The sequence below is a fragment of the Manihot esculenta genome, chromosome 11 (assembly GCF_001659605.2).
Source record: "Manihot esculenta cultivar AM560-2 chromosome 11, M.esculenta_v8, whole genome shotgun sequence".
In the NCBI taxonomy this organism is placed as follows: Eukaryota; Viridiplantae; Streptophyta; class Magnoliopsida; order Malpighiales; family Euphorbiaceae; genus Manihot; species Manihot esculenta.
In genome coordinates, this window is record NC_035171.2 from 28,589,235 (window position 1) to 28,733,413 (window position 144,179).

At 35.6% G+C, this 144,179-nt stretch overlaps 9 protein-coding genes, 1 long non-coding RNA gene and 5 other non-coding genes across 24 annotated transcripts; 2 read left to right on the top strand and 13 right to left on the bottom strand.

Moving 5' to 3' along the window:
• Nucleotides 1-4,831: 4,831 nt before the first annotated feature.
• LOC110625852 lies at nt 4,832-6,443 on the bottom strand. The gene has a single exon (XM_021771522.2). It carries the CDS (start codon nt 6,203-6,205, stop codon nt 4,991-4,993), a length of 1,215 nt encoding a protein of 404 aa, XP_021627214.1. The 5' UTR covers nt 6,206-6,443; the 3' UTR covers nt 4,832-4,990.
• An 8,996-nt stretch (nt 6,444-15,439) lies between these two features.
• LOC110627157 (transcription termination factor MTERF15, mitochondrial) lies at nt 15,440-19,534 on the bottom strand. 3 transcript variants are annotated; one of them, XM_043962044.1, is made up of 2 exons: nt 17,915-19,534; nt 15,440-17,309 (listed from the first exon to the last, which is right to left on the bottom strand). In XM_043962044.1, the coding sequence occupies exon 1, from the start codon at nt 19,222-19,224 to the stop codon at nt 18,019-18,021; it is 1,206 nt and encodes a 401-aa protein (XP_043817979.1). In that variant the 5' UTR covers nt 19,225-19,534; the 3' UTR covers nt 15,440-17,309; nt 17,915-18,018. The 3 variants fall into 3 exon arrangements, with proteins under 3 accessions (XP_043817979.1, XP_021629103.1, XP_021629105.1); XM_021773411.2 differs by having other exon boundaries at nt 15,440-17,496; XM_021773413.2 differs by having other exon boundaries at nt 15,440-15,799; nt 16,694-19,534.
• Nucleotides 19,535-22,523: 2,989 nt separating this feature from the next.
• Nucleotides 22,524-26,902, bottom strand: LOC110625899. 4 transcript variants are annotated; one of them, XM_043961550.1, is made up of 3 exons: nt 25,288-26,902; nt 24,135-24,680; nt 22,524-23,240 (listed from the first exon to the last, which is right to left on the bottom strand). In XM_043961550.1, exon 1 carries the CDS (start codon nt 26,589-26,591, stop codon nt 25,392-25,394), a length of 1,200 nt encoding a protein of 399 aa, XP_043817485.1. In that variant the 5' UTR covers nt 26,592-26,902; the 3' UTR covers nt 22,524-23,240; nt 24,135-24,680; nt 25,288-25,391. The 4 variants fall into 4 exon arrangements, with proteins under 4 accessions (XP_043817485.1, XP_043817484.1, XP_021627280.1 ...); XM_043961549.1 differs by lacking the exon at nt 22,524-23,240 and adding an exon at nt 24,769-24,865 and having other exon boundaries at nt 24,040-24,680; XM_021771588.2 differs by lacking the exon at nt 22,524-23,240 and having other exon boundaries at nt 24,040-24,680.
• A 21,828-nt stretch (nt 26,903-48,730) lies between these two features.
• On the bottom strand, nt 48,731-48,802 carry TRNAD-GUC. The gene has a single exon. It is a non-coding gene; the product is annotated as a tRNA-Asp (tRNA).
• A 3,734-nt stretch (nt 48,803-52,536) lies between these two features.
• LOC110626968 (hydroxyacylglutathione hydrolase 2, mitochondrial) lies at nt 52,537-62,925 on the bottom strand. 2 transcript variants are annotated; one of them, XM_021773174.2, is made up of 9 exons: nt 62,802-62,925; nt 62,510-62,598; nt 61,452-61,634; nt 61,138-61,341; nt 59,809-59,932; nt 59,224-59,324; nt 54,395-54,469; nt 54,203-54,301; nt 52,537-52,951 (listed from the first exon to the last, which is right to left on the bottom strand). In XM_021773174.2, the coding sequence occupies exons 2-9, from the start codon at nt 62,561-62,563 to the stop codon at nt 52,805-52,807; spliced, it is 987 nt and encodes a 328-aa protein (XP_021628866.1). In that variant the 5' UTR covers nt 62,564-62,598; nt 62,802-62,925; the 3' UTR covers nt 52,537-52,804. The 2 variants fall into 2 exon arrangements, with proteins under 2 accessions (XP_021628866.1, XP_043817936.1); XM_043962001.1 differs by lacking the exon at nt 62,802-62,925 and adding an exon at nt 62,716-62,734.
• Nucleotides 62,926-63,620: 695 nt separating this feature from the next.
• On the top strand, nt 63,621-64,645 carry LOC110627125. The gene is made up of 2 exons (XR_002489842.2): nt 63,621-63,925; nt 64,232-64,645. It is a non-coding gene; the product is annotated as an uncharacterized LOC110627125 (long non-coding RNA).
• A 358-nt stretch (nt 64,646-65,003) lies between these two features.
• On the bottom strand, nt 65,004-77,717 carry LOC110626833 (calreticulin-3). Of its 2 annotated transcripts, XM_043962027.1 has the most exons (14): nt 77,481-77,715; nt 77,063-77,170; nt 76,056-76,248; nt 75,223-75,481; nt 74,372-74,428; nt 74,246-74,293; nt 73,911-73,997; nt 73,760-73,817; nt 67,743-67,810; nt 67,154-67,249; nt 67,012-67,068; nt 66,849-66,923; nt 65,446-65,475; nt 65,004-65,329 (listed from the first exon to the last, which is right to left on the bottom strand). In XM_043962027.1, exons 1-14 carry the CDS (start codon nt 77,602-77,604, stop codon nt 65,318-65,320), a joined length of 1,272 nt encoding a protein of 423 aa, XP_043817962.1. In that variant the 5' UTR covers nt 77,605-77,715; the 3' UTR covers nt 65,004-65,317. The 2 variants fall into 2 exon arrangements, with proteins under 2 accessions (XP_043817962.1, XP_043817963.1); XM_043962028.1 differs by lacking the exons at nt 65,004-65,329; nt 65,446-65,475; nt 66,849-66,923; ... (1 more) ...; nt 67,154-67,249; nt 67,743-67,810 and adding an exon at nt 67,820-72,273 and having other exon boundaries at nt 77,481-77,717.
• A 913-nt stretch (nt 77,718-78,630) lies between these two features.
• LOC110626511 (uncharacterized protein DDB_G0284459) lies at nt 78,631-85,947 on the bottom strand. Of its 2 annotated transcripts, XM_021772443.2 has the most exons (4): nt 83,565-85,940; nt 82,908-83,213; nt 82,112-82,203; nt 78,631-79,781 (listed from the first exon to the last, which is right to left on the bottom strand). In XM_021772443.2, exons 1-4 carry the CDS (start codon nt 84,516-84,518, stop codon nt 78,929-78,931), a joined length of 2,205 nt encoding a protein of 734 aa, XP_021628135.1. In that variant the 5' UTR covers nt 84,519-85,940; the 3' UTR covers nt 78,631-78,928. The 2 variants fall into 2 exon arrangements, with proteins under 2 accessions (XP_021628135.1, XP_043817961.1); XM_043962026.1 differs by lacking the exon at nt 82,908-83,213 and having other exon boundaries at nt 83,565-85,947.
• An 8,093-nt stretch (nt 85,948-94,040) lies between these two features.
• On the bottom strand, nt 94,041-95,380 carry LOC110625836 (2-keto-3-deoxy-L-rhamnonate aldolase). Its single transcript, XM_021771498.2, has one exon. The coding sequence runs from the start codon at nt 95,295-95,297 to the stop codon at nt 94,203-94,205; it is 1,095 nt and encodes a 364-aa protein (XP_021627190.2). The 5' UTR covers nt 95,298-95,380; the 3' UTR covers nt 94,041-94,202.
• A 1,434-nt stretch (nt 95,381-96,814) lies between these two features.
• Nucleotides 96,815-99,983, bottom strand: LOC122725187 (60S ribosomal protein L38). Its single transcript, XM_043962187.1, has 3 exons — nt 99,826-99,983; nt 97,220-97,403; nt 96,815-97,005 (listed from the first exon to the last, which is right to left on the bottom strand). Exons 1-3 carry the CDS (start codon nt 99,826-99,828, stop codon nt 96,983-96,985), a joined length of 210 nt encoding a protein of 69 aa, XP_043818122.1. The 5' UTR covers nt 99,829-99,983; the 3' UTR covers nt 96,815-96,982.
• Nucleotides 97,688-97,833, bottom strand: LOC122725235. Its single transcript, XR_006352704.1, has one exon. It is a non-coding gene; the product is annotated as a small nucleolar RNA snoR136 (small nucleolar RNA).
• Nucleotides 97,896-97,980, bottom strand: LOC122725216. The gene has a single exon (XR_006352686.1). It is a non-coding gene; the product is annotated as a small nucleolar RNA SNORD25 (small nucleolar RNA).
• On the bottom strand, nt 98,236-98,376 carry LOC122725234. Its single transcript, XR_006352703.1, has one exon. It is a non-coding gene; the product is annotated as a small nucleolar RNA snoR136 (small nucleolar RNA).
• On the bottom strand, nt 98,442-98,524 carry LOC122725217. The gene has a single exon (XR_006352687.1). It is a non-coding gene; the product is annotated as a small nucleolar RNA SNORD25 (small nucleolar RNA).
• Nucleotides 99,984-115,276: 15,293 nt separating the features above from the next.
• Nucleotides 115,277-120,141, top strand: LOC110626020 (ent-kaurenoic acid oxidase 2). Of its 2 annotated transcripts, none has more exons than XM_021771747.2 (9): nt 115,277-115,483; nt 115,858-116,124; nt 117,592-118,069; nt 118,180-118,443; nt 118,564-118,653; nt 118,734-118,812; nt 119,016-119,122; nt 119,238-119,359; nt 119,678-120,141. In XM_021771747.2, the coding sequence occupies exons 2-9, from the start codon at nt 115,892-115,894 to the stop codon at nt 119,793-119,795; spliced, it is 1,491 nt and encodes a 496-aa protein (XP_021627439.1). In that variant the 5' UTR covers nt 115,277-115,483; nt 115,858-115,891; the 3' UTR covers nt 119,796-120,141. The 2 variants fall into 2 exon arrangements, with proteins under 2 accessions (XP_021627439.1, XP_021627437.1); XM_021771745.2 differs by having other exon boundaries at nt 115,278-115,483; nt 115,855-116,124.
• Nucleotides 120,142-144,179: the final 24,038 nt, after the last annotated feature.

Genomic DNA, 144,179 nt, shown 5'->3' on the forward strand with positions numbered 1-144,179 from the left:
AATTCAGGCACATGTTCCTGATACTTGGTCACAAACCTTTCCAAGAATAACTTTTCAGAAGGTATCAACACTGAAGATAAATGGACGTCTGCCTTAATCAAGCCCTTTAAAAGCAAAACTCTTACAACAGAACATCTTGGCGTAATCCTCCTCTCCGAATTAAAACCAAGCACAAGTGGAAATTTAGCAACAGCAGCAGGCTGCCAACCCATCTTGCACACAAGAAAATCCATTGTATCAATGACATTTTTCTCAGAAAGAGCCATAAATGTGGGATACTTTCTGAACATAGACCAAATCTCATCTTCAGACAAACCAAACCTCTTATAAACCTTCATTTTCTGGTCCCATGATTTGGATGATAACCCATGAAAAACACGGACTGCCTCAACAAAATTCAATTTTGAAGGATCAAAACCCAGTTTCATAACCTTCTCAACTCGTACAGCGAATTTGCTTACTTCGTCAGACATGGCTTCCGGAGACCGGGAGAGCAAGTAAGAGATGGAAGATTCAGAGACTCCAAACTCTCTTAAGAGTGAATAATTGTTAGAAAATCTCTTCGGCAAAAAGGAGATAAATCTGTTATTTAGAGTCTTAACTACTTTCTCATCAGAAACAAGTACACTTTTAAGGATCTCATAAGTTGGGATCAGCCACCGCTCTAAACTTCGAGCCAAGAAATCTGGATTCCGAGAAACCATTACAGAGAGGCCTGTTCTTGAAAACCCTATAGAACGCAGAAACTCCAATTTGGGCAAGAGGGTTTTTTCTGGATGCGCTAAAAGCAATTGGGGTCGAGTCTTAACAATTTTGGAGATTTGAGAAATGGTGAATCCATGTTCCCTGAGAAGCCTAAGTACTGAGTCTGGTCTTTCAGGAGTTTGAAAACGTAAAAGCTTATTCTTAGAGACAGATTGAGCAGATTTTAGAGTCAATCCACAAGAATTTATGAGATATGAGATTATAAATGAGTGCTCATTCAAATTAGACGAAAAGGATCTGATTACAAATAATGAGTGAAAAGGAACAATACCTGATTTGAAATTTGAGATCAACAACAGAGAAACATTCATTTTCAAAGCTAATCTTGAACCGGATAAACAAAACATTGCAGGATACTAACCGAAATTCTCGAGGTCGAAGTGAATCAGCTTAGCTTTAGGCTTTGAGGAATGAGCAGCAAACCATCAAGCGAATCAGGGTGGCTGACATGCTCTCGTTCCTACAGTTTCCCTGAAAATTGCGAAGAAGAAGGAAATTATGAGGGTTTTGCATTTGCTTGTCACTTGTTTCCGGTAAGGTCTGTATTTTGAAGAAAAAATTGACTACTTAGCCGTTGTTCAAAAAAAATTTATTAATTAATTTTTCAATTTTAAAAAAATATATTAAATTATTTTTATTATTTTTAAAAATTTACTAATTAATTTTATTATTAAATATTTTATTATTTAATTTTTATAATTTAAAAAATTTTTTAACTGATCCTCATAATTTTAAAGAGTTTATTACCTAATAAGAGTTAATTGTTGAAACTAAACAAATTCGATTCATTTAAATTAACTTTAAAATTTCAGTTTAATTTCAATTTGATTTAATTTTTATTTTTAAAAGTTTTAATTATTTTAATTTAATTTGATTTTAATTAAAAATAATAATAAAATAAAATAATAATAACATATTATTTTTAATAATATAAAAGATTAAATTATAATTAAAATTAAATTTTAAAATATTAAAAATATATATAAAAAATAAATATATTAAAAAATATATCAATTAAATAAAATCAAACCGATGAAATTAATTCAATTTAAATTAATTTTTATATAAAATTAATTTAATTTAATTTTTAAAAATATTAAATTTTAATTTTTAATTTTTTTGATTTAATTTTAAATTTAAATTAAGAATATTTTAATTTTTTTATAATACTAAGGATAAAAGTAATGAATAATCCAACTAGCATATTTTTAAAATATTAAAAATATTTTAATATATTTTTTAAAATTTAAAGGTAAACTAATAAATTTTTCTTTATAACAGGATTACATAGTAATTTTTTTGGGATAGCTGCCAAGCTGTTGGCGTTCGCAGAGCCCAAACGGCTCCGTTTTTATGACTTCTTAATTCTGCTCTAATGACGCAACCCATGAGGAAAATTAATATGTACAAATAAATTAAATTTAATTTTTTAATTAATCAAAAATTTATATATGTTAATTAAAAATTAAATAAATTTTAATATAATAAAATATTTTTTAATAGCAAAATATTATTTTATTTTAAAATATTTTTTATTGATAAAATTTTATTCTGTAATTTTTAAAATTATTTACTATTTTTTATTTTTATATTAATTAAAATATTAAATTTTTAATATTTAAATTATAAAAAATAATATTATATTAAATATGATTCAATTAACTCTTGAATGAAAGTATGAAAATTTAAATAGTTAAAAGAAATAAATTAAATTTATCTAACTCTTGAATAAAAATATATTAATTTAATTAAATTTATTTTTAAATTAATATTTTTAGATAAATTAATATCCTTTTTTAACTTCTTATTTTCATAAATTTTGCTGAAAATAGAGACAAATATTGTTCTTTTATGAAGCAGAGACAAAAATTGTAAATTATTTAACCAAATAATTTTATATGTTAATTTGATACTTTTTCCATCCAATTTTATTTTTCGTTTAAAATAATAATTAAATCACCTAATTTTTACAGAATACCCCTTAATTTTAACAAATTACCCTCTATCTCGCTAATTACTTTATTCTCAATAATTCTAGAAAAGTATAATAACTTTGGAGTAAAAAAAATAAAATAGATTTTAAAAAATCACATAAATAATTATTATTTTTGATAGAGAAAAATTAAATTAGAAAAGAACAAGTAAGATAATAATATCTAAAAAATAACCGATACTTTGGATAAAAAGCCTTCAAAAAATTAAAATTAAAATAAATAGAATAAGTAATAAATTTTTTATAACAATATTTTATTTTTTAATAATATTATTTTAATAAAGCTCTCTCCTAAATTTTTAAAATTTTTAAAAATACTCACGGTACAATCGAGATCTCTACTTAATGGAAATCTCTAGTTAAAGGAGAAGGAATCGAAATAATTACACCTCACTCCCAGAAATTCAATCCTCCTACCAAGTTTTATAACCTATTAAATAGGGACTTCAAAAATCTCTCACTCTTTTCTTAAACCTTTAAGATCTTGTCATCTGTATATTTCATAACTCAGATCTTCAAAGACTTCTATTGGCTTCAAGCAAGTTTATGAAAGCAATGCTCATGTGCTCAACAATGAAAACTAGGCATGATAGTGTCAATAAGTGATAGATTTAAACAATTTTAGCTATTCACCATCTTAAAGAATAGAGATGGACATAACCTTCTGAACCTTTCCAAGAAGAGCTTTTCAGTAGGCATCAACACTGAGGATAAGCTGATGTCTGCCTTAATCAAACCATTTAAAAGCAAAACTCTTACAACCGAACATCTTGGCATAATCCTCCTTTCCAAACTAAAACCAAGCACAGGTGGAACTCTAGCAACAACAGCAGACTGCCAACCCATCTTGTACACAAGAAAATCCATCATACCCTTGACCTTCTTCTCAGACAAAGCCATACATCGAGGATGATGCTTTCTGAAAATCGACCGTATCTCATCTCTAGACAAACCAAGAACTGTAGTTAAAACCCCCAATGACCAACACTAGATCTACCAAAAATCAAAGGCTAAAACTATTATTTATAAAATAATCCTCACCTAGAAAGGAAGAAGGGTAAACGCATTTCTGGCAAGAGACTAACGTTGAGCACTTCAAAAAAGCAAAGAAAAATTAGAAAAAACCTCTCTTAAAAAGATAAAGAGAGAGAAACCGCTCAAGATGAAGAGGGTAGAGGCTTATAGCTTATCTTTATGAATTTTTTTTTTCCTTTGGCAGAAGTAAAGATAAAATATTATCTCAAATCAAACTCTAATCAATAGTTTGCATGTTAATTTTATAACATATTTAAATAATAAAATATAGATAGCGTGAGAGTGAGAGATTTTAAGATGAGATAACTTAAATCAAATAAAAAGAAAAAATAAATCAACAACCAAATTTACTTATTCTTATAAATCAAATTTATATTCTCTCATCCAAATCACAGTCCAAATCTAGATTTTTTTATTGAAAATAACTTTATTCATTCAATTAGAATTCCAACATAACATAAAATGAGGTTATAAGATTCAAGTAAAAAAAAAAAATTCAATAAGTGTTGAGATGAATCATTCAATACTTTTCTCCGTTTAATCCTACACATTGTGAAAAGAGATTGTGCAGGTGCATTTCTGTTTCTTTCAGGTAATGCTATTTAGGGTCCAAATCGTCAACTATCATCGATAGCTGCCAGCTAACAACAACAATTATGAAAAAATTCAACGGTTAAACTAAACTAAGTCTTAATTTGCATCATCAATTGAAGCTACTTAAGTGGAACAACAATCCATCAAAAAATAAAACAAATAAAAAAATATTATCCTCTGCAGAACTAATTCTTTGACCTTTATAACACAAAATAACAGGAAGTTTCCCAATCTCAAGTCCTTTCATGTACAAATTCCAGTGACCAAGCACCTGGGAATTGATTCCCTTTGTCAAGGAACGATTGTTCATATAGCAAAAGTGCAGTGCATCTGCCATCTCAAATTGCCAAATTAATTCAGGTAATTGACTGCTATAAAGTGCATTTTTTTTTAAAGGGAAAAAAAAGGAATAAATAGAGCATTTCAAATCTTGACCAGTATGAACTTCAACTCAATTGGGAAAAAAAAGTCAAATAAGATGTAAAATCTAGTTATGAAAGTTGGTCATTAAAGCTTTACCAACGCACCAAAGAAATTAAACTAATCAATTAGAAAGCAATATTAAATGTTGTATTAATGGGTTTAATAATGACATGCCGAAGGCTATACATGCTTCAACCCAGAAATACTATATTTATCATCAAAGCCAAGTTCTGTAAGAACCATTTTTTTCTGAAAGATATGGAACAATTGGGGCACATGTTCTTGATACTTGATCACAAACCTTTCCAAGAAGCACTTTTCAGAAGGTATCAACACTGACGATAAATGAGTATCTGCCTTAATCAAACCCTTTAAAAGCAAAACTCTTACAACTGAACATCTTGGCATAATCCTCCTTTCCAAACTATAATTAAACACAACTGGAACTCTAGCAACAGCAGCAGGCTGCAAACCCATCTTGCACACAAGAAAATCCATTATACCCTTGACCTTCTTCTCAGAAAATGTCATACATTTGGGATTCTTTCTGAAAATCGACCGAATCTCATCTTCAGACAAACCCAATCTCCTATAAACCTCCACTTTGTGTTCCCATGTTTCAGCTGATAACATAAGAAAAACTCGGACTGCCTCAACAAATGTAAATTCTGATGGGTCAAATCCTAGTTTGATAACCTTCTCAACCCCTTCAGCAAACTTGCCCGCTTCCAGACACATGGCTGATGGAGATTGGGTGACGAAGTAAGTGATGCAAGACTCATAGATTCCGAGCCCTCTTAAGAGTGATAAATTGTTACAAAATGTTCTTGGAAAAAAGGACAAATGTCTGCCTTTCATGCGATGCAGGGTTGCAACCACTTTCTTATCAGAAACAAGTACACCTTTAAGCATCTCATAAGTTGGGATCAAACACCGTTTTATACTTCGACCCAACAAATCCGGATTCTTAGAAACAAATATAGAAAGGCCTGATCTTGAAACCCCTATAGAGCGTAGAAACTCAAGTTTGGGCAAGAGTGTCTTTTTAGGTTGCGCTAAAAGCAACTGGGGCCGCTGCTTAATAATTTTGGAGATGTGGGCGTTAGTGAATCCATGTTCCCTGAGAAGCCTAAGTACTGAGTCTGGTCTTTCAGTGGTTTGAAAACATATCCTCTTATTCTTAGAAACAGATTGAGCAGATTCTAGGGTTAATCCACATGAATCTATGAGGTATGAAACTATAAATGAATGCTTATCCAAATTAGAAGATATGACAGATGAAAATGATCTGATGATGAATAATGATTGAACAGGAAGCATATCCAGTTGGACATTTGAGACCAAATGAGAAACATTCTTGATCAAAGCTAATCTTGCACCGGAAAAACCAGACATTGCAGGATACTCACCGAATTTTTTGAGGTGAATCAGCTAAGCTTTAGGGTTTGAGGAAGAAGCAGTAAAGCATGAAGCGAATCGAGGAGGCTGACATGATCTCTTCCCATTTTCCCTGGAAAACTGAAAAGAACAAAGAATCTATTAGGGTTTTGAATTTGGTCGCCCATGTCTGGGTTAATGCTCTATTTCTATTTTGAATTGGCAGAATTGCCTTTCTGCTGCTGCGCGAGAGTCTAAACGCGCCGTTTTATGCCTTTTCCAAGTTTGCTCCATAAACAAAATGAATATCTTCCCTTTTAACTTTTTTTTTTATTTAATTTTTCTTTTTATATTTTGACGAAAGTAAACACAAATATTATTCATCTTAAATCAAATTCTTCACCAACAATTTGCCTTCGACGGAGGTAAAGACAAATATTATTCATTTCAATTTCTCTTTTCCCGCGATCTGATTTAGTTTAATTTATAACTAAAATCGATTTAATTTATTTTTATAAATAATAAATTTTTAATTTTTAATTTATTTAATTCGATTTAATTTTAAATTAAATCAATTAAATACTTATTTTAATTATAATTATAATATAAAAATTAAAAATATAAACATAAAATATTAATAATGTTATTTTTTTATATATATTTTTAGACACTATAAACTTTTATATATTCATTTTTTTTTACCAAATGCCTGATAAATAAATGAAGAATGATATGAGAGATTTTTATGAAATGATTCTAAATATGAGAGATTTTTATGTAACATTTTTATAGATAAGTGATTTTATAATAATAAATTAAAAATGAGTGATTAAAATATAACAAACTTCAAACTCAAGATATTATGAGTATAAATTATATATATATATATATATATATATATATATAATTTTAGAGAAATGTTATTGCTAGTCACTTTTTACGGGGTTACACGAATTCAACCAAATTAAATTTTAAAAAGTTTAAATTTAATTTATTAAAAAAATTTTAATTTTGAGGAGAATTTAAATTTTATTCATTTCAAATTCGAGTTGAATATTAATAAATTCGAGTAAATACGTTTAGACGAATCAAGTTTTTATTGAGTTTAGTCTCGAATAGTTCACGAACAGTTTAATTTATTTATATGTATAATGAGTTTTAATTTAAAATTAAATAATTTTAATTAAATAAATATATGTATAAAATTAGCTCATAAAGTTGTAGAGAATAAATTCTTAAATCTTAATAATATAAATATTTATAAGTTTTAAAAGTGTAATTAAATTACGTAAAATTAAATTTTAAAAAATTTAAATTTGACTCATAAAAGTATATGCAAAATTTAGCTTAGTTCTCTTATATTATTAATTTTGATCTGCTTAACAAAACTATTAATGAGTCTGCTTAAACATTTAGAAATGAATTGAATTCACGAATTTTAATAATGTCAATATTGTAGAGTTCAAACTTAATTTGTTTACTAAACAAATCTAAAAATTAAATTTGAACTTGACTCGTTTAGAAATTAAATCGAGTCTAATGGAGGTTTTACCAAGTTAAATTTTGAATAGGAAAAATTACTTTTTAGTCCCTGAGGTTTAACGTAATTAACACTTTTGTCCCTCTATTTTGGTGACCCAACACTTAAGTCCCTCACTTTCTCTTCCGTCCAAATTCGTAGTCCTTCCGTCCATTTAAACCGTTTGGTCAAAGAGTCAAAGGTGAGAGGTGATAATTTTTTCCAAAAATACCCTTCTCTTAATGTGAAATCCCTATTTTTTTCTCTTTCATGTTTTCTCCGGTTGCAGAAGAAGAAGAAGAAGAAGAAGAAGAAGAAGAAGTTGCGGAAAGGGTAGGAAGAAGAAGAAAAAGTTGCAAAAAGGGTAGGAAGAAGAAGAAGAAGAAGAAGAAGAAGTTGCAGAAAGGATAGGAAGAAGAAGAAGAAGAAGAAGAAGAAGAAGAAGAAGAAGAAGAAGAGGCATTTAGGTTTGAATTTTGTGATTTTGAAATAGCGGAATTTTTAGTGAGGGTTAATTTTGTCAATTCACGTGTCCCAAATGACTATTTTGGACGGAAAGATTACGAATTTGGACAGAAAAAAAGTGAGGACTTAAGTGTTAGGTCGCCAAAATAGAGTGACAGAAGTGTTAATTACGTTAAAACTCAGGAACTAAAAAATAATTTTCCCTTTTGAATAACTCATAAACGATTTAATATACTTATGGACACTTTTGAAGTGATTGTTGAACATTATTTAACTTATTAATAAAAAATATAATAATTAAATTAATTAAAGAGAAAAAAAAGCATGATAAATACTTTCCAACTAATAGGATACGAAGCGTTGAACAATCACTTAAAATTTAGCATTTCTCTGTTTTTATACCAAGAGCCGTATACATAATTTGAAAACGAATGGATAGAATCGATCCGCATAGAACGAGGGTAAAATTGGTATTATAATAATTATAATTTTCAAATTGTCATTAATATATTTAATGAATATTGGAATTACAAACATCCCCTTCATCCATTAAATGTAGAAGTAATACTAAAATTTCTCTCCTCTTTTCTAAAGTTCCATGCAAGTATTTATTACTTTTTTTTTTTTTTTTGGCAAAAAGCCACTTTAAATCCTTATGAAGTTTAAATCTTATGAAATAGTTAGATGTTGACTTAAATCCTAGTCAAATTTTTTATCCATTAACACTCTTTAAAACAAAAATAGTAAATGCACTCACAGATTTAGTCTGTTGATAAATATATCTAAGTAAATCTGAGAGATTTCAGGTTCTACTCCTCCAATCCCCAATGCCCAATTTCCATTTCAAAACAAAAAATAAAAATAGTAAATGTAAGTCAAAAAATTATTTATTTTAGATCAAATTAATCAATAAAAGACCACGTGAATATCATGTAATAGACAGACATTAAAAAAGTATTTGTTAGTGATATTTAAGTGAACCACATAGGTTGTAGTTGCAACAATAGTGGAGATTTTGCATTAGGATTTTCAACAAGTGAGGATTACTTGTGAAATTTTTGGATTCAACGAGATTTTTTATTTTAGAGAAAGTAATTCTTTATTACTTGTATAATACTTGAAGAATTCAGAAGATGTATTATACATCTCAGTATACTATATTTATAGACACAAGATACTAACTAGAACCTACTAGAACATAGTAAAATACAAGATACTAGCTAGAACCTACTAGAACATAGTAGAAATACATCACCCAAAATTACCTATATATTAATACGCTCCCCTCAAGTTGGAGCTGGGGTTAGAAAAACTAGATGCAACTTAGACAGGAAAGCACAATGGAGCGAAGGTGAGAGAGACTTAGTAAAAATATAGGCAAGTTGGTGTACAGAAGAAACATGAGCATGTAAGATAAAGCCTTTATGCAGCTGTTCACCACCAGGTGACAATTAATGTCGAGATATTTGGTACGTTCATGAAAAACAAGATTATTAGCAATGTATATAGCAGTCTGATTGTCACACTGTAAAGAAACAGGAAAATAAGAGTCAATACGAAAATATTTAAGGATATAAGATATCCAAAGAAGTTTGCAAACAGCAGCTCCCATGCTGTGATATTCTGCTTTAGCAGAAGATTTGGAAATGATTAGTTGTTTCTTTTTTTTTTCCAGCTAATGGGTGGATCACCAAAAAATATAGAAGCCAGTTACATATTTCCTAAAAAAGAAATAAGTGGCTCAATCTGCATCACAGTAAGCTTTTAAATGAGAAACAGACGAGTGAGCAAAAAAAAAAAACCTTGTGATGGGCAAGACTTAAGATATCTTAGCAAATAACCAATGAGGATGTCTTGGAGAAGACATAAATTGACTCAGATAATGAAAAGCAAAGCTAAAATCAGATCGAGTAATGTTTATATATAATAACCTGCAACCGATTTTCAGTATTTATTCAAATCAGATAGAAGATCACCAGAGAAAGGCTCAAGATGTAATCCTTGAGGCAAAGGGGTGGAAACCACCTTTGCATTTACCATTCTAGTATCCTGCAGAATATCTAAAACAACCTTCCTTTAGCTTATTATAATACCACAAGAAGACCTCGCAATTTCCAAACCAAGAAAATATTTCAAAGAACCAAGATCTTTAATAGTATATTTATTGTGCAAAACTGTTTTAATTTGCTACATAGTATGTATAGAAGTGTCTGTAATGATAATATCATCAACATATATCAAAAGAGAAAGAAACTCATTATCCACAAGGCTAGTAAAAATACAGTAATCATGAACAGATTGAACAAATCCCAAGGATTGAAGAAAATAAGCAAATTCTAGATTCCATCGCCTAAGGCCATAAAGAGATCTTTTTAAAAGACAAACTTGTCCCGAGGCAGCCTTATAGTAGTTTACAGGTGGCTGCATATAGACTTCCTCGTCTAGAAAACCATGTAAGAAAGTATTGTTAATATCAAGTTGAAAGATGGGCCAATTTTTAGAGGTAGCTAAAGATATAAAAATTCTAATAGTAACAATCTTGGTCACAGGATAAAATCTTCCTTTAAAGTCCAAACCTTCCACTTTATTATAACCCTTTGCTACTAATATTGCTTTATATCGATCAACCTCTCTATTAGATTTGACCTTAACCTTGTAAACCCATTTGGACCCAATGGCCTTCTTACCTTTACGTAAAGATGTAAGGATCCAAGTTCCATTTTGTTCAAGAGCCAAAAGCTCTTGGTTCATAGCCTCAATCTAGTTCAGATCAGTGCAAGCTTGAAGAAAAGTGTGGTTCATGAATTTATGAGTCAGAGTTGAAATAAGTGTGATAAGATGAGGTGAAATTGATGGAGCATTCATGTGGTGAGCTTGAAACAAGATTGTTAACAATAAAATCTTACATCCAAGAAGGTTTATTATGAGGCCTAGTACTTCTTCTAGGTGGTGAAAATGAAACACAAGTTTCACTAATAGGTGTGGTGGATAAATCACATTAGTATGAGATTATGAAAAAGAATCATTATCAGAACTAGATGTGACCAGATAAATACTAGTAGTATCATCATCATGAACCATATGAAGGACATGATTGATAGCAGGAGACTGACTCAAATGTTTTGAAGCAAAAGGGAAGGCTGATTCACGAAACATAACGTCTGTACAAATGATAATCCTTTTTAAAGATAATTCTTACAATCTATATCCTTTTTTAATGGCAGAATATCCCAAAAAAATACATTCTATAGCTCTAAAATCAAATTTATCCCTTCCAGAACCATGATTAATAGCAAAACAAAGACAACCTATAGTTCTTAAATGATCATATTTGGAGGTTTATGAAAAAGTACTTCAAAAGGAGTAGCCAACTAAGCTTTTTAATAGGTATTCTATTAAGAAGATATGTAGCAGCTAAAATGCATTCTAACCAATATGTTTTAGGGAAGTTAGCTTGAAATTGAATAGCATGTGCTATATTCAAAATGTGTTTGTGTTTAATCTCGACTACACCATTTTGTTAAGGAATATATGGACATGTGACGTGATAAATAATTCCTTTAGATGTGAATAGCTGGTGGCATTTGTCATTAACAAACTCTCCCCATTGTTACTTCTTATGACTTTAATTTTAATCCCAAATTGAGTTTCAACATATTGAATGAAAGAGCACAAGACAAAATATGCTTGATCTTTGAAATTAATCATGTAAATCCAAGTAACTTTAGTATTATCATCTACAATGATAACAAAAAATGTTACACCAATTATAGATGTGACAGCAAAAGGCCCCCATAAATCTACATGAATGAGTTCAAAAGGTTGTGATGTGGCACTAGTACTAGCATGAAAGGGCAATTTGACCGTTTTAGCTAAGGGACAAATAGAGCAATTAAGATTCTTGTCAACAGATTTTGCAAATTCAGAGATATGTGCCATTTTGTGATAAGATGCATGACATAATCTAGCATGTAAAATAAAGGAAGAAATATGAGTAACAAAATTAGCAAAAAATTTGGTCTATTTATTGTATTCAGTAGAGACATTAGTATTTACAATAGGCTCTATGGATAAAGTCAAATGCAATTGACTTTTGTATATTAGAAATGCAGAAGCTTGTGTGATCAAGAATATAGAGACCATTGACTAGCTTTCCAACAGCTATCACAGAGTTATTCCACTGGTCCTGAAAGAAACAATATCTTGAGTAAAATTATAATTTTAATATAATAACTTTAAGAAGTTTTGGCACAGATAATAAATTTAAAGTGAAGTTGGGGATTAATAAAACATTTAGCAACAACAATGTTTTATGCAAATCAATAGTACCAGTATTGAAAACATTTGTTTTGGAATCATTTGGTAATTGTACTGTGATATGTAGTTTGACAGATGAAATATATAACATCAAATGAGCATATGGTGTAATATGATCAGATGCACCAGTGTCCATAATCCACATCTCATTTTTTTGTGTCATAGAACAACAGATTTGATTAGCTAAACTAATACTATTATTAGCTATAGATTGAGGTTGAGAGGCATTACCAGAGTAATCAAAAGGACTGTATGTTGATAAATGACTCGAGTGTGAGCTCACCGTGTTCACAGTAGCAACTGCCTTACCTTTGATAAACTTGTTCATTTCTTGCTGCAGCAACTCAAGCTTTTGCTCAGCTCGATAATGAGAGAAGGAGTCTCATCTATCAACGGTGTTTCTTTGATGTATCCTTGCAATTTTAAGGCATAAACAGCAAATTTATGCTGAGATGGCCCGTAGTTTTGAGATGGTCCATGGTTCTTGTGTCTTGCTTTGAACCATTCCAGATACCCTATGAGCTTGAAGCAACCTGATTTAGTATGTCTATCTCTATTACAATAGTCGTAACAGTTTATTGTATCTCCAATTATTCTTTCGATCTCCTTGTGTCCTAATAGCTAACGCCATCACCTCTGTTTTTCAAAGAAATTAACCTGAACTTCCTTCTGTGACTCAACACGCAAGACAATTGAGAATCCCTTATTCACCATGAGCAGCAGGTCTTAAAGTAAGATTTAGCTTCGCACTTGATCGTAAGCTTCGTTGAGTCCCATAAGGAACTGCATCAATTGACTCGTATTGTGTATTTCAATTGCCAATTTCTTATAACTAAAGTTGCATGGTGGTATGGTCTTAATATTAGCCAACTCATCCTATAGTTGTTTTATCTTACTCTAATATGTGGTCACCGATAAGGTCTCTTGCAAAATCGACCCGAACTTGCCTTTGATTTGATAGATCATCAGACCATTACTCTCGTTGTATTGTTTAGCCAATTCATTCCAGAGTCCCCTAGCATTTGTGGCGTAGAGAAAACTGCCTACTAGATCCTCTGATATGGAGTTTAAGATCTAGGAAGTCACCATGTAATTGTACATTTTCCACTTTTCATAGTCATTAGATCCTTCTTGAAGAGTAGTTGTGTTTTCTTCTACAAAGCCAAGTTTATTCTTTGCTCCGAAAGTTATCTTCATCGCTTGGCTCCATCATTTGTAGTTGATTCCCATTAGTTGAACGGAAACAAGAAGGATCATCAGATTATCGGAGTTCTGCAAGAACAAAATATCGTCGAGAATACCTTTTACCGAGTCTTGTGTTGGAGTCGCCAGATCACATGATCTAGCCAAGCTAGTCTCCTCTATAGCCGAGTTTTTTGTTTTTTGCCAAATGGCTGAATCTTTCAATCTGATACCGAGACGAGAAACGCACTAATACAATCGAATACCAAGGGAGCAGTGTTCTCATTAGCCGAGTCTTTCAATCGGATACTGAGATGCGAAACTCAGTATTTCAATCGAATACCGAGCTGGTCTTCTCCATAGCTAAGTCTTTTAACCGGATACCGTGGGAGTAGTATTTTAAAAAACTTACTCTAATACCATCTTAATTTTAGAGAAAGTAATTATTTATTACTTGTATAATACATTGAAGAATTCAGAAGATGTATTATACATCTAAATATATTGTATTTATAGAAACAATATGTTAGTTAGAACATAGTAGAAATACATGATCCAAAATGACCTATATGCTAACATAGATCATATTTTCAAAGGTAGAGGGAGTGAAAAAAGAAGAGTAATGGAAAGGGAGACAACCAAAGTTTAATCAATTATGGAGATAAGAATGAAGAGAAAGAGAAATGACATGAAAGGATGAAAAAGATTGGATGTGTAGGTGAGATTTTTGGAGAGGATGCCATTGATGGAGCCCAAACTTTGTTAAAAAAATATAAGTATATGACAGTAAATAGGAGATGAGAATAGAAAAAAAAGATGGGTGTATTGGGTTGTGGTGGAAAGTTGTTTTAGAGATATTATGATGTAGTATTATCGAAGTGAAGGATTTAACTATTCTTACTACTTGGATTTCAAAATGAAATGAAATCAATTTCATTAAAAAATTCGAATAAAACTAAATTGAAACTTTAAAATCAGAAAAAAAAAAGTTTCAAAATCGATTCAATTATTCAATTTCATTTTCAAATCAAGCATGGTATTTAAAGATTCTTATTGTAATGGGTAACTAAAAATTTATTTTTTATTTAATTGAAAAAGTGTTTAAATGCTCTTAACACAAAAAAAAAATACAAGAAAATATTTTCTTTAGAAAATATTTTTTTGAAACAAACGGAATTTAAATTGATAATAATTTTATATTAAACGGTTGATGAAATATCTTTTAATATATCTCATAAATAATTATTAATAATAATTTTAATTAAATTTTAAATTATATAATGTCTTAAAAAATTAAAATTTTAATCGAAATAGATATCAAATCAGAGTTAATTAATTCAATTTATCAAACTGGTTTGTCCAAATTAATTTTGGATTTTAGTTAAAATTGATTTTTTATCAGACTCAAACCAATTATTGATTTATTTGTTATTAAATTAATCAAGTTGATAAATTTAAACTGATTTGGTTTGAGTATATAAATATTTTATGCATTAAAATATATATAAAATTTAAATTTATAATATAATATTTATTTATGCATACAAAAAAAATAAAACAAAACAAAACTAACTAATATAAAAAATTAAAAAAATCAAAATTTTAAAGCGGATTAATTTTTTCAGACTGATCTAAAGGAAGAGGGAATGATCGGTTCATGATCTGAATCAAACTAAGATCAAGACTATAAGCCCATTCTGAGTTGGAGTTTTACCATTATCTTGTGTTATAGCTGAGTTTTATAAAAAAATTTATTGCTCCATATTAAATGAAGCTCTGTAATCAATAAAGCCATTGATTAACATTAGAAGTTTACAAAATAAGAAACTATAGTATGTCTATAAAAATAAAAAGCCAACCATTCAAATCCTCTTAGAAAAAAGATCATCTTTCTACAGTTTCTAGCAAATGCGCAAAAGAGTTAGCAGATCCTCCACACGTCATTTTTCTTTTCCTCATTTGCCACAGAAGGTCTATTCTCTTTTTGCAGGATTCTTTTGTCTGTACAAATGATGACACTGTCGTGGGGAGTTTCCTCATGTCACCTCTTTAAATCCTATACTGCCCAGCAGAAACCTTTCCTATTCCATCAATGTCCGGTTCATATTGCTTGTAAATGAACACGGTCGCTGCATTAAGTTCCAACAAGGTCGAAACTAAACCACACAGATTGATTTCAATAAAATACCTCATGTATTTGAGATTGTAGAATTATTACAGCTAAAAGGTCAAATAACCATACAAGGATTAAATATACCAAATTTTAAATTTCAATCCAAATTTCCCCCTAAATTCTCATTAAAAGGCCAAATAAGTCCATATAAAATTAAATAAACTAAGTAGATTATAGCTTGGACTTTAAAACCATAACAAGTGATGACCTTATTTGGCTTTTTAATGATAGTTCAAAGAAAAAATTGGACTAAAAAATGAAATTTGATATCTTTGATCCCTATCGTATATGTTAAAATTGGGTCAGACTTAACTCATCTCAAAAGCCAGCTCAAGGGAAGGAGTGCTTGTGACCCTTATAAGGGACACATTACCTATTCCCTATTCCAAACCGATTTCAAACCGATGTGGGATTCAACAGTATAGTTCAGGGTCAAATTTGGTATTTTCACCAATTATTATTCCTTTCATACTCCTACCACCACATTAAATGACAACAGAATCAACTTGACAAAATAGAGAAAGAATGCTTCTGCATCAGTTATAAGAATGGTTTAAAAAGAAACTCCATGACAATACACCTATCTTATTCAAGATGGAAAGAGTTCACCTTATTCTACTCTCATATGCATCAAATGTATGGTATAATAAGAGATTTAAGCTTGTGTTGCATGATATTCGCATGCACTATTAAAAAATATCACAATGCACTTTGTACAAAAGATCATGTAAAGGCAATTATAATAGTATAATGTGCAAGAAACACTAAGCATTAGAATTTCACTAGCATAGGCAGTTAAGTTCCTCAACATGTTGGTTGGTTTAAAAATTTTTAGAAAGAATTATGTTACCTGTGAGAGAACCAGAGAATTATTACCCATAAAATTAGTAACATTAGCACAAGTCTCAGCAGTTGTTAACTTGGCAATCTCCATTGAATAGGGTTTCAACAAACTAGTAACACTGTGATTTTCTCGAAGTATTCCCACTTCCAGTGGGGTGTCAGCTAAAATTTGAGCTGCCATCCTCGGTTGATTCTTAGTCTTCTCCTTCAACCCTTCATATCAATTGGTATATCATGGAGTTTGAAACAAGCGTATTTCACATGCCATAAGCATTACGGGTTTCACAATCTGCCCCCTTCTCCATATTGTCTTTCTTCTTGTTATAGCTAGGGGTCCACTGAAACTACCATATCCAATTGCTTATTTGTTTCTATTGCACTGTGGTCCATATACTTACCGGATCCATCCATGGCTGGGTATAAGAAGTAGATTCTTCAATTGATAAAGTATTTTTACTATTCCTTACTTACTCCTTCAGCACAAACCAGTGACTAGAGTATCTGGGTATGATTACTCCTTCAGCACAAACCAGTGATTTGAGCACCGGGTGATGATTCCCTTTTAAAGGCTCGTGTATCTAGCAATAGGTGCAAGCAGTTCCACCACCGGAAGATCCAGATATCTTATGTTCACCAGCCAATTACAGTGCCAAAAGCAAAAAACAAATTTCAAGGTTAAGAGGATCAAATTCCACCTTCAATTCTTGCTTAGCAATATGAAACTTTTTATATCCATTCCCATAGGAAGAAACCAAGTTTCTTGTTTTCATATTCTATCAGTACGGAACTCAAAAATTTATTCAGTGTCGTCTGAAAACATAATACATTTAGCAAGTATCAACAATCTACACAATTTGGATAACTAACAATAAAATGCACTACTTATCAAAAGATATATTAATAATTATAATAACATTCACCATTATTCACCCTAAGTTATCTTGATGACTTGATCATGAGGAAAAGAAAGCCATCATCTTTGTCCCACCAAACACAAAATACACTATAAAGATTAATATTAAACATGACAGCGGAATCAAAGCATTAGTTAAGCCAAAACAAAAAAGAAAATTGCCATACAAGAGAAAAATGAAAAGTGAAATTTAGTTATCAGAATTATTCATTATATTACCAGTTCAGCAAAGTAACACCTTTAAATAAACATCTACTAAATTAAACAATCAAAGGCAGTCCACTAAGATATAAAAAAGTTAGCAAAGTTACTTACTCAAGCTTTGCCAGGTCACCAAGAAGTTAGAAGAACCAATTACAAAGCATCTATAAACAGAAATCCATGGGTTTAAGATTGACATGCTGCATACCGTATATTTCCTAACCCAGAATCCCGGATTTATCATCAAAACCAAAACCTGGTTCAGTAAGATCCACTTTTCTCTTAAAGAGATCCCACAATTGAGGCACCTGTTCTTGATACTTGATCACAAACATTTCTAAGAAGCGCTTTTCAGAAGGAATCAAAACTGATGATAAACGGATGTCTGCCTTAATCAAACCCTTTAAAAGCAAAACTCTTACAACCGAACATCTAGGCATGATCCTCCTCTCCAAACTAAAACAATACACAACTGGAACTCTAGCGACATCAGCAGGCTGCCAACCCATCTTGCACACAAGAAAATCCATTGTACGCATGAACTTCTCCTCAGAAATTGTCATACATATGGGATGCTTTCTGAAAATCAACCAAATCTCATCTTCAGAGAAACACCACCTCCTATACATCTTCATCTTATGTTCCCATGTTTTATTTGACAGCGTATAGAAAACACGAACTGCCTCAACAAATGCAGTTTTTGAAGGGTCAAATCCTAGATTTGTAACCTTTTTAACCCCTTCAGCAAACTTGCCCACTTCTTGGCACATGACTGACGGACACTGGGTGACCAAGTGAGATATTAAAGATTGAGGGACTCCAATGCCTCTTAAGTATGATAAATTGTTAGAAAAGCGGTTCACCGGAAAAGTTCTTCCCATGCGTTTCAGGACCAAAACTACTTTCTCATTAGAAACAAGAACACTTTTAATGATCTCATACCGTGGGATCAGAAATCGCTCTGTACTCCGAACCAACAAATATGGATTCCTACAAAAAATTAAGGAAATGTCCGACCTTGAAGCCCCTATACAACGCAGAAACTCGAACTTGGGCAAGAGCGTCTTTTCTGGGTGTGCTAAAAGCACCTGGGGCCGATCCCCAACAATTTTGGAGATTTGGGAATTGGTGAATCCATGTTCCTTGAGAAATCTAAGCACTGAGTCTAATCTTTCAGCAGATTGAAAAAAGAAACTTATATTCTTATTGTTAGTGGCAGACTGAGCAGATTTTAGGGTCAATCCACATGAATTAACGAGATATGAGACCACTAATGAGTGCTTATTCAAATTCGATGATATGGAAGACGAAAGGGATATGATTACGAATAATGACTGAAAACGAAACATACCCAATTGTGCATTTAAGGGCAACAGAGAAACACTCATATTCAAAGCTAATCTTGTACCGGAAAAACCAAACATTGCAGGCTACGTACCGTGAAACAGCTGAGCTTCATTGTCTACTCCGGTTAAATCAGACTATGGATGATCCGAGATATTCTCCGATCGGTAAATCATTTCTGCAATGAGCAGAAAGGAGGCTAATAACAGAGAACTTGTCGTCGTCTGGACTGAAAACGCTCCGGATTCAATGCCTTCTGCTTCATAAATAGCTCTGTATTCAGCGATTAACATCACAGATTAATTTCATCTTCCACCCGAAAGCCCACCTGATGCAATGTACTCAAAGATGCAGAGGAATTCTTATTCTTAATTTTGATTTTAAGGGAGAAATCGCTAACAAATCCTGTGTAGAAAATTTATTAATTTATCTTTATTTCAAAATGAATTAATTAAAATATTTTTATATTTTAAAAAAAATTAAATTTTTTAAATTTTTTTAAAAAATTCATTAATCAATTTATTTTAATTTTTATCAAGAGACAATAACATGTATAGTTAAAATAAAAATAAGTTTAATTAAAATTCTGTATTTTTAGTTAGGGGTGTAAATGAGCCAAGCCGTTCGTGAGCTATTCGAGGTTCGATTCGATAAAAGCTCGACCGAGCTCGACTCGATTTCTAAACGAGCCAAGCTCGAGCTTAATTTTTAGGCTCGTTTGATAAACGAGCCAAGCTTGAGCTCCATAGTATTCGGCTCGTTAAGGCTCGTGAGCTCGACTCGTTTCTGAGTTCATGAGCAGACTCGCGAATAGGCTCGTAAACAGTCTCGTTAAGTAAACTGAAATTACTATCATAACAGAAATAAACTAAACCCTTCATATACTTTCATGAGCCAAATCTGAATTTTTTAAAATTTATCTCTATATAGTTTAGTTACACTCTTAAACTTGCATATATTTAGATCATTAAGATTTAAAAACTCATTTTTATAAGTTTACATGCTAATTTGTAGATATACTTATTTATCTAAAATTATTTTAGTTTTAAACTTATTAGTTTTAAACTAAAACTCATTATACATTTAAATAAATTAAATTATTCGTGAATTATTTGAGACTCAGCTCGATAAAAGCTCGACTCAGCTCGATAAAAGCTCGACTCGTCTAAGCTCGTTTGCTAAACGAGCCAAGCTTGAGCTTCTTAATACTCGGCTCGAGTTCGATATGAGTAAAGCTCGAATTCGGCTCGAGCTCGAAAAAATTTTAACGAACCAAGCTTGAGCTCTTCAAAGCTCGGCTCGGCTCGGTTCGTTTACACCCCTATTTTTAGTCTATGTATCAAATAAGATTAATTTATTTTTTTAATTAATTAAGTCTAATAAAGTCAAATATATCATAATTTAATTTAATATTTTTTAATAATAAAATATTATTTTTATATTTTAAAATATCAAAAATTTAATATTTTAATTAACATAAAAATTTAAATAAAAATAATAAATAATAAATAATTTTTAAAATTCTAAACATGAAGTTTTATTATAAGAAATTTATTATTAAAAATAATATTTTATTATTAAAATATTATTATATTAAATCATAACTTATTTTATTTTTAAGTAAACATATGCCTGCATAGTTGGCTAAAAAAATAAATTTAATTTAATTAGTTTTTGAATAAAATATAAAAACTTAATTAGATTTATTTTTATTTAAAATTATAAGATTAAATAATTTAAATTATAAAGATAAAATAATATAAATTATTTATAATACTTAACTATTTTTTTAATAAAAGGAGTTAAATATTTAAAATATAAAGATATTTTAATTAAATAATTTTAAAATATGAACCAACTAGTCAATTTTATAAAATATTAATAACTTGATAATAATTTTTTTTATATAATCTAGAATTAAGTTAATTTATTTTTTAAAAATAAAAATATCTTAATAAAGAATAAGCTTATTTTAGGTGTGCATAAATTATTTTTATATTTAATTTATCATAATTATATTCCGATTACTAAATCTAAGTTTAAAAGGTTAATAATAAATTATCTAAAATTTTATTTGGCTAATAAAATAATTTTTAAAATTTTTATTTATATATCAATAATGTTCTTTTTTATTAATTTTATTATTTATTGTCTTTTAAATGGTGAAAAAAAACTCCATAAACTAAAACATATAACTCTTTTTTGAAATGATTAGTGATGTGGTCGAAAAAAAGTTAAATATGATATCTTAATTTGGAAAAAAAAATATGAAGTAATTGGCATTTATAAGTAGTCATTTCGATCTTCAAATTAGTAAATTTGTCAAAGAGAGCGAGTATAAGTAAATTATTTAAATTTAAAAAAAGTGAATAAAAATGCGTACTTTGAATTTTGTATATATTTTGCTGTTATACTGCAAATCGGACTAATACCAGCTAGTGGATAAGAGATAATGTGATTGTAGGTATAAAAGAGATTTATTGTATAATATTTTTTAACGATAACTAGATGCCATGAGAAGCTCGGCCAGATACATGGGGCGAGTCTCCTATCATTATGAGTATTGATCATCATAATGATCGGATCTTCTTTTTTATGAGTGAGACTTGAGAACTTTGTCACATGGCTCCATGACAATGCATGACATACTTTGGGCGAATATTGTGTCTTATCAGAAGTCCCCCATTAGTCTTTGACTATTTAGATTCGAAGTTTACAACTGTTTTCTAAGATTTTGGACACGTGGCTTGCCTGAATTAGTTTTCCATACCCACATCTCTTCGTTTGTACTGATGATAAATGTTTGCTTCGCTTCTCGAACCACATTTAAACCGGCCGTCAAAACAACAGTATAAAATCTCCCTTTCTCCTACAATTATTACTTTTGCTCTCAATTGCTTCCTTCATCTCTAAAAAAGCTCGAACACTTGGATCTCTGTTTCATGCATTTCTGAAGGTAACTCCTTTTATCATTTTTCCTACCTTAGAAATGAATAGATCGTCTTCGTCTTTTTTTTTTTTTGGTAGCTCAACCTCCAACTCTTCTTCCAGCGGCCACATCCATGCTCTACCTCCCATAGTTTCGTTGAGGGCGGTCCATGATAGTGATACCCTTCTAGTGCACAACATTCCATTTGTACTGACTGAGAGGGACATAGATCATCTTCATGACCATTACCAGATATCCCGAGAGATTTTTCATATTTATGCTCCTAATCCAAATGTTCGAATTGACGACCAAATCCATGTTGAAGATACAATCATGATGTATGAGGAGCAATTAAAGGCGTGTCATCTTTGATGGACCCATTCTTTGTTGAAGTCCTCAGGTTTCACAAACTATTAAGTGTCCAGCTTCAACCAAACAGCTGGAGAATTCTTATGGCCTTCCAATTCGTCTGCTTCAACAACAACATTAAGTCGAGTGTTGCTCTCTTTTCGTAGTTGGAACCTAGAGGAACGAGGATTTTTTGTTCTTCAATGTAAAAAAACATCAAACTCTCTTTCACCCAATTCTCTCTTCCTTGAATATTGGAAGAATAAGTTTTTCATTCTCCACCACCGAGTGTCCGGGGACTTCGGGCAACTCCGGACTGATTGAAACATTTATGTGGAGCCAAAATGGGATGGAATCCAACCGCGAAGAGACGAGAAAGAGGCTCTGGACTTTTTCTAGAAAATGACTTCGGCCTATAAAATAGACATTAACATGGCTGTGAGGAACACAACCTTCTCCTGGCAAAGCCATTTCCAAATGAAGTGGGCCCAATTGCCTCAGCCCACCGGTTATCAAAACCCAAGGATGATCTTACCCTCTTCCTCACAGCAGTGTATTTTACTTTTTAACCACTTATACCTTTATACTATTTTACTTTTTAACCACTATTTTACCCTCTTCCTCCACACGTCATTTTTCTTTTCCTCATTTGCCACAGAAGGTCTATTCTCTTTTTGCAGGATTCTTTTGTCTGTACAAATGATGACACTGTCGTGGGGAGTTTCCTCATGTCACCTCTTTAAATCCTATACTGCCCAGCAGAAACCTTTCCTATTCCATCAATGTCCGGTTCATATTGCTTGTAAATGAACACGGTCGCTGCATTAAGTTCCAACAAGGTCGAAACTAAACCACACAGATTGATTTCAATAAAATACCTCATGTATTTGAGATTGTAGAATTATTACAGCTAAAAGGTCAAATAACCATACAAGGATTAAATATACCAAATTTTAAATTTCAATCCAAATTTCCCCCTAAATTCTCATTAAAAGGCCAAATAAGTCCATATAAAATTAAATAAACTAAGTAGATTATAGCTTGGACTTTAAAACCATAACAAGTGATGACCTTATTTGGCTTTTTAATGATAGTTCAAAGAAAAAATTGGACTAAAAAATGAAATTTGATATCTTTGATCCCTATCGTATATGTTAAAATTGGGTCAGACTTAACTCATCTCAAAAGCCAGCTCAAGGGAAGGAGTGCTTGTGACCCTTATAAGGGACACATTACCTATTCCCTATTCCAAACCGATTTCAAACCGATGTGGGATTCAACAGTATAGTTCAGGGTCAAATTTGGTATTTTCACCAATTATTATTCCTTTCATACTCCTACCACCACATTAAATGACAACAGAATCAACTTGACAAAATAGAGAAAGAATGCTTCTGCATCAGTTATAAGAATGGTTTAAAAAGAAACTCCATGACAATACACCTATCTTATTCAAGATGGAAAGAGTTCACCTTATTCTACTCTCATATGCATCAAATGTATGGTATAATAAGAGATTTAAGCTTGTGTTGCATGATATTCGCATGCACTATTAAAAAATATCACAATGCACTTTGTACAAAAGATCATGTAAAGGCAACTATAATAGTACAATGTGCAAGAAACACTAAGCATTAGAATTTCACTAGCATAGGCAGTTAAGTTCCTCAACATGTTGGTTGGTTTAAAAATTTTTAGAAAGAATTATGTTACCTGTGAGAGAACCAGAGAATTATTACCCATAAAATTAGTAACATTAGCACAAGTCTCAGCAGTTGTTAACTTGGCAATCTCCATTGAATAGGGTTTCAACAAACTAGAAACACTGATTTTCTCGAAGTATTCCCACTTCCAGTGGGGTGTCAGCTAAAATTTGAGCTGCCATCCTCAGTTGATTCTTAGTCTTCTCCTTCAACCCTTCATACCAATTGGTATATCATGGAGTTTGAAACAAGTGTATTTCACATGCCATAAGCATTACAGGGGTCCATTGAAACTACCATATCCAATTGCTTATTTGTTTCTATTGCACTGTGGTCCAGATGCTTACTGGATCCATCCACGGCTGGGTATAAGAAGGAAATTCTTCAATTGATAAAGTATTTTTACTATTCCTTACTTACTCCTTCAGCACAAACCAGTGACTTGAGCATCTGGGTATGATTACTCCTTCAGCACAAACCAGTGATTTGAGCACCGGGTGATGATTCCCTTTTAAAGGCTCGTGTATCTAGCAATAGGTGCAAGCAATTCCACCACCTGAAGATCCAGACATCTTATGTTCACCAGCCAAATACAGTGCCAAAAGCAAAAAACAAATTTCATGGTTAAGAGGATCAAATTCCACCTTCAATTCTTGCTTAGCAATATGAAACTGTGAATAAACCAAGATTCTTGTTTTCATATTCTATCAGTGCGGCACTCAAAAAATTATTCAGTGTCGTCTGAAAACATAATACATTTCGCAAGTATCAACAATCTACACAATTTGGATAACTAACAATAAAATGCAACGACTTATCAAAAGATATATTAATAATTATAATAACATTCATCATTATTCACCCTAAGTTATCCTGATGACTTGATCATGAGGAAAAGGAAGCCATCATCTTTGTCCTACCAAACACAAAATATAAGCACTATAAAGATTAATATTAAATATGACAGCAGAATCAAGGCATTAGTTAAGCCAAAACAAAAAAGAAAATTGCCATACAAGAGAAAAATGAAAAGTGAAATTTAGTTATCAGAATTATTCATTATATTACCAGTTCAGCAAAGTAACACCTTTAAATAAACATCTACTAAATTAAACAATCAAAGGCAGTTCTCTAAGGTATAAAAAATTAGCAAAGTTACTTACTCAAGCTTTGCCAGGTCACCAAGAAGTTAGAAGAACCAATTACAAAGCATCTATAAACAGAAATCCATGGGTTTAAGATTGACATCCTGAATACCGTATATTTCCTAACCCAGAATTCCGGATTTATCATCAAAACCAAAACCTGGTTCAGTAAGATCCACTTTTCCCTTAAAGAGTTCCAACAATTGAGGCACCTGTTCTTGATACTTGATCACAAACATTTCCAAGAAGTGCTTTTCAGAAGGAATCAAAACTGATGATAAACGGATGTCTGCCTTAATCAAACCCTTTAAAAGCAAAACTCTTACAACCGAACATCTAGGCATGATCCTCCTCTCCAAACTCAAACAATACACAACTGGAACTCTAGCGACATCAGCAGGCTGCCAACCCATCTTGCACACAAGAAAATCCATTGTACGCATGAACTTCTCCTCAGAAATTGTCATACATATGGGATGCTTTCTGAAAATCAACCAAATCTCATCTTCAGAGAAACCCCACCTCCTATACATCTTCATCTTATGTTCCCATGTTTTATTTGACAGCTTATAGAAAACACGAACTGCGTCAACAAATGCAGTTTTTGAAGGGTCAAATCCAAGATTTGTAACCTTCTTAACCCCTTCAGCAAACTTGCCCACTTCTTGGCACATGACTGACGGACAATCGGTGACCAAATGAGATATTAAAGATTGAGGGACTCCAACGCCTCTTAAGTATGATAAATTGTTAGAAAAGCAGTTCACCGGAAAAGTTCTTCCCATGCGTTTCAGGACCAAAACTACTTTCTCATTAGAAACAAGAAAACTTTTAATGATCTCATACCGTGGGATCAGAAATCGCTCTGTACTCCGAACCAACAAAAATGGATTCCTACAAAAAATTAAGGAAATGTCTGACCTTGAAGCCCCTATACAACGCAGAAACTCGAACTTGGGCAAGAGCGTCTTTTCTGGGTGTGCTAAAAGCACCTGGGGCCGATTCCCAACAATTTTGGAGATTTGGGAATTGGTGAATCCATGTTCCTTGAGAAATCTAAGCACTGAGTCTAGTCTTTCAGGAGATTGAAAACTTATATTCTTATTATTAGTGGCAGACTGAGCAGATTTTAGGGTCAATCCACATGAATTAACGAGATATGAGACCACAAATGAGTGCTTATTCAAATTAGATGCTATAGAAGACGAAAGGGATCTGATTACGAATAATGACTGAAAACGAAACATACCCAATTGTTCATTTAAGGGCAACAGAGAAACACTCATATTCAAAGCTAATCTTGCACCGGAAAAACCAAACATTGCAGGCTACGTACCGTGAAACAGCTGAGCTTCATTGTCTACTCCGGTTAAATTAGACTATGGATGATCCGAGATATTCTCCGATCGGTAGATCATTTCGGCAATGAGCAGAAAGGAGGCTAATAACAGAGAACTTGTCGTCGTCTGAAGGACTGAAAACGCTCCGGATTCAATGCCTTCTGCTTCATAAATAGCTCTGTATTTAGCGATTAACATCACGGACTAATTTCATCTGCCACCCAAAAGCCCACCTGATGCAATGTACTCAAAGATGCAGAGGAATTCTTATTCTTAATTTTGATTTTAGGGGAGAAATCGCTACCAAATCCTGAGTAGAAAATTTATTAATTTATCTTTATTTCAAAATGAATTAATTAAAATATTTTATATTTTAAAAAAATTAAATTTATTAATTTTTTTAAAAAAATTTATTAATCAATTTATTTTAATTTTTATCAAGAGACAATAACATGTATAGTTGAAATAAAAATAAATTTAATTAAAATTCTGTATTTTTAGTCTATGTATCAAATAAGATTAATTTATTTATTTAATTAATTAAGTCTAATAAAGTCAAATATATCATAATTTAATATAATATTTTTTAATAATAAAATATTATTTTTATATTTTAAAATATCAAAAATTTAATATTTTAATTAACATAAAAATTTAAATAAAAATAAAAATAATAAATAATTTTTAAAATTCTAAACATGAAGTTTTATTATAAGAAATTTATTATTAAAAATAATATTTAATTATTAAAATATTATTATATTAAATCATAACTTATTTATTTTTAAGCAAACATATGCCTGCATAGTTGGCTAAAAAAATTAAATTTAATTTAATTAGTTTTTGAATAAAATATAAAAACTTAATTAGATTTTTTTATTTAAAATTATAAGATTAAATAATATAAATAATTTAAATTATAAAGATAAAATAATATAAATTATTTATGATACTTAACTGTTTTTTAATAAAAGGAATTAAATATTTAAAATATAAAGATATTTTAATTGAATAATTTTAAAATACGAACCAATTAATTAATTTTATAAAATATTAATAACTTGATAATACTTTATTTTTTTATATAAACTAGAATTAAGTTAATTTATTTTTTAATAATAAAAATATCTTAATAAAGAATAAGCTTATTTTAGGTGTGCATAAATTATTTTTATATTTAATTTATCATAATTATATCCCAATTACTAAATCTAATTTTAATAGGTTAATAATAAATTATAATATATTATCTAAAATTTTATTTAGCTAATAAAATAATTTTTAAAATTTTTATTTATATATGAGCAATATTTTTTTATTAATTTTATTATTTATTGTCATATATATATATATATATATTAATAAAAATTTAAATAGTAAAAAAAAAGCTCCATAAACTAAAACATATAGCTCTTTTTGAAATGACGATTGATATAGTCGAAAAGGAGTTGAATATGATATCTCAATCTGCAAAAAGAAATATGAAGTGATTGATGCTTATGGATAGTCATTCTGATGTTCAAATTAGTAAATTTATCAAAGAGAGCGAATATAAGTAGATTGTTTAAACTTAAGAAGAGTGTATAAAAATTTATACCTTGAATTTTGTATATGTTTTGCTTTTATACCGTAAGAATATTGGGTTAGTTAGTAACTTTTCTGAAAATTCGACTAGTACCAACTAATGGATAAGAGATCATATGATTGTAGGTATAATGGAGATCTATTGTATAATATTTTTTAACGATAACTAGATGGCATGAGAAGCTCGACCAGATACATGGGGCGAGTCTCCTATCGTTCCGAGTATTGATCATCATGATGACCAGATTTTTTTTTTATGAGTGAGACTTGAGTGACCAAGGGTCATGAGTTACTAGAACTTTGCGACATGGCTCTGTGACAATGCATGACATACTTTGGTCGAATATTGTGTCTTATCAGAAGTCCCTCCATTAGTTTTCGACTCTTCAGATTTGAAGTTTACGGCTGTTTTCCAAGATTTTGGACACGTAGCTTGCCTGAATTAGTTCTCCATACCCACATCTCTTCGCTTGTACTGATGATAAATGTTTGCTTTGCTTCTCGAATCGCATTTAAACCAGCCGTCAAAATAACAGTATAAAATCTCCCTTTCTCCTACAATTACTACTTTTGCTCTCAATTGCTTCATTTTTCTCTAAAAAAGCTCAAACACTTGGATCTCTGTTTCATGCATTTTCTGAAGGTAACTCCTTCTTCTATCATTTTTTCTACCTTAGAAATGAATAGATCTTCTTCGTCTTCTTCGTCTTATTTTTCTTGTGGTAGCTCAACCTCTAACTCTTCTTCCAGCGGCCACATCCGTGCTCTAGCTCCTATAGTTTCGTTGAGGGCGGTCCAGGATAATGATACCCTTCTGGTGCACGACATTCCATCCGTGTTGACTGAGAGGGACATAGATCATCTTCATGATCATTACCAGATATCCCGAGAGATTTTTCAGATTTATGCTCCTAATCCAAATGTTCGAATTCACGACCAAATCCATGTTGAAGATACAATCATGATGTATAAGGAGCAATTAAAGGCGGATCATCAGTTTTCGATGGACCCATTATTCGTTGAAGTCCTCAGCTTTTACAAACTATCAATCACCCAGCTTGATCCAAACAGCTGGAGAATTCTTGTGACCTTCTGTAATACCCGGCAAGACTCCGGTATCGGAATTCCTACCGTCCGGTGGGATCTCAGATGTCGGAGACCTCTAGAGGGGTAAAATCATGTTTTCATAAAATGTTTTAATGTGTTTTATGATTTTAAGTAAGAAAGAAATTGAAACTTGAATGAAAAAGACCATGGAGGCATTTTCAGGTTCGGCCGCCGAACATGGGATAGTTTGGGGGGGCAAGCTAGGCTTCCGAAAGTGGCTCAGGTTCGGCCGCCAAACCTCATTTTCGGCCGCCGAACCTCATGTTCGGCCGCCGAACTTGCATGAGTTTTGGAGGCACTTTAGGCTGCCGAAGGTGGTCTGGCCAGCCCCTATATAAGGGCTCCATGGCCGAGACGGGCGAGCTTTCTCCCCATTTTCGGCCAACGGTGAGTCAATGCTCTCCCATGGTTGATTTTTGATGTTTTTCCTCAAATCTTTCAAGTTTTAACAAGTGTTTTCTTGGCTTTTGAAGATTTGTGAACTTTGAGCAAGTTTTGGAGCTTAGAGACCCAAGGAGCTAGATCTCCCCCATCTCCAAGTTGGATCGCCTCTCCTCTCGATCTTCAAGAGGTAAGGGTAGATCCTTAACTCATTTTATGTTTTAAACAAATTTTATGAAAGTTTATGGGGTAGAAATGCATGTGTAAGTTAGTTGATTGCATGTTAGGGTTAATGTTGAGTTTATGAGTAATGTATGTTGTGGATGTTTGTTTGATGTGTTTTGGTTGGGGTTTAGGTTAGTTTGAGGCCCCTATGAGCTTATGGAAGTATGTATGCATGTTTTGGAAGTGTTAGTTTTGAGTTGGATGGTTTGGGAGACAAATGTGCATTGTAGAGGCTGAGTTCTGCCCTTTGGAAGAACTCAGGTTCGGCAGCAGAAGGGATTTTCGGCCGCCGAACCTGCCTGTGGAGGCAGGCCTTTGGCTGCCGAACCCTGCCCCCAAAAGTGGACTTTCGGCTCTAGAAGGGAGTTTCGGCCGCCGAAGGTGCCGCTGAACATGCATGAGTTTCGTCTCTGGAAGGAACCTTCAGCCGCCGAAAGTGCCGCCGAAGGTGCATGACTTTCGTCTCTGAAGGGACTTTCGGCTGCCGAACCTGCCGCCGAAAGTGCCCTGTTCAGCCTTCCTTTGCATGATTTCTATGATTGTTTTAAGGTGTTTTAGGGGGTTTTTGGGGAGTATTTTAGAGTCATGTTCATATATGTTTGGTCCCTCATTTGATTCCACCTTTGTAGGTTCGGACCCGAGGAACCGAGGACCCCAGTAGTGAGACAGCTGCTTCAGTGTCTTGTCAGAGCTAGCCTGAGGTGAGTGGAATAACTCTTTATGTTTCAAAGTAAATAAATCAGTTTTTGAGCATGTTCATGCATCACGAATGCCATGAGATAAATTAGGTTGTTTGCATTAAAATTCATGAATATATTGCATTGCATAATATGATGATGATGTGGATGAGTATTGGATGATCCTTTAGTCCTCGTATGATATGAGATGATGATGATATGATGTGATATGGTATGGTATGGAAGTCTAGGTCGAGACCCATTCTACGCCCCTGGCACTATGTTAAGAGAAAGACCAGGTCTGTAATACCCGGCTAGAATCCGGCACCGGAATTCCTGCCCTCCGGCGGAATCTAGGGTGTTGGATCTCTCTAGAAGGGTAAAATGTGTTTTCTAAATGTTTTCAAATGATTTTAATGGTTTTAATTGAAAGAGAATTGAGTTTTGAAGAGAAAAGGCCAAGGAGGAAGAACCCAGGTTCGGCCGCCGAAAGTGGAGTTCGGTCGCCGAACATTGGGCTGTTTCGGATGGACTTTTGGCTTCCGAAAGTTGAGGAGGGTAGAAGCCAGGTTCGGCCGCCGAACCTCAAGTTCGGCCGCCGAACCTCAAGTTCGGCCGCCGAACATGGGGGACTTTAGGGTGCTGGTTAGGCCGCCGAATGTGGCTCAGCCGGTCGCCTATAAAAGGCCTCAGACCGAAAATGGGCGAGTTTTCCTCCCCATTCTCGTGCCCAGGTAAGTTCATGTCCTCCCTTGGTCGATTTCACGTTTTCCTTCATCTTCTATGGTTTTTATGAGTTTCATTCTTGGTTTTGAAGAGTTTTAAGCTTGGATCAAGGATTTGGAGCTTGGAGACCCCGGAGCTAGTTTCCTCCACATCTCCAAGGTTCGGGTCACACCAACCCTCGATCTCCAAGAGGTTAGTGTAGATCCTTGCTTTTCCTTATGTTTAATGAAGTTTTAAGTAAGTTTTATAGGGTTTGATGGTTGAGTTTGGGTAGAAATGCATGTTTAAGGTTTATGTGAGTTTTATACCCAATGTATGTTATGTGATGTTTGTGTTGAGGAGTTTATGTTAGTTCATGCTCCTTTATGTTTGTGGGAGTGAGTATGCATGATTGGGAGAGAGTATGTGAGGATTTGGGTATATTTGAGTTTGGTTTTTGGCTTGGCAGAATCGGACCTGTCGTCCAGAGGGGACCAGGTTCGGCCGCCGAAAGGAGTTTCGGCCGCCGAACCTGCATGGGAGGCAGTCTTTAAGCTGCCGAACGTGCCCCCGAAGGAGGGACTTTCGTTTCTGTCCAGGGGTTTCGGCCGCCGAACCTGCCGCCGAACCTACCCGAGTTTCGTCTCTGGAAGGGACTTTCGGCCGCCGAAGGTGCCGCCGAAAGTGCCCTGTCCAGCCGTTTCTTGGGTGTTTCCTATGCATGTTTTAGTGATGTTTAGAGGGGTTTTTGGGGGTATGTTTATGAGTTGTTTAGAGTATGTTTGGCACCTCATTCGAGTCCACCTGTGTAGGATCGGACCCGAGGGACCGAGGAGGCCAGTAGTGCTAGCAGTTGCAGAGTCTGTCAGCGTCAGCCAGGAGGTGAGTAGAACTAAATTTAATCTTTTATGTTACGAAATCTAATGCCTAAAGCATGAGCATGCATCATGATTATATGTAATAGGTTGATTGCACTAGTTCACGAATATGTTGCATTGCATTATTTCATGTTGATGTTGAGGAAGGTTTGGACCAAGGCGACTCCATTAGCCCATATCTGTCATTGAGTAATGGGTAAGTCCTTTGAGAGCCGGACAAGTACACGTAGGAACGTCCTTGTGAGCTCTCTGTGGACTGGGTACCCGATCATGTATGTTTCAGGCCTATGTGAGCTCCTTTGGGGGAGCCGGGCACCGACAGAGGGTATTTTTGAGGTCATGTCCGATCCTTGAGAGTAAAAGGATGCATGCAAAAGTAAGGTACTCTCAGAAACACGTCCGTAGGGTATAGAGGTTTGCATGAACCCTGAGACGGACCAGTTATGTGATTTATTTGTGTTATGACGCATTTCATGAAAGCATGTAATTAATGAACTGTTTTTCCTGTTTCTACTCACTGGGCTTTTTTAGCTCACCCCTCTCCCCTAACCCCAGTGTTGCAGGTTGAGTCAGAGTTCAGAGGCAGCAGGGTAAAGTCAATGCTAAGTTAAGTTATGTATGTAATCGTTTATGTTTTGTAGCAGTTTAGTAGTTTTAGAAGTGGACATGTAATGTAAAGTATATTACTGTAATTTGAGATAATGTAATATTAAGTATAGTCATGTGTTATGGATTAGAGTGTGCTTGGCCCTATAGTCTGGATAATCCCTGTTGTTGCATGATTATGTAATGTCTTTAATGATAAGTTGAGATCCAGGCTTGATGTATGTAATGTTGACCCAGCTAGAGCATTTGATGAGGGCTCTAGCATGGGAAAGTTATGTTTTCAGTTATGATGTTTCATACAGGTCAAGCTTGGTGTATGTTCAGATTCCAGTTTTCATGTTTTTATGTTTAAGTTTTAATCATGTATGGGATTTGACCAGGTAATAGTATGTATGTTTGGCTTGCTACGGGTCCCGGCGGCCTTAAGCCGATCTGGATCCTAGCGCCGGTGGCGGTCCGGTTTCCGGGTCGTTACAAGGTCGAGGCCCATTCTACGCCCCTGGCATTATAGGAATGTTATGTTATGTATGTTATGTTAAGAGAAAGATCAGGATAAGGCCCATTCTACGCCCCTGGCACTATTGGATATGTAGAGGACTATTGGTGACAAAACCATCCTTGATTGTGATTTGTTTGTGATATGATGCATTCCATGAGATCATGTGTTTTAAATTAAATGTTTAATTATTCTGCTCACTGGGCTCTAGTAGCTCACCCCATTTCCCTAATCCCTCAGGTATGCAGGTACGGGATAGGTCAGGAGGTCAATAAGAGTAAAGTTATGTTTTATGTAATAGCTAGTTGTGGACATGAACATAATGTAATGTAATGATGTCTTTTGAGGTTTATAGTTGTGCTTGACCCTAGTATATTGGTTAATCCCTTTGTACATGGTATATAAAATGTTTTATCATTGTTTATGTAAACCAAGCTTATTATATGTTATGTTACCCCATTAGAGTATTGATGAGGACTCCAGTGTGGGGTTGATGGTTATACTTATGAGTTGTGCATGCACAGGATAAGTTTGGTAAATGAATGTGAAAGTTCAAAATTTTTATGTATATGTTGACCATGTATAGGATTAAACAGGTATACAGGTTGAATGTGAGGCTTGCTACGGGTCCCGACGGCCTTAAGCCGATCTGGATCCTAGCGCCGGTAGCGGTCCAATTTTTGGGTCGTTACATATTGGTATTAGAGCCCTAGGTTCTTATGGTCGGACCTAGAGTGTCGGGCTCATAGATGTTCTAAAAGGTCAAGCACACTAGGAAAATCATGTCCACTAGGATAGGATGTAGAGTCCTGTCTTGAATGATGATGTGAAATGCCATGATTTTATGCATGTGCATTGATGATATGCTATGTATGTGATGGATGTATGCGGGTTCATGTGTTTGCACATGAACCATTTGATGCTAATGTCTTATGTGATGTGTGCTGTTTTTCAGTAAGCAAGATGAGAGGAACTCATCGATTTGCAAGATTGACTGGAGTACCACCTCAGGATGAGGGCACAGATGCCCGTCCTCCTGCATTGCCTAGGGCAATGTCCTGCAGGTCTAGCAGGGAGAGAACATCAAGGGACCCTAAAAGGTCTTTTGATGTGAGCAGAAGAGGAACAGTGCAAGGTGGAATGTCGGAAGATGCGGGGAATGATATGGATGTGGACCAGAGGAGGGATGGCAGTCTTGGAGTGAGTATGTCTGAAGAGGGCATGGGAGAGTCTCAGGGAGGCACTCAGGCCTCGGGATTTGTTCAGCCACCCCAGTATCCACCCTTTTCACAGAATCCCGGGTATTCGATGGGAGGTATATCGGATTACCCCAGCTTTAACCCTTATCACTCTCACATGCCATACCCACCTTTCTACCCACCATACCCATAGTACCCTATGTACCCACCCCCATCTTTCTACCCAGGTACAGCAAACCCTAACCCAGGGGATGTTGCACCTCCTCCACCACCAGCAGAACCTACTGTCCCAGTAACCCAAGTACCTAAACCTAGCTCATCTAGAGGGAGCAAGGTCAAGATGACCGATTACATGAAGCTGGGTGCTCCCCAGTATGAAACAGGTGATGACCCATTCGAGTACCTTAGAAGGGTCAAAATGATTACAGATGAGATAGGAGCTGATGACAGTAGAGCCATTCAGATGGCTGGGTTCACACTGAAGTGCAAGAAGGCCCGAGAGTGGTTCAAAAACTATGTGAACCCGAGATTGGATAGCCTATCATGGGAAGAGTTTGCTAATGAGTTTGCAGGATGGGCTTTCCCTGACAGTTCAAGGGAGTTAAAGATGATCGAATTTGAGCAGTTGAGGCAGACAGAGGATATAAGTGTAGAGGAGTTCACAGACAGGTTCTTAGAGCTGTTGCCGTTTGCAGGGCAGACCCTTGATATAGATCAGAAGAAGGCTAGGAGGTATATCATGAAGCTTCATTCTATATATTCCTCCTTGATCCAATCAGCAGATAGGGAGAGCTTCCATGCCATAGTAGATATGGCCCGAAAAATGGAGGCTAGTGCCATCATTCAGGGAACAGTTAAGCAGTCAGTGGCACAACCCTCTGGTTCCAAGACCCCAGGTGGGGGAAGGTTAGACCCTTCTTCTCTGAGTGCAGCAGCTTCAGGCAGTAAAAATTGGGGTAAGGCCAAGTCTAAGAAGAACAAGTTCTGAAACAAGATCAAGTCAGGTCTGGGATTAAGAAGTGGCTCGAGCTCAGGTGTAGATAATATAGTATGTATGAAGTGTGGGAAGCCGCACAAAGGAGTATGTCGGTTTGGGACGACAGCCTGCTTCAGATGTGGGCAGGAGGGACACATGGCACGGGAGTGTCCTAGAGCAGCTTTTGTGGCACAGTCTCAGCAGACAGCTTCTGGTAGTGCGGCTCAGCCAGTAGCTCCAGCCGCGACTCAGGCCAGTGGCAGAGGCAGAGGCAGAGGGTCAGCCTCTTCTTCAGCAGGTTTCAGGGGTGAAGGTCCATCAGCTCCAGCGCGAATCTTCACTATGACTCAGCAGGAGGCAAATGCATCAAACACTGTGATGTCAGGTGACAGAGCGGTTGTCGAGACCGGTAAAAAATAATCAATTCAGCTACCAACAATATTAATACTGTAGATAGTGGTGAAAGGGTCGTATCCACAGGGAATTGATACTTACTTACTTTCCTTGTCAAGACCAAGAAAATAAACTGAAACAAAACATAAACTGAAAGAAAATAAACTGAAAGAGAAGTAAACTGAAACGAGATAAACGAGATAAGCGGAATAAACTAAAAACGAGATAAACTGAAACCAAATAACTGAAAGTAAAATGGGGGGGTTTTGAGATTGATTTAATTAATGTAATATTGAAAGCAATAAAAGAAGCGAATAATAAAATAAAGATAAAACAAATATGAGAAAAGCTCTAGTTGAAGAATTGGATCCACTTCAGTTGTTGGGATTGATCATTGACACTTAGTTTCTTTTGATTGATTCAATAAATTGGTCATAGTGATGGAAGAAGCTTCTCACCACTATTATCTCTCCTTATGATTAAATCAATTAGGGAAAGTCCTCCAATTAATTACTAATTAACAATTGCCAAAGAACGTCTTTGAGTCTTAGGCCTTTTACAATAGTCAATCGCATAAAGAAATAGAGAGAATCAATTCTAGTCACCCACATGCATGGAGACAACACTAGATCATGCAATTTCCTTGGTTGTGCACCAAGTGTTCTCGTGTTTGAACAATCCAAGCAATTACGGATTTTAAATTATCCAAACTAACAAATATCAATTACCTTGCAATCAAGAATCAATGTAGATCTAAACAACAAAGCAATATTGAAATCAAGCATGAAATTGCATAAATATTGAACAACCAAAAGATAAACAATGTTTGATCAAGTCTCTCAATCCACAATACAACTAAAGCTTCACCTCATCTTCAACTAGAATAAAAGATTTCAGCCTATCATGGCTGAAACAAAAATAAAAAAATAAAGAAAAGAAGAAAGGTAGAAGAAGAGATGTGAATTTCGCAGGTGTCTCCAAGGTGGTGTGTTCGGACTCTGTAGAGGCTTCTTATGTGCCTTTTTATAGTTGAAAAGTATTGTCCTAGGTCATACTTACTGCCCAAGAGGTATTTCCTACCCAAGATGTATCTGAAAAGGAAAGAATCGCGCTTTTCAGCTTCAGAAGGAAGGCTGCGCGAAAATGCACTGCGGAAGGAAGTTGGTGCGCACGGTTTGGTCTCAGAAAGGGAAGGAGGCGCAGATTGTGCTTCCTAAATAAGTTTAGATGCTGACCTTGCTTCCTAATTAGTGTAGAGGCTGCCCAAGGTACTGCCCATATGCAACTTGCTGCCCAAGTTGTTGCAAAAGAGGAAAGAATCGGACTGCAAGGCTTCAGAAGGAAGTTGGCGCGCAGATTGCCTTCAGAATAGGAAAGGAGCGTACCTTGTGCTTGAAAAGGAAGGAAGAGCGATCCAAGGCTGCCAATAGAGGAAGAAAAGTCATGGCTTGATGTTCATAAGGAAATATGCACGTACCAAGGCTTTCAGAAGAGGAAGGACGCGCGGATCATGCTTCCAGAAGAGGTGGCGCGCGCATGGATTGCAGTAGAGGCAGGAGAATGCAGTCATTAATGTGCAAAAGTGGAAAGATATCTGTCCAGTCTTTCCTTTTTAGGTGGAGCCTTCGTTTGAATTTTGAATGCTGAATGTAGAAGAGGCAAGTGTGCCTTCATGAGATCTTGCTGCCTAAATTGGAAGATTTGACTGCTGTAGTATGTGCACATCTTCGAACAAGGAAAGAAAGATCTGCGATTTGAATTTCGAATAATCTTCTGACTGAACTTTCCTTATTTGCTTTTGCCTCTGCACTTTCCTCATTTGAAGACTTTCCTTTTCTGAAAACTTGCCTTATTTGAAAACTTTCCTTATTTGGCACCTGTTCTAAATATGGCAAGAGAGATTCTGCAGTTCGAATTTCGGACAGTTTGCTGACTGTGCCTTCTGACACTTTCCTTATTTGGCACTTTCCATATATGAAAACTTTCCTTATTTGGAACTTTCCATATATGAAAACTTTCCTTTTCTAGAACTTTCCATATTTGGCACTTTTTTGCAGTTTTAAGAGCATTTTCTCCAGATTGCCTTTTCACACCTAGTTTCTGCAAAACATGATTAAAACCACAAAATTAGGCAGAAAAGATGCAAATAATCATCAAGAACATCATGATAAAATGGGCTAAAATGTGTTCTGTCATCAGGTAATCTCATCATTGGTTGTTCAGATGTTTATGCCTTAATGGACCCTGGTGCATCTCATTCTTTCATTGCTCCGAGAGCCGTCGAGAGGTTGGGTTTGATGGTCTCTGGGTTAGAGTGTCCCCTATGGGTCAGTGGACCCAAGTGCGACCCATCAGTGGCAGAGTCAGTCTGCCAGTGTAGTCCAGTTTTTGTTGAGGGGAGATGCCTTTCAGCCGACCTTGTGGTTCTAGATTTGACAGATTTTGACGTCATTCTAGGGATGGATTGGCTATCTACCCATGGTGCTACCTTGGACTGCAGAGACAAGGTAGTCAGGTTCAGAGGTCAGGATGGGTCAGAGGTTGTCTTCAGAGGAGACCGGAAGGGTACACCTAGAGGTTTGATATCAGCCCTACAGGCTCGTAGGCTGCTCAGGAGGGGTTGTCAGGGTTTTCTAGCTCATGTGAGAGAGCTGGACAGTCATGTCAGAGAGCCCGCCTCAGTGCCCGTGGTCAGAGAGTTCATATATTTCTTCCCAGACGAGCTGCCAGGTTTACCACCTACTAGGGAGATAGAGTTCGAAATAGAGTTGATGCCTGGAACTAGACCGATCTCTATCCCTCCCTACAGGATGGCACCAGCAGAATTGAAGGAGCTTAAAGAGCAGTTGCAAGAGCTGGTAGATAAGGGCTTCATCCGACCGAGTACCTCACCTTGGGGTGCTCCAGTGCTGTTTGTGAGAAAGAAGGATGGATCCCTCAGACTTTGTATCGACTACAGGCAGTTGAACAAAATCACTACCAAGAATAAGTACCCGTTGCCAAGGATCGACAATCTATTCGACCAGCTAGCAGGAGCAAGTTGTTTCTCCAAGATAGATCTGAGATCCGAGTACCATCAGCTGAGGATAAGAGAAGAGGATGTGCCGAAGACGGCGTTCAGAACCAGATATGGGCACTATGAGTTCATTGTGATGCCGTTCGGGTTAACCAATACCCCTGCAGCATTCATGGATCTCATGAACAGAGTTTTCAGTCAGTATCTGGATCACTTTGTTATTGTCTTCATAGATGATATCTTAGTGTACTCCAGGAATGCAGAGGAGCATGCCCATCATCCGAGGTTAGTTCTGTAGACCTTGAGGGAGCACAGCTTGTATGCCAAGTTCTCCAAGTGTGAGTTCTGGTTGAGGAGTATTTCATTCTTAGGGCATGTTGTGTCAGAAAATGGAATAGAGGTGGACCCCAAGAAGGTGGAAGCCGTAGCTAACTGGCCTAGACCCACTACAGTGACAGAGATCAAGAGCTTCTTGGGTTTGGCAGGTTACTACAGGAGGTTCGTTCAGGACTTCTCTAAGATTGCAACTCCTATGACTAGACTGACTAAGAAGAATCAGAGGTTTGTGTGGACTGACCAGTGTGAAGAAAGCTTTGAAGAGCTAAAGAAGAGGTTGACGTCGGCACCGGTGTTAGCTCTGCCAACTGGTAATGAAGACTTCACGGTTTTCTGTGATGCGTCCCGTGTGGGACTGGGTTGTGTGCTGATGCAGAATGAAAGGGTGATTGCTTATGCTTCTAGACAGCTGAAGAAGCACGGGTTGAATTACCCTACACATGACCTAGAGATGGCAGCGATGATCTTTGCACTCAAGATGTGAAGGCATTACCTTTGTGGGGTTAAATGTGAGATCTTTACAGATCATAAGAGCCTGCAGTACATCTTGAGTCAGAGAGAGTTGAATCTGAGGCAAAGGAGATGGGTAGAACTGCTTAGTGACTATGATTGCAAGATTCAGTACCATCCGGATAAGGCGAATGTGGTGGCAGACGCCTTAAGCCGGAAATCACTTGACAGTTTGTCCCATATTTCGACAGAGAGAAGACTAGTGGTGAGGCAGTTCTTTGAGCTCATTAATGAAGGTTTGCAGTTGGAGTTGTCTGGTACAGGTGCTTTGGTAGCCCAGATGAGAGTGACACCTGTGTTTCTGGAGCAGGTGGCTCAGAAACAGCACGAGGACCCAGAGTTAGTGAAGATTGCCAGGACTGTTCAGTCAGGCAAGAATAAAGAGTTCAGATTCGACAGCAAAGGGGTTCTCCGCTATGGGAATAGATTGTGTGTACCAGATGACGTGGGTCTGAAGGGAGACATTATGAGGGAAGCTCATAATGCCAGATACAGTGTTCACCCTGGAGCCACCAAAATGTATCAAGATCTGAAAAGAGTTTATTGGTGGCCAGCTATGAAAAGAGAAGTGGCACAGTTTGTGTCAGCCTGCGAAGTATGTCAGAGGGTGAAGCTGGAACATCAAAAGCCGGCTGGAATGCTCAACCCACTACCTATTCCAGAGTGGAAATGAGAGAATATAGCTATGGACTTCGTAGTGGGGTTACCGGCAACGTCCAACAGATTAGACTCCATATGGGTGATTGTGGACAGACTGACCAAATCTGCTCACTTCATCCCTATCAGGAGTGGCTATTCTGTGGACAAGTTGGCGCAGGTGTATATTGATGAGGTTATCAGGTTGCATGGGGTTCCTGTTTCAATAGTGTCTGACAGAGGACCCCAGTTCACCTCCAGGTTTTGGCGGAGTCTGCAGAATGCCATGGGTACCAGGTTGGATTTTAGCACAGCTTTCCATCCATAAACGGACAGACAGTCAGAGAGGACCATCCAGACAATAGAGGATATGCTCAGAATGTGTGTGCTAGATTTTGGCGATTCTTGGAGGCAGCATCTACCTTTGGTGGAGTTTGCTTACAATAACAGTCATCATGCTAGCATAGGGATGGCTCCATATGAAGCTTTGTATGAAAGGAAGTGCAGGTCGCCTGTTTGTTAGGAGGAAGTTGGAGAAAGGGCTTTGGCAGGGCCTGAGCTAGTAGAGATCACCAGCAGAGTGGTGCCCATAATCAGAGAAAGGACCAAGACTGCTGTGAGCAGGCAGAAGAGTTATGCAGATATCCGCAGAAGGCAAGTAGAATTTCAGGAGGGGGATTTGGTATTGCTCAAGGTGTCTCCTATGAAAGGGGTGATTCGATTCGGGAAGAAAGGTAAGCTAGCTCCACGGTGCATCGGACCATTGAAATCTTGCAAAAGATCGGGAATGTATCGTATAAGCTAGATTTACCTGCTTCAATGGAGAGAATCCATCCGGTTTTCCATGTTTCCATGTTAAGAAAGTTCGTGTCAGATCCGGGCAAGGTTCTTAGTGAGCCTGATGTGGAGATCCAAGAAGATCTCACCTATGTTGAGCAGCCAGTACGGATCCTAGACACCCAGATCAGAAAGTTAAGAAACAAGGAGATCCCGATTGTGAAAGTCCTTTGAAATCACCACAACATCGAAGAATGTACCTGGGAGACACGGGAGTCCATGCTCCAGCAATATCCTCATCTCTTCTAAGGTTAGTTTTATGTGTGTTTTATATGTATGATATATTGTATGCTATGCATGAGTTGTTTGGTGAACATTCGGGGACGAATGTTCTTAAGGGGGGGAGAATGTAATACCCGGCAAGACTCTGGTATCGGAATTCCTACCGTCCGGTGGGATCTCGGATGTCGGAGACCTCTAGAGGGGTAAAATCATGTTTTCATAAAATGTTTTAATGTGTTTTATAATTTTAAGTAAGAAAGAAATTGAAACTTGAATGAAAAAGACCATGGAAGCATTTCCAGGTTCGGCCGCCGAACCTCAAGTTCGGCCTCCGAACATGGGATAGTTTGGGGGGGCAAGTTAGTCTTCCGAAAGTGGCTCAGGTTCGGCCGCCGAACCTCATGTTCGGTCGCCGAACTTGCATGAGTTTTGGAGGCACTTTAGGCTGCCGAAGGTGGTCTGGCCAGCCCCTATATAAGGGCTCCATGGCCGAGACGGGCGAGCTTTCTCCCCATTTTCGGCCAACGGTGAGTCCATGCTCTCCCATGGTTGATTTTTGATGTTTTTCCTCAAATCTTTCAAGTTTTAACAAGTGTTTTCTTGGCTTTTGAAGATTTGTGAACTTTGAGCAAGTTTTGGAGCTTGGAGACCCAAGGAGCTAGATCTCCCCCATCTCCGAGTTGGATCGCCTCTCCTCTCGATCTTTAAGAGGTAAGGGTAGATCCTTAGCTCATTTTATGTTTTAAACAAATTTTATGAAAGTTTATGGGGTAGAAATGCATATGTAAGTTAGTTGATTGCATGTTAGGGTTAATGTTGAGTTTATGAGTAATGTATGTTGTGGATGTTTGTTTGATGTGTTTTGGTTGGGGTTTAAGTTAGTTTGAGACCCCTATGAGCTTATGGAAGTATGTATGCATGTTTTGGAAGTGTTGGTTTTGAGTTTGATGGTTTGGGAGACAAATGTGCATTGTGGAGGCTGAGTTCTGCCCTTTGGAAGAACTCAGGTTCGACAGCCGAAGGGATTTTCGGCCGCCGAACTTGCCTGTGGAGGCAGGCCTTTGGCTACCGAACCCTGCCCCTGAAAGTGGACTTTCGGCTCTGGAAGGGAGTTTCGACCGCCGAAGGTGCCGCCGAACATGCATGAGTTTCGTCTCTGGAAGGAACCTTCGGCCGCCGAAAGTGCCGCTGAAGGTGCATAACTTTCGTCTCTGAAAGGACTTTCGGCCGCCGAACCTGCCGCCGAAAGTGCCCTGTTCAGCCTTTCTTTGCATGATTTCTATGATTGTTTTAAGGTGTTTTAGGGGGTTTTTGAGGAGTATTTTAGAGTCATGTTCATATATGTTTGGTCCCTCATTTGAGTCCACCTGTGTAGGTTCGGACCCGAGGAACCGAGGACCCCAGCAGTGAGACAGCTGCTTCAGTGTCTTGTCAGAGCTAGCCTGAGGTGAGTGGAATAACTCTTTATGTTTCAAAGTAAATAAATCAGTTTTTGAGCATGTTCATGCATCACGAATACCATGAGATAAATTAGGTTGTTTGCATTAGAATTCACGAATATGTTGCATTGCATAATATGATGATGATGTGGATGAGTATTGGATGATCCTTTAGTCCTCGTATGATATGAGATGATGATAATATGATGTGATATGGTATGGTATGGAAGTCCAGGTCGAGGCCCATTCTACGCCCCTGGCACTATGTTAAGAGAAAGACCAGGTCGAGGCCCATTCTACGCCCCTGGCATTATAGGAATGTTATGTTATGTTAAGAGAAAGACCAGGACGAGGCCCATTCTACGCCCCTGGCACTATTGGATATGTAGAGGACTATTGGTGACAAAACTATCATTGATTGTGATTTGTTTGTGATGTGATGCATTCCATGAGATCATGTGTTTTAAATTAAATGTTTAATTATTTTGCTCACTGGGCTCTAGTAGCTCACCCCATTTCCCTAATCCCCCAGGTATGTAGATACGGGATAGGCCAGGAGGTCAAGAAGAGTAAAGTTATGTTTTATGTAATAGCTAGTTGTGGACATGAACATAATGTAATGTAATGATGTCTTTTGAGGTTTATAGTTGTGCTTGACCCTAGTATGTTGGTTAATCCCTTTGTACATGGTGTATAAAATGTTTTATCATTATTTATGTAAACCAAGCTTATTATATGTTATGTTACCCCATTGGAGTATTGATGAGGACTCCAGTGTGGGGTTGATGGTTATGCTTATGAGTTGTGCATGCACAGGATAAGTTTGGTAAATGAATGTGAAAGTTCAAAATTTTTATTTATATGTTGACCATGTATGGGATTAAACAGGTATACAGGTTGAATGTGAGGCTTGCTATAGGTCCCGGCGGCCTTAAGCCGATCTGGATCCTAGCGCCGGTAGCGGTCCGATTTTCGGGTCGTTACACCTTCCGCTTTGTCTGCTTCAACAACAACATTAAACTGAGTGTTGCTCTCTTTTCGTAGCTGGAACCCAGAGGAACGAGGATTTTTGTTTCTTCAGCGTAAAAAACATCAAACTCTATTTGACCTAGTTCTCTCTTTCTTGAATGTTGGAAGAATAATTTTTTCATTCTCCACCACCGAGTGTCCGGGGGCTTCGAGCAACTCTGGACCGATTGGAACATTTATATAGAGCTAAAATGGGATGGGATCCAACCGCGAAGAGACGAGAAAGAGGCTCTGGACTTCCTCTAGAAAATGGCTTCGGCCTATCAAATGGACATTAACATGGCCGTGAGGAACACCACCTTGTCCTGGCAAAGCCATTTCCAAATGAAGCGGGCCAGTTGCCTCGGCCCACCGGTTATCAGAACCCAAGGATGATCTTACCCTCTTCCTCAGAGCAGTGTATTTACTTTTTAACCACTTTTACCTTTACACTATTTTACTTACTCTCCACTTTATATAGATATGGCGAACAAAGGGAATAGCAAGTTTGCAGAGGCGGTTCGTGCTGCTCGAAAAGAAAATTCCACTGCTAGTACCTCGGTCCCTCCTTCAAAACGGGCACGACGGGCAGAAGAGATTATCGTTTTGCCTCTTCCTCCTCCTCTTCCTGTAGTGACCAGGCCTTCTGTAATACCCGGCTAGACTCTGGTATCGGAATTCCTACCGTTCGGTGGAATCTCGGATGTCGAAAACCTCTAGAAGGGTAAAATCATGTTTTCATAAAAATGTTTTAATGTATTTTATATTTTTAAGCAAGAAAGAAATTGAGTTTTGAATGAAAAAGACTATGGAGGCATTTCCAGGTTCGGCCGCCGAACATTGGATGGTTTGGGGGGGCAAGTTAGGCTTCCGAAAGAGGCACAAGTTCGGCTGCCGAACCTCATGTTCGGCCGCCGAACTTGCATGAGTTTTAGAGGCACCTTAGGCTGCCGAAGGGTGGTCTGGCCAGCCCTATTTAAGGGCTCCATGGCTGAAACGGGCGAGTTTTCTCCCCATTTTTGGCCAACGGTGAGTCCATGCTCTCCCATGGTCGTTTTTTATGTTTTCCCTCCAATCTTTCATGTTTTAACAAGTTTTATCTTGGTTTGAAGATATTTGAGCAAAAGAGCAAGTTTTGGAACTTGGAGACCCAAGGAGCGAGATCTCCCCCATCTCCGAGTTGGATCGTCTTCCCTCTCGATCTTTAAGAGGTAAGAGTAGATCCACACTTCTTTTCATGTTTAGTTGAGTTTTATGAAGTTTCTTGGGGTAGAAATGCATGTATAATTTTATGTTGAGTTTTTGGTTTATGTTGTGTTTATGAGCAATGTGAGTTGTATATGTATGTTTGATGTGTTGTAGTTGGGGTTTAGGATAGTTTGAAGCCCCTAGGAGCTTATGTATGTGTGTATGCTTATTGTGGAAGTGTTGGTTTTGAGTTGATTGAGTTGGGAGGTATTTGTGCATAAAAGAGGCTGAGTTCTGCCCTTTGGAAGAACTCAGGTTCAGCAGCCGAAGGGACTTTCGGCCGCCGAACCTGCCTGTGGAGGCAAGTCTTTGGCTGCCGAACCCTGCCCCTGAAAGAGGACTTTCGGCTCTGGAAGGGAGTTTCGGCCGCCGAAGGTGCCGCCGAACATGCATGAGTTTCGTCTCTGGAGAGAACCTTCGACCGCCGAAAGTGCCGCCGAAGGTGCATGACTTGCGGCTCTGGAGGGACTTTCGGCCGCCGAACCTGCAGCCGAAAGTGCCCTATTCAGCCCTCCTTTGCATGATTTATATGATTGTTTCAAGGTGTTTTAGGGAGTTTTTGGGGGGTATTTTAGAGTCATGTTCTTGTATGTTTGGTCCCTCATTTGAGTCCACCTGTGTAGGTTTGGACCCGAGGAACCGAGGACCCCAACAGTGAGTCAGCTGCTTCAGTGTCTTGTCAGAGCTAGCCTAAGGTGAGTAGAATGACTCTTTATGTTTCAAAGCAAATAATGAAAGTTTTAGCATGATTCACGCATCATGAATGCCATGAGTTATATTAGGGTGCTTGCATTAGAATTCACGAATATGTTGCATTGTATAATGTGTTGATGATGTGGATGAGTGTTGGATGATCCTTTAGCCCTCACTATGACATGATATGTTATGAGACAATAATAATACATTGTGAAAGACCAGTGAGGCCCATTCTACGCCCCTGGCACTATGTAAGAGAAAGACCAGTGAGGCCCATTCTACGCCCCTGGCACTATGTAAGAGAAAGACCAGTGAGGCCCATTCTACGCCCCTGACACTAATGGAATGTTATGTTATGTTATGCTATGGAAGAGAAAGACCAGTGAGGCCCATTCTACGCCCCTGGCACTGTTGGAATGTGTAGAGGGCTATTGGTGACAAATTCATCCTTGATGTGATATGTCTGTGGTGTGATGCATTTCATTATAGCATATGTTTTAAATGTTTTATTATTCTGATCACTGGGCTCTAGTAGCTCACCCCATTTCCCTAATCCCCCAGGTATGCAGGTACGGGATAGACTAGGAGGTCAGCTAGAGTAAAGTCATGGTTATGTAATAGCTAGTGGTGGACATGATAAATATTGAAATGTAATGAATAGTATTAACAGTTATGTAATGAAATGATGTTATTGAAGATTAGAGTTGTGCTTGACCCTAGTTTGTATGTTAATCCCTTTTTTTTACATTATCTTTCAAATGTAATGGTTTAATGATGTATTATGTAGACCAAACTCACTATATGCTATGTTACCCCATTGGAGTATTTGATGAGGACTCCAGTGTGGGGTTGATGTTTATGTTTATGAGTTGTGCATGCACAGGTTGAGTTTGGTGATTGAATGAGAAAGTTCAAAATTTTTATGTACTTGTTGATCATGTATGGGATTAAACAGGTTTACAGGAGGTATGTTAGGCTTGCTACGGATCCCGGCGGCCTTAAGCTGATCTGGAAGCGGTCCGAATTTCAGGTCGTTACACCTTCAAATATCTAACCCGAGTCATCAATTAGGAGCACTCCTCCTTTTGCCAACCATCCCCTTCCATAAAGTTATGAAGAGGCTGGTATAGGGGCTCCTAGGCCTCAGAGTATTCAACATCTCGCCATGGCACTAACCTGGGTCGACTCTCTCTTTGAGGAGCCTAGATTATCTCTCCTTATTGCGAAGAATGCTATGCGACCTGGAGATAGCTAGAGATTCAGAGCTGATGAGACGGATGACCTGTACGACAACATCATCCAATCAACCATGGAGTGTGCGCTATCCGCCTACCTGGCTAAGGAGCGCAACAAAGGCCTAAGGAGGGAGTTTAAGGCACAAGAGGCGGATAAGAATCTTCTTCAGGAAGAGTGTTCAAGACTGAAGACTCGTGTGTATGAGGTGGAGAATACTATGAAGGAAACCCCAGAGTCTGTAGACAAGCTTCAAGTTGATCTGGATGAGGCAAATGCTACAAAGTCCACCCTTGAAAATCGGGCTAAGACTGCCGAGGATCAAGTGGCTAACCTTCAACGACAAGTCCAGGAGCTGTAGTCTCAAGCTTAGGAAAGTTAGCCCATCACAGACAAGGTTGCTGAGCTGGAAGCTGAACTTTAAGAGACGGTAGCCCGAGATGGGGAGATATTCATTGAAGGCCAAGACTCGGTCAAGAAGTAGTTGATCAAACACTTTCCAATTGAGGAATTCTTCTAGATTGATGACATCTTCCCTGAAGAGGAGGAGAAAGATGAGCATGAGGAGGGGCAGATGGAAGATAGTCCCCTCAATCGGGTCTCTTCTGAAAATGTAATAAATATAGATGAAAATTTAATAGAGGCTCGAGAGGAACTGATTGAGATCCTCTTGCTATGTGATTTTTATATAATGAAAAATATTTCTTTTATCTCCCTGTCTTTATTTTTACCAAATATTTTGATCGGTACTTGTCCCAAAAATCATAACTCTCACTAAATAAATGACTTAAATATATTTCAATGGAACTTATAAACGTTAATTTCTAGTGATTGATTAGAATGCCATGAAAAGCACTATGATAACTCATAACTACATTTTAAAAATTAAAAAACGCTATTCTGGTAGCCGGATCATATTATTACTTTAATACTATTAAGATAATAATTAATTATAATTTAAAATTGATATAAAAATTTTTATTCTTTTATTATATATAATAATATATTTTAATAAAAAAATTATTTTATTTTTAATAAAATTATAATTTTAATACTATTTTTTATTTATTATTAAAAATTAATTAAATTATTTCTTTATATTTAAATAGCGAGTTAAATATAGTGTTTCTCAAACTATTATTATTGATTTATAACTATAATTAAAATATATAAAATAATAAATTTTAGCCGCTATTTTAACCGTTATTTTAAATTTTTTTAGTAATAATTTTATATTATAATAAATAATAATTAAATTTAATCGGTTATTAAAATTAATATTTTAAGTAAAATGAGATTTTAAAAAATAAGCTAATATTTTGAGTAATACTATGTTTTAATTTTAGTATTAAAATTAAAATTTATTTTTATATTGAAAATTAATGTGGAAAATTAAAACTAAATTGATATTAATAATTATAAATCACGTGAGTGCTTTTTTTTTTTTTTTAAAAGAAACTATATAGAGATAAATGGCTTGCGCTTTACTATAATTAATTAATATATAATATATAAGATGTGGTAATTAATTAATTATCATTCATTAATTTACAGTAAGTTCTTGAAAATCACGTAAAGAATAATAATTATTCTCATTTATATTGTAAGAAGAACTTTATTTTTCAGCTAAATATTTTAAAATACTGTAATTTAAAAAAACATGCGGTGACGTGAAATTGAGAAGCTTTAAAGAAAGCTTAAATAATAAAAACTCGCCGTTGCCGGGGATCGAACCCGGGTCACCCGCGTGACAGGCGGGAATACTTACCACTATACTACAACGACTTGTTGATCTTGGAGTCTCCAGAATCATTTACAAGAAAGAATAATTAAATTTTATAAATCATTTTGCAAGAAAGAATTCAAATGAATAGAAAGGTGAGATTTTTGAAAATAATTATTATAAAAGAAAATAATTAAATTAAATTATTGCGAAACAAAAGGTAAATGAAAAAAAAATTAAATTTTATAAATCATACAAACTCATTTTTTTAAGAATTGAATTAAAAAGTTTAAAAAATATTTAAAAGAATATAAACATTAGTTACTTTTATTAATTTTAATTTTTTACTATTTTATTTTCATAATTTAATATATCTTTTCTTTATTTATTATCTTAAAATTATTATTCACTTTTCTTTTTTAGACCGTAATGATATATAAATTAATTATTATAATTTTATTTAATTTTATTTTATTTTTAAATATTTTTTAAAATATCTTTTAATATTTAATAAAATTTCATATATTTAAAATAAATATAACTGAAAAGTTAATAAAAAAATTTATATTTTAAAAATCGAGAGCAAATAAAATTTAATTCTGAAATTAAATTATACAAAAATTATATAAAACTTAATTGAATTTTATATTTTAAGTTATATTAAACCAAATAATAAAATTTATATATAATTCTAGTCATACAATGAACTGAACATTATGTTAGAAAATTTATTAAATTATCCCTATTCCATAATTAATTAATTAAAATATTTTTATATTTTTAAAAATTAAGCTCTTTCTTTTTATAAAAAAATTAATCAAATTATTAATTTTATTCGAAAAAATTAAATAATATACATATTTAAAATAGAAATAATTTCAATTAAAATTACGTTGTTTTACTCAAAATGTTAAATAAAATCGATTCAATTTTTTTTATCAACTAAACTCTTATTTTTATTAAGAGTTATGATTTAATATAATATTTTTTAATAATAACACATTATTTTTAGTATTTTAAAATATCATAAAATTTATTATTTTAATTAAGTAAATTTTCATTTAGAAAATATAAATAATAAAAAATTTAAAAATTATGAAAATAAATTTTTATTATAAAAGTATTATTATTAAAAATTATATTTTATTATTAAAAATAATATTATATTATATTATATTAAAATTTATTTAACCTTTAAATAAAAGTATAAAAATTTAATCGGTCAAAAAATTAAATTAGACTTAGTTGACGTTAACAAATCATGTAAACTTAATTTATAAGATTAAATAATATAAATAATTAAAATTATAAAAACCAAATAATATAAATAATACAAAAACATCTAACGATTTTTTTAATAGGAGTTTAATATTTAAAATATAAACTTATTTTAATTAAATAATTTTAAAATAGGATAGAACTAATTAATTTCATAAATTTTAGACACTTTGATGGTAATTTTTTTATTTAATTTAGAAATAAATTAATTTTTAATAATAATTTTTTAAATAAAGAATAATCTTATTTTAGTTGTGCATAAATTATATTTAGTATTTAATTAAAGGTTATTGAAAAGAAATTTAAATATTAATTTATATTTATATCTAAAATTTTAAATCTTCATAAAGTTAAAATTTTAATTTAACTTGTTTCTGTCGATTTCATTATTTACTCTTCAGTATTATTTAAATTTTTTATTTAATGATTAAAAAATCGAAAATATTTTGTTCAAAAAATAACTAAAGGGATATTAATAATTTTTTATATAGAAAAAATACACAAATAAATATAGAAATTTATATAATTTTTTGTTAAAATAGTTTTGTATATTTTATTTATTATTTTAAATTCAAGTTACTAAATAGATTTAAATTGTAATTAATATTAATAATTTATGATAAAATTGATATAATTAAAAGAATAAGGTAAAACAAGATGGAAAGGTTAGGCCTTTTGTGTCATTAAGCCCTTATTTTTTTTATTTTCTTTTTATAATGTTTAAAAATAAAAACACTTAACGGTTTATTATATTCTATTTATTTTTATTTTTTATGGATATAGATCTAATTAATAAATTTAGATTATCAAAATTATAATTAGTAATAAATAAATTAATATTTAATTTTCAACTTAATAAAATTTTAATTGTTCCAATAATTAAATAAAGATATTTATTTGAAGGGAAAATTGAGAATTTTTTCTTTATTTTTTATTTATTTTTAATGAAAAAATAATTAAAAAAACTTATTTCATTAATAAAACAATAAAAACTTTTAATGAAATTTTAAAAATATCAAAATTGAGTTATTAATAATCGCAATAGTAGAAAATTAAATAACAAATTTCTCTATTGTTTTTTAAAAATTATGATCTTCTTTCCCTATCATTCAAAATTATAAAAATTGAAAACTAAAATCCGCCGTTGCCGGGGATCGAACCCGGGTCACCCGCGTGACAGGCTTGAATACTTACCACTATACTACAACGACTTGCTTGTTTATTACCCGTAAAATTAAAAAACTTAGCGGGTTTGATACCAAACTTGTCAAGCAAAATGGGGATTTAGTCTAGTGGGCTTGGGTTGCGACAAGACTCCACTTGAGTTGAAAGGCATTAGTTTGAAAAAATATATTTCATTATTTCAGTATTTTTATGACTAAATTACACTAAAATCATTTTAAATTAAATTTTAATATCATTTTTGTTAAAGGATAGAAAATATCCTGTGACTTTATTAAGTTTTCACTCCAAGATTTAATTTATATCATCCGTTAATAAATAATAATAATTTTTAAATGTGGATAAAAATATTAATATAAAATAATATTAATATAAATTAAATTATATAATATTTTTTATTAATCATTATATTTTATTTATCATATTTTAATCGTAAAATTAATATTTTTTTACAGTGTTTAAAAATTATTATGCAAATTTAAACTATAAATTCTAAAGTGAAATTAGTAAAATTATGATTACGGACGGTTTCGTTATAGAGGTATAACCTCTTATTAGTATAAATTATTATGAAAAAAAAATTATAAAATGACTCAATTTTTTAAATTAAAAAAAATTAAATTTATTAATTTTTTAAAAAATAAATAAAATAAAAAAAACTAATTAAATTAATTTCTTGCTAAATTTTAGATTCCAAATTGAAGAATCACAGAAAGTCAACACTTCTAATACTCAGCAACTTCGTTTGAATCCTAATGATCCTACCCAGATTTCCAAGCTACATTCTGGAATTGCAGCATTCCAAACAATTCCAAATCTGTCATCTCTTATATCCAATGCTTATATCTGCAACTGAGATTCAAAGAAGAAAATCCTTATATGGCATCTTTATAAATTCATCTCAAATCTCATGGAAAATCCAGACAAAAAGGAAACAGTCTTCTTTCTCACTACTGAAGCACTGAAAGCTACTCTACTCATACAATGGCAAAATTGTTTGCTTTTCCAAATTTCTTTTCACATTTTGTCAGCCATGACACTTTTTGTTTTGTTTTGTTTTTTTCTTTACTGCCATGCAAATAAATCAAATTACAAGACTGCAAAAAACAGTAAAAGAATGAGAAACTATAAGAAAACCACCCTAAGGGTAATAGATTATTACGTAAGGAAAGTTTTGCAGCTATATCAACGGAACAGTTGCCAAGTATGCAGAACTGCCTGTACTCCGGACTCATGAAAAAGTGAGACTCTGAAAATGAGACCAAAAATGGAGAATAACCGCAACTGTTTAGCTAACAACCAAAATTCATAGCTTACTCCTAAAACCAAGAGAATATTGGGGAAAAAAAAATGTCAATCATATAGATTCTGATCTCAAAGGTATACTACAATCATACACAAACCATTTGACATATGATGTTAAACGCTTTGTCATCATCAAATGGAATTGAGAACCGAATTCAAATTAAGAACCTATAAGAAATTGAAAATATGCGAAATATATGGACAAAACTCCAAAATTCCAAAATTATATGGACAGAAGGGGAGTTTACTAAGGGGGTTACTTATCATATAGACAGATGAGATACACCCTGTATTTGATCTTAAAAATTATCCTTTGCTCGACGGATGACACCTAAGGCTTCTGCATCATTTGCTGTCATTGGAATATTTAATGACCGGCGAATTTCTGCACTTGAACTGCGGAGGAAAGGATTACAAGCCTTCTCAACCTTTAGCGTAGTTGGAATCTACACACAAAAGAAAGCCAACTTCAATGTGGAAAATTTGGGAAGACAAAACTTATAACACTGACATGATAAGATTGGCAAAGATCAGCAGTTAAACGAAGCAAAGTGTAAAGTCACTGTGAAGTCCCTCTCTCTAGTAGCTACAACAGCCTAACTAATGTAACTGTTTCTCACTCCATTCCCTCATAACGGCCTAACTAACGTAACTGTTTCTCATCATTCCCTCTTTTTACTCAACTGAGTATAGTTATTAACAATGGTTCCCTCCATTTCCCGCTAATTCCAACCTTCCTCCTTCTATATGCGATAATAGGCCTGTAAGGTGGCCAAGCAACTTGAATTGCTTGTAGTATGAGTTCCTTTGAATTGAACTTGGTTTTAAGGTTAACAACCGGGAATAAGCTGCACAACAATATATAACTAACCTGATCGAGAGAGAGAGAGAGAGAGAGAGAGAGAGAGAGATTGCAACAAAGTTCCATTGCAATTCTTTGCACCCTACAACAATGAGTTCATTTAAATTGAACCTGACCTTAAGGTTTCATAACCATTGATTTCTGCATAACACAACCATTGAACCTGATCTTAAAGACTTAAATGTGAATTTTATTAAACTTTAGGGCGCCTATGGTAGTTACATTTAATTTTTGTTGGAAAAACTACAATACCCTAGGTTCCTGCCGCCCCCTTCAAAGACTCGGGGGGGGGGGGGGGGGGAATGCCACCTTGTCCCCTTAGCAGGTCAGTATCTGAACTCAAAAAAAGAGGAAACTTCAAAATGGATGAAAATTTTCACATTCAACTGCACATGAAGCATAAACCACTATTGCATAACAAGACACCTTATATTGAGCTCCATATTTTGGTTGTGCAAATAGCCAGTTCAATCACTCTGGGAATTTTGACATAGTGAACCAATCTATCACGGGGTTCTCAGAGTTCCAAAACCAATAGATGCACAAATATGAACTCAAGTTTGTTTCATATAAATATCAACAGGAGCTGTTCATCTCTTGGCAATCCTAGAAATCAATTAGAAGGGATAGAAAACCTAGTGGGCAACTAGCAGAGTCTCTGAGCTAGCAGTTCTGATTTGCAAGGGTTTAGCAGGGTGAAAGGCCAGGACTTCAAGGGCGATAGAGGGCTTCCCTTTTGCATACCAGTCATGGGAAAAATATAAATGAAAACCTCTGTGTAGGTGTGTGGGTGAGTGAATGAATATATATGCATAAAAAAGTCTAGAGGACTCACTGTTGGCAAATTCTTGCTGCGAAGATGGGCCACATGGGCTGAATAGGACTGGAGTGCCTCATTATTAGGTTCTATAGACAATGCAAACTTTGAATTACTCTGCCAATTGGATGCCTCAAAGTTAGGGCCCATGATTTCAATCTTGGATAGACTGAGCAAGCACAAAATACAGAAAAGATTATAGCAACTCACCAATGTATATTCATGGCCGCAATATATATTTGTATCATCCGGCAAAGACATGAGTTTTTTCAGGGATGAAAGCATCTGGAACAAACACAATTATCTGTTGAAATATTCATTCACCACAGATGCATATATATAACTTGCTAAAAGAACTTTCTTTTTTTTTTTCCCTTGAAGTTCCCAAAAGAACTTCATTGAAAAGAAAAGGTTAAATGACATAAATATATTTCAGCCCTCAGCATTTGCAGATACTTAACCATACAACTTTTTGTTGAAGATTTTAAGTACGATTAAAATATAATTACGCCTCCATATTAGTTGAGATTAACCCATTGAACAATTAAACTAAAATCGTGAAATATTGAAAACCTTAACTTATAAAAATCACAACAATTAACATAAATTAACCATATTATCAATCATTTATCAGAAAAAAAAAAAAAAAAATTTGATCACACATATTGTTGACTGCACTCTAAATGTTATATTGATTTCATTCTAAATTTTTATAAATTGACAAAATTAGACGAGTAATTATATCATTTTATTAAAATTTCAAGTGCAATCAGCGAAATTTAGAAACAGTTAGCAATTATACAAGGATGTAAATATGTACTCGGCCATTTATGTACCAAGTTTTCTAGAAAATGAAAGTTCCATTTGCCCAAATGATGATAAAACTAATTCCCTCAAAAACAAAGATATTCCCTCGTTTTTTTCAAAGGATTTTAAGCAAACACATCCTATAAGAAAATGTTGACCAACATAGAAGGTTCTTAATTAGGAGGATTCAAATCTTTGCCATCCCAATTAGATTTGATTTAAGGGATTTTATTTTTATTGTAAATATTTCTAATTTAAGTTGATTCTTTGTGTATAAATAATCAAACCTTGTAAAGATCAATTCAATTGGAATAAAATCAAATTTCATAGTATCAGAGTTTTTTTTTTCCTAATTTTAGAGTTTAAATTCAATTTTTCTCTTAAGGTTTCTAAAACCCTAGATCTACCTTTTTGGTACTATTCTATCTAGGAATCTTTTTTCATCTTTCCGACGCCACCAGCAAGTTCACCGGACCGCCGAAAAGCCGCGCGCATGAGGCTCAAGCACCCTCGCAAGATTCTGTCTTTCCCACGGGCCGGGGCGTGTGACGTTTTTCAGTGGTCTTTTTGACGGCGATCATTTCCGACAGACTCGCCTTCAACTCGCGCCTCTGATCTGTGTGGACCCGTGATTTGGTTCACCTTTTTTCGACGTGGGAGACATTTTTTGGCTTTGATCCTTTCCGGCATTCTCGCCTTTAAGTTGCGCTTCTAATCTGCTGGATCCGTGCCTTTTTCGCCAGTGAACAGTAATTCTTTCTTCAATAACAATAATTTTTCACTGTTTTTAACAGAAAAAGAGTGGTTTTTTTTTCTTGAAATGGCAGTGATTTGTGTGGATAATGTAAGAACTTCTGATAATACTTTTGTTTCCTCTCTTGATTCTACTCCATAGATTATTGATTCTGATGCAAATAGATATATGACGGGCTCCTTTTAAGACTTCCTTAATTATCTTCCATGTCTATAAAAAAAATACTGTCAAAATCGCAGACGGTTCTTACACTCCTATATCTGGAACCGGATCTATTGTTTGTACTCCAAATATTAAGTTATCATCTGTTCTTCATGTTCCTTATTTTCCCGTTAATCTTTTATCTGTTAGTGCTCTCACTAAAACACTTAACTATAAATTTTTTTCTGACCATTGTGTTATTCAGGACCTTCAAACTAGGAAGAGAATTGGCAATAGTAAACTGCATGATAGCTTATATATGTTGGAAGGGAATCTGAGTTTGAATTCACCTCGGGCTCTTTTTGGAAGAAATCAGGATGTCAACCAGAAAATCATACAGTGGCATCGACGGTTAGTTTGTGATGCATGTGAGTATGCTAAACATACAAGAACCTCTTATACTTCCAGTAACAATAAGAGTACGATCCCTTTTGTGACCATCTATTCTAACTTTGGGGACCTACTCAAACGGTCTCACTATCTGGTAATTGTTGGTTTATTACTTTTATTGATTGTTGCACTCGCATGACTTGGGTTTATTTAATAAAGATAAAGAATGAAGTGATTTCTTACTTTCAAACTTTTCACAAGATGATTTGTACTCAATTTGATGCTAAGATAAAAGTTTTGAAAACTGATTGTACAGAGTACATGGATGGCCATTTTTCGGCTTATCTGGAGTCTAATGAGATAATGCATCAAACTAGTTGTCCTTACACTAGTGCCAAAAATAGTGTTGCTGAAAGAAAAAATAAACACCTATTGAAAGTAGCTCGATCTCTCCTTTTCACCGTGAACCTTCCAAAAACCTATTGGAGAGATGCAGTCTTAGCCGCAGCTATCTCATTAATAGAATGTCTCTCAAAGCTCTTGCCTTTAAAAGCCCTTTAGAGGTGCTACAAGGAAAAATTACTTGTATTGTTTCACTAAAAGTGTTTGGATACACGTGTCTTGTTCATACTAAGACAGGTAGAAAGCTCGATCCGAAGGCTATTAAATGTGTGTTTGTTGGGTACTCTCTCACACAGAAGTGTTACAAGTGTTACTACCCTCCATCTAGAAAATACTTTGTTAGTATGGATGTTATCTTTAGAGAGACTAAACCTTACTTTAGTACTACCCCATCACCTCTTCAAGGGGAGGACAATGAGAAAGAAGTATAACTCTAGAACGTTTTATTCTAGAGGAGACTATATAGGGGGAGACTATTGGTGACTAAATTGGGCATTTGGATAAATTAGATTTAAGGAGATACTCAAGAAGAGACAAAACAGAAGCAGAAAAAGCCATTGTGTAGCCTACCAGTGTCATGAATCTTCCTCTTCGCCATCTGGTAAGTCATCCCTAAACCTTGAGCCATTTGATGATCTAAATAAACCAATTGCTCAAAGAGGAGTTAAATCTTGCACAAAACACTCTATTTCTAACTTTCTCTCTTATGATTCTTTGTCTCCATCCTATAGAGCCTTTGCCTTGCCTCTTTCCTCTGCGTCTATTCCACAGGATTGGAAAGAAGCTCTTGTAGATCATAAATGGAAGGGAGCAATAATTGATGAGATGAAAGCACTGGCCAAAAATGAGACCTGGGAGCTTGTCACTCTCCCAACTAAAAAGAAACTTGTTGGTTGCAAATGGGTATTCACTGTGAAATACAAAGCAGATGGATCAATTAAAAGATTCAAGGCTAGACTAGTGACCAAGAGATACACTCAAACTTATGGAGTGGATTACCATGAGACATTTGCCCCTATTGCCAAAATGAACTCAATCAGAGTATTGCTATCTTGCGTTGTTAACCTTGACTAGGAGCTCTAACAATTTGATATGAAAATGCATTCCTCCATGGAGACTTAGAGGAGAAAGTGTATATGGAAATCCTTCCTGGATGTGCCGATGAAAAAACACAAGGAAAGGTATACAAGCTAAAAAAGGCTTTGTATGGGTTGAAGCAGTCACCCAGAGCTTGATTTGATCAATTCAGTAGAGCTATGATTTCCTTTGACTATCAACAGACCAATGCTGACCATACCCTATTTATCAGACATCACAAAGGTAAAATCACTCTTCTTATAGTCTATGTTGATGACATAGTAAAGACAAGGGATGACAGTGAAGAGAAGATTCGACTGAAAAAGTTTTTGGTTCATGAGTTTGAAATTAAAGATCTAGGAAAACTACAATATTTCCTGTGAATCGAGGTTGCCAGGTCAAAGAAAGAGAACTTTATTTCTCAGAGAAAATACATTCTGAATCTTTTAGAAGAAACTGGTATATTAGGTTGCAAACCAGCACAAACTCCCATTGAGAGCAATCACAAGTTACAAGCAGGGATCAGTGAATCAGTAGATATGGGCAGATATCAAAGGTTGGTAGGTAGACTGATTTATCTTTCGCATACTCGACCGGACATAACATATGTAGTCAGCTTAGTCAGTCATTTTATGCATGATCTCGTGAGTCTCACATGCAAGCTGTATTTCACATTTTGCAATACTTGAAGTCTGCTCCTGGAAAAGGTCTCCTACTCTCTAATCACGATCATCTTCGCATAGATTCATTCATAGATGCATATTGGGCTGAATCTCTTGACGATAGAAGGTCGACTAGTGGTTGTTGTACACTTGTTGGAGGAAACCTTGTCACTTGGAGAAGCAAAAAGCAAAGTATTGTTGCTTGATCAAATGCTGAGGCAGCATATAGAGCGATGGGCACAAAGTGTTTGTGAACTCCTATGATTGCAGAGATTGTTGAAGGAATTGAAACTATTGGAGAGGGACAAACTCCTCTTATACTATGACAACAAAGCTGTCATCAGTACAGTTCACAATCCGGTTTAACATGACCCAATGAAGCATTAATTGATACTTCATTAAAGCGAAATTAATAAATGGTGTCTTCAGGTTAGATCATGTGACTTCCGATGAATAGTTAGCTGATGTGTTTACCAAAAGATTCAGCAACATACCTATCATACCTTGGTTTGCAAGCTGGGCATGTGTGATATCTACGCACCAACTTGAGGGGAGTGTTGATCAACATAGAATGTTTCTAATTAGGAGGATTCAAATCTTTGGGATCCTAATTAGGCTTGATTTAAGGGATTTTATTCTTATTGTAAGTATTCCTAATTTAGGTTGATTCTTTGTATATAAATACTCAAACCTTATAAAGATCAATTCAATTGGAATAGAATAAAAAATTTCTCCCATAATTCTTCGGAAAATAAATATAAAGAAGAAGAAGAAAAATTAATCCCTGGATTGGCAGCACCAACTACCTGCTCAGGTGTTCCTTCGAAAAGCCTGCCACACGATAAGCTAAACAGAGTGTCTCCTGTGAAAACTGCCCCTGATCCAGGAAAGTAGAAACTAATGTGGCCTACAATAAGGTCAAAGCAGAACATTAGAATTTAAAATGAAAAAATGAAAAATATGTTTGTAGTCTGCCCATACTTGCTTATATATACTAAATACAGTACTCCTTATAGACCACACCTATAGTCTACATAGATATAATTGTTATCTATTGACCACAGAATCACAGATGTACTAGTCTTCTTTTAGGACAAAAAAAAAAAAAAACCAAAAGCATATCATTGCAATTCAAGAAACTTGAATTGTCGTAAGCCACAATAACCAATAATAAGTAACTTTATGAAATGGTAATCAAAACTTAAAACTAAAGTACTTAACCATATGCCACTCCTTACAAAAACTACTCACATAGTACCAATGACAACACAAAGAAAACTAGTGACGTAACAATACAGAAGCCAGCTTCAGATATAAGGTATCTAATTCCATTAACTGATATTTTAAACCCATACGGTTTTCATATGTCATACAAAACAACAAAACACAACCTCGGGTGTGACCAGGAGTATCCATTACAACCACCTCATGTCCTGCAAATTTCCATTTATCTCCATCATTCAGAACTATATCAATGCCAGGAATTCTATCTCTGTCCGTTCCTGCACCAATTACCTACAAGCAGGATTTGGAAATGTAAATACTACAAAATATTGAATGCGCTTTCAAAGGTTCAACCATTTCACAGAAGCCATGAACTTTATTGAATCTGCATCTCGCTTTTGCATTTTAATTCAAATTCCTTGCTCCCAACACACGCACTTTTGAAACAAAAGAGTAAAGATAAAAAATAAGCTTGCATTTTAATCATTCGTGCACAATAAAAAACTAGAAGTATATAAATGGGAAGAACTTTGCAAAATGGCCACGAAAGTGATTGACGACTTGACATGACCAACATCACCAATATAAGGCATCTTCCGTTTCCCAAAATGTTAATAACCAAACCATTAAAATGATTAAAATAGTAGTTAACAAATTAAAAAGATAACCATTACAGCAATTCAGAAAAACCTATTTGCTGTCTTTCTATCAGGTTGAGTGCTTGGGTTTTGGAATGGAGAGGATTTATTAAACAAAATGGTAAGAGTTTTTTAGAGTTGCATTTTTTTTCCTCTCTATTATATTAAGTATTTGGAACTATGGATGGAGAGGAATGCAAAAATTTTCCAGGCCCTATTTTCATATTTTAAGAACTGCTTTGCAATAACGTGATCTCTTGGCTTCTTAATGGACTCGTGCTTCAAGGGCTTTAAGGGCTTTAAAAGGAGTTTCTTTAAACATTATTACAAATGGCAACAGAGAGCATAGACAATAGGATTTGGTTTTTCTTCAAATGCTCGTACTTCAGGTCTGGCATACTTACTACTGATAAACTAGTAAAAATTCAAGATAGTAAATTTCCTTAATCAAACTAAGTTTTATGTTAGGAAAGACTTTCACAAGAATGCCAAAAGAAGGGCAAGCAACAATTCTATACTCAGATTCCATAAGAGCCTAACTTAATCACATGATTACAGATTTGTTAGTAAATTTCTTGCATAAATCAAAAAATAAACTCTTTTATCTGTTTTAACTCTAAAAGATCTCCTTACTAAAATTGTCGATATAAGGAATAATTACTTTCTTAATTAGAAACAGTAGGAAGAAAAATGTTCCTTATTTTCAAATATAGTCTGCAAAACTGAAATTGCTAAGACAAGCTTTTATTTTTAAGGCTTATAACTTTTGTGTCCATGTTCACTTATAGGAATCCAACTACTTAAATATTTATGGAAAAAAAAAAAAAGAATCTGCACCAGTAGATACCATTGTCATACCTTGGCCCCATACCTTGCTTTCAACTCTTCATTCCCACCAGTGTGATCATGATGATGATGTGTATTTAGTATATAGGTCAAATTTCGGTTCTTCCTTCTTAAAGCATCTATAACAGGGACAGCTTCAGAGGGATCAACAACTCCAACTGTGCCAGTATCCACATCATGTAAAAGATATGCATAGTTATCCCTAAGACACGGCACCTGAAGATGCAAAAAAGCAGCAAAAGATTGGTAACCCAAATTAAATTTGCAAGACCAGAACCCAAGATATCAACCCTATATAACAATTAAAAGAAAGGACAGGTTTTTACCAATTCAATTTGTAATGAGGAAGACATATTGGAAACACTGCAAAATTGAGCAACTCTAAGTGTTCTACTAGCTCCACGCAAGGTCTTCAATGGCATAGACAGTAAGTGCATGAATCCATACAAGGGACCTTTTCTGAAGCAAAGCTCTCTCGTTCCTGGCCACACACAACGCCCACTCCCCGCCTAAATTATGAGAAGCAAAAGTAAGGTTCTAAACAAATTTCTTTGCAATGTCAACAGACACCTCTACTAAAACAAAGGTGATGGAAAATGATATTAGCCTATGATGGAAGAACAAAGACTAAATTACACACATAGCACCAAATGGCAAGTAAGGAATAAGCAAGCATGTTATTACATAGACCAACATTATATGCAAAAAGGTAAGGACAATAAGATAATGGGGAGGTAGCAAATTGCATGAGCCATTACTATGTATAGTAAACCTCATGACATGTCATGCCATTTAACTTGATGAGTAAATATAATCATTTGAAAATGAAACCAAGTTCCTCAAATCACAAAAAAAGACAGATTGTACTATTCTTAAATCCATTAGCCGTGATTATGATCCCCCCCCCCCCCCAACTCACATTCAAATCCTGAATTGGCCACTTCACTAGTAAGTATTAACAAGGAATTCTAACAATTGACAACAAACCCCCCAATCCATCACCATAAATTATGAAATCTCAAACATGTTTCCCTAAAACAATTTGTAAATTGCAACTATTCAGGATACAGTTTCAACACTACAAAATACATATGATTGATCATACCATTGGTTTTGAAGGACGAAACTATTAAAAAAAAGGGTTCATTCGCAATTCTTGATGCCAGCAAGCAAAACTGCTTCAAAGCCAGTCAAGTCGAACACTAAAAAAATAAATCAACAAATAATATCGAATTCATCACATGGGTTGAAATGCTACATACCCAGGAAAATTAACAAAAAGCACCACCACAACAGACTACCTAATCCGTGCAAGTATTACTTCAAAGCAATTTTAAAAAAGAAAAAAATAATAATAATAACAACAAAAAGAGCAGAAACAAACCCTTGAGCAATGAAGGGAGGCCATAGCACAAGATGCTTTGGATATCATTTGCATCCTTCTCTCAAACTCTTTATGGGTCCTAAGAATTTCTGAGAAATAAGAGATAAAAAGAAGTTTTTTATTATTATTATTATATTTTCAGAGAAAGCTGTTGAGAGAAAGAGAAAGCAATTATGGCATGGCAATGGGATGCTCTGAACAATCACCTGTTGATACTTCCGTAGAGAATAATATTAATAAATAAATAAAGAAGAAAAACAAGAAAATATTTATTATATGAGTTTTATCTCACCTTAATAATTCATGTGCAAAATCTCTGTGCAGAGTGAATCAAAGTGTAATGACAACTCGAAAAGTTTTCAAGTTTAATCTCCACCTCTCTCTCTCTCTGATAAAAAAAAGACGCAACCGCCATAGGTTTTTTTTTTAATTATTATTTAATTTTTATATTATAAAAAATTTATTAATTTTATTAAATGTAATTAATTAATAATTTTTTTAAAATTGTAGATTATATAGTAAAATATTTAATAATAAAAATTAATTAATAAATTTTTTAAATTTTAAGAATATATTTTTTAAAATTAAAAATTAAATAACAATTATTTTTTTTATGAATTAAGCTCCTTATAAAAAAAATATACATATTTATACTTTCTGAATCTAGTGACAGTTGGTGAGTTTTTTTTTTTTCCCCTCCAAAGGTGATAAAGTTACATGTCGGTGAGAAGGGTGAAAGGACAAATTTAAAGACAGTACATGTGGAGGTAGATGAGTGAGGTTTTGGATGCGGACTGCTCCGTCATTAATCTAGGGCCCACGTGGCAGATTACTTGTAAAGCTCGTTGTCCCTACCTTTTTAAAAGAATTCTTTTATAAATTTTACGAAAAAATAAATTATATTTAAAAAATGTGAAATATTTTTTAATAAAATAATTTATTTTTTATTATTTAATTTTAATTTAAAAATAAAATTTATTAATAAATTTATATACAAATATTTTAATAAAAATTTAAAAAATAATTTTTTCTTTTTAAAATAAAAAATTATTTTTCTATTGGAGTTGTGTAGTCTTATTTTTGCCCCTTCACAGAAAGACACGACCTTGTCCCCCAACCTTGGTCGTGGATTATCCTTTTTACCTCCAAGGCTGCGTGGTAGTCTTATTTTGCCCCTTCACAGAAAGGCCATCTACTTGGCTCCATTTTCCTAAAAACTAAATGAGCGTGAGACTGCATAGAGCTCTGCCTTCTCCTTCGATCTCATCGCGATTCTCTGAGTTCGATCCTCTGAACTGCTGCTCTCTTGAATCTTAGCTACTGACACCTAATTTGAACTGATGGTCTTTAAAAATGGAGGCTTCTTTGAGGTCATGTAAAGATTTGTCATTGGGTTGGCTTCAGCACATGCATGTGGTCAGCATCTGCATCTGCTGTTCTTGTTTTTTGATACTGATTGTTTGGAAGCTGATGGCAATGGGATGTATGGCACTGCATCTCATTGTTTCCTATGATGCCATTTTCTTGCATGATGAATTATTTTATCTTTGATAAAAAAAAAAAAATCTTTTTTCATATTTAATTGCTATTTTAAAAAATCTTTGCTATTAAACGCTCTTGTTTGTCAGAGAATATATACAATTTTCCTACAAACGTATTATTTTACAATATTTTATAATATATGTGCTCATTTCGTCTCCTGCTCCTTGGTTTCTTTAACAGAGAAACTAATTTGTTAGGTCACTGAGTTTCGATATCTGTTTGGACTCATCGCCGACATAGGGAGAGGCGCAATAATGTTTCCAGCCATTTCCCAATAAACAGTGATCGGAGCTACCGCTCACACGCCTGTATGTAGGAGCACATGCAACGCATGTTGGACCTCCGATCACCCCTTCGACGGTCGCTTCACTATTTCCAACCATCCCCTAGTGGTTCGATCGATTCATTCAAACCTGTGGCAGTGGGCTTCTCCTTTGGTTGGATATTGTTTCTTTCTCCAGGTTTTGTTTCTCATATTTGTTTTGTGCCTGTGAGCTATTTGGGTTTAGAACTCTTAGGTAGAACTTTTGTTTCGACTATTTTGTGTTGGCTTGTTGGTCGGATATTAATATGGCTTCTGATGGTAAATTTATAGTTACTGAAATTATTCCGACACCAACTAAAATTACTAATCATAAGTTGAAAGGGCTCTAAATACTCTAATTATTTAGAGTATCGAATATTATTAAATTGATAATTGAATTATTACATTTTCATAAAGTAAAAAAATAATATTACATTTAAATAAAAATAATATTTTTTACAAGTAAAAAATAAAACTTAAATTTAATTATTTAATAATTAAATTATATATATATTAATTTTAAGTAACATAATTTTATGAAATAATTTTAAATCAACCAAAAATGCATATTCAAGTTGGCTAATTCCGGTTTTAATTCAGAGAAGAGAGATCCGTTAACTAGCCCTTTTAATATGAGGATTCAAAAACTAAAACCAATTGACCAGTTCCAATTCACGGTCTGAATCAGACCGTTGGCAGGCCACCCAGAACCATAGAATTTACCATTCATGCTCAAAATTGTCCGTCCAGTTTACCGTTAGTGGAGTCCACATGAACTTTAATGGATCCATCAAGAAATCAACTTGGGGAAGTTATTTGGGGTCTGGCTTCAGTGTTACAACAACAATTATACAACAGGAGATACAAGACATACTTTCACATTGAAAAAAAAGCTGCATTTTGCAATTTGAAACTCTTCTCTTTTTCAAATTTGAGATGCAACTTAAGCAGCCATAGATGCTTTAAAGTTCATCCTGCAAAATCAAAAGAATCATCAAGCATTTAGGAAGCTTATCTACAACAAGAATTGAACACGAAAAAGAAAAAGAAAAGAGCGAGAGAAGGATCGGAGAGAGAAGGCTATGCTTACATGGTAATCGTCATCGTAGTGGGGATCATACTGCCGAACAATATATATATATGTTAAAATTTACACATTCCAGTAAGTAATAAACATGTCAGAATGATCATGATCATACAAATACATTATTGAAATGAATCAGTTCTTCCTTTAAATCCAAAACCTGCTAAGTTGATATTCATTCTATGTTCTCTATTGGTTTAAATGTTAGAAGAATTAGTGTACGGAGAGGTTCCAAGACCAAACCTCAGCCAAAACAAAATTAGCACTGAAAGAATACACAGCTACAACTACAAGAATCATTCAACACACTGCATTTACTCAATTACAACTCTTTTCGATGCAAGTGATCCTGTCTGCTGCTTCAGATGTTCTTTCGCATAAAACTATTTTGTGTTGTACTTCTTAATTTACTTGTCTGTCATTGCTCATTTTCAACCATTAGATGGTGCATAAAATCACTGCTAATATATCCATTCTCACTGCGATGCACCCATAAGGAAGAGGCTCATCCATAATGCATAACATTGCTGCTAATATATACATCCTCATGGTTATGCACCCAGAAGGAAGGGGCTCCACCCATTATGGGTGCTTACAGAAGTGTTCTAAGTTTACTAAATTAGATAAGTCCTCAACGTTGTGGCAGCTTTGAACGAGGGCTGTGACCCCATGCACTGAAAAACAGCCTTAACTTCCTAGAGGAGGTTACTGTCTCTGGATAAACGAGCATAGAAGTTGGCCGTGGCCAACTTAACAAGGAGGGCATGGAACTTAGGGTCCATGAATGCCCACCTGGAGACATATCTGGATTCAACTGTGCCAAAATTTGGGCACATACACAGCACAAGTGCCATCTGACAGTGTTGGCTTCTTTGACCAAGTGAGCCGTGCATGCAAAAGGTGCGTGTGGAGGAACAATATGGCTTGTGACCCGTAATAAAAAAGCTTTGCAAGCTATGAATGTCAATTCGGCCTAGAATGGGCACTAAAGCCATGGTTCCTAGAGCATACTTTATGCAAATGCACAAGCAGAAAGGAGGACAAAGGCGTTTTGTTGTTTGCTTCAAATTGGTGCTATTGATGTGCATTTCTCAAGCAAAGACAGCATCACAATGACATGACAATTGATTCCTGAAATGTCTTAACTATGACTCCCACTATTATAATGTTCAAATGTCTTAACTATGAAATAAGGAGACTGAATTGATTCCTGAAAAGACAGCATCACAATGACATGACAATTAAGCAAATAAACTTGTTAACGTTATATCTCACTGTGTTCAAATGGGTATAGATTATAGAACATAAACAATGTGCATTCATGTAAGGAATGTTCTTTAAAATTTCAAGCAGCAAACTGAAAAGATGCACAACTTTGTTTGATTAGAAGAAAGCACAAGCTATAATACCCTTTTGGGACGCCGCCTCCGATTCCCCCTTTCCTTCCTCCTCCTCTCACCTTCTTCTCTTGCTCTCTGAGCTTCCTATTTGTAAACATTCAGAAATAACTGCTAAGAAGAGCTGATAAATCAAATGGCAGATCCCAGGAAAAGCTAAGACATTGTTAATCACCTCTTCTTCTTTAGCTCTCCTCACTTTCTCTGCTTCCTCAAAGGCTTCTTTTTCAAGCTGAGATTTACATGAGAATTTGAAGTTGGCTGTTCTAGAGAACAAAACAACTAATAGAATTTCCAACTCCAAATAAATATCTCACCTCCCTATTCGCGGCCCAGATATCTTCTACAACTTTTCTTGCATATTGTGGGTCATCACAAATCAATATATTATCAAAAACCGAACCAGCCTTCACCTGCAATGCAACATTTCATCATATCAGATGAAGGTGGCTATAAGTGTGTTTCATACCTTGCATAAACAATATAAATCCAAAATCACTGAAAATATGAAAAATGAATGAATTTCAAAGGATAGAGAGAGCTTATTTCTAATGGAGATATCACGGGTTTTGGGTACAACTCCAAGAAAACTCTATGAGAACTATCAGCTCATGTAGCCTAGCCAAGCCAACCAGAAAATATAAAAATTGAAAAATTTTACATAACCAAAAGATAGCAAAATCAACATTCAATTTAATGAATTTTTTGTTCATATATAAACTCTTACAACAGTTATCCGACTACCCAAAAATATTTGTAGTTCAGAAACTTAAATTTATATCTCTAACATTGACCCAAAATTTTACTAGGTTCAGAAACTTAAATTTATATCTCTGACATTGCTAATCTCCCATTTCCCCAGAACTTACATTTGTATCATCAATTCCAATACAAGAGAAGTCATACCTGCCATACTTCAATACCAACATATTTTATAGGCCTCAGCACATACAGGTCAGGATCATCTTCAAACTCTGAAGAAAAAGAGGGAAAAATAAGACAATGAGTTCATGCACAACAAAATCTAATCTGATATGAACTGCAAGGTCAAAGATGATATACAGACAAATGCCAGTCACCTCAAATATTATATAACATCTCTTGTACAACCTAGAAGCTAAATTCATCTTAATAAGCTATTAGGACCAAATTGATAATAAAAAAATTTCCAGCATTAATAAGGAATTACAATTTGTCTTTTAATAGCACAGTGTTAGTGGTCCTTAGCTAATATACAAGAGATTCACAGACAGAGGAAAAAAGAAATGAAATGCAAGACAAAGTTAAAGTCACTAATGCCGACGAGAAAAACTAGTTCCATATGCTGCTACTACTCATGGTATCCTACTTGCTAGTAGTTTGTCTCCTATGTGTTAATGGTGATGTTAGTAGTATTGTTAATAGTTAATAGTGTTGTAACAAGAAAAGGAACAATTGGCAATTTCTGTGTATATTCTCTATTGAAGTAAATGTGTTTATATACAGATTACACGATTTTGTTAAGGCAACTCTTAAGAATCCTCTATCAATCAATTAGTATCAATTTGCCTATAATTATATAATCTCCTTTAATTATGTACAGATTATGTTCACACTCTAGCACTCTCTCTCAGATTGGAACATAGATGTTTATCATATCCAACTTATTAGAAAAAAAATTCTATTTAAGGGCCATTAATACTTTGGTGAGTAGATCACCCAGTTACTCTTCTATCTTCACATAACTAGTGGAAATTAAATTTTTTTACATCTTCACACGGATGAAATGGCAATCAACTTCAATATGCTTAGTCCGTTTGTGGTATACTAGGTTGGAAGCGATGTGAAGAGCATAGATGTTTACCATGTCCAACTTATTAAAAAGATATTATATTCAAGACTCATTTAATGTTTTGGTGAGTAGATCACCCAATTGCTCTTTCGTTTTCACATAAATGATGAAAATTAAATTTTATTGACTCTTCTCATGAATGAAATGGCAATCAACTTCAATATACTTAGTTCGTTCATGGTATACTGGGTTGAAAGCAACATGATTATCACACCAAAGTTTCGCGGGTGACGCAACATCCAAACCAACTTCTTTCAGCAGATAATTTATTCACAAAATCTCGCAAGTGGAATGAGCCATGGCCTTGTATTTTGACTTGGCACTGGATCTGGATACCATATTTTGCTTCTTACTTTTCTAAGACACTAGGTTTCCTCCAACAAACACACAGTAGTCTGTAGTCGACATTCTATCACTTTTGAATCTCGCCCAATCAGCATCTGAAAACACTCAACTACAGTGTGCCTATGATCACTGTAGAGTATACCGAGTCCAGAGATCCCTTTTAGATGACATAAAATTTGTTCTAGAGCGACCCAATATTTCACCATAGAGCAGACATGAACCGGCTTACAACGCTTACTGCAAAAGCAATATATGGCCGAGTCATCACTACAAGGTAGTTCAGCTTTCCAACCAATCTCCCGTACCTCTCTGGATCATCATAAGGATTTCCGTCATCTTTTATGAGACATATATTAGGAACCATTGGTGTGCTATAGGGTTTAGCTCCCAACTTTCCAATTTCTGTAAGTCAAAGACATACTTCCTTTAAGACAGAAAAATTCCCTTTTTACTCCTTAAGATTTCGACCCCTAAGAAATACTTAAGATGACCCAAGTCCTTGGTACGAAAACTCACATGCAAGAAGGATTTGAGAGAAGAGATCCCTGCACTATCATTCCCTGTAGTGACAATCTCATCAACATACATAATAAGGAGAGTAATACTAGCATCTGAATTTCTATAGAAGACTAAGTGGTCACACTTGCTTTTTTTCAACCCAAATTCTTAAACAACTTCATTGAACTTGTCAAACCATGCACGAGAACTCTGCTTCAAACCATATAAAGATTCCTTCAAACGGAAAACTTTCCTATACTCTCCCTATGTTACAAATCCAGGTGGTTGCTCCATATACAACTCCTCTTGGAGGTCACCATGTAAAAATCCATTCTTGATATCTAACTGGTGTAAAGGCCAATGCTAAGAAGCAGCTAGGGAGATGAACAAGCGAATCAAGATCATTTTGGCCACAGGAGAAAAGGTGTTAGAATAGTCAATGTGATAGGTTTGTGCATTACCTTTAGCGACAAAATAAGCCTTAAGTCTCACTACGGAACTATCTAAATTGACTTTAATGGCAAAAACCTATTCATAGCCCACAGCCTTCTTGCCAGAAAATCAACTAGTTCCCAAGTATGATTTTCATCTAGAACTTTGATCTCCTCAAACATTGAATCACGCCTTTCAGAATGGGTCAGGGCCTCTTTAACTGTCTTAGATAAAGAAATGGAATCAAAAGAGACAATTAAGGAGGTAAAAGAAGGAGACAGATGAAGACTAATGGGAAAGTAAAGGTCACTTGGTGGTGGATCCGATGGTGAAGAAGATTATGATACAGAACATGTATCATCATGTACTGGTTTCTGAGAGTAAACTTAAACAACTAACGATTTAACATGAGGCTAAGTACTAGGAGGAATGCCACCATCAGATGGTGCAGTAAAAGGCACATTTGAGGAGTTTTTATTATCAGATGTGATTCTATAGATGAGCCACTCATTGTCCTCCTCCTGACCAGTAGAGGTTTATGCAACAGGATAAAAAGAAATTTGTTCGGAAAAGCCTACATCTGTTGAGACCAGATATTTGTTGATCTCTGTAGAGTAACATTGATACCCCTTCTGAAGGCGAGAATATCCTAAAAAGACACTTCAAAGTTTTAGATTCAAGTTCAATCATATGAGGTCTAACATCCCGAACATAGCAAGTACTGCCAAAAAGTCGTGCTTTTAGAGGAAATAATGACTTTTTAGGAAAGAGAACATTATAGAGAGTATTATCGTGTGGAGGATATGCGATTAATGAGAAAGCATGTAGTAGAGACAGCATCAGCCCAAAATTGCTTAAGAACTTGTATTTGAAACAATAGAGCTCGAACAGTCTCAAGGAGATGTCGATTCTTTCTTTCCTACCCCATTTTGAGCGGGTATATCAACACTGATGATTGGTGAAGAATATCATGTTGAGTCATATAAGCCTAGAACGATTCTGACATATATTCATTAGCATTGTCGCTTCGCAAAATTTGCACAAAAATATTAAGAGAAATGAGAAAACACTTCAAATGATACTTTATAAAATAAATCCAAGTCATTCTCAGGAAATCATCCATAAAAGTGACAATATCTGAATCCAGTCATAAACCAATCGGACATGATCCCTAAATATCCGAATGAACTAATTCAAAAGCAGACTCAGCTTGTTTATTGACTCTAGGACTTAAAGAGCTTCGATGATGGCAAAATGACATGATGCACACTCATATCTCATGAAATTGAGATCATAGCTTCTTCAAAACAGGTAAAGAATGATGTCCTAACCGATAATGTGCTTTGAAAGGAGATACGACACTGGGGCAGACAACAGACCGAGGCACCCATGCATTCAAAATGTAGAGACTCCCAGATACATGTCCTTTATCAATAATCTGCTTTGTCACAAGATCCCGAATGACAATGATTAAAAAACAAAAAAAAACAAAAAATTAGGTCTTTGATAAGTTTACTCACAAAGATTAAATTAAAGGCAAGATTAGATAAACTTAGCATAGATGATAGAGTAATAGAAGAAGTAGGTTTAACAATCTTAGAATTTTCAACATTATAGGTTGACCCATTAGCTATGGTAACGGGAGAAGGTGCTTTATGAGATCGAAAGCTAGCAAAAATATGAGAATTATTAGTCATGTGATCCATAGCACTAGAAAATGACCTACTTATATGACGAGTAGATAAGGCAAGTTTTACCTAACTAAGTATTAGCCGTTACTGGAGTGAATCCTCTCAACAGATCCTAATACTGAGCATTTTTTTCAATTGAGGTGAGAACATTATTCTCAAAGGAAGAACCGATTGCAGCAACATTAGCAATCCTTCGATTCTTATTTTGTAATTTCTTACAATTTTCAACACAAGACTTATTATTATCGGACATCATTTCAATCAATACTAGTAAAAAAATAACCATTTTACAAAACTTTCTCCCAATGATTCAAGACACAAAATCAGGTCAAAAAAATTGCACCCAAAATTAAAAAGCCAAAAACAGACCTGAATACCCAAAATAGAACCTGATCTATGAATAGGAAAGGAGAGGTCCAACTGCAGCGGTGTCGGATGACAAACCCAATGTCGAAAAGCTACCAGAAACCACTGGACGACCTCAGAACAGGAATCAGAGGCTCACCGAAGGTGTCATGCTCCCTCGCGCACCGGCGCGTGAAAGTTGCCATAGAAATTTTGGACGGCGAGTGGAGCTCACTCGCATGTCGCCCGGCCACCGATCTTTGAGAATCGACCAGAAACTCACTTACGCTCCTCCCTACGTTGGTGGTGAGACAAAACAATCATCGGAAAAGGTGACCCACGCAAATAGTTTCCTCGGAGAGGAAACCTAGATTTTCAGGACAAGCCGAAAGGCTCTAATATCATGTAACAAGACAAGGAACAATTGGGCAATTTCTATGTATATTCTCTATTGAATAAGTATGTTTATATACAGATTACAAGACCTTATTAAGACAACTCCTAAAAATCCACTATCAATCAATTAGTATCAATTAGCCTATGATTATGTAATCTCCTGTAATTATATACAGATTATGTTCACACTCTAACAGGTGCGGTTAGAGGTTAATAGTAGTGTTAGTGTTTTGTTTTGTTTTCTTCCACTTTTCTCAATTGTAGGAGGGTGATCCTGCATGTTCTGATCATGCTAATAACTTCCCTTATTTATGGGAAATGGTCATCTCTTCTCTTTGTATTTAAGTTCAATTGAGATAATAAAGGAGACATGATTAATTTGCCAAAAGTAGTTGAGTATTTAACTCAAGAGATTTTCAAGTTCTCTCTTAACGAGCTTGTACAACCTTCAGGTAAAATAAAAAGAAACAACCACTTTCTTCTTCATCCATTGATCCATTAATTCTATCCCATTTCTAAAGACCCTAACACACAGCAGACTTGTCTCAAGTCTGTAACCATGTTGTAGCTGTTTGAACATCGTTTTCTCCATTCATCTTTAAAAGCTCTGATACTCTAACTCTTCATTTTGTCACGCCATACCCATGTCGAAATGATACTTTATGGGATATGACATGGAATACGTGTCCAATACATATTCGTCCACCCAGACACTTGAGTGACATATTCATGCATAATTAATAGACTTTTTTCTCTTAAAATGAATAGCGTGTATTTAGATGAAAAAAAAAAAGTTATTTGGTTGTATTTTGAATTATGTATTTGATAATTTATTTAGATTATAATTATTTCTATATAACTTTATATTTTTTTTTTGTAGTTTATTTTACTCTCCCCATTCCATAATTTTTGTCCATTTTTCTTTTTTAGACTATAGTAACATATAAATTAATTGTTATAACCTTATTTAATTTTATCTTATTTTCAAAAAACCTCCCAAAATATCTCTTAATATTTAATAAAACTTAATGTATTTAAGATGGATATAATTAAAAAGTTAATAAAAGAAATTATATTTTTTAATATGCGTAAAAAAGCAAAGTTGACAAAAATTATGGGACGGAGGAAGTATAACACAACGTGTCTAAGTACCAATGTCTAAACTTAGATCTATATCCCCGTATTTTCTATTTATAAAATTAACAAGTCAGATATAGGGGTATGCACGACACCCATATACGAGTCAAAGTAACATAGTTTAAAAGTATGTCAATAGCTTTTGTTCCATTCATCTTGTACATGTCATTCCAGTTCATTTTCTTATGAGAAAACAATCAAAAATAATTTATGCTCCAAATACAACATAGAGCTAGAGAATGTATTACCCGGGTTGTCAATCCATGGAGTCTTCCACTTTCCCTTATAGTTGGGGTTCCGAATTTTCTGCAGTGTACTAAGTTATATCAATCACAAGTAAAGTAGATTATATAACTTGATCTAAAATTTTCCATCAGTAATTCACCAACAAGGAAGTACCTTTCTTTTCCATGGTCCTTTGTAAGCTGGATTAGGTATCTTGGGTGGCTTCCATATCCCATCCTCCTCTTCATCCCAGTCATCAGGCTACTCAAACCAAAAACACGAAATGTGACATTATAATACATTCTCATGAAAATTACATCAGTTCATACAACTAAATTAACCTAATGCAATATTTCATTATTACTTTGATCATCCTATCACCAAAACCAATTATGCACACACACACAAATAAAGTTCTGGTTTGTCCAAAGAACAATATGTTTAATTCAATAAGAGAGAACAACAAAAACTAAATAGACATTCTGACATATGAAAGGCAGCAAACAAACCTCGTTAGCCTTGGGATCTGGAATCTCAGCTGGAATAGAATCATATCCCTGCAACATCAAGGTACTTAATTTATTGGAACAGACAGATTACCAATTCCAGTCTCAGATGCTCACAGATGACAATACCTCTGGTTTGATATCATTAGGATCATCAATGTGTTCTCTATCGTCCCAGTCTGCAGGCTGCCAAGTTAATGAAAGTTAGTGCACTTTATAGAATGAAAACACCACAATGCAAGCGGATGATAAATTCAATTGATATTCTGTAATCACTAGATTTTGGTGGCAGAGTGAAACTGTGACTTCTCTCACACACATTGCATAGGTGGTTCAGGGGTGAAAGAAGGAACAGGAAAACTTGTTGGGTGTTAAAGCACTACAAGCCTACAACAGATCCAAACATAAAATCTCATGACTTGTATTTGACCAAGTTAGGTGTTAATTTACCATTCAAGGAGAGCTAGAAATTTGATTTGAAAATTGTGTAGTCCATCTCAGAAATTGAGTGTTGTCATGTGAACTATAAATCTTATGCATTTAGTAGAATACTTGGTTGTTGAACCAGTACCAGATATAACATCAAGGGGTTTATTTTTCATGATCTACTTGGAAACCAATGATTACTATTACATTGGAAAATGCATAAGTGCTATGAGCTTTATCAAATTTCTATTCACCCAGCCAAAAGAATATATATATATATATGAAAACTGCAAGATATAGGAAGGGTGGGGAGAGAAAAACTTCTTGCTGTTACACAGGATTAGAAGATTCTAAATGCCTATGTGACTACCCCTTCTCCATTCTACCTCCTAAAATTAGTTACATGATTTTCAGAAGGTAGAAGAAAAGCATCTTTAATGTTTTTAACTCACTGCTCACAGCAGCAAATGGCACCAGAGTTGGCATAATATAAGTGATCACAATTTCAATTGAAAAAAAAAAATGCTTCCCAAGTTGAGATACCAAGAACAAACCTTCTTTGCTTTTGTGTCTTTGATTTTTCTTGGAGGAAGGATATCCCAGTCCGTATACATGCTTCCAGATTCTCTTTCTCGATTATCAATTAAGATGCTATAAGATGCATCAGGCCTAAGAATAAATGTGTAGAAATGAGTGAGCTTATCAGTCTCGCATTGTATATCTTTCTTTATGGGATAATTCTGCCCCTGGTAGGAAAGGATAACATGGAGCTTTTTTGTCTGTGAGCCACATATATCAGGTCCGAACATAAAACTGCAAAAAGGGGAAATAAGTGTTTTCAGATTATCTACAAATGACCAATTTCAGATCAACATAAAATTTGATTAAAAAAATGTGTTAATGTAGGTGTTATTGACAAGTGCTAAAACAGCCAAAGAATGGCAGAGACTGATGTTAACCATGGGGCTTCCTATTTATCCAAGATGCTCATGTAAATTGGCGAATATGACTATGAGATATGAGCTCAAATTTGAGTTCTAAAACAGTTGAGCAAATCTAACCTTATTTCATGAATATGTCACGAGATGACACAGGAAAAGCATATCATAGTCAACCTAATCTTAAAGAGCTCAAAGCTCAAACATTTGCATACATATTTAATATTTCTAAAGCTAGATGTATCAAAACACACATGAAAAGCAAATCATAAGCATGAATTTATCTCCATTTTGCTTTAACTGCTTATCCATCCATATTCAGCTCCTAAATAATATATACAAAAAAGCACCAAAAAGAAATATGAAAAGAAGCAAAAGAAAGGTATAAATAAGAATTAAGTTTGAAGAGAAACCCCAAGGAAACATAGAAAGTAAACAGATTGACAGACCCGTAAGGAGTGTCCCCACCAAATTTTTTCTGATTGACATAACCAGAAAGAAGCTTTATGTAACCACCACCACATTCAATGTCCTGCTCGAACTTAATAGAGTATTGGACAACTAGAGTCTTATTTTTGTTGCTGAACTCTGGTATCTTTGCTGATATGGCAAAATGCTTGGCATCATTGTATGTCTGGATACCTGCAACATCCCCAGGAATCATCAATATCCACTACTACTAGGAAATAGGAATAGGAAGTTCACCTTAAATGAGGCAGAAAGTGAGACAATGTTCATGTGGCTGACCCCATATCTGGGTTTAATTGAGTTAAGTTACAGGATTCTTTATTCAGTGTCATCAGGATCTCTACAACTATATTCCAATCTCCTCTCAATAACAAAAATTCACTTAAAAATTCATCTCAACCAATATTTCGACCACCCTAGCTATTACACAAGCGTGTTTGTTAAATTTTGGAAATGGAATGAAAATGGATAACTTCCATGGTTCCATCTTAAAAATCATATGTAAAAGGAAGAATCAATTTCACCTACATTCAGGTTATCCAAATACAAAAAAACATCATCTAAAAAGAAAATTAATTTCATATCATATAAACAAAAAAATGGAAATAATGTAATCCCATTCCAAGTTCTATCTTCAGAGTGAACCAAGCGTTGCAATAATGCCTGATTCTAAACTATTTAATTATAATGATTAAACTAGCAAACTACTACAAACTTCTATGACCATTTAGCTGTTGTATTCTGTCTAAACTTCCAAGATTACATATCAAGCTAGCACACACACACACAAACACACAACTATTTGTTTGTAATTATCAAACTACCAAACTGCTACAAACTCTATGACCATTTAGCTGCTGCATTTTGTCTAAACTTCCAAGTTTACATGTCTAGTTAGCCACTCAAACGTATGTACATACATTCATATATGCGTACATACATACATACATATGTACTAAAGGAGAAAGAAATAAAAAAAAAAAAAAACCTTTATCATCAGGATCTCCAGGCCATTTCCCAGCTGTGTGCTTAAATGTACCAGCTTTTCCTTCGCTTCTCTTCCAGTCCGATAAAACCCACCGATCCTTCCACCCATCTTTTCCATACACACATTCAATTATTCCAAAAAAAAAAAAAAAAAAAAGAAGAATTGCAGGAAAAAAATTAGCTTTCAGCACAGTTTAATGAAACAGTAATGAAGCACAGCAGCTTTTTTGACCGTCCATTGACCAGAATGTTCGAGAGAGTTGGAGTACGAAGAAAGAAACAGAGATAGCGATCAAGACTATAAAAGTATAAAATGATTAGAATTGGATCAAGAAAAAAAAAAGGGCATTTCAAAAAAATCAAGAGAAAAAGGGAAGTGATGGGAACAGATTGTTTTGAGTAATAGCTTTGTTAGTTACCTTCGAAGCGCTCTTCAAAGAAGATTTCAGAGAAGGCAAAAGGAAAGAGAAAGAGAGAATGGAAAATAGAAAAGAAAAATAGAAGCTTTAGAGCTTCAACTATATGCAGCTGAGCCTGAGGCATTTCCGTTCCCGGCGAGGCACTTTTTTTTTCTCTGACCGGCGAGGCACTTTGCCAGCTGACTGACTGCAATTTATTGCAAGGAGAGCGGAGACAGCAAGAGAATTTTAACTATTAAAATAAGGAAAAATGACAATTTGATCTTTATTATATAAGTTTATTAATTAATTTAATGATTTTAAAAAATATATTAAAATATAATTAAAATTTTAAAAAATTTATTAATTAATATTAATTCTTAAATATTATAAAAAATTAAAATATTAATTAATAAAATTTTTAAATTTTAAAAAATATTTTAATATATTTTTTAAAATTAAAAAATATGAATTATTTCTATCGAAATTAAATAATAATTTTTTTAAAATAATAATGTGTGATAAATTTACAAAAACGCCCTTGTATTTCACTCCAACCATCCATTTTTGTCCATCTCCTTATAGAAAATTATTTCTACGAAATCATGGTTATTTCAGAATACTGAGAATTAATAAGTTTTTTCAATTTTATTCTTATCCTTACTAAGTATTTTCATATTTTCCCAAATTTATTTTATTATTTTTCTTTCTGTTCATTTTTTACTTTATAATAGTAAAGTAATTGAGATTAAATTAATTATCCATTTTAATAATAAGATAATTAAGATTGAAATAATTAATTAATACAAGAAATATTTTAATTTCTATATAAGGATGTAATTTATATGTGCTCTAACCTTTTACTATAACTTTATAGGGATTATATTTTAATAATTATATTTTTATAAAATTTAATATTTAAAATTAATTTTGCATTATGGGTTTACACCTAATGCAATATAACAATAGTTAAAGTTTTTATTAAGAATAAGTAGAAATTTTGATTATATTATGCTTTTATTTATTTTCAGAGAATAATTTAAAAAATAAAGAACTTATTTTCTAGTATTTAATTGTAATATTAAAAATAAAAAATATAATCATCAGAAATCAGAAATAAATACAACAGTTGATATTCTACATGAGAATTTCATACACATTCTTCTCCACGAGAAAAAAAAAATCTCATTTTCCAGCTTATCAAACTGTTCAATTTGTATAATTTCAGAAACCAAATGCCAGGATGAATAATTTGAAATAAAATCCCTATCTAATGATCTAAATGCTTGCTTTCAGACAACCATCTATACCACAAACCCATGCAGGATTTATATACATAGATTATAACAACCTCAAATCCTTATCCCACTTGTCGGTTAAGGACAAAAGTATAATGGTAATTTTGCTGTTCTATATTCACCTCTGATGCTGCGTTTCACACGGCGGAGGTGGAAATTAATGGCGTCAAGTCACCTTTTCGCTTTCGTATCTACACTTCGAAGCCTTGGCGATGATTGTGATCCACCACCTAATGCAGCAGCAGCAGATTCAACATGTGTAAGAAGATATTCGTATATCTTCTTCCTGAGACGGTCAACAATCTCTGATGAAACATGAGGTGTTTCTCCTTCATCCTTGCTTGAACCAATCTCATCTAACCAGTCATTCACACTCTTCAGCTGACTCAACATGCCTGCTATTTGACCATTATCAGATAAAGTTGAGGAATCTATGTCGGCATCTAAGAACCTCTCCACAAATCCCAGGAACCAATCTTGGGATTCCATCTGTAACATTTCAGCCAAGTCCACAGCCTCATCAAGGCCACTTCCTCTGATCCACTCAGGAGGTGGTGGGGGTGGCATCTTCTGAGTAACGGCGGAGCTATCCCCCGATTTGCGAAAAGCTCCAGTAGCTACAAGCTTGGAGCCAACAGATGGGCGGGTTTTCCCTTGAGTTTTTGCTGATGAATTCTTAGATGAATTTTCCAGGACTAATACAGGTAGATTACTACTTGAAGTCTTTTGGCCTTGAGTGGGAGCTGAAGTTGTTTCTTTTGTAAATACGGAAAAGGATGACAGATTGGTGGCCAACGCAGCTTGGACCCAAGTGGCAGCATGTTTCCGTCTTTCTGATGTGACCTTTAGCACTTCTTCTGATGGGTTGTCATCAGAATCTGGCGATGAACCAACTGGTGGAATTTTAGACAGAGAGTCAGCGACCAAACGAGCATTGTTCAAGGTTGCGTGGAGGGTCAAGAACTGCTCCACAGCCGGTTGAGGGTCATCTTCTTTAGCAGAGGAAGTTAGATCAGAGTATATGCTTCAAGAGAGAGGAGAAAGAGACAAAAAGAGTCAAGACACAGTACTTAAACCAAACTGTAAATAAGTCAAAAAATGAAGAATGAAGCATATACAGGACATGAGTATCATAGAATAAGGACGCCCTTCATAATTACTTTAGTTCTTAAATGCAAGCATAAAGATGGTTTTATACTCGTCCAGACATTCAAATTTATTAAAATTTTATGAGAGAGATAGAACCAGAGAATAAAACTATTCTACGGCTATTTAAGGTACGAAGAGAGAAAATAAAAAGAAAAAAAAGGATCAAACAAAACCAATTGTAAGTCTAGTTCCAAACTGATGTGTTTTAGGGTGCAGGGGGAGAAGGGAGAGGAGAAACTTTCATACATAAATTTATGAAGGATTATACTAAACATCAAGATGTTAATTCCATGTGGAATTCCAGAAATCCATAGTAATATCTTTAGCAAAGCAACAAATTAATGCTAATACATCTACAATCTTATAGATTTAAATAGGCCTAATACATCAAACTGAAAACTTTGAAGGTTTGGTTATTTCCACCCTGTACTCTTTTCTGGGCACCATCATACACCTCTACTAGATTTTCTGTCTCGTTACACACTTGAAACTTAGGGTTTTCATAATACTTGAAAATAATTTTAGGAATTTTTAACTATTTTATAAAAATTCATTAGTTTCAAAACATTAATAGAGAGAGAGAGAGAGAGATAGGATAGAGAAGTAGTGAAATAATGCAATACATAAATTATACAAAGTTTAGGTGTGTAAAGGGACCAGAGGTGTGTGGTGGGACCACAAAAAGTGTAAGGTGCAAACCAACCAAACCAATAAAGTACAGTTGTATTTATGTATTAGGCCATTTCAAAAACTTTAACTATACATAGATCTACATGAGATAGATAGGACAGGACAATCTTCTCGGAGTAGTTGCAGATTATGGATAATTTACATTACGCCATAATCAACACTCCTACAGCATGTTTTTTTGAGTATTTACATAGAACAATTCTAATGGGGAAAAAAGCATGAAGCATGCAAAAAGAGAAACAAATACATGTGTGAGATGTCAACTGAACGCGGAAGGGAGAGAGAAGAGAGGAAGAATTCAAAAGGTTTAGAACTGATAAACAAAGCATCCTTTTTAACAAAATTAGAAAAGAGAAACAACATACGTGTAACTAAAGGTTTTATAACTTTGCATTTTACACCAAACATACATCATGAGAACTGGTTTTTTTTTTTTGTGAAATTTTTTTTTTTTTAAAAAAATCCATCATGAAACTAGTTTATCCCATTTAAACCACTTATGCAAGAAATTCACTTGATATTTTGATTCTGTATTCAGGAAGCCATGGTACAGTTTATGGTCAGTAAACCGACACCTAAGTGTGCAAAATATTTCATAAACTACAAAAAAAAGCCCGTAAGGGTTTTAAGTACCATGCTTCACAACATTATGTGCCTTCATGAAACAAGCATTGTTCTTTATTCAAGGAGTAATGCAACTGAAGAGGCAAATAGTTTGAATTGTAATTGATTATTAGGATAAAGTGGTAAAGAGATTATTTCCAGTTTGCTTAATCCTTTTCTTTTCACATGTTGCAGTTGAATGTAGCAAACTGATGAGTTGCTTCAACATGGCCATCAGAAAAACACAAACTCGCAATTTCAAACTATAAATGCTTAAAGGGAATGTCATAATGAGATATTTGACTTCTTTCAAACTACGTACCTTGGATCCTCACAGATGCAGCAAAAAATTAGAATATTAACAATCCCTTGGATAATAGTATTCATTTGACTTGAAGTAACTTAATCTATACAGAAGTGATTGATGTGATAATCTCAAATGAAAACAAATTTGTCAGCAAATATTGTTCCCTAAATGTGTATTGACAAAAGTCTTATCCTAGTTGATACAGTGAAAATGACTCTTCAAGATAAATTACATTCACATATTGGTGACTGAAACACAACTGATAAAGATAGCTTTACTGTAGCCAAGATGTTAAACACATGAAAATACTTTCAATGTCAATAACTTGGAAAATATTACTGTTCCCAGTTCCACTTCCGGAAACAGATCCATTTGTTTTAAAATGTTCTTTTCTTGTTAAGACCTAGAAATCACATATGCTTCAACCCAACCTAAAAAATGGTATAAATATTCAAACTATCAGAGCATCTCAACAGAACAGAATAAAATTACTTTAGTTTTGAGACTGCACTTGAAACACCTCAAATTAGAACTATCATAGTTCAAACAAAACTGAAAAACTTTTACTTATTGCCAGTACTTATCTATTGCTTATGATATCTTACCCTAAACATCGAAGTAAGCTCTCTGTAGCAGATGCCTCTTGCATAGCCTCTATTGCTGCTGTCTGTGCAGAATCTCTAAGCTTCATAACTTCCTGAAATAATCAATATGTGAACAAAAATGAGAAAATGGAAGACAGCATGGAACTTGACATATATTTTAGAAGACCAAAAAACCAAATGGAAGAATGCTTACAAATAAAGCACACATGAAATTACAAGATTTGGTTCTAGACAATCAAAATAGTTCATGTACCAATAGTGCAGACAGTCAAAGGAAACTCCTATTTCCTAGTTAATTTATGAGGAAAAAGGTCATTGATCCCCCAAAAGACATTGCTAATCTAGAAAGAATATTTCACTGCCAAGGGGCCTTTTGTAGTAGTATTCATTTGAAAAAATGACTTCTTGATTGTGCTCCCAAGAAAATGAGTAAACAGCTAAAAGCATGAGGATTGCCCACAAAGAGCAGTTACCCCAAGGTACACAAAATTTAACTTATCTCTATTAGTTTAATTTCCTAATATATTTTCACATTCAAGTTAGTTTTTTTATCACGTATTGCCAAATTCTGCACACTTTAGTGCTTCTATTTTATATTAAAGAATAGCTTAATGGAACCAACTGATATAGAATGGAGTTCTAATGATAACATGTGGGTGCCTTTCAGAAAAGTAAAGGAAAAAAAATATATATTTGACCTTTTGGTCCTCAGTCCTCACTCCTCACCCCTAACCCCCAAAAGGGAAAAAAAAACTTCATCAACTTCTCCAGATCAACTACATCATAGCGTGTTTACCTTTCCAAGCTTAGCAACAGAAGAGGGGAGTGAATTCCATGAAACACTTCCCTCTGTCAGTTTCCTGCTATTTATTGAAACCTTAACCAGGTTTCCTGGAAAACCATTATTGTCTCCTGATGATTTCTTTCCAACAGATGCTCTTTGCTTATTTGACTTTTCTTGACCATCCAAATTTCCATTTGCAGCAACTTTCTTCGTAGATATCGGATTTCTATTCTCCTGTTTAGATGATTTGGCTGATAGTTGTTTCTTATTGTCCTCTTTAGATACCAACCTATCACTTGATGTGCTTTTTCTAGGAGCCTGCCAAATACATTCTGATTAGAAGTAGAACCTAGTAGTTTGACTTCAAGAAGAGGCAAAATCCAATTAAAAAAAAAAGCAGCAACAGATATTCAAGAACTGGAGAGATCACAAAGATTAATATAGATTAACAACTTGGAGGATAAAAATCATGATTGTATCACCAAACCCAATTGAGGAACAACTAGAAACACCAAAAACCCATGATTAGTATAGAAAAAAATCTGGCTAAACCATCCATACTCCAAAATTATGGCATAGTTTATATGTAAACTGAACAGGGTACTTTAAGTGCATTCCAAAAAAACCACATTATACTGAATGTCAATGTAAATAAATGGTTATACTTACAGAAATACTCCGAGCTTCAGGCTTCGGATCGTGTTTGGTAGCCCTTAATTTTGAATTCTCCCTGTGCTTCACCTCCATAGTCCCTTCCCAACTCTTCCTTAAAGCTTTAGCACCCAACTCAATTCCCTGAACTATATTCTTAATAACTGGTACCCTCTTTGCAGTTGGACTTGCCGCACGAACAGAACTCAACTTTTCCACCGACTTAGTAGATCCCTTATCTGACCCCTTAATCTTCGTCTGCTGCTTAACCCCATTAGCAAATTTCTCAAATGAAGTGGGCAGCGAATAACAACTTGTTGGGGAGGAAGGAATCGACTTTGAACTTGAAGATTTTGATTTTGCCACCTTCTTCAAATCCAAATTCAGTGTAGGTTTTGACAATTGAGACTTTGTCCTGCTCAGAGAAGAGTTTTTTCTATCTGATAAATCCTCCTTATTAGCATTGCCATTCATTCTAACACCCACTGGTTTCTCCTTCTCTCCTACATTGCTACTTGCAAAATACCCTTTCTGAGGTGATTTCACTTTGTCTAAATGTTTTAAACCTGAACTTGAATCATGATTATTATTGAGGAATCCAAGAGAGTGAGTTGCTACAATATCTTCTGGGCTCCCTACACAAGGGTGCCTTCCTGGGACTGGCCTAACACCTCTAAGAATGGGAACTGGTGAGGCTGATTCAAGTCTCTCAACATGAATAAATTGACCCAGTTGGATCTTATCACTCAGAATTAGATCATCATGTTCATCAGCTAAAGCTACATAAGTGGCATGAGATGAATCTGATACCTTGAGATAAAACCCTTGGTTGGAAAATAACTCACCTCCTGCTAGAGCTGGTACAATGCTAACCACTTGCAATAAAGATGACCTGTGCTCACCAGCAACTTTTATATCTGTATTCATGTGCTGCAAAAGTTTGAGAAGCACTCCTGGAACAAGATTGGCCATTTCTTAAGAGACCTTCAATATGCATGAGTCTGATATACCCAGATGGAGAAGTTGAGTTTGATATACAAATGGTAAATAAACGGATGAAATAGTTGAAAGGAAAGGTGTTTGTCAATACTCAGACTGAAACCGGGGAATCAAAGATTTGGACTTTAACAAGAAAGAAAGAAAGACAGAATTAAACTTTAGACCCAGAAGACAATTTTTGTACCCAAAAAGGGGTTTAATCTCATAAGATTCAAAAGAGAGAGAAGTAGAAAGCTCAAGATTCAGATTGGAAAATGTTTAAGCTTATGGAACTAATAATGCTGATTAAGTTTAATGCAAAGGACAAAAGAAAAAAGCACAAACACCATCTGTTTTTGTAATGAAGAGGATGAAACAATCATAGAGACCAACCCCCACCCAACAGTGTAAAAGAAAGCACAAATTAAGAATCAACAAGACGAAATTTATATCAAGAAAATAAATTAATCACAAAAGACAACCGAGAAAGTAATAAGATGTTTTCAATAATATGGAAGTAATAATGGTGTACAGCTTGGACAGGAACAAGTGAATTGTACTAAATATTCAACAACCCAGAAGAGAAAATGGCTACAGCCTGCTGTAACTGATAATAGCATACGGCCTTTTATGCAACCGACCAACAAAAAAACAAACAGAGAGCAATTTCTATGCAAAACCTAAAACTGGGAAGGCAACAAATTTTGGGAAAAAAATAAATTAATAGGGTTTTTAATGTAGAGCCAAAGGAGAAAGCCAATCCAAATGGGTAAGAAAAAGGAACCTTTTTTATCAGAAGTAGATAAGAAAATAAAGGGTAAACAGAAACAAGAATTTGAGGGGAAAAAATGCTTGTAATTGGAACTAGAACTTGCAGGAAGCAGAGAAAAAGGTGAGGAAATAATTGATGGCGGACTTATTGCATGATTGACATTACACAATCCATAAGGAGAGAGAGTTTGTCCGTCACTGACATAGACCTAGAGAAAACACATACAAGAATTTTAATGGGTTCTCAAGAAAAGAAAAGAAAGGAAAAGGAAAGAAAAGAAAAGAAAAGAAAATAATCAATGACCCACTTGAGCTTGCTTGGATTGAATTCAACAGAGCTCAAATGGACTAAAGAATGACTTAAAAAAAGAGTTTCAGGTGGGAAAAGGAAGAAGCAAAGGGGTTCTGCTAATCCACTCTCCGGAAATCTTCCTTGCAGGAACAGCAGAGGAATCTTAACAGAGAATTTAAAACTAAAATAAAGCAAAAATAAAACAAAACTCCATTAATTAATCTTACCTTTAATCTGTAGAATGGGTTTTATTAAAAAATATTAATAATTAAGAATAATTATGTGTATGGAAATGCAAATGGGTGCATGTGCGAAGGTGGTAGGAACAAGGTAATGGAGTGTCGGCTGCCTGAAAAGGTCTCACATATGTATCTCCGAGAAGTTGCAATGTCTTCTCTTCTTAATTTTTTTAATTATTCATGAGAAAAATAATTAATTATTATCTTTTTTTTACCAGGAAATGACTTGGATTAAATTAAATAAATATTAAAATAAATAATTAAACACTCTTAAAATAATTTTAAATGAAGGGAGAGTATTTCATTCTTTATTCTTTATAAATTAATTTAGTATAAATAAAATTTAATTTTAACTTAATAATTTTTTAATAAAATAAATAATGATTTACTTTATTTTTAAAAAATTTACTTTTTTAATCTTATTTTTAAAATATTTATTAAAAATACATAATTAAATGTTAAAATAGTTAAAAATTAAATAAATCAAAAAAACACATTCATTTACTAATTCTTTAAAAAACAAGTTAGCGTTAATAATATATTTACATTTCGCTACTTTAAAAATAAAAATATCTTAAATTTTTAATTAATTTTAATCCTTCTGATTTTTTATATAATGATTGAAGCATTTTTTGTTGAGAAGAAAAATATATTTATTTTTTTCATAACATAAATTAATAATATATCTATTAAAAGTCTTTTTTTTATTGGTGGATGTAATTTTTATTAATTAAAAAATATATAAATTATGCATATTGAATTTGGTTAATAATATCAAAGGAAATTTCTGATTAAAATTAATATAATATAATAATCGTTCGAAGTAGATCATATGTTGACACTTAAATATAAGATCACCTGATCAGATGATATTCAATTTTTTCTAAGAAAAATAAATTTTAGATACTTCAAATACTTCAGATCTTAATCTTTCGTCAAGACTAACTCTAGGGTGAAACTCCACCGAAAATTACCATTAAAAAACACAATTTAGTAGATTTCTATCATATCTTCAGAATTTTATATTTATTAGTCAGTATTAATTGAATTTTTAAAAAATGTGATAATCTGATAAATATAAATATTAAAATAAGCAATTTTTCTAATGTTAAGTTTAAAATACACTTTTATTTTTAATTTATTGATTTAAGTGTTATAATGGTTACCGTAAGTAGTAATTATTTCATTTTTACCTTTTTATAGATCGGTTAGTTGCAGAATAATTTCATTTCAATCACATCAAAAATTATTAATTATTTTAATTAATGTAATAATTTTTTAATTAAAAAAGAGAAAATTACTTTTTAGTCCCTGAGGTTTAACGTAATTAACACTTCTGTCCCTCTATTTTGGCGACCCAACACTTAAGTCCCTCACTTTCACTTCCGTCCAAATTCGTAGTCCTTCCGTCCATTTAATCCGTTTGGTCAAAGAGTCAAAAGCGAGAGATGATAATTTTTTCCAGAAATACCCTTCTCTTAAATGTGAAATTCCTTCTCTTTCATGTTTTTTCCAATTGCATCTCTCCAGTTGCAGAAGAAGAAGAAAGTTGCATAAGAAGAAGAAAAGGAAAAGGAAGAAGAAGAAAGAAGAAGTGTAAATGAAAATAATTTATAAATAAAATAATTTTATTTAAATTTCTAATCATATTAAAAAAATAATTTTAACAATAAATTATAAAATTAAATTTGGCTAGCGACTCCATCTTCTACCTTGAGAAGATGCTCTCGCCGTTGCCCCTCTCACGCCGTACGCCCGATGATCGCCAAATGCTGCCGCCAGCCCGAGTTCCAGCAGTTCGTGCAACGATTGCTCCACCGTCGGCGCTACGAACCATCTCTGGCTGCCTTCATCGTCGATAGCTCACGAGAGGTTGCTTCGGTCTTCCTCAAATCGCCGATTCACACAGCAACTTCCTCCCTGGCGACGTTGAGGCTGCTAGGTTCATCCTGCTACCACTGTGTATGCCGTCCGTGCAATGTCGGTTGACAGCCCCTAAACCGGCGGATCGAGCAACGATTGCGCCTCTGTCGGCGCTGAGCCAACTCGGACCTCACCTTGTTGATGACAGCTCACGACGAAAGCCCAAACCGAGACCATCTCGATCTCGACCTCTACGAACGTGGGGACTGACGTGCTCCATGTCCATGTCGCGGCCGTTGCAGTCAGGCAAGTATCACCGGGCGAGCATGCTGCAGACAGATCAGTCATGCATCCGCTAGCGATCGGCACTCATTTTCGCCTCGAGTGGTCCACAAAGAAGGAAGAGGGTTAATTTTGTCAATTCACGTGTCCCAAACGGCTATTTTGGACGGAAGGACTACGAATTTGGACGGAAGTGAAAGTGAGGGACTTAAGTGTTGGGTCGCCAAAATAGAGGGACAGAAGTGTTAATTACGTTAAACCTCAGGGACTAAAAAGTAATTTTCCCATTAAAAAATTTTAAAATACAATTAATTAATTTTTTGAATCAAAAAGAGAGCTTATCTCAGATTATTAATATCAAAGGATAATGCGTCGTATAAGAATAAATGAGGGTATACCCCCAATCAAAATCAGACAAAGAACCAGCCGCCCTTGCAACTGTATGAGCAACTTGATTCGCTGATCTCCTAATAAAAGCAAACGAAACATATTGCAGCTCATGAAGAAGAGCCTTACAATCATTAATCATTAACTCAAAATATGAAGAATTAGAGTGTGGATAATTCAAAGCGTTAATAACTAGCTTACAATCCATCTCCACACAAATCAGAAAATAATTTTTAGATTTCAACCAACTCAATGCCTCCCTAAAATATAACACTTCACCCAATAGAGGATCCATTAAACCCGGTATGACCATAAGTTGACCTTCACAACAGTACCCCAATGAATTTCGGACCACCATACCCAACCCATATGAACCATTAGTCTTACTGAAATGTCTATATTGCATTTATAATGTCTATATTGAATTTCGGACCACCATACCCAACTCAAAATACAATTAATTGATTAATAAAACTAATAGCTTTTAACAATAATTACTTATTGGTTGATTTTCAATTTAGTAGGTCAGATAATCAATCAATCAAATTCAAATTTTCAAATATAAGGTACTAGGCATATTCAATAACATGCACATATATTTGGTAAACTTTGTGACATTGCCAATACTAAATTTATTAAATAATATAAAATCTTAAATTTTAATTTTTTTTAATTTTATTATCTGTTTCTCTGCCATAATAGATATAAAACTATTTTCCCCTTTCATGAATTAATATATGTCTTAATTAAATTTTAACTACAATTAATATGTAATAATATAATAAAAAAAACTCTTTAAATAAACAATTAGGGTTAGTTGATATTGGAGATTTTTTTTTCTTATGTAATTAAATAATCACATTTTTAAAAGCTAAACTATTGTTTATGAAAATATTTGTTAAATGTAGCAGGTTAACATTCTGACATCACACTACCAAATATATAGGTATTAGCAGGAATTTTCCAGCCAACCCCAATTTGAGATTTTATTTTTTTACTAGAAATTTTATTTAATATTCTATTGTTTTATTAAATAATAAAATAATAAATAATAAAATATTCATATAGAAAAAATTAAAATTATAGAATTTTTTTAATTGATTTTTTTATTGAATTAAGGGCACAAAAAGAGAAAGAAATTCGTAATTGAATAAATTAAAAATTTAAATTTTTATATTTATAAAAATTGAATCAAATCGATTTTAATTAAAATTTAAATCAAACTGAATCGATCTAATTAATTTTGATTCAATTCTATTTGATCGGTTTTATTTTTTAATAAATTTTTTATTCTTTTATACTTTATTTTGAGCATTTTAAAATTTAATTGAAATATTTTAATCTTAATATGATTTAATCTCTTTATATTATTAAAAATAATATACTATTCGTTCATTTTTTAAATTTTTTTCTGATTAAAATCGAATAGAACTGAAATAATTAAAATTTTTAAAATTAAAAATTAAATCGAATCAAAATAAATGAAAAAATCAAATTGAATTTTTAAATTAATTTGATTCAATTAATTTTTTTATTTGAATCGAATACCGTTGTAATTAATTAGAGAGATTAATTAATTATTATTTTAAAATTATGTAAAATAAAATAGTTTAAATGAGTAGTTGTGAATAAAGGAATAATTTTAGGGAGGTTAGTAGTGATGACCCACACAAATTTGGCTGCATTCTCTTAAAAACAAAATCATTTAATTTTACACATTAATGCATAGATTTAGAATATCTTGGTAGACCAAATTTGGCTCCTACTTCTTCAAATCATTTGTACATTTCACCACAAAAGGTATAACATCCCTTTCTCCCCAAAAATTTTTTTGGCTTTTTTATCTACAAGCTCTTGTAGATTCATAGATGGAGATGACATTGGTTTGGATATTTTTAGAATATTTAATCTAATCAAATTTTACCGACACAAATTTAAATATATTATTATTTTTTTAAAAAAATTAAGTGTAATATAATTAAGTTTCGTTTACTGTTAAAATTAGTATTATTCCTTTTTATAATCAATGTGTAATTCAACACATCATCAAGTTTAGAATTTTATTGGTGTATGATATATTTATAAGAGATTCAATATCGGACGAGATCTAACTCACTTTAAAAGTTAAAGTAAATGGAGAAGTGCGTATAACTCATATAAAAAGCATATTATCATTTTTCACGATTAATATGGAATTCAGCATTTTCAAAATTTCAACGAATATTAAATATTCACAAAATAGTAAAATCTTGATCCTACAATATAATAATAGTAATAGCAATAAGGTTAATTTTACTATGTTTTGTAGCAATTTATAATAAGTAAATTTAAAATAATTTTTATATTTATTTTGTACTTAACTTAAAATAATTAATTTAATTTTTTAATAGTTTTGAGCCGATAATTTTATAAAACTTCTATTTAATTTCCCTAGTCGATGTGGGATTATCACAATGGCATGGTGAATCCCTTTATAGCATAATATAAAATAGCTTCAAAAAGAGAAGAATACAGGAGAGAGTGACCAAGCGGTAGTGTGAACTTGATTTCCGCGGAGGGTGTCGCTTCACTCGACGATTTCTCCACTCGTGATTTTTTATTTTTGTATAGTTTTTTTTATTTTGAATAAATTTTTCATTTATTTTATTTTTATTCATAAAAAATTCATTTGTTTAAAATCAATTTAAATATAGTAAAATTCAATTAAAATCTTTTATATTAAATAAATTAATAATAAAATTTAAATTAATTTAATTAGTTTATATTTTTTATTATTTTTAAACTAAATAGAAATATTTATTCTTATAAATAACAATCATTATCACATAAAAACATTATTAATACTTTTGTAACATTTAAAATCTGATTTTTATACAATTTTTTATCATTAAAAATAGTAAAATTATTTTTAAAAATTAATAAAATAATATAATAAATTTTAAATTAATTATAAATGTATTAAGTATTAATAATCACTATTAAATTAAAATAATTTTTATAAAGAGTAATTATTAATTATAAATAAGAAATAAATTTAAAATTAAAACAAAAAAATAAAAAAAATCTAAGGCTAATTAAATAAATTTGATATAAGTAATTTTAAGTGAAATTATTTTTTGTAAAATTCTAATAATTTTAACAAAATTTATGAGAAAATATATTTTTTTTTCACTAAATTTTCTGAGTGTTCTAAACACATCCCTATAAATAAATGATTTACTAGCTAATAAAATTGAATTAATTAAGAAATTAGTATAAACAAAAGCACTTAAATTATAAAAGTATTTTTACTAATTTGAGTGTGAGATTGATTTTCTATTTTTATTGGTTGAATAACTATATAATTATGTTAATTTTATTCTAAATGTTTTTATTGTAAAATTAATTATCATATAAAATTTCAATTAAAAAATTAAAATTTATAAATACATTAAATTGGTAATTATAATTACACATTGTTTTTGTTATTAAGTTTAAATAAAATAGTAATTTTGTAATATACAATATTCATTTAATAGTATACCAGTTGAATCTCTGTGCAATTCAGTTGGCATATTTATTCACTTTAAACCCATTAAATATATTTAATATAAATTAATAAATTTACAAATATAAAAGTAATTAAAAAATGGATAAAATAATATATTAAATTATTAATGTTATTGATGTTATATTTAGGGTTGAGCAGAATTAAATAAACTAAAAATTAAAAGTTTGGTATTTGTGAAAATCAAATCGAATTGATTTTGATTAGAAATCGAATCGAATCAATCTGATTCAGTATGATTTGGTTTGATTTGAATTGTTTGAATTTTAATAAATTTTTTATTTTTTAATTTTTATTTTTATTATTTTAAAATTTAATTGAAATATTTTAATTTTAATATAATATAATTTTTATATTATTAAAAATAATATATTATCACTAATTAGTTCGGTTTAATTTTTTTTTAATTTTTTTTAATCAAAATTGAATTGAATTAAACTGAATCAAAATAACTGAAATTTTTAAAATTAAAAACTAAATTAAATTAAAATAAATAAAAAATAAAATTAAAATTTTAAATTAATTCAATTCGATCGATTTTTTTAATTTAAATTAAATAGTACTTCCTCTGAATATATTGTTATTATCTGATTTATTGATTATTTTTGTGTGAGTGATATACAAATTAAATTTTCAGACTCTTGATATTGTCACATTGATGTAGAAGAGCTATACTATACAGGGGAGTGTTGGAAACGCTGGCAGGCCTAAGAAAAATAGATTGACTACTCGGCACATCTGCTAGCTTTCGTAGTATGCCTATTGTGTGCGCAGGCCTTTTGTGGTAGGCCTACCAGAGCAATAGCTATGTCCACCGACATGTCAATTTAAAAAAAAAAAATAGATTTTTGACGATTTTTTGAAATTTTTAACAAATTTCAACGACAAAAAATTTTATTGAACTACTGATATGAATTTTGAGGTGCTTTTCATAAATTCTTTTTATAATTTTAACTATAAAATATTATTAATTACATGTAAAAAAGGTGATGATGGTCTATTAATACCCATTACTTTTCTATTATTTGCACTACGATAAAATATTAAAAAAAAATTATAATTGAGTATTTTTTTATAGTTGAGACTTTCTGTAACGATCAAAATAAATTAGAAATAATTTTTATTGGAAAACCAAAAAAAGTAAATTTTATTTGATTTACCTCATCTTATACTATAAATTTTTTAATTAATATATATAAAATTAATTTAAAAAAAAATTGAACACCCAAGAAAACCAAAAGGGAAATTCTTCTTTTTATAAAGTAATAATTACTCATCTTAACCTTAAGCCACAATGGCTAATGACTCATTACCTAATGATTATCCTTTTTGAATAGTATTGCATTGGAAATATTGTTGCATATATTGTTAAAATAGGGAATAAAGACAAATTAATTGATTAAGCCTTAGAATATGCTAAAGTACTTGTAATTATTTTCCTTAAAAAAAAAGTGGTTGTAATTATTAGTTGTTTTTTTAAAGTTAATAACATGTTTTAGCTTCCTTATCACACTCCTTAGCAAAGTAATCACTAAGCAAAAAGGCTAATGATTTTGATTATGTATCAAACAGGAAAAAAAAAAAAAAAAAAAAAAACAACACTCACGAGATAAAAGTTTTTTTTTTTCTTTTATGATCATTTTTTTTACATGTGCCAAAATGTTTGTATATGCATTCAATAAAATTTTGTTTTAAATTTAAATGATAAAGTGTAAAATTTGCTGAAGAGCTAAAAATAATAAAATTCTTTTTTTTAGTTTAAATTTATCTTTGAATTATTATTAAAAGGATCAAATAAAAACTAAATAAAGCTAAAATCTTGATAAATGGTTGTTCTGTTTAGTCTTTTATTAATAATTTAAAGATATATTTAGTATGAAAAATAAAATTTAATATTTTTAGTCTCTGTTGTATAATTTAAGATAAATTTATAATATAGTATAAAACAATAGTCACCATATTATATATCTCTAAAATTATTTATGTTTAATTTAAAATTTGATTAAATTAAGAAAATAATTAATTGTTTCTATTTTTTATTATTCATAATAAACATAGAAAAAATAAATTTGTAACAGGATTAAATATTATAAATATTTAAAATTATATAAAATAAATAATAAAAATACTTAAGATAATTAAAAATACTTTCACCCTAAAAAATTATTGAAGAAAGAGTATTTCCAATGTCTGGATCGAGGTTTCATAAGATAACCCAATTCACTCACATCTAGCTGAATCTACAAAAGGAAAATCAATCTCATTTGCTTAACAAAAAAAAATTAAAAAGCAGAAATTCATTCGCTCCAGTACTTCTCATCAGCATCATGACCATCCTCCCTCTCATCATCAGACCCTTCAACCAAACTCATCTTAAACCTCTTCACATCCTCCACAGCAGAACTCCTAAACAAACCCACGTCAACTGCACCAGACACCATGTGATATCCTCGTGATTTCATATTAGTGGGTCCATCATGCGGCAATGCAAACCCTGCCAAGTAGGCCCCACCTCCACTCCCTGGGTTGGACCCCACCACTGCTTTCTCAGCTACTCTCATCATCTCCCTCACTTTCTTGTGCCCTGGGTCCCACAGATACCCCATGCTTGCACTCAGATCTAACGGCCCCATTTGTATGCAGTCAACCCCTTCAACGGCTGCGATCTCAGCGGCTTTCTTCACCCCTTCTTCGCTCTCTACTTGGCACATGATCAACAACTCGTCTTCGTAATTACTTAAATACCCTTCATCAATGCCATAACTCGATGCTCTAACTACGGTGTGCGCCGTTCCACGTATGCCAGCTGGCGGAAACCGGCAATACGACACCGCTTTCTTTGCCATTTTGGGGCTTTCAATCATCGGAAACATGATCCCTTGGGGACCCAGATCTAATGCCTTCTTTGCCCATGTAGGACAGCTCTCTGGTAATCGGATGATCGCGGGAGTATGCGTGGCGCCTAGAGCGCGGAGACAGTTGAGGGCTTCCGTAATGCCACCGGGACCGTGCTCCATGTCGACGACAACGAAATCGTAGCCTGCAAGGCCGGCAATTTCCGCAAGGGTCGGGGAGAAGCTAAGGAGGAAGAGGCCATAGAGAGTGTCACCACTCCGGAGACGAGATTTTAAAGATTTGAGTGAGGAAGTGCCAACAGAAATGGAATCTTCGGTGGTGGTGGTGTTAATAGGGGAGAGATCGGAGGCGGAGGAGGAAGATTTCAGCGGGGTAAGGGTGAGAGCAGTGGGGGTGGTGGGGTTTAGGGGTTTGAAAGTGAAGGGGTATTTAGAGAAGGAGAACAGTGGTTTTGTGGGTTTTTGAAGTTTCGATGATGTGAGGGAAGTGCGAGCGACGGCAGAGGCGGTGGTGGGACAGAAAGTGAGAGCGGTCATGGTGGAGTGATAGTGGTACTGAGAGTGGGAGGCTTCCGAACAAGAGTGAAGGAACGAGGAAGAGGTGATATTTCTCTTTTTGTTTTTATTTTAGCTATTTAGTTAAAAACACAGTATATTAAAATATAAATATTATTTAATTTTTATAATTTAAAATTTTATTAATTAATCTTTAATTTTATAAAAAAATTAATTAATTAATCTTTAATTAAAGACATTTCAGATTTTTAGAAAAATTAATTAATAAAATTTTAAAAATATTTTAACGTATCTTTCACAACTAAAGAATTGTCCAATAATTTTTTTTATATACTAAATAATAATTTTATGAATATTTTTTAACTTACAAGTTGGGAGCCAGACCACCGGCCGTGGATGGACGGGAGGTTTTTGTTTTGTTTTAAATAAACAATTACGATCTATTCAAAAAATTATAGTTTTTAAGATAAAACTCACATGAAAGACAAAATATAAGGCTTTTTTTAAAAAAAAAAAAAAACAGAGAAGATATTATTTTAGTACTAACATAACGGTGAATATTGCAAAATTTAGTACCAAAGAAACGGTGAATATTGCAAAATAAATAAATTATAGAATTAAATGTTTTTTTTTTTAAATGAAAATTGGGATCTGAGATTCAAATGCAATGCAATTATGAGTGTGAGTGCAATGTTAAATCTCTATTTATAAATTTTAAAAATAATAAAAACTGTCAAAACATTTTTTAGTCTAATAACAAAATTATTTTGAATAAAGTATACTTTACTAATACAATTAATTACAATTAATATTTAAATTTGAAAGAATCTCACAACATTATTTTTCATTTCTTAGTAGGTAGATTTGGTTAAAGGTTATTATGCTTCGTTTACTAACCATTTTTTAGCATTAACAGTTTATATTCTTCAATAATATAGTGATTTCGTGAGAATGTAACAGGCAGGCAAAGCCATTTCAAATGGGAATTAGTAGTAAAATTTAAATAAATTTTCATAAAATTATTTTAATTTTTTAAAATAATAATTGTTTAAATAATAATAACTAATTTATTTTTTTAAATTTCTTTATTTCTCCATGATGGGTTTTATGGTTAGAAAATCAAATCACATGGGAAATATTATTCTTCACTTATCAACACCTGTCAATACAGAATGGTTTTCTCTGATGATAAACTTGACCCTTTCTGGAATCTAATCACTCTCAAAGCTCCCGTGTTGTTTTTATCTTTCTCCTCTTTATGATAATAAAAAAACAACAGCCTCATTCTCTAAGCAAACAAATTAAAATTATCAACAACGTAGAATTTTTATGTTAAATTTGCTTGTAGAAAAATAAATTATATTTCTAATTTACATTTAATTTCCAATTTAATTAAATATTGAATTTAGAAAGGGAAGCTTTGAAAAGGCCAAAAAATTAGGATAGACCAATTCAGTGATAAGAGCCCCTCTCCATCATTTGCATCCAAATTTGAGATATTCAACAAATTTATTACCTTAATGATACCCTTATGCATAGCTTAAACAACAGAATAATGAAAGTTTTATATTCCATCATCAAACTCCAAGCAATAATCAAATAGCAAATCAAAATCCACAAGTATTTCAATCACAAAAATATAACGGGACAAAAGTGATTCTTTTCATCTCCTAAAAACTAATAAACTCCTGGCAAACTTTCATCGTTCACAAATCTTGCACGCTCAAACCTGCAACACAAAAAACAAAGAGATTCCATTAGATGAACAGACCAGTTAATGTCAACAAGACAGACACCTTCAGATAACCCATTATTTCTGCCTGTTGGTGTATATATGCACAGACTCGAATACATCACCATGTTTCTTTTATTACGTATACTTCTTCAGTGTTAAAGGCGGCTGTAAATTATGCCAACACATAAGATACAGTTAGAAAATTAACCTGGAGGAAGAGATTGCTTCAACTTGTCAGCCTTCTCAGAGTCAAATACACAAAGGGTGTACAGATATTTGGAGCACCGGACCTTGAACTTTACCACATCCTTGCTTCTCTTGATCTTCACAGAGCGTGCATCTTTCCTTCTTGCAGTGAGAAGGAAGTCCTTAATCTCGTGAATTTGCTTCGGCTGTGTGGCAAAACAAAGAATAGGTACACTAAGCAGCAGAAGCAAGCAAAGGAAATGCAAATCATAACCAGAAGATAAATCTTAAATAGTTCTTGCAAAGCAGAAAAACTGATTATACAAATTTGACACTCAGGACATGATGAATAAAATTAGCAACAATAACAAACCATCTACAAAATCCTAATTATAGAAGCTTAAAGAGCATTCTTAGATGTCACAGATAGAGGACACCAAAGAGAAGGCTTTACTCCTAGTTCATCAAGGACATTACGACACTATCAAGAAGATATAGTTTCCCAACGTCCAATGCAACATAAAAGCAGCCTTGGATAGCGAGGGAGAACTTAATAGGCTTCACAAAAAGCAGCATTAACTAATTAAACTTAGTGTAAAGCTACCAGATTATAGGTACAGATTAAAGTAAAGCCTTTACAGTGTACCCAGAAATTAAAAGGCATAAATAAAGGAATCAAAAATTGAGACACTGTATCAAGGAACTCAGTCCCTTAGATGTTCTTAAAGAGTTGCGATCATTACCGCAAATCATTACAGGTCTGTAGGACTCATCACTGCTCCTTTTAATGTAAATTAAAATTAGATAGAGAATAAAACTAAAATATGCTCATTGTTGTTCGCTAAGAAACAAAAAGAGAAATCTCAAGGGGAGGCATGAAAAACGCAACACAAACACATTTCTTAAATTCTAAAAACAAATTGTTTATCAAACTATCATTTGAAAATAATTCCTCCAATTTCCCATTTATGAATAAATACAACAAACCAACATTTTTTTTGTGTGTGTGCATGTTTATATATTTATCGAAATGATAAGAAATGTAGTTTCCCGACGTCCAAATGCAACATGTATTGAAGACTTGGATAGCGAGGGAAACAACTTTTTAGGCTTCATTAATAGCAGCATTAACTAATTGAACTTAGTGTAAAGCTGTAAGCTCACAATAAACAAAGCCCATACAATATTCACAGAAATTCCAAAACAAAAACAAAGAAAACAAAATATTTTAGAAAAATTTACTAGAGAACTCAGTCCCTTAGATGTTCAAGAAGTTGCGATCATTACCGCAAATCATTACAGGTCTGTAGGACTCATCACTGCTCTGTTTGATATTCCATAAAATAATATAAAACAGAGGTTGAAATATAGCTGCTTTTCATGTTCAACAATCCCAGATAAACAAAAATGAGAAAGTGGGGAAAGACTTCAAAAATCAACAAATGAATTGCTTTATAGCCTTCTATAGTAAATAGTTTATAAAATATCATCTGAAAATAATTCCTCCACTTACCAATTTGTGATCCTATACAATATAAAATACCACGTTACATTATATTTGTAGAACAGAATGAATGGTCACAACAAAGATTATTTTCATGGTGCCCAAATTTAATATGAACACAGCCTTAGAGAACAAGGAAACAACAGCTTAACCTTCAATGAAAGAAGTATTGAATACTTAAAACTTAGTAAAAACTGCAGCATTGGAATAAATAATGAGATGGGGCATTAAAGGTTTATCCAAAAATCTCAATGCGTACAAAAATGTTCCAAAAGAATTGCCATAATTACCACAACTCACTAAAGGTCTGTAGGAATCATAACTGCTCCATTCATATAAAAACAAATTGAAATCTAGTTGCTCTATTAAGCACCCCCAATTCAACAAACAGAGAGCTGAGGGATATGTTTTATAGAAGCAACACAAACACTATAGCTTCAAGGGAACGAGTCAAGAGGGAATTGATCAAAATCCACACTGACCAGATAGTGAAGCATTCATAGCCTACATCCGTGAAATTAAAATGAAAATAGTGAAAAACAGCTCCATATATCACTCTAAGTACCCTTAAATATAGAAGAACAATAGAAAGATCAGAATATACATTTGAGTGTTCTAACATCATGGATTAGTACTACTATATCCTCAAGTTACAAGCTTTAGTAATTCATTGATCTATTAATTTTCTCCAACTGGCTACCTAAGGAGTCCCTAAGGAATGATCATTATCTAAAGATCTCCAGCTTAATATTTCCAAGCAAGAAATTAAAAGACATAATCAACATCCAGCACTATTTCTTTCAATAAATTAATAACCCAAAACCAGGGTCTAGGAAATGAGATCTGCCGAGAAAATCAACCATTCAATCACATCCAAAAGGACCAAATTCCATTACTAACCATTGCAAATAAGGAAAGAAAAATGTATTGCACAACAAAAACGATCAAAAGAAAACAGCCAAAATGGCGAAATTTAGACAACATTCAAGAGCATACACCGTCCCCAAAATTAAGAGTCATTTTCGACACATTTGATTTGCAAGGAAGGGTGAAAAACAAATCACAGCAAAACAAAAACAAGTACAATGCAAGCACAAATACAACAAGGGACACAGAAAATATACCATATTGAATTAGGGTTTTAGAGAACCTGCGCGTTACTGCGGAGTGAGAATGCACCAAACCATGGCTGCCTATATATAGAGATGCTAACAACAACAGCTACCAAAACCCTAGAAAATTTTGATGTCCGTCGTTGCCCTTTTTGCCCCAATGGATCTGCTTTAATTACGCCAGAGACTGGATTATTGTGCGGCGAAGGCAAACTGGTTTTGAAATTGAAGTGACCCATTACAATTAGGGCTTCGAAAATTGGGAAAGATTAGCAATTGGGTTTAGGTAGATCGGCCTTTGATTAAAACATGCTGGGCTTCAACTTTGATTCTGATTAAGGGATTTTGGGCTTAGAAAAGAAAGAAAGAAAAATACATAATGCTTAAAATTTTGCTAATACATAATAAAAGCTTTTTAAAGCATATTTACCACCAAATATATACGCTTTAGTTTTGAAATCTTAAAAAAAATAATTAACAAAAAATATTTTTAAAAAAATATAATTATTTTTTAAAAAGATGAATTTATCTTTTCAAAACAAAAAATTATTTTATATAATTTAAAAATGTTATTAATACCAATACATAAATTAAATTAAATTGATATTCATTTATATACCCATTAAACTAAATTGATATATTTATTTATAATATTTTAATTTATTATTTTAGTATTTATAAACTAGTCGAATTAAGCTAAATATTCCTTAAAATTCAGAGCGGTTTATGTGCAAGCATTCGATCGGTTTGGTTTAAAATCGAACCGAATTAAATAAATTGAAAATTAAAATTTTGATATTTATAAAAATCAAATTGAAATGATTTTAATTATAAATCGAATTAAATCTATATGATTTAATTCGATTCGGTTTGGTTTGATCGATTTAAATTTTTAATAAATTCTTTTATTTTTTACACTTTATTTTCAGTATTTTAAAATTTAATTAAAATATTTTAACTGTAATATAATTTAATCTCTCTATATTATTGAAAATACTATATTATTATCACTAATCGATTCGATTTAATTTTTTTAATTATTTTATAAAAATCGAACCGAAATAACAAAAATTTTTAAAATTAAAAATTAAACCGAATTAAAATGAAATAAATAAAAACTAAACTGAATTTTAAAATTAATTCAATTCAGTCGATTGGAATACTGATCATCCTACTCTTAAATATAAAATTGATCAAGTCAAGATAAATAATGGCTAATCATTCATTTAATTTATAATGACTGACCAAACCTCCGTATAAACTCGCTATTATTTTTTTATTTTTAATTTTGACTATACGTATCCAATTTTTTATATCAAAATTAAATTTTATTTATATTAAATAGTTCATTCAAAAGTAAAATGTTTTTAATAAGTATTGAAATTCACCGAATAAAATATAAAATCTCTTAAATTTACTCAGATATACTAATCACTAGACTAAATCTTAATACAATGAGTATTTATTTTATCTGTAAATATTAAAAAATATCCAACTCCTCATTTCAATGAATAAATGGATTAATTATTGTGAAATTAATAAGACAAATGCCCCATCCGAAAGTTTAACATCCTTGCCAAGACATATCACCATCTTCTTACTTCATCCATCCAGACACAATGTTAGAGTTCCATATGTTCATTTTTTGTATTTGATATTTTAGTTTAAAATATTTCAAAAACTACAGAAGAAAATATTATACATAAAACAAACTGTTATAGCTATTTAATTTGCTTTTTTTTTTCTTTTTATTTTATTTTTACTCATTTTGTTTTCTTACATAAATTACATTTTAAAAAAATGGATTAATTTTTATAAGATGTCGGCTTTTGGATTACTTAACAGCGCTTTTGAAGACTCTAACCCTTTTTCTTATAGAAGAAGAGACAACCCCTGTTGGGTCCTTACGGCACAAAAGCCTTCCTTTTTTTAAAAAAAAAACTTAAAAATATTCACACTTTATTATATTCTTTTGTTTTTTCAAAATTATCATTTTCTTTATTAAGTAAATAAATAAAATAATTGATAACCGCTGGATTTCCCTATCCCCAATCCTGAGCCTAAATTAAGGTCATGGCCCATGAAAGGAAGGCCCGCAGGCTCTCTCAAGTAAAACAGGCCCGGATCTTCAGACTTCTGAGGCCGGACTCCACCAGATTCTTCCTAATTGAGATCGGCCCAGCCCGTATAACCTCCCCACGGATTCTTTCTCCTCCTGGGTTCCGCGTCCAGCCTAGCTCTCGGCCCAGTCCAGGATCCAGAATGAGACCCATCATACAGTCTGGCAGATCCGCTCGAGCGTACGCACGGGGGAGAATCAGAGGCCGTTACGCATGGAACAGGCGCCTAATATCCTCGTACGCCCATATCTGTATGGCAGAGACGCGTGGCCCTATCTTAGGAGAGCCGTAGTACGTCATCAGCAAGCAGACAGAAAGGATAAAAGGATACCCCTCTAGAGAGATAGGACAAACTTTATTCTTCAATACAAAAACCCTTGTAAAACCCTATTCTATTGGATCTCAGATCATCAATAATTAAATACATTTTAAACTTTTTTTCCAACTCTAAATAAGCAAAATGAATAGAGAAATTAGTTAGCATAATTTTTAAAATTTTAAAAATATTTTAATATAATTTTAAAATTGAAAAATCAACTAATAAATTTTTTATATTATAAAAGTTAAACAATAAATTTTCTTTTAGATTTTGAATATGCAGTTAGGAAATTTATTTATTTTAATGAAAAATTATTTAATCAATTTTTATAATTATTAAAATTTTAATTTTTAATTTTTTCGATTCGATTTAATTTTAAACAGAAACGATTGAATAATCACCTTTAAATATTTTCACTCACAGGATTGTTAAAACTTAAAAAGTTAATTTTTTATAATATTTTGATAACTATTATCACAATAAATATTATAACAGTTAAGATTACTTAATATTAAATTATTATAAAAATTTTAAATATTAAATTTACTAGATTATTTTTATTTTAGAATATTTAATTAAAAAAATTAAAGAGTTTAATTTTTTATAAATTAAATTATTTTAACTTTAATTAGATAGATTAAATAATATAAAAATTTAATGCATTAATATTTTTTATATAATGATTAAAAAGTCAGATTCTGCAAAATATATTGATTAAATGATTTTAAAATGGAAAAGAATTGGTAAATTTTATAAAAAATTAAGTTGGTGATCTGATAATAATTCTCGTGTTTCTTATCGTCTAACACTAAGTCCAACGTAGTAACCTGGTCCTGCACTTGTTAAAAAATCTTATACTTATTCTATTTTAACAAGTCTTTTAAATTTTGATTAAGCAATTTTTAATTTGATTTATTAAGACATGCATATATAGATTAAATATTTAAATAATGCTAATGTGACAGTTTACATTCTCATATCGTATCAGCACTTTTTCTATTTAAATTTTTTTAATGCTGATTAAGAATGCTTATGTGGACAATAGATTTAATAATGACCATCTTAATGTTCTTCGAGGATAAATTATTTTTTAATTCAATTCAAAAAAAAAATAAATAATAGAAATAATTTAATGTTTTGATATATTTTAATTTATTTTTTTAATATATTTTTAATGACGGAGTGATATTCGATTATTAGATAATAAATTCCTCTTAAAATTATTATCATTTTAACTTATAATTTAATATTATCACTCATTCATATGTGCGATTATAGAAAAAAGGTTGGATAATTTATAGAAATATTCTTGAGATTTGACAAAATACATAAACTCGTCTCTCACTAAACTTTGTGTAATAACTTAATTCTTGACTTTTATTTTCGTCTAATAAAATGATCTCTCCGTATCAAAAAAAAAAATTTATTGACCATTTACCAATGAATATGTAATTTTTATTGATAAAAATACCCTTCAAGTGGCCAGAAGGGCTGATAATTCCCTCAAATTCCCGTGCTATATATAATAAATGATTTGACTGAAAAAATAGGAACACTAGAAACTTCATCTCTAATTTCTATGTTGAAAAAGATTTGTTTTAGCTGTGAGGTGAACGTTATTCTTTCCCTTTTGTTTTTCTTGATTTTAGTTGATTTTATGTCTTTTTCATATTCTTCTCATTTTCTTTTTCTTCTTTTAGTTGAAAATGTCAATAACATGCAGGTATTCGTCACCATTCGGTTGGGAAGGAAGATACTTAAATATGAACTACAAATGTAAAAAAAGGGCAGCTGTCAAAATATATGAAGTGATAATAATAAAAATTGCTTGTATTATGCTTGCGGAGATAACAAATGCGACAGTTTTCTTGAATAGTGTGTTGCTGTTAGTAAGTTTTCAACAAGTGGAGAAACTATAGAATACGGTGCTAGGTAAAGAAATTGCTGATTTGAAGGATGAAGTTCTAAGTTTCAAGGAAGAAAATATGAGGATATTATTGCAGTTGAATACTACTGAATCATATATGGGTGACTTGAAGGTGGGGGTTGCATTAATTATGGGTGTTGGGGTATTTTATCCTTCTTATGTTGTTATAGGTTGTTGTAAAATAGGTTAATGATATTGTAAGTTAATGATATTTTGAGAGACTTTTATTATAGATTACCTACAATTAGCAGTACCTTTAGTTAGGAGTTGGTCAATTAGCCATATGCTCACATTATATAATTGTTGATATGATTTTTTTCCATTTGTGCTTAAAGTAGCTTAACTGATCTTTTATTATTATATCATTTCGAAAGAATAACATATTTAAAAGAGGGGTTAAATTATGACAAAATGGATAAACTTAGGGGCATATTTAATGATGAACTTGAAAATCAAGGGATCAATTTGTGTAATAAAATTAAAATGGAGGGAATACTATATTAGTATCTTAATAATACAAGAACTGAATTTCTATATATAAATTAGCAGAATATGGAGACATCTGAAATTCAATGACATTTCTCCTTCCTTGAATCATACAAATTGCATAAGAAATAGCCTGCAATGTATAATTAAAAGGGGTTAATGTAATCTACTAGCAAAAATTTGTGATTTCATTCATGTGCTTGAACATTACATGGACATAATACAATCACTCTTGGATCATACAATATCTAAGTACACAAACCATGATATCTGCATAATAGATAAGGATAATACTAAACCTGTTTCGAGTGTTTTAAAATAGCTTTCTGTTGTATTTAGATATGTATAACTCCCTTATTTGTAGGATGTAAACGGGTTGTATGTATATATTTAAATTTATCTGTTATTCATAATAATACACACTTTTCCTGTTCTCTTATGGTATCAGAGCTGAAAGCTTAACAACATTTTTTTTTCCTTTTCTGTGTTATGGATCTGCCATCTCCTACTGTTGAGAGTACAACAACCCCTTCGGTTGTACAATCCCCTACTGTGTCCTCATGTTCTCAACTAATTTCTATTAATGCCGCAGCACAAGCACCTAACAAACTCACCTCCACGAATTACCAATCCTGGTATACACAGTAGTATTCGCTGTTGGTGGGGTATGATTTTCTTAAATATATGGAGAAACCAAGTGATGTAACCATTGAATCAGATCCAATCTAGTTTCGTCAAGACCAATTAATTCGAAGTGCTCTAATAGCATCTCTTTCCCCGGATATTGTTCCCTTTATAGTTGGTGAGAAATCTGCATCTGATGTCTGGCTTACCCTGGCAAAGACGTATGCAAAACCTTCACAGGCTCGGATTATGAGTCTTAGGGAATCTCTGTTCACCACTAAAAAGGAATCCATGACTATCACTGAGTTTTTACAGAACGTTAAAGCTATCACCACCACTCTTGCTGCCGCCGGTGTCCTGATTTCCATGAATGAAGTCGTCCTTCATGTTCTTCATGGGTTACCCCCGGAGTATAAGGAAGTTGCTGCTACAATTCGTGCTCGAGATACAGAGGTATCTTTTGATATTTTGCATGATAAACTTACTGATTTTGAAAGTCAGTTGGCTCACGAATCAGGTTTTGTTGCTGCGCCGACTACGGTTAACTATACTGCCAAATAAGGATCTGCTCGGCCTCAGTCTCAATCAACTAAGACTCGATCAAATATGTCTGCTGCGGTTTCATTGCCTGGTAATTCTGGAGGAGGATCGACTTCGAAAGCAAAAGTCAAATGTCAATTTTGTGATCGACCGGGTCATACCACCAAGCAGTGCTTTAAACTTAAAAAGTTGCTGCCCTGGATGTTTAACAATGATGCATCGCATGTTGCAAACAAAACTCAGGTTAATTGTGTGACACAAACTGGGCAGTCTACTGATTCTAAGTGGATCATGAATTTTGGCACCAATCAACATGTTGTTCAAGACTTACATAATTTGGCAATCCATTCTGAATATGATGGCAATGATGATGTTCTTCTTGGTGATGGTAGTTCTTACCCTATAACACATATTGGTTCTGTTCAACTTTTGTCACACTCAAAGCCCTTGCATCTGAATAATGTGTTATGTGTCTCTGCTTTAAATAAGAATTTGGTTTTTGTTTATCAGTTATGTGCTGCTAACAATGTTGAAGTTACATTTAATCCATTTTTATTTAATGTGAAGTATTTGAGCACGGGAGCACTGCTGGCGGAAGGGAAGCCCGTTAATGGAATTTATGAATAGCCACCTGATCTGTCAGTTCTGCGAAATCCAAGTGTGAATCATACTGTTGCCCATTCACAGTCTCTCTGGCATCGTCGGCTTGGCCATCCCTCTACCCCTGTTTTGCAACTTCTTTTGAAGCAGTTTCAATTTTCAGTTGTCAATAATAATTTTTTTTGTGATTCATGTAAGTGCAACAAAATGCACAAACTTCCATTTTCTCAATCCATAATGACCAGTTCAAAACCATTGGAATTAATTTACACTGATGTCTGGGGTCCTTCCCCGATTACTTCTGTTGATGGGTTCCGTTACTACCTGATTTTTGTCGATCACTATACTAAATATGTCTGGTTCTTTCCCTTGAAACGAAAGTCGGATGTGTCTTCTATTTTTCCTGTTTATAAGAAAATGGTTGAGAATTATTTTGACACGAAAATTATTTCAATCTATTCCGACAATGGGGGGAATTTCATCATTTAAAGAGTTTTTTACAAGATAATGGGATTTCGCATTTTCTCACTCCGCCTTATACCCCTGAACACAATGCAATTGCTGAACGTAGGCACCGACATATTGTTGAGACTGAACTCACCTTACTTCATTCAGCTAATTTGCCATTTTCATTTTCGTCATATGCTTTTCAAACGGCAATCTACTTAATTAATAGGATGCCTACTCCTATTCTTGAAAATAATTCTCCTTTCTGGTGTCTTCATAAGAAAGAACCAAATTATGTAAAATTAAAAGTCTTCGGGTGTTTGTGCTACCCTTGGGTTAAACCCTTTAATTCCCATAAGCTTGAAAAACGCTCTGTTCCTTGTGTTTTCTTAGGATACTCAATCATGCAGAGTGCATATAAGTGCTACGATCCACTCACTTCGAAACTATATCTCTCTCGTCATGCAGAGTTTGTAGAAACAGAGTTCCCCTTTTGTACTCTTGCTCAAAACCTAGAACGTCCAAATTCTTCTACCACAGATACTTGGTCTCCCATCCATTTTGTTTTACCAATTGCAGGAATTGACAGTCTCAGGGAGCCAGAATCGACGGTGGCTATTATGGCTTCCCATTCTCCGATTCAGTTGCAACCAACGCCAAATCCGGGAGCCACATCGGAATCCATATCAGGAACGGATACGGGTATGGATTTTTCTGCTGGTTTAATATATGATAATACTAATACTGTGGATGTCTCTCAGTTGGATTTGGTTCCTCAAGTGCAAAATCAATCTATTCACTCGATGATTACCAGGAGTAAAAACAATATTCGAAAGCCTATTCAGAAGTTGTGTTTGGCAATGATTTCTCAATCTCCAACTATGTTATTTGTTCCTAAAACAGTGGCACAGGCACTAAAAGATCCCAAATGGAGATTGGCGATGGAGGCTGAATATAATGCGTTAATGAGGCAGAAGACTTGGAAGTTGGTTTCTCCAGATAAAGCAGCAAATGTTGTGAGTTGCAAGTGGCTATTTCGAATCAAGACTGATGCCCAAGGAAATCCGGTGAGGTACAAAGCTCGTTTAGTAGCCAAAGGTTTCACTCAATGCCCTGGTTTCGATTTTGATCAAACTTTTTCGCCGGTTGCTAAACATCCTACTGTAAGAATAATTCTATCTCTTGCTGTTATTCATGGGTGGTCTTTGAGATAAGTTGACGTTAATAATGCTTTTCTGCATGGTGTATTGACTGAAGAGGTTTTTATGGAGCAACCCCCTGGGTTTGTCGACACTGATGCTCCTCATTATATTTGTCAATTGAAAAAGTCATTGTATGGTCTTAAGCAGGCACCAAGGGCGTGGTACTCTGAATTAACATCATTTCTTCTAAGTGCTGGTTTTGAACAGTCGAAATCCGACAGTTGTTTGTTTATGTCATTCAAGAATGGTCACTGTGTTTACATTCTTGTTTATGTCGACGATATCATCGTCACTGGCAATAACTCTGTTTTGATTGAGCAGCTTATACAGTTACTTGGTGGGAAATTCTCTATCAAAGACTTGGGCACTTTGCATTACTTCTTAGGAGTGGAAGTTATAAGAACTGAGTCTGGTTTATTTTTGTCTCAATAGAATTATGTTAGAGAGCTTTTGGAAAAAGTAAACATGCATGAAGCAAAATCTGCTGCCACTCCATTATCCGTATCTATGGTATTAAGTAAACATGATTCAAATGCTTTGGATGATGTCTCCGAATACAGGGCGATCATTGGAAGTTTGCAATACTTGTTGTTAACTAGACCGGATGTTGCTTTTGTTGTCAATAAACTCTCTCAGTATACTCACCGGCCTATGTTCAATCACTGGGCAGCAGTGAAGAGGTTACTTCGCTATTTGATTGGAACAATTGATCATGGTTTGATCTTGCGTAAACAATCCACATTGAGTCTATATGCTTTTTCAGATGCGGATTGGACTGGTGACCGAGATGATCGAACATCAACAGGAGCTCACGTCATTTTTCTGGGGAGAAATCCCATTGCTTGGTCGTTGAAGAAACAGAAATCCGTTGCTAGATCTTCAACGGAAGCTGAATACAGGTCAGTAGCTACAACTACAGCTAACTTGATTTGGGTACAAAATCTGCTTCTTGAATTGAAAGTTTGAATTCCGGATAACCCAGTGATCTACTGTGATAATCTGGGGGCGACATATTTGGCTGCCAACCCAGTTTTCCACTCCAAAATGAAACACATAGCACTAGATTATCACTTTGTCAGACAGAAGGTTCAAGCTGGCCATCTACGAGTTACCCATGTTTCTTCTAAAGAACAAATTGCTGATTTATTAACTAAGCCATTGCCAAATACAGAATTTACAAAGTTCAAGAACAAGATTGGTGTCGGAGCTCGACCACCATCTTACGGAGGCATAATAGATAAGGATAATACTAATCCTGTTTCGAGTGTTTTGAAATAGCTTTCTGTTGTATTTAGATATGTATAACTCCCTTATTTGTAGGATGTAAACGGGTTGTATGTATGTATTTAAATTCATCTGTTATTCATAATAATACACACTTTTCCTGTTCTCTTACTGCATATATACTAACTATATTCTTACAAAGAGAGTGTTTACGTATAAAACTGTCCATGTTGCACAAAATAACTTTAATAATATCCCCTATATTCCCATCACACAAAAAAGATCTAAAAAGTATCTAAAAAGTGACCTGCACATATAGCTAATGCAAACTAGCTCTATATCAACTTCTTTATCATCAATTATGTTACATATCAAACCCACATAAACCTTCAAATCTCCACACGGTCTATATCCACAATCAATAAAAAATTTCAAAAAATATTTGCAAATTTACAATTCACGTAAATTAGATGTATATCCATTTATTTTCTACGCATAATGCTTTATAATAAATATAAATATAAAAAATACACCATACCAACTCACTATTGTCACTTTGTTTCCCTAACGATTACTTGTTTCAGCATTAACTTGTGTTTCCTATTTTAATGAAACATATAAATGTGTGAATTCAATATAAATATATTATTTGAATACAATAACTAGAAAACATACACCATGTCTTTCTTGATTGTCCATATTTCACTTTATAGCTTGCTACAATTTTAATAAATAATATCAGTATTTATAATTATAAAAGACAATTTGATTATACTCATAAAAAAATTAAGTTAAATTAATTTAACATACACTGATACGATAAGGTGCCATTTGATATTTGCGTTTATTAAGCGCAAACTCCATGCAATTTGAACATCTAATAGCTTCTGATCATTTTCATTTAGAAAAAGGTCCACCTTCACCCTCTTCCCTTCTCCTTGCTTTACGAGGTCTACTGGGTAATATCTTCAATGGAGGTGGATTTATACATTGCTCATCAGAAGGTGGTTCTAATTCTTTATCGGGCACTGGATGAATTACCTCCTCATACACTTGCATGTAAGTTGAAATAGTATAGTAAGAATTACAATAATCTTCAATGTTGTCTCTCTTATACCTTATGCACAAAATAACATGTTTGCAAGGGAGACCACTAATTGCCCGCTAATTACAAGAACAAGTCTTTTATTGTAGTTTGACTACAAATTTTAAAGGTCCATCACAGACCTCAAACTCATCATTTCTCCCCGGCAACAAACAACAATGTCGACCCTCACTTATAATCATATTAAGGGAATTCTTTGCTTCTGGTGTAAGTGTCTCATCCCAGCTACATGCATTTGCATACCTTTTGTGCATTCTTACCATACACTTTTGCTTAAAAGCTTCCAGTAATGATACTATAGGCCATCCCCTTATTTTCACTATTCAACTATTGAATGCTTCAGTCATATTGTTTATGAGGTGATCTTTTTTTGCGTCTTTCCAAAATGAATGGCAACACCATTGACTAAATGGAAACTGCATTAACCTGCCATAAGCTGCACCATCCTTCAATTTTCTTATTTCTCGCATAACTTTCTAAAAGTGATATATATCCATGTGTTGCTTTAGCCGCTATCCAAAATTGTTTCTTCAATCTTAATCTTGGGAATTGCCGTTTGAAGTTGTTAAATAAGTGTCTTGCATACAAGCGATGGCAAGCAGTAGGAAAATGAGTGTTAACAGCTTCAACAATATTCTATAAAGAAGAAAAAAATAATGATTGAAGTTGTAAAAAGTAATTTACTACATTAACAATCTTGAAGCTCTCCTTGTGCGTACTCTCAACCTGCAATCTCATTTGATGCTTGGCTCTATACACCAACTATAATTTACTCCCCATTTTTTAACCAACTCAATATGTATCAAATCATATGGCAAATTAATATCAGCAAATAATGAGTAAGCTAGCTTATCAGCAATCCACTTGACATTTGCATTCTTGTTTTTATTTTCCACGGGTCTTACACAAGTGTGTTCTCCCTGTAAGGTATTTATTATGAAAGTCTTACCGTCTGGGATAATAAATGCATGTACTCGCCATGGACAATCATCGGTATTACAAATGGCTATAACCCTACGTGTATCATTCTTTTTACGATTTATCTTTTGCCCTTCATTCATAGCATAATCACGTAGGGCATCTTTAAAAGCAGTTGTATCTACAAAACAATATCCAATTTCAAAAGGGACATCAACATTACCAGAATGTACATAAGGTTTCTTATAGTATCGACTGAAAGATGATTTCTTTTTTTCTTTCTTTTAGATGATCCACTTGCACTATCAGAACTTTCATCAGAAGAAGTCAATAATGCTGAATTTTCGGATTGCAAACTGCAATCTGCTCATTCTGTCACTATCTCTGGCAACTTCAAATTGCTCATCATCAACATTCCCTTCTTTGTCACTTGAGTCTTCATCTTCCTTCTCACTTTCAACTTCACAAGGTGTGTCATCATCATGAGCATCAAACTGAACACATTCAGTCTGTGAATCTTCCTGTTGAATATTCAAATTTTCATGTTCTTCAATTGATATTTTACCCGTGTTTCTTAGCATATATCTGTTAACTCTAGTCATTTTCGTACTTTTTGAGTATGGATGCTTCATTTTTCTAGTATTGGAAGTACCAACATCACACACATTAGGAGACTATGGATTATTAGGCTCTACCTCAACAGATGTATCAGTATTTCCGAAAGTATCATCATGATCTCTAATGTTTATAACATCTACTAGTTGTGTGTTTTTTTTAAATTTACCAGTTGTCCTCCTATTCTTGTTATTTATTAATGCATTAATCTGCCAAATAGGCTTAAAAGGGAGAGGATGATTTGCAACTCCATGTTTGATTGTATCCATTACTGAATTGTCACAACCTTCTGCAATAATATCAAGAGCAAACCATTTCTCATAACAGGACAACTCAACCATTGGATTATCCTTATGCTTGTCAAACAAGGCCAAAATGATATTGTCACACTTCACATGTAACCCACATGCTGAAATAATATCTATAAAGTCTGATTGAATCTTAAAGGCATTATGACAATTAGAAAGTAGCGTGAAGTATGAGTACTTATATGCTTGCACACAAAAATTCACCTCCTCATTAGCAAACTTCAAAATTATGGTATACATTGAGGGTGTAACAGCCCGGCCCCTTTCGACCGGCCCTGTTACCGCTCACAGCCCGTGACCTTCCTCTGGGCCCAGCCACTGTGAGCAGCTCTTAACATCCCTTCACCCTCACGGGTTCCAGGCAGGATTTGTCCCTCGGGGGAGCCATTACGGCCCGCCCTAGCCCGAGTGGATTTGGCCCAATTCCTTCCTCTGGGAATTAGGTCGCCTCCCCCACTGCTCGAACCCTTGACCTCCCACTTTAAGGGAATAGTCTGGTGAGAGTGAGTACCAATTGTGCCATTGGAACAATTGGTACTCACTCTCACCAGACTATTCCCTTAAAGTGGGAGGTCAAGGGTTCGAGCAGTGGGGGAGGCGACCTAATTCCCAGAGGAAGGAATTGGGCCAAATCCACTCGGGCTAGGGCGGGCCGTAATGGCTCCCCCGAGGGACAAATCCTGCCTGGAACCCGTGAGGGTGAAGGGATGTTAAGAGCTGCTCACAGTGGCTGGGCCCAGAGGAAGGTCACGGGCTGTGAGCGGTAACAGGGCCGGTCGAAAGGGGCCGGGCTGTTATAGAGGGATTCATACCTATTCCCTGGCAAAAATAATTAAATAACTAATGTCTATATTGAAATCACAAATATAACATATAATGTTTCTTAATTACATATCTAATCAATATTAACCTCATAAGTGAGAAGTATAAATGTTATTGATTATACGGGACAACATAGACATTTGAGAGGTTCAAATTAAGTCTAAAAAGCTTTTATATATAAACAACATTCATATAGCCAAAGGTCACAGAATTTTCAATCATGTAATCTTTTTTCAATGCAATAGTAGCGTGTAGCAAACTCAATACCTCTACACTGAATCAATGGGTTCAATTAGTATAATCGATGAACTTTGCTTGCTCAGTCAATGAATCTCGCGATGAACTTTCTGCTCAAAGCTGCTTCGAAAATGCTCAATAGAGCGTCAGATTCAGGTTTGCTTAAAGGAGAGTCTACTCGTAGATAAAACTCGCGATGAACTTTCTGCTTAATCGATAAAAGGCTCAACGAGGAGGCTGCTTCGAAAATACTCAATAGAGTATCAGATTCGGGTATGCTCAATAGAGGGTATGCTCAATGGAGGGTATGCTCAATCAATGCAATGAACAACGATGGAGGATCAAGACAAGAGAGACGCGAGGTTTTTAGTGTTTCGGTTAAGTTTTGTTTTTTGGTTTTTATCTTTTAATAATTTATTGGATGGTTCTAATAATTTTTTTTAATTAAAAGACAATTCAATTATTTTGTTAAATGTTAATAGCATTTACAAAATTAATTATATTATTTTTAAATATTAAATTAAATTATTATACAAAATTTAGTAAGAGATTAGTTTGTGAGTTTGGTTAAATCTTACCCAAAAAAATTTTGATCATTTAAATATTTTACGAGCCTAATTTTAATACTATCAAACTTTAATCCTATCTTAAAAAAATGTAATTTATACCATTACTCTTATTCTAATTATAAATATTTAATAATTCCATGAAATACAATAAAAAATATATCCTCAAAAAGTGATGAAACAATAAATTCTCATAAGAAAGGAGACGATTGATCTTTACAAAGAAAGAAACAAAAACTCAAAAATTTACTAATATCAATATATTTAAGTATAAAACTAAATTCATTCTAGTTATATATTTAGATAGGTAGATATTATTAAAAAATAAAAGAAAAAAAAATAAAAATCAAAAGTAAAAAATTATACAAAGCGAAGAGGAAAGGAAAAATCTCTCAAAACAATTTTTATTAATTTTTTTAATTATTTTTATTTTAAAAATATTAAATTTTATTAAATATTAAGAGATATTTTAAAATTTTTTAAAAATAAATTAAATTATAATAATTAATTTATATATTATTATATTATTATTAAATAAAAATATAAAAATAAATAAAAATTATGAGATAAAAAATATTATTTTATGAATTATTATTTAGATAAATAATTAAAATATTTATTAATCATAAAATATAAAAAATATAAATAAAAAGACAATTCTTTGTGTCTACATCGGAAAAATGTGAGATGAGGTTTGCACTCCAACTTTTTCGAGTTTCATGATTTTAAAAAAAAAATACAATTTCAAGTTTCATTGCATATATTAAAATTATTAAAAAATGAATATTTTTAATAATCTATCATATTAATAATTAATATATATTATTTATAAATTAAATAAACATAAAGAAAAATATTTATATTTAATTTTGATTAAAAATATTGAGTTAGTTTCAATAAAAAATTTTATAGAGATGGAGAAAATAAAAATAATTGAAATTAAAAGCTTATAGAAAATAATAAAAAAATCCAAATAAATATAGTAAATAGGAAACAAATGACGAGGAAGATGACGTAAAGAATACAGGCGGAAGAGGAAGCAGAAAACAAAACGACGTAATAATATGCTGGTAACCGCAGCGTCTGACTCTCTCCAACTCCTGGTTGTGCCACCTCTGTCTCTTGGAAATGAAAAAAGAATTACTCACCTTATTTATTTAATTAATAATAAATTTAATCAAATTATTATTTTATTTATAAAATAAAAAATTTAAAATTAAATTATTTACTATTAAAATAAACAGAATTAATAGTAAATTCAATTAAATTTTAGAAATTATATCTTAATTAAAAAAAGCTACATTCGTTTTAACTTTTTTTTTTTTTAAAAAAAAATTCATTCATTTTAATTTTAAACGGTGGATTATTCTATTCAACCCTCGCTTTCAGGTACAGTGGAGGTTCGTCTTCGGTTTTTATGCACCCATTTTAGAGGGAAATGAATGACTCCCAGCTCCTTCCAACGAGAAGCTCGAAAGCTCGCCGGCCATAAAGCTTGAAGATTCTTTCCCCTGCATTCCGGTTACCCTCCGGCGAAGAGCCAACTAAAAAACCAAACCGTTTCAAGAATCTTTTCTTAGGCTAGTTTCTGAGAAATAACTTCTTAGTGGGTAAATTCCAGTTTTGCTTGTATAATTTTGTTGTACTATCTTCATAATTTTTTATTTGTTTTTGCAAAATAAAGATGGGAATTTGAAAAAGAAAAAGACAACTTTTAAGGAATAATAATTTTCAGTTTTTGTACTTAATTTTGTAATGATATGATCAGTATAGTTGATGATCATGTGAGTTGCATTTGGAGACATCTTCCACTGTTTGTTTGAAAGTAAAGAAAGAAATTTCGTGCATTTTCTTGTCATCTTTCTGCTACTTTCTCTTTTTAAGGTGGCCAGAGCTGGCACACAGCATGAGACTGATAGTGGTTTCTGAGATTCTCTAAAACTGAAATTTTTTTTGTCTCTTTGTTACCTTCAAAGATCAGAAGTTTGGAGAGCTTGGTGGACTACCCCTTCACTGTTATGGAGATGGGTTCCATTTGGATGATCCTTGTATGCTTACTGTTTGCTTTGATGGCTCTGAGAAGGATTCTACAGAGAGCTAATTGGTGGTTCTATGAAACCAAACTGGGTGAAATTCAGTATTCACTGCCTCCAGGTGATTTGGGTTGGCCTTTCATTGGCAATATGTGGTCATTTCTCAGAGCTTTCAAATCCACTGATCCTGATTCTTTCATGAACTCCTTTACCACCAGGTCATTGTTCTTTCTCTCCATCTTTGTTGATTTATTTATCTACTTGTCATAGTTCCATTATAATAATCATTTACTGTTTTAGAATCACCCTATGATTCATATCAACTTAATATCAACCAATATCTTCTTCTGAATCTGGTAATTTAATTGTAAAGTATATAATTATCTGACAAATGAAGGCTTCAGGGTGAGAGAGCTGGCCTTTCTTGTCATTTTTATTGCCATTGTTAATTTTTTAAGCTTTTTTTGTTCATTGCTTAGATTACATCTAAATTCTGATGGAACAGTCCAATACACACTGTCCGGTCTGTCCCTTCTCTGTGTCTCTTTTTCTTCCTTACCTATGACTCATAATTAGGTGACAAAATATTTTTAATTATGAGTCATATTTTTAATTCTGTCCCTTCCATCACACATGCTCATTTCAATTCTGGATCTAATCTCTGATCTAAAAATAAGTAATCAGAGGACAAATAACCAAAATGTTGAATTATGAGAGCCATGGGATTTGATAAACATTGCCTAGGTAAGATAATTCATGTGTAATCTGGTCTGAAATTGTTACTGTTGAAGGAAATTACTACCCTATAATATAAAGAGCAGTCGCCTTAAACAGTGAAACTGCAATCGATTCGGTTCAGTTATGATTACAATTTTGTCCTGCAAAATACATCTATGCTAATACTCTTTCTTAGGTTTTTTGTCTTTTCCAACCAAGGAGTCTCTTTGTATAAAATAAGGTACCATTTACTATATTGTCAAACTACTAAAATGGAAAAAGCACCTCATCTTAGCCTATACCGAAAGTTTTGATGGAGGATTATGTCCTGTTAAAAGCTTAGCTGATTTATATAGGATGTTCCTGTTAAATTGCCAATGCACAGATCAAAAAGAGAGAGAAAAGAAAAATCAACTTTTGTTGCTTTAACATGAGGAAAGTAGTGGAGGATGTGTTGTTCTATAATTTCTGTTTCTTCATTGATAAAGTGTGGTGGTTTGTCAAATCATGATTCAACACAATCGAAAAATTATACATATGTAGAAGTCTGTACAAATTCACGTGGAAAAAGATTAGTGGGCTCTTGATCATTTTGATATTAAGGCTTTTGTGGTCTGAATAGATGGATAGAATGATATAAACCAATTAATGTTTTCATGTATGCGTGTTTTGAAATGGTTTAAGGATAAAGACTTAGTGGCAACTAGCAATTAGCTAAGCAAGATATGGAATGAATGGTTATTATGATCACACTAACTGTTCCAATTATTACTCCATAATCTCCAAGGGAATATGGATCCAACCTATGATCTAACCAAAGATTTTCTTGTCCCACCCTCCATCCCTTGGACCACAGTGTGCAGCTAAAAGTATTGGGCCCAATGATGGGCTTTTCATCCCAATTTTGGAAAAGAATAAAAGATATGCATGTAACTAAATGAGGTAAATAATCAAAACAATTAATGCAGATATGGACATACTGGTATTTACAAGGGCTTCATGTTTGGGAGGCCCAGTGTGTTCGTGACGACACCTGAAACATGCAAAAGAGTACTACTTGATGATGATGCATTTAAGCCCGGTTGGCCTAGCTCCACCATGGAGCTCATTGGAAAGAAATCTTTCATTGGTATTTCTTATGAAGAGCACAAGCGTCTTCGAAGGTTGACTGCGTCTCCTGTCAATGGTCATGAAGCTCTGTCCCTCTATGTGAACTACATTGAAGAAATTGTGATATCTGCCTTGGAGAAATGGGACACCATGAGACAAATTGAATTCTTGACTGAACTCAGGAAACTTACTTTCAGGATCATAATGTATATCTTTCTTAGCTCTGAGAGTGAGTCGGTCATGGAGGCATTGGAGAGGGAATACACGGTACTTAACTATGGGGTTAGAGCCATGGCAATCAATCTTCCAGGATTTGCTTACCACAAAGCACTCAGGGTGATCTTCCTTTTACCTTAGACATACATATGCTTGGAAGTATATAGAAACTCGAATTTTTTTTTTCTTCAATCTTCTTAAATATTAACAACTATCTTATTAAGTTTCAGGCTCGCAAAAACCTTGTGGCTTCATTACAATCTGTGGTAGATGGACGCAGAAATCAAATGAAGGGTGGTATTCCATCAAAGAAGAAAGACATGATGGACGCTCTGATGGATGTTGAAGATGAAAATGGTAGAAAATTGAGTGACGAAGAAATAATTGATGTACTGTTGATGTACTTGAATGCAGGTCATGAATCTTCTGGCCATATCACAATGTGGGCTACTATTTTGCTTCAGGAGCACCCAGAATTTCTTCAAAAAGCAAAGGTACCAGTGCAACTTTGTCTCATTGACCCTGTTGCCTTAGTCATTTCTTAATAATTTATTTCGGATTTTTTTTTTTGACTCGTATCCTGCTTTTCATTTATTTGCTTAATCAAAATATAGGAAGAGCAGTATGAAATCATAAGAAGGAGGCCACCAACACAGAAGGGATTGACACTTAAAGAAGTTCGAGACATGCACTATCTTTCTAAAGTAATTCGCAATGATGTTTGTTGATCGGCCCATCAACATTCAGTATACATTCTGCATCTGATCTATTTTAATGTTTGTAGGTGATTGATGAAACACTTCGTTTAATAACGTTCTCACTTGTGGTATTCCGAGAGGCAAAAGCAGATGTCAAGGTGAATGGTGAGTTCACACTTTTTTTAGTCTTAATAAACAACAATTTGATTTCAAATGTGATCACCACTACAATAAAAGAAGGCCCTTTGCATCTCGGAACAATGTGTCATGCGAATCCCATAACTTTGGCGTGAAAAAACTTGAAGAGATTATCTAAATAAATTAAACTTATGTTTGATTTAATGATTTGATATTGGCTTGGAATTCAGGATATGTCATCCCCAAAGGTTGGAAAGTTCTTGTATGGTTCAGAAGTGTTCACTTGGATCCTGAAGTCTATCCAAATCCAAAGGAATTCAATCCTTCCCGGTGGGATGTAAGTGTATTTGCTTCTCCACTTATTTCTTCCTTTAATTAATTACATATGGATATTTATACATTGTTTTTATCTACATAACGTGTTGATCATCTTTAATTTCGATTGAACATAGAATCATACAGCCAAAGTAGGAACCTTCCTTCCCTTCGGAGCAGGAAGCAGGATGTGCCCTGGAAATGATTTAGCAAAGCTTGAGATTTCCATCTTTCTGCATCATTTTCTCCTTAATTATGAGTGAGTTCCAGCCCCTACTCTCCTCTATCTTGATTACCAGCAACATATTTTTGGGTCATTCTTTCATTTTTGTATAAGATGATTTTTTTTTTAAAGGGAAAAAAAAGAAAAGACTTATCTGATTTCTCTGAAGCGTAAATATATAGTAGCTAGACAGTTCTCTGGTTTCTTTGCATTCTCATTGATCTTAATGGCCTGCTTCAAAGATAAGCAGCATAATCTAATAATTGTCTTCACGTTAATAATGTTCTTTGATATTAGATTCTGCTGCTTATCTTCGCGTTAATAATTGTTTCGCTTCATTTTCTGATATCGCAGGCTCGAACGTCTCAATCCCAGATGTTCATTAATGTACTTACCTCATTCAAGGCCAAAAGACAATTGCTTGTCAAGAATCAAGAAAATTCCATCCTCCCGCATGAAGCAACAGAAATAAACAGACAACAGGCAGTAAAGCCATACATACAAGACGAACCGACATGGCATGCACAAGGTTGGTTGGTAGTGTTGTTGTATTCACACCATGAAATCTTTAATATCAGAATGGTTTAGAGCCCTCTGATCTATTTCCAGCTGTTGCTTTAGCTGTTACATATGTGTATGTATGTGTGTGCGTGCGTGCGTTTGTTTTTGGGTTGTATGCTTTTAGAAGGATAGAGTGATGATTTTGACAAAGCACCAAACTTCACTTATAAAGCACCAGAAATTATTGAGCACCGCATTCATTCATTCCACTATTATGCTAAAAGTTTGCATAATCAACCGAATTTTGTGGCTTTTGTGATGTACAAGTTTGCAGAAATCTTCATTTTTCTATATCTTTAGAATTGCCGGTTTAATAGAAACGTCCTGATTAAAAATACATAGTGATTATTATTCGGTCGATTTAATTCAGAGTTGAATCCATTCAAAGTCGAATGGAATAAATAAATAATTAAAATTTTAATATTTATGAAAATCGAATAAAATTGATTATCGAAATGAATAAATTAAAAATTAAAATTTTAATATTTATAAAAAACAAATTAAATTAATTTTAATTAAAATTTAAGTTGAATCGAATTAAATTCCCTTCTTTTCATGCTCAAAGGGATAATCTAGTGTTGTACTATTACAATCTTTTTTTTTTAATTTTTGTAAATAAATTAATTTCATTTATATTTTTTTATAATAAATATTATATTAATAAACTATTATTTGAAATTATGATATATCTTCAAAATATGCATTTTACGTGTACATTGTTGACTTGCGCAAACATGTGGGCCCAAGTGGGTCCGCTTATATTATTTAAAGTAAGATATTGTATTTTATATTAAATTTCTTTTTAAATTTAAAATATAACTTAAAAAAATTATTTTAATATAAAAATTTTACAATTTAAATTTAAATTAAAATTTATTTTATACTTATTTAATTTGATAACATTAATTAGCTTCTAAATAAATTTAGAAATCTAACACGAACTGAACTCATTTATATTATAAGTCGATTAATTCATTTTACAAAATCGATTAATTCAAGGAGCCTCTATTGATTTATTACATTTCTAATTATAACTTAATTAATAACTTCATATACTTTTCTAAATTTAAAATTTAATTCCGTTGTTGGCATAAATGAATTTATAAAAAAGTATTAAATTAATTTTTATAAAATTATTTATAATTTTATTTGATACTCAGAGTAAATAAAATTTGATTTAACTTGATTCATTTTCCAAAATGTCTTTATCTTAATTTTAAATTTATTTAATAATAAAAAAATTAAAATTAAATTTATTGCTATTTTACTCGTTAAAACTAACATGTTCATTTATTTAATATGAGAGAAAGAATGTAAGCTATTTATGTGGTTCGACAGTACGTCTACATCTATAGTAGATTTTTTATTTAATTTATTTTAACATATCTTTCTAAGGTACATTACATATGTTTTTATTTTCTATTAGAGACCAATTATAATCATATATTACATCAGCAAAATAAGAACCAAATCACCAAATCTACTTTGATTCTAAAAGACTTAGGAGCTATCAAAGGATGTTGCCTTATTTTCAAATTCACCTCACACCACACTCCTCTCAAGTTGGTGCGAATACATCTTTTATTCCCAACTTGTCCAATGAGCTGTGAAAAACTTTGCCTAAGACAACTTTAATAAAAATATCTGCTAGTTGCTCTTTTGATTTAAGGAAAGGAAATTAAACAATCTTAGTTTCAAATTTCTCTTTAATGAAATGTCTGTCAACTTCAATATACTTTGCTTTATCATGTTGCTTGCTATCTCAATTGCAGCTTCATTATCACAAAACAGCTCAATCCCTTCCCATGCTGAAATCCTTATCTTGGTTAAGAGCTCCTTCAACCATAGAATCTCACACAAGCCTTTAACCATTCTTTTAAATTCTGCCTCTGTACTAGATAATGTAACGACCCGAAAATCGGACCGCTACCGGCGCTAGGATCCAGATCGGCTTAAGGCCGCCGGGACCCGTAGCAAGCCTGACATGCAACCTGTAAACCTGTATAATCCCATACATGATCAACAACATACATAAAAATTAAAACTTTTCTTTCCATATACATCAACCAAACTCAACCTGAGCATATACATTAACATAACATTGATCCCTCTGCGGGATCTCATCGGTGCCCCCAATGGGTGACATAACATAAGTTGAGTTGGTTTACATAAACGACATAAAATCCAAGATCATGAATTAAAAGGGATAACAACATTCTATGGTCAAGCACACCTATAATATCCATAAACATCATTACATAACTATACTGTACTTTTACATTACATCGTTCTACGATTTGTCATGTCCACATTCTACCTATTACATAAACAAGCTTTACTTTAACCGACCTCCTCTTCTATCCTGTACCTGCAATCCTGGGGGTAAAAGGGAGAGGGGTGAGCTAAAAGCCCAGTGAGTAGAACTATAAAGCATATTAACACTATGCTTCAATGAAATGCATCATAACACAGACAATTCACATAAGGGCTGGGTGAACTTGTCACCAATTAGTCCAAGCTAACTCTGTGCCAGGCCGTAGCATGGGGTCCTGGTCTTCCTGTCATAACATACATTACTTACCATTGTCCCAGGGCCTCCTCTGGGCTCCTGGTCTTCGAGTCCCATAACCGTGCCAGGCCGTAGAATGGGGTCCTGGTCTTTCCTTACTCTGTGCCAGGCCGTAGAATGGGGTCCTGGTCTTCCTGTCATGGACTAATTGGGTCATCCAACATTCACCCACATCAACAACAATCGATGCAATGCGGCATATTCGTGAAAACTAATGCAATCATCCTATTGCATGATCATGATGCATGAAACATGATAAAACATTTAATTTCTCAATTTAAAAGATTAAGTTTAATTCCACTCACCTCTGGCTGACTCTGACAACACCGAAGCAGCTGAACTCACTGCTGGGGTCCTCGGTTCCTCGGGTCCGAACCTACACAGGTGGACTCAAATGAGGGACCAAACATACTAGAACATAACTATAAACTACTCCCCAAAAACCCCCTAAAACATCATGAAACAACCATAGAAAAACATGCAAAGAAGGCCTGGACAGGGCACTTTCGGCGGCAGGTTCGGCGGCCGGAAGTCCCTCCAGAGCCGAAAGTCAGGCAGGTTCGGCGGCACCTTCGGCGGCCAAAACTCCCAGACAGAGACGAAACTCATGCATGTTCGGCGGCCGAAACTCCCAGACAGAGACGAAAGTCTCCTTTCGGGGGCAGGCTTCGGCAGCCGAAAGGCTGCTTCCCCAGCCATGTTCGGCGGCCGAAAGTCCTTCGGCTGCCGAACCTGGTTTCTGCCAAAGGGCAGAAACTTGGCTCCCTTTGCACATTTCGCCTCCAAACCTACCAAACATGTAACAAACCTGTTCTACAACACACAAACACAAGCATACATGTTCCTAGGGGCCTCAAACCATCATAAACCCCATCTACAACACAACAAGCATCCACATTGTTCATGAATATACATTTATACCCATAAACATAACCATAACCTAAACATGCATTCTAACCCATAGATCTACTTAAAACTTAAAACATGCAATGAGCTTAAGATCGGCTCTTACCTCTTGAAGATCGAGAGAGAGACGTCCTAAAACTCAGAGTTGGGAGAGATTGGGTTCTTGAACCTCCAAGCTCCAAAACTTTGCTCAAAAGCTTAAATCTTCAAAACAAAGTTAAAACAAATGAAAATCTTGAAAGATCTAGAGGAAGAACATCAAAGATTGGTGAGGGACGACGGAGAACTCACCTTGGCCGACAAAGGGGAGAAAAGCTCACCCGTTTTCGGCTAAGGGACCCTTTTATAGTGGTTGGCCAGGCTACGTTCGGGGGCCGAATGTGCCTCCGCATGCATGCCATGTTCGGCGGCCGAACCTGGACTTCCCTCACTTATGCCTTTGGGGGCCTAAAGCACTTCCGAAGTGCATGCATGTTCAGCGGCCGAACTAGGGGTTCGGCGGCCGAACCTGAGTTTTCCTCCAATGTTATTTTCATGTAAAAACTCATTTTCTTTCATGCTTACAACATAAAACACATTAAAACATTTTATAAAAACATGGTTCCTACCCTTCTAGAGGCCTCCGACATCCAAGATTCCACCGGACGGTAGGAATCCCGATACCGGAGTCTAGCCGGGTATTACATTCTCCCCCCCTTAAGAACATTCGTCCCCGAATGTTCCTCCACTAGCACATGCAAGGCATACATATAACAAACACACAAGGCACATAAAACTCACAAGGAACTAACCTTAGAAAAGATAAGGGTACTGCTGGAGCATGGACTCCCGTGTCTCCCAAGTGCATTCTTCCATATTGTGGTGGTTCCACAGGACTTTCACCATCGGGATTTCCTTGTTTCTCAGCTTCCTGATTTGAGTGTCCAGAATCCGTACCGGCTGCTCAACATAGGTGAGATCCTCTTGGATCTCCACATCAGGCTCACTAAGAACCTTGCCCGGATCTGACACGAACTTTCTCAACATAGAAACATGGAAAACCGGATGGATTCTTTCCATTGAAGCAGGTAAATCCAGCTTGTACGATACATTCCCAATCTTTTGCAAGACTTCAAAGGGTCCGATGTACCGCGGAGCCAGCTTACCCTTCTTCCCGAACCGAACCACTCCTTTCATTGGAGACACCTTGAGCAATACCAGATCCCCCTCCTGGAACTCTACTTGCCTTCTGCGGATGTCTGCATAACTCTTCTGTCTGCTTGCAGCCGTCTTGATTCTTTCTCTGATTAAGGGTACCACCCTGCTGGTGATCTCTACTAACTCAGGCCCTGCCAAGGCCTTTTCTCCAACTTCTTCCCAGCAAACAGGTGACCTGCACTTCCTTCCATATAAAGCTTCATATGGAGCCATCCCGATGCTAGCGTGATGGCTGTTATTGTAGGCAAACTCCACCAAAGGTAGATGCTGCCTTCAAGAACCGCCAAAGTCCAGCACACACATTCTTAGCATATCTTCTATGGTCTGGATGGTCCTCTCTGACTGTCCGTCAGTCTGTGGATGGAAGGCAGTACTGAAATCTAACCTGGTACCCATGGCATCCTGCAGACTCCGCCAAAACCTGGAGGTGAACTGGGGTCCTCTATCTGACACTATAGAAACAGGAACCCCATGCAGTCTGACTATCTCATCAACATACACCTGCGCCAACTTGTCCACAGAATAGCCACTCCTGACAGGGATGAAGTGAGCAGATTTGGTGAGTCTGTCCACAATCACCCATATGGAGTCCAATCTGTTGGACGTCGCCGGTAACCCCATTACAAAGTCCATAGCTATATTCTCCCATTTCCACTCTGGAATAGGTAGCGGGTTAAGCATTCCAGCCGGCTTCTGATGTTTCAGCTTCACCCTCTAACACACTTCTCAGGCTGACACAAACTGTGCCACTTCTTTCTTCATGGCTGGCCACCAATAAACCTTTTTCAGATCTTGATACATCTTGGTGGCTCCGGGGTGAATGCTGTATCTTGCATTATGAGCCTCTCTCATAATGTCTCCTTTTAGCCCTATGTCATCTGGTACACACAATCGACTCCCATAGCGGAGGATCCCCTTATTGTCAAATCGGAACTCACTGTCCTTGCCTGACTGAACAGTCCTGGCAATCTTCACTAACTCTGGGTCCTCATGCTGTTTCTGAGCCACCTGCTCCAGAAACACGGGTGTCACTTTCATCTGAGCAACCAAGGCACCTGTACCAGAAAACTCCAACTGTAGACCTTCATCAATGAGCTTGTAAAACTCCTTCACCACTGGTCTCCTCTCTGCCGTGATGTGGGATAGACTGCCTAGTGACTTCCGGCTTAGGGCGTCTGCCACGACATTTGCCTTACCCGGATGATACTGAATCTTGCAATCATAGTCACTCAGCAGCTCTACCCATCTCCTCTGTCTCAAGTTCAAATCTCTTTGACTCAGGATGTACTGCAGGCTTTTATGATCTGTGAAGATCTCACATTTTACCCCATAGAGGTAGTGCCTCCACATCTTGAGTGCAAAGATTACTGCTGCCATCTCAAGGTCATGTGTGGGGTAATTCAACTCATGCTTCTTTAGCTGCCTAGAAGCATAAGCAATCACCCTCTCATTCTGCATTAGTACACAACCCAGTCCCACACGGGATGCATCACAAAAGACTGTAAAGTCTGCATCACTAGATGGCAGAGCTAACACTGGTGCTGAAGTCAACCTCTTCTTAAGCTCTTCAAAACTCTCTTCGCACTGGTCAGTCCACATGAACTTCTGATTCTTCCTGGTCAGTCTGGTCAGAGGAGCTGCTAGTTTCGAGAAGTCCTGAACGAACCTCCTGTCGTAACCTGCCAAACCTAAGAAACTTCTAATCTCTGTCACTGAAGTGGGTGTAGGCCAGTTAGCCACAGCTTCTACCTTCTTGGGGTCTACCTCTATTCCATTTTCTGACACCACATGCCCCAAGAATGAAATGCTCCTCAGCCAGAACTCACACTTAGAGAACTTGGCATACAAGCCATGTTCCCTTAAGGTCTGCAGAACCAACCTCAGATGATGGGCATGCTCCTCTGCATTCCTGGAATACACTAAGATATCATCTATGAAGACAATAACGAAGTGATCCAGGTACTGGCTAAACACTCTATTCATGAGGTCCATGAATGCTGCAGGGGCGTTGGTTAACCCGAACGGCATCACAAGGAACTCAAAATGCCCATATCTGGTCCTGAAAGCTGTCTTTGGCACATCTTCTTCTCTGATCCTCAGCTGATGATACCCAGATCTCAGATCTATTTTAGAGAAGCAACTTGCTCCTGCTAGCTGGTCGAACAGATCGTCGATCCTTGGCAATGGGTACTTGTTCTTGGTAGTGACTTTGTTCAACTGCCTGTAGTCGATACAAAGTCTAAGGGATCCATCCTTCTTTCTCATAAACAAAACTGGAGCACCCCAGGGTGAGGTACTCGGTCGGATGAAGCCCTTGTCTACCAGCTCCTGCAACTGCTCCTTCAACTCTTTCAATTCTGCTGGCGCCATCCTGTAGGGAGGGATAGAGATCGGTCGGGTTCCAGGCATCAGTTCTATCTCGAACTCTATCTCCCTAGCAGGTGGTAAACCTGGCAACTCGTCTGGGAACACATCTAAGAACTCTCTAACCACTGGCACCGAGGCGGGCTCTCTAACCTGACTGCTAAGCTCTCTCACATGAGCCAAATACCCCTGACATCCCCTCCTGAGTAACCTTCGAGCCTGAAGAGCTGATATTAGACCTCTAGGTGTACCCCTCCTGTCTCCTCTGAAGACAACCTCAAACCCATCCTGACCTCTGAACCTGACTACCTTGTCCCTGCAGTCCAAGGTAGCACCATGGGTAGATAACCAGTCCATCCCTAGAATGACGTCAAAATCTGTCAAATCTAGAACCACTAGGTCGGCGGACAAGCATCTTCCCTCAACAAACACAGGACTACACTGGCAGACTGACTCTGCCACTGATGGATCACACTTGGGTCCACTGACCCAGAGAGGACACTTTAACCCAGAAGTCATCAGACCCAACCTCCCCACGGCTCTCGGAGCAATAAAAGAGTGAGATGCACCAGGGTCCATCAAGGCATACACATCTGAACAACCAATGATTAAGTTACCTGCCACCACGGTGTTAGATGCATCTGCCTCCTGCTGTGTCATTGTGAGGATTCGTGCTGGAGCTAATGGACCTTCACCTCGGAAACCCGCTGAAGAAGAGGCTGCTCCTCTCCCTCTGCCTCTGCCACTGGCCTGAGTCATGGCTGGAGCTGCTGGCTGCGCTACACTGCCTGAGGCTGTCTGCTGGGACTGAGCCATCGGGACTGCTCTTGGACATTCTCGATCCATATGCCCCTCCTGACCACATCTGAAACAGGCGTTCGTCCCAAACCGACATACTCCCTTGTGTGGCTTACCACACCTCGCACAAACTGCAATATCTGAACCAGAGCTTGAGCCACTCCCAAATCCCAGACTGGACTTGACTTTACTCCAGAACTTGTTCTTCTTACCCTTGGGTTTACCCCATCTCTTACTGCCTGAGGCCGCTGCACTCAGGGTAGAGGGATCTAACCTTCACCCACCCGGAGTTTTAGAACCAGAAGGCTGTGCCACTGACTGCTTAACTGTCCCCTGAATGATGGCACTGGCCTCCATTTTCCTAGCCATATCTACTATGGCATGGAAGCTCTCCCTGTCCACGGACTGAATCAAGGAGGAATACCTGGAATGAAGTTTCATGACATACCTCCTTGACCTCTTCGAATCTGTATCCAGACTCTGCCCAGCAAAAGGTAACAGCTCCAAGAATCTGTCGGTGTACTCCTCTACACTCATATCCTCTGTCTGCCTCAACTGTTCAAACTCTATCATCTTCAGCTCTCTTGAGCTATCGGGAAAAGCCCATCCTGCAAACTCGTTTGCAAACTCTTCCCAAGACATGCTGTCCACTCTCGAGTTCACATAATTCTTGAACCACTCTCGTGCCTTGTTGCACTTAAGCGTGAACCCGGCCATCTGAATGGCTCTACTGTCATCAGTCCCAATCTCATCTGTAATAGTCTTGACCCTCTCAAGATACACAAATTGGTCATCCCCTTTTTCATACTGAGGAGCACCCAGTTTCATGTAGTCAGTCATCTTGACCTTGCTCCCACTGGCCGAACTAGGTCTAGAAGGTTGAGTAACTGGGGCTGCTGGTTTTGTAGGTGGTGGAGATGGTGCAACATTTTCTGAGGTAGGGTTTGCTGGATTTGGATAGTAGGGTGGAAGTGGATACATTGGGTACTGTGAATATGGTGGGTAGTATGGTGGGTATGGCATCTGTGTGGGATAAGGGGTGAAGCTAGGGTAATCCGATGTACCTCCCATCGAATACCCGGGGTGTTGTGAGAAGTGTGGGTAGTAGGGTGGCTGAACAAATCCCGAGGCCTGAGTGCCTCCTTGGGACTCTCCCATTCCCTCTTCTGACATGCTAACTCCCAGACTGCCATCCCTCCTCTGCTCTACATCCATATCATCCCCCATGCCCTCTGACATTCCTCCCTGAACTGTTCCCCTCACTGATCTGCTTCTACCTAGATCCAGAGACCTTCTAGGGTCTCTTGCTGCTCTTTCTCTATTAGACCTACTCGACATTGCCCTAGGCAATGCTGGAGGACGGGCGCTCATGCCCTCATCCTTAGGTGGCACTCCAGTCAATCGTGCAGATTGACGAGTTCCTCTCATCCTATTTCTGAAAAACCGCACATAACAAGCAAACATTAGCACCATATGGTTCATGTGGGAACACATGAACCCACATCACATATATTACATATCATAGCATATCATTAATGCACATGCATATTATCATGGCGTTTCACATCATCATACAAGACAGGACTCCACATCCTATCCTAGTGGACATAATCTTCCTATTGTGCTTGACCTTCTATAACCTCTATGAGCCCGACACTCTAGGTTCGACCATATGAACCTAGGGCTCTGATACCACTCTGTAACGACTCAAAAATCGGACCGCTACCGGCGCTAGGATCCAGATCGGCTTAAGGCCGCCGGGACCCGTAGCAAGCCTGACATGCAACCTGTAAACCTGTATAATCCCATACATGATCAACAACATACATAAAAATTAAAACTTTTCTTTCCATATACATCAACCAAACTCAACCTGAGCATATACATTAACATAATATTGATCCCTCTGCGGGATCTCATCGGTGCCTCCAATGGGTGACATAACATAAGTTGAGTTGGTTTACATAAACGACATAAAATCCAAGATCATGAATTAAAAGGGATAACAACATTCTATGGTCAAGCACACCTATAATATCCATAAACATCATTACATAACTATACTGTACTTTTACATTACATCGTTCTACGATTTGTCATGTCCACATTCTACCTATTACATAAACAAGCTTTACTCTAACCGACCTCCTCTTCTATCCTGTACCTGCAATCCTGGGGGTAAAAGGGAGAGGGGTGAGCTAAAAGCCCAGTGAGTAGAACTATAAAACATATTAACACTATGCTTCAATGAAATGCATCATAACACAGACAATTCACATAAGGGCTGGGTGAACTTGTCACCAATTAGTCCAAGCTAACTTTGTGCCAGGCCGTAGCATGGGGTCCTGGTCTTCCTGTCATAACATACATTACTTACCATTGTCCCAGGGCCTCCTCTGGGCTCCTGGTCTTCGAGTCCCATAACCGTGCCAGGCCGTAGAATGGGGTCCTGGTCTTCCTGTCATGGACTAATTGGGTCATCCAACATTCACCCACATCAACAACAATCGATGCAATGCGGCATATTCGTGAAAACTAATGCAATCATCCTATTGCATGATCATGATGCATGAAACATGATAAAACATTTAATTTCTCAATTTAAAAGATTAAGTTTAATTCCACTCACCTCTGGCTGACTCTGACAACACCGAAGCAGCTGAACTCACTGCTGGGGTCCTCGGTTCCTCGGGTCCGAACCTACACAGGTGGACTCAAATGAGGGACCAAACATACTAGAACATAACTATAAACTACTCCCCAAAAACCCCCTAAAACATCATGAAACAACCATAGAAAAACATGCAAAGGAGGCCTGGACAGGGCACTTTCGGCGGCAGGTTTGGAGGCCGGAAGTCCCTCCAGAGCTGAAAGTCAGGCAGGTTCGGCGGCACCTTCGACGGCCGAAACTCCCAGACAGAGACGAAACTCATGCATGTTCGGCGGCACTTTCGGCTGCCGAAACTCCCAGACAGAGACGAAAGTCTCCTTTCGGGGGCAGGCTTCGGCAGCCGAAAGGCTGCTTCCCCAGCCATGTTCGACGGCCGAAAGTCCTTCGGCTGCCGAACCTGGTTTCTGCCAAAGGGCAGAAACTTAGCTCCCTTTGCACATTTCGCCTCCAAACCTACCAAACATGTAACAAACCTATTCTACAACACACAAACACAAGCATACATGTTCCTAGGGGCCTCAAACCATCATAAACCCCATCTACAACACAACAAGCATCCACATTGTTCATGAACATACATTTATACCCATAAACATAACCATAACCTAAACATGCATTCTAACCCATAGATCTACTTAAAACTTACTTAAAACATGCAATGAGCTTAAGATCAGCTCTTACCTCTTGAAGATCGAGAGAGAGACTGTAACGACTCGGAACCGATACCCCTCTGTAACGGCCCGAACCCGCTACCGGCGCTAGGATCCAGATCGGCTTAAGGCCGCCGGGACCCGTAGCAAGCGAAACATACCTCCTATCACCAGGTCAAATCCCATACATGATCAAAACTTTAACATAAAAACTTAAACATCTGATGTAAACACCGAACTTGACCTGTATGCAACATAACTGGAAACATAAAAGAACCCCATACTAGAGCTCTCAACAAAACTCTAGCTGGGTCAACATAACATACATCAAGCCGGAGTCACATCCAAAGAACCAAACCTAACCTGTGCATGCATCAAACCACAAACACGAGACCTCCACTAGGGTCCTCATCCATTACCATAGCGTGGTAAACAACACATGCCACAAGATTAGTTCAAACACAACTCAACCTCTAGCATAACATACATCATGTATTAAACAGGGACTAACCAAGTCTCAGGGCCAAGCACAGTACTAAACCATAAACACAACTCCACTTACTTTACATTACATACTCGTACAAATCAATATCAAATCTTAATACATGTCCACACTAATACTAATCTAATACTATTACATGAGCAAGACCTTTACCCTTGACGTCCTCCTGGACTACTTCTGACCTGAAAAACTGGGGTTAGGAGAGAGGGGTGAGCTAAAAAGCCTAGTGAGTAGAAACAAAGAAAACAGTTCATTAATTACATGCTTTCATGAAATGCGTCATAGCACAAACAATTCACATCACGGATTGGACATGACCTCCAAAGCTCCCTCTGTCGATGCCCGGCCCCCAAAGGAGCTCACACAGGACTTTCATTACATAACATGGTGCCCGGCCCCCGAAGGAGCTCACACAGGACTTTCTACATGGTGCCCGGCCCTCAAAGGAGCTCCACAGGACTTCTCTTGTCGTGACAGACTTATGGGCCATTGGGGTCACCTTGGTCCATCCACATCAACAGTAAATAATACAATGCGTCATATTCGTGAAACTAGTGCAATCAACCTACTACATATCATCATACATGATGCATGAACATGCTTTAGGCATTTGATTTCATAAAATAAAAGATTAAGTTAGTTCTACTCACCTCTGGCAGACGCTGGACTAACTCTGCAACAGCTAACACTGATGGCCTCCTCGATCCCTCGGGTTCGATCCTACACAGGTGGACTCGAATGAGGTGCCAAACACATTCTAACTACTCATAAACAACTACCCAAAAACCCTCTAAAACATCACTTGAACATGCAGAGAAAACAACCTTGAAAAGGCTGGACAGGGCACTTTCGGCGGCACCTTCGGCGGCCGAACCCTCCCTCCAGAGACGAAACTCGGGCACTTTCGGCGGCACCTTCGGCGGCCGAAAGTCCCACTCCAGAGACGAAAGTCAGGCACTTTCAGCGGCCGAATCCTTCCTTCGGCGGCCGAAAGTCTGCTTTCAAGCCAAAACTCAGCTTTCGGGGGCAAGGTTAGGCGGCCAAACCATGCATCCATAGGCAGGTTCGGCGGCCGAAACTACTTTCGGCGGTCGAACCTGAGTTCTTCCCAGAAGGGTAGAACTCAGCTTCACATGCATTCAAGCCTCCCAAACCTTCCAACACCCCAAAACAAGCACCCAGCTTAACCAAAACATGCATAAACCTTTAACCATGCACAAATGAGCTTAATAGCTTGATTAAACTCCAAAAACAACATCAAAACATACATAGATAGCTTATGACCCACATAGGCCAAAACCATCAAAACAACCCAAATCCTCACATACTCTCTCCCCATCATGCATACTCACTCCCACATGCATAAAGGAGCATAAACTAACAACATATCATCACATAAACACATATAAACATACATTGGGCATCAAACCCACATAAACCTAAACATGCATATCTACCCATTAAAACACCATTAAAACCTTCATAAAACTTCAAAAGACACTAGGAAGGCAAAGATCTACACTTACCTCTTGAAGATCGAGGGTTTGTGCGAGCTCTAACTCGGAGGTGTGGAGAATCCAAGCTCCAAAAGCTCCAAGCTCCCAAAACTTGATCTAAGCTTGAAAACTCTTCAAAATAACCATGGAACTCATGAAAACATGAAGGAGATGAAGAAAAACATGAAAACGGCCAAGGGAGGACAAAAACTCACCTGAGCTCGAGAAAGGGGAGAAAACTCACCCATTTCCGATCTGAGGGTCCTTTATAGGTGGCCAGGTCAGAGACCTTCGGCAGCCTAACGTGCCCCCTAAACTCATGCATGTTCGGCGGCCGAACTTGACTTTCGGCGGCCGAACCTTGGCTCATTTAAACAAAGCTTTCGGAGGCCAAAGGCGCTCCCGAAGCCTTTCCATGTTCGGCGGCCGAACTTCACTTTCGGCGGCCGAACCTGGCAAACGCCTCCTTGGTCTTTTCTTTTCAAAACTCAATTCTTTTCCATTTAAAACCATAAAATTAGTAAAAACATTTTAGAAAACACATTTTACCCCTCTAGAAGCCCCTGGCATCTTCAGAAATTCCAGATTCCAACGGAGATTCCACCGGAAGGTAGGGATTTCGATGCCGGAATCTAGCCGGGTATTACATTCTTCCCCCCTTTAAGAACATTCGTCCCCGAATGTTCCACAAACAAACAGGCCTAGCATAAAACATAACCTCAAGCAAGCAAACCTAAAAACCTCTCTCCTAAAAGAGAGACGCACGGGTACTGCTGGAGTAATAACTCCCGGGTCTTCCAGGCACACCTTTTACCAAAAGAAACACCTTAGCAATACCCAACCTACTCCTGAACTCAACACGCATCCACTGCGCCACTCTGATCCTTACTCTTTTCTCTTCATCTTCACCTCTTCACCTTTACCAACTGGCTTCTTCTCACTGCTAACCCAAAACTAACTCTAACTCTCACAGGTAGTACCCGGATTTCAGATCTATCTTGGAAAACAAACAGCTCCTACTAGCTGTCCCAATAGATCATCCATCCTGCATGGGAATACCTGCCCTTGGTAGTGACCTTGGTCAACTGCTTACAGTTGTTACAAAGTCTCGAGGATCCATCCTTCTTTTCCCACCACCACACTGGAACAATCCAGGGTGAGGTACTAGGTCGGATAAAACCCCTGTCTACCAAGTCTCGCCCCTACTCTGACTACTACCTCTCTCTATGCAGGCGCCATCCTGTAGGGGAGAATAGAAATGGTTCTGGGTCCAGACACCACTCCTATGCTCAACTCTAACTCCCTGACAGGTGGTAAACCTGACAGCTCGCCTGGGAAGACATCTAAGAACTCTCTCTAACAATTACCACTGAGGCTGGTTCCCTGACCTGACTGCAAAACTCTCAAACAAGAGCTAGAACCCTCTGACAACCCCTCCTACGTACCCTACGAACCTGATAGGCTGACCTCAAACCTCTAGGCATCCCTACTGTGTTCCCTCAGAAGAAAACCTCTGACCCATCCTGTCCTCTAAACTTAACTACCTTGCCTCTACAGACCAAGATAGCACCACAAGCAGAAATCGATCCATCCCTCGATTGACGTCCAGACAGTCAAGTCCAGGATCTCAAAGTCGGGTGGAAGGCATCTACCCTCAACTGACACAGAACTGAACCGGCAGACTGACTCTGCCACAGATGGATCACACGTGAGTCTACTGACCCAAAGAGAACACTCTAGCCCAAAAGCTATCAACTCAACCTCTCGACGGCTCCTAGAGCAACTAAAGAAAGAGAAAAACACTAGGGTTCACAAAAACATACACATCAGAACATTCAAAGTGAGCGTACCTGACACCACCATGTTCGATGTGTCTGCCTCCTGCTGAGCTTGGGTGAAGATCCGAGCTAGAGCTGACGGACCTTCTCCACGGAAACCTGAGGAATGAGGGGCTGACCCTCTTCCTCTGCCTCGACCACTAACCTGAAACACGGCTGGAGCTACTGGCTGAGCTGCTCTACCTGAAGCTGCTTGCTGGGACAGATCCAACCTGGGTGCAGTGGGACACTCACGTGCTATGTGCCCCTCCTGACCGCACCTGTAACATAGATTAGTCCCATAACGGCAGACTCCCTTGTGCGGCCTTCCGCACCTCATGCATCTTGAACTGCCTGAGCCAGAGCTCGAACCACCACCTAATCCCAGACTAGACTTCAAATCCTTCCAGAACTTCTTCTTCTTCCCCCTCAGGGTTCTGCCCCACTTCTTGCTTTTCGTGGAGGCTGTACTCAGAGTGGAGGGATCAATCCCTCCTGAACTTGAAATTCTGGAATCCTGAGTCTGAGCATCCTCCTGAAAAACTCCCATACCTTCTTCTGGCACTCTAACTCCCAAACTGACATCCCTTCTCTGAACATCCAACTCTACTTCCCTCACACTAGCTGACATTCTTCTCGGAGCCATTGCTTCTCTGCTTGCATCAAAAGACCTTTCAGGGTCCCTTGATGTTCCCCATCTGCTGACTCCCCACGACTGTGCTCTTGGCAGAGCAGGGGGAAAGGTGTCCAAACCTTCCCTCTCAGATGGAACTCCAGTCGATTCCACAGATCGACGAGCACCTCGCATTCTGGCTCCTCTGAAGAACAACACACAAGCAATCAATCAATCATTAGCATCATACGGTTCATATGAAAACACATGAACCTGCAACATACATGCATACATAGCATAACATCATGGCATATCACATCATCATACAAGACAGGACTCAACATCCTATCCTAGTGGACATGATTTTTACCTACTGTGCTTGCCCTTCTATGACCTTTAAGCTAACCTCTTTCCGATGTGGGATATCTCTAATCCTTGAGTATCTTTGCTCAACACACCGTACTCTCGAGGCCCAAAGCTCTGATACCACTCTGTAACGACCCGAAACCGATACCCCTCTGTAACGGCCCGAACCCGCTACCGGCGCTAGGATCCAGATCGGCTTAAGGCCGCCGGGACCCGTAGCAAGCCAAACATACCTCCTATCACCAGGTCAAATCCCATACATGATCAAAACTTTAACATAAAAACTTAAACATCTGATGTAAACACCGAACTTGACCTGTATGCAACATAACTGGAAACATAAAAGAACCCCATACTAGAGCTCTCAACAAAACTCTAGCTGGGTCAACATAACATACATCAAGCCGGAGTCACATCCAAAGAACCAAACCTAACCTGTGCATGCATCAAACCACAAACACGAGACCTCCACTAGGGTCCTCATCCATTACCATAGCGTGGTAAACAACACATGCCACAAGATTAGTTCAAACACAACTCAACCTCTAGCATAACATACATCATGTATTAAACAGGGACTAACCAAGTCTCAGGGCCAAGCACAGTACTAAACCATAAACACAACTCCACTTACTTTACATTACATACTCGTACAAATCAATATCAAATCTTAATACATGTCCACACTAATACTAATCTAATACTATTACATGAGCAAGACCTTTACCCTTGACGTCCTCCTGGACTACTTCTGACCTGCAAAACTGGGGTTAGGGGAGAGGGGTGAGCTAAAAAGCCCAGTGAGTAGAAACAAAGAAAACAGTTCATTAATTACATGCTTTCATGAAATGCGTCACATCACAAACAATTCACATCACGGATTGGACATGACCTCCAAAGCTCCCTCTGTCGATGCCCGGCCCCCAAAGGAGCTCACACAGGACTTTCATTACATAACATGGTGCCCGGCCCCCGAAGGAGCTCACACAGGACTTTCTACATGGTGCCCGGCCCTCAAAGGAGCTCCACAGGACTTCTCTTGTCGTGACAGATGTAACAGCCCAAAAACCGAACTGCTACCTGCACTAGGATCTAGATCGACTTAAGGTCGCCGGGACCCGTAGTAAGCCTGCTATACTGTCTGTGTACCTGTGAAATCCCATACATGATCATACATTTTCTGTCAAAACATAAAACTTTACTGTACTCCAAGGCTTAACCTGTGCATGCACTATATCTCTGCTATTTTATCCCCACTCTAGGCGGATAGAACTCATAATGTTAAGCCTGGTTTTTCTCATATGCACTAACAATAAAAGAAACATACATAAACTGATCATGTGTTTACAACAAGGGAGTACAACTCTTATAAGTCAAGCACACGTCTATACACTGTACATCTCTTTACAATTACATGTCCACACTAGCTATTACATAATTCTTCGTCTTCCACACTCTGCTGGACTCCTCTCTGAACTCTGAACCTGCACAACTGGGGTTAGGGGAGAGGGATGAGCTATACAAGCCCAATGAGCAGAACTATAAAACATAAGCTGAAAAACATGATCTCATGGTATGCACAACAGCACATCATCTCAGGGATAGACATGACCACCAAAAATCCCAATACTAAAAGGATGCCTGGCCTAGCCAGGTCTTATAACCTCAATTTGCCTGGCCCGGCCAGGTCTTACCACTCTGCCTGCCTGGCCCAGCCAGGTCTTACTATCTCTGCTGTCTGATCTAGTCAGGTCTTACCTACAGATGGCTGCCTGGCCCGGCCAGGTCTTATAACAGAGCTTGGGCTATTGGAGTCGCCTTGGTCTATCCACCGCCTCATACGCATCGTATATGCAATGCAGCATATTCGTGAAACTAATGCAAGCATCCTACTAGACTCATTATGATGCATGATATATGCTCAAAAGTAGTTTCGTTCTGAAAAGAGAAGTTCCACTCACCTCTGGCTGACTCTGTACTAACTTTGCAGGTTCTGAAACAGTGCTCACTGCTACTCTCTGGGGTTCCTCTGGTCCGTTCCTACACAGGTGGACTCATATGAGAGACCAAACTAACTCAAGAACATCTCTCTGAAACTCCCCAAAAGCCCTCTAAAAGATCCCCAAATAATCACATAAAACATGCAAAAGAAAGCTGGACAGGGCACTTTCGGCGGCAGGTTCGGCGGCCGAAACCCCTCTCCAGAGACGAAACTCATGCATGTTCGGCGGCACCTTCGGCAGCCGAAAGTCTCATCCAGAGACGAAACTCAACCTTCGCCGGTACTTTCGGCGGCCGAACCTTGCCTCCAGAGACGAAAGTCCCAAGTTTCGGGGGCAAGCTTTGGCAGCCGAAACTGCCTCCACAAGGGGTTCGGCGGCCGAACCTTCCTTCGGCGGCCGAACCTTGCTTCGGCGGCCGAACCTGGTTTTGCCCGTTGGGCAGAAACCTGCTCTGTTTCATGCAAAAATCACCCAAAATGTACCCAACATGCATATCAACTACTCCCAACTAGCACATACCATAAAACATGCATAAAGAGGTCCAAAGCTATCCTAAAACCTCAAACAAACACATCAAACAACACTTAACATGCTTGACCACAAACATCTCCCAAAAACCTCACCTAAACCTAATCATGCATACTACCCATCAAACTTCCATAAAACCTTCAAAAATCATCAAAGAAGTTCAGGATCCACCCTTACCTCCTTAAGAACTTGAGGATGAGTGATCCTAACGTGGAGATATGAAGAAAAGCTCTTCCAAACCTCCAAACTTCCAAACTTGCTACTTGTGCTCAAAACCTTCAAAACACACCAAAACCCTTAAAACCCTTGGAAGATTTGGTGAAAAACATGAAAAACAAGAAAGTCAACTTGGGAGAGGCTGGAACTCACCTCTGGCTGCAAGTGGAGGAGAAATATCCTCCTTCCACCGACCCTTGGCCCTTTTATAGGTGGCTGGCCAGACCACATTCGGCAGCCAAATGTGAATCCGAAACCATGCAATGTTCGGTGGCCGAAAGTGACCTTCGGCGGCCGAACCTTTGCATTTCTCCCTTGTTGCTTTTCTTAGCAAAACTCATTTTCCTTTATCCTTTAAACCGGAAAACAAGGTAGAAAACATTCAAAAACATATGAATTACCCTTCTCGAGGGTTCCGACACTCGAGATTCCACCGGACTACAGGAATTCCGATGCCGGACTCGAGCCGGGTATTACATTCTCCCCCCCTTAAGAACATTCGTCCCCGAATGTTTCTTAAACAAATAAACACATATACACAAAGAAAAGGGGAAAACGAGCTAACTAACCTCAAAACAGATATGGGTATTGTTGAGCATGGACTCCTTTGTCTCCCAGGTGCACTCTTCGAGATTGTGGTGGTTCCACAGGACTTTCACCATTGGTATCTCCTTGTTCCGCAACTTTCTGATCTGGGTGTCCAAGATCCGTACTGGCTGCTCTACATATGTGAGATCGCCAAGGATCTCTACATCAGGTTCACTGAGAACCTTCTCTGGATCTGACACAAATTTCCTCAACATAGACACATGGAATACCGGGTGAATTCTTTCCATCGATGCAGGTAAATCCAGCTTATACGAAACAGGCCCGATCTTCTGCAAGATCTCATAGGGACCTATGTACCGTGGAGCTAATTTACCCTTCTTTCCAAAGCGAACCACTCCCTTCATTGGAGACACCTTTAGCAATACCATATCCCCCTCCTGGAACTTTATCTGCTTCCTATGGATGTCTGCATAGCTTTTTTGTCTACTTACAACTGTTTTGATCCTCTCTCTGATCACAGGCACTAACTTGCTGGTAATCTCAACTAACTCTGGCCCTGCAAGAGCCTTTTCTCCTACCTCTTCCCAGCAAACAGGTGTTCTGCACTTCCTTCCATACAGAGCTTCATAAGGAGCCGTCCCTATGCTAGCATGATGGCTGTTGTTGTAGGCAAACTCCACCAGAGGTAGATGCTGCCTCCAAGAACCGCCAAAGTCTAACACACACATTCTTAGCATATCTTCTATGGTCTGGATGGTCCTTTCTGACTGACCGTCTGTCTGTGGATGGAAAGCAGTGCTGAAATCCAACCTTGTACCCATAGCAGTTTGCAGACTCCGCCAAAACCTGGAGGTGAACTGCGGTCCTCTATCTGATACTATCGACACTGGAACTCCATGCAACCTGACTATCTCTTCTACATAGACCTGCGCCAATTTGTCCACAGCATAGTTGCTTCTGACTGGAATGAAGTGAGCAGATTTCGTTAGTCTGTCCACAATCACCCATATGGAGTCTAGTCTGTTGGACGTCGCCGGTAATCCCACTACAAAATCCATAGTGATGTTCTCCCATTTCCATTCTGGAATCGGCAGTGGGTTCAGCATTCCAGCTGGCTTCTGGTGTTCTAGCTTCACCCTTTGACAGGTCTCGCAGGCTGACACAAACTGTGCCACTTCCCTCTTCATCGCTGGCCACCAATACACCCTTCTCAGATCTTGATACATCTTGGTGGCTCCAGGGTGAACGTTATACCTCGCATTATGAGCTTCTCTCATAATGTCTTCCTTTAAACTGCTATCATCTGGTACACATAATCTCTTACCGTGCCGAAGAATCCCCTCACTGTCAAATCTGAACTCTGCACTATTGCCCGACTGAACAGTCCTGGCAATCTTCACTAACTCAGGATCTTCGTGTTGTTTGAGAGCCACTTGCTCTAGAAACACTGGTGTAACTCTCATCTGTGCAATCAAAGCACCTGTACCAGATAACTGCAACTGCAGCCCTTCATCCATGAGTCTGTAAGACTCCTTCACCACCGGTCTTCTCTCTACTGCAATGTGGGATAAACTGCCAAGTGACTTCCGACTTAAGGCATCAGCTACAACATTAGCCTTACCCGGATGATACTGGATCTTGCAATCGTAATCACTGAGCAATTCTACCCACCGTCTCTGCCTCAAGTTTAACTCTCTCTGACTCAAGATGTGCTGTAGGCTCTTATGATCCGTATAGATCTCACACTTGACCCCATAGAGGTAATGCCTCCACATCTTCAGTGCAAAGATAACAGCTGCCATCTCAAGATCGTGTGTCGGGTAGTTCAGCTCGTGCTTCTTCAGCTGTCTAGAAGCATAAGCTATCACTTTGTCATTCTGCATTAACACACAACCTAATCCGACTCGGGGTGAATCACAGAACACTGTGAAATCTTCATCACTGATCGGCAGAGCTAACACCGGTGCTGAAGTCAACCGTCTCTTCAACTCTTCAAAACTCTCATCACAATCCTCTGCCCATACGAATTTCTGATTCTTCCTGGTCAGGCTGGTCATAGGAGCAGCTATCTTTGAAAAGTCCTGCACGAACCTCCGATAGTAGCCTGCCAAACCCAAAAAACTCTTGATCTCGGTCACGGTCGTGGGTGTCAGCCAATTGGCTACTGCCTCTACCTTCTTGGGATCTACTGCTATTCCTTCCTCTGATACTACATGTCCCAAAAAGGCAATGCTCCTTAGCCAGAACTCGCACTTGGAGAACTTGGCATACAAGCCATGCTCTCTCAAGGTTTGCAACACGATCCTCAGATGCTGGGCATGCTCCTCTGCATTCCTGGAGTACACCAAGATATCATCTATAAAGACGATCACAAAACGATCCAAGTACTCCCTGAAAACCCTGTTCATGAGATCCATAAATGCTGCAGGGGCGTTAGTCAATCCGAACGGCATCACTAGGAACTCATAATGCCCATATCTGGTTCGGAAAGCAGTCTTGGATACATCTCCTTCCCTGATCTTCAACTGGTGGTATCCGGATCTGAGATCTATTTTAGAAAAACAACCTGCTCCTGCCAACTGGTCGAATAGATCATCGATCCTGGGTAAAGGATACTTGTTTTTGATAGTGACTTTGTTCAACTGTCTGTAGTCGACACAAAGTCTAAGAGGTCCATCCTTCTTTCTGACAAATAAGACTGGAGCACCCCAAGGTGAGGTACTCGGGCGGATGAAACCCTTAGCTACCAAATCCTGTAACTGCTCTTTCAACTCTTTCAGCTCTGCTGGTGCCATCCTGTAGGGAGGAATAGAGATCGGTTTAGAACCAGACATCAATTCTATCTCGAATTCTATTTCCCTATCAGGTGGTAGTCCTGGAAGCTCTTCAGGAAACACATCTGGGAATTCTCGAACAACTGGTACTGAGGATGGTTCCTTAACCTGTTTATCTAGCTCTCTCACATAAGCTAGGAACCCCTGACAACCTTTCCTCAACATCCTACGAGCCTGAAGGGCTGAGATCAAACCCCTAGGTGTCCCTCTCCTGTCTCCTCTGAAGACACACTCTGACCCATCCTGGTCTCTAAGACTCACTACCTTATCCCTGCAGTGCAAGGTAGCACTATAGGTAGATAACCAATCCATCCCTAGAATGACATCAAAATCTGTCAACTCTAGAACCACAAGGTCAGCTGGAAGGCATCTATCCTCGATAAACACTAGACTGAACTGACAGACTGACTCTGCCAATGATGGGTCACATCTAGGTCCACTGACCCAGAGAGGACACGCTAACTCGGATACGATCAACCCCAATCTCTCTGCGGCTCTAGACGAAATGAAAGAGTGAGAAGCACCGGGGTCCATCAAAGCATACACCTCTGAACACCCAATGAGGAGATTACCTGACACCACTGTGTTCGAAGTGTCTGCCTCCTGCTGAGTCATGGTGAAAATCCGTGCTGGAGCTGACGGACCTGCACCTTGGGAACCCATCCCTGAAGAAGAGGCTATCCCTCTCCCTCTACCTCTGCCACTGCTTGGTGGTCGGGCTGAAGCTGCTGACTGTACAACACTACCTGAAGTCATCTGCTGGGATGGTGCAACCAAAGTCGCCTGAGGACATTCTCGTGCATAATGTCCCTCCTGCCCACATCTATAGCAGGCTGTAGATCCCAACAAACAAGCTCCTTTATGCGATCGTCCACACCTATTGCAAACTGGAATCTCTGTGTCAGAGCTGGAGCCGCTACTCATTCCCAGACCCGACTTAATCCTGCTCTAGAACTTGCCTCTCTTTCCTCTGAGTTTATCCCATCTCTTCTTGCTCGCACTGAACATACTCTGTGAGGAGGAACCTGATTTAGCACCAGAAGACTGTGCCTTTGATTGCTTGACTACTCCTTGACTAATGGCACTCGCCTCCATCTTTCTAGCAGCATCCACAATCGAGTGGAAACTCTCTTTCTCTGCATTGAGGATCAAGGAGAAATACCTGGGATGTAGCCTCGTGGCATATCTCTTTGCCTTCTTCTGGTCCGTATCATACGCCTAACCCACGTATGGTAACAATTCCAGGAACTTATCTGTATACTCATCAACGCTCATCTCCTCCGTCTGTCTCAACTGTTCAAACTCCACAACCTTTAGCTCCCTGGAACTGTCAGGAAAAGCCCACCCAGCAAACTCATTGGCGAACTCTTCCCATGTCATACTGTCTCTTCTGGGGTCCACATAGTTCTTAAACCACTCTCTGGCTTTCTTGCACTTCAACGTGAACCCTGCCATCTCAATGGCTCTACTATCATCTGCTCCCAGCTCACTTGATATCATTCTGACTGCACTGAGATACTCAAAGGGATCATCTCCCGTGTTGAATTTAGGAGCATCCAACTTTAAGTACTCTGTCATCTTCACCTTACTTCCCCCTGACGAACTGGGTTGTACTTCAACAACAGGGGCTGCTGGTTCAGGTGGTGGTGGAGGTACTGTTTCTCTAGCTTCAGGCGATGCTGAACTTGGATGAAAAGGTGGGGGTGGATACATGTGATATGGTGGATAGAAGGAAGGATAGGGCATATATGGCATGTAGGGTGGATATGGGGCAAAGCTGGAGTAATCCGACGTGCCTCCCATCGGATACCCTGGGCCCTGTGGAAAGGGTGGATAGCCAAACCCCGAGGCCTGTGCGCCTCCCTGGGACTCCCCCATACCTTCTTCTAACCTTCCTATACCCATACTTTCATCTCTACTCTGAGCCTCCTCCATAGCAACTCTCTCTTCTTCTGCTATTTCCCCTCTGCCTACTCCTCTTCTGCTCTCGTCAGAAGACCTTCTAGGGTCTCTTGACGTTCCCTCCCTACTTGACCTGTGAGATCTTGCCCTTGGCAATGCAGGAGGACGAGCAGCTGTACCTTCACTTTCAGGTGGGACTCCAGTCAATCTCGCGGATCGACGAGTTCCTCGCATCTTAACTCTCTTTCTGGAAAACAACACATAACAGAGCACATAAGCAACACATCACACATCATATAAGGCACATGCATACA

Excerpts from the sequence above, each read along its gene's own strand:
- LOC110625899 (XM_043961550.1), bottom strand. The coding sequence starts at position 26,591 with ATGTTTGGTTTTTCCGGTGCAAGATTAGCTTTGAATATGAGTGTTTCT.
- LOC110625836 (XM_021771498.2), bottom strand. The coding sequence starts at position 95,297 with ATGACCGCTCTCACTTTCTGTCCCACCACCGCCTCTGCCGTCGCTCGC.
- LOC110626511 (XM_021772443.2), bottom strand. The coding sequence starts at position 84,518 with ATGGCCAATCTTGTTCCAGGAGTGCTTCTCAAACTTTTGCAGCACATG. Across the intron at positions 82,204-82,907 it reads CTGTTGCTAAGCTTGGAAAG|GAAGTTATGAAGCTTAGAGA; the intron begins GTAAACACGCTA and ends TGATTATTTCAG. Across the intron at positions 79,782-82,111 it reads AGCTTACTTCGATGTTTAGG|CATATACTCTGATCTAACTT; the intron begins GTAAGATATCAT and ends TCTCTCTTGAAG.
- LOC110627157 (XM_043962044.1), bottom strand. The coding sequence starts at position 19,224 with ATGTTTGGTTTTTCCGGTACAAGATTAGCTTTGAATATGAGTGTTTCT.
- LOC122725187 (XM_043962187.1), bottom strand. Across the intron at positions 97,006-97,219 it reads GAAGCAATCTCTTCCTCCAG|GTTTGAGCGTGCAAGATTTG; the intron begins GTTAATTTTCTA and ends TTTGTGTTGCAG.
- LOC110625852 (XM_021771522.2), bottom strand. The coding sequence starts at position 6,205 with ATGTCTGGTTTTTCCGGTGCAAGATTAGCTTTGATCAAGAATGTTTCT.
- LOC110626968 (XM_021773174.2), bottom strand. The coding sequence starts at position 62,563 with ATGCAAATGATATCCAAAGCATCTTGTGCTATGGCCTCCCTTCATTGC. Across the intron at positions 61,635-62,509 it reads CCTCCCTTCATTGCTCAAGG|GCGGGGAGTGGGCGTTGTGT; the intron begins GTTTGTTTCTGC and ends CTCATAATTTAG. Across the intron at positions 59,325-59,808 it reads TACTCCTGGTCACACCCGAG|GCCACATTAGTTTCTACTTT; the intron begins GTTGTGTTTTGT and ends ACCTTATTGTAG.
- LOC110626833 (XM_043962027.1), bottom strand. The coding sequence starts at position 77,604 with ATGCCTCAGGCTCAGCTGCATATAGTTGAAGCTCTAAAGCTTCTATTT. Across the intron at positions 73,818-73,910 it reads AAGGACCATGGAAAAGAAAG|AAAATTCGGAACCCCAACTA; the intron begins GTACTTCCTTGT and ends AGTACACTGCAG. Across the intron at positions 65,476-66,848 it reads GGAGGCGGCGTCCCAAAAGG|TATGATCCCCACTACGATGA; the intron begins GTATTATAGCTT and ends ATTGTTCGGCAG.
- LOC110626020 (XM_021771747.2), top strand. The coding sequence starts at position 115,892 with ATGGAGATGGGTTCCATTTGGATGATCCTTGTATGCTTACTGTTTGCT. Across the intron at positions 118,813-119,015 it reads AGCAGATGTCAAGGTGAATG|GATATGTCATCCCCAAAGGT; the intron begins GTGAGTTCACAC and ends CTTGGAATTCAG. Across the intron at positions 119,360-119,677 it reads CATTTTCTCCTTAATTATGA|GCTCGAACGTCTCAATCCCA; the intron begins GTGAGTTCCAGC and ends CTGATATCGCAG.